Source organism: Oryzias latipes, chromosome 7, assembly GCF_002234675.1.
Source record: "Oryzias latipes chromosome 7, ASM223467v1".
Taxonomy (NCBI): domain Eukaryota; kingdom Metazoa; phylum Chordata; class Actinopteri; order Beloniformes; family Adrianichthyidae; genus Oryzias; species Oryzias latipes.
In genome coordinates this window covers 12,023,565-12,141,309 of record NC_019865.2, presented here as the reverse complement: position 1 = coordinate 12,141,309, position 117,745 = coordinate 12,023,565, and the positions used below count along the sequence as shown (strand labels likewise).

General features: G+C 38.3%; 4 protein-coding genes and 1 long non-coding RNA gene across 8 annotated transcripts; 2 read left to right on the top strand and 3 right to left on the bottom strand.

Moving 5' to 3' along the window:
* Positions 1-1,312: 1,312 nt before the first annotated feature.
* LOC101171003 (beta-1,4 N-acetylgalactosaminyltransferase 1) lies at positions 1,313-18,452 on the bottom strand. The gene is made up of 12 exons (XM_020704642.1): positions 18,396-18,452; positions 17,325-17,384; positions 12,732-12,946; positions 12,463-12,645; positions 10,545-10,651; positions 10,016-10,053; positions 9,744-9,924; positions 8,590-8,682; positions 7,045-7,232; positions 6,812-6,952; positions 2,391-2,628; positions 1,313-2,293 (listed from the first exon to the last, which is right to left on the bottom strand). Exons 3-12 carry the CDS (start codon positions 12,944-12,946, stop codon positions 2,091-2,093), a joined length of 1,587 nt encoding a protein of 528 aa, XP_020560301.1. The 5' UTR covers positions 17,325-17,384; positions 18,396-18,452; the 3' UTR covers positions 1,313-2,090.
* Positions 18,453-20,489: 2,037 nt separating this feature from the next.
* LOC101170759 (glycoprotein-N-acetylgalactosamine 3-beta-galactosyltransferase 1-B-like) lies at positions 20,490-25,481 on the top strand. Its single transcript, XM_004070699.3, has 4 exons — positions 20,490-20,622; positions 21,071-21,316; positions 22,393-23,057; positions 24,308-25,481. Exons 2-4 carry the CDS (start codon positions 21,103-21,105, stop codon positions 24,623-24,625), a joined length of 1,197 nt encoding a protein of 398 aa, XP_004070747.1. The 5' UTR covers positions 20,490-20,622; positions 21,071-21,102; the 3' UTR covers positions 24,626-25,481.
* A 106-nt stretch (positions 25,482-25,587) lies between these two features.
* tac3 (tachykinin 3) lies at positions 25,588-26,875 on the bottom strand (the record flags this gene model as incomplete). Its single annotated transcript, NM_001278903.1, is given in 7 exon segments — positions 25,588-25,678; positions 25,773-25,839; positions 25,911-25,964; positions 26,034-26,063; positions 26,162-26,261; positions 26,384-26,490; positions 26,787-26,875. Coding segments are annotated over 6 exon segments (372 nt in total). The 3' UTR covers positions 25,588-25,659.
* Positions 26,876-42,248: 15,373 nt separating this feature from the next.
* On the top strand, positions 42,249-43,670 carry LOC111947656. Its single transcript, XR_002873523.1, has 2 exons — positions 42,249-43,114; positions 43,646-43,670. It is a non-coding gene; the product is annotated as an uncharacterized LOC111947656 (long non-coding RNA).
* Positions 43,671-50,142: 6,472 nt separating this feature from the next.
* On the bottom strand, positions 50,143-117,499 carry LOC101170514 (zinc finger protein 385A). 4 transcript variants are annotated; one of them, XM_011477078.3, is made up of 8 exons: positions 117,326-117,499; positions 77,747-77,898; positions 71,738-71,848; positions 67,088-67,262; positions 60,088-60,447; positions 55,659-55,843; positions 54,509-54,601; positions 50,143-53,403 (listed from the first exon to the last, which is right to left on the bottom strand). In XM_011477078.3, exons 1-8 carry the CDS (start codon positions 117,336-117,338, stop codon positions 53,152-53,154), a joined length of 1,341 nt encoding a protein of 446 aa, XP_011475380.1. In that variant the 5' UTR covers positions 117,339-117,499; the 3' UTR covers positions 50,143-53,151. The 4 variants fall into 4 exon arrangements, with proteins under 4 accessions (XP_011475380.1, XP_004070746.1, XP_020560300.1 ...); XM_004070698.4 differs by lacking the exon at positions 117,326-117,499 and adding an exon at positions 109,801-110,432; XM_020704641.2 differs by lacking the exon at positions 117,326-117,499 and adding an exon at positions 109,580-109,681.
* Positions 117,500-117,745: the final 246 nt, after the last annotated feature.

Genomic DNA, 117,745 nt, shown 5'->3' with positions numbered 1-117,745 from the left:
TTCCTTTTTTACTTCTACCCTTCCTCTCCTCTATTCTTGATCATAATTTATTATTTAGTTCTCCATGCCTCTGTTTGGTGCAGTGCGATTCATGTATTGTCCCTCTTTTCCTCTCCCCTCCTGGGGAGTGGGAGTGCTTCCAGACTCCAGTTGGCTCATCCGTGCTCCAGTTCCTGACCGTTTACCTCGCCTTTGCTCCTGCTCCTACACCTGGCTGTGGATCCTGCCTCTGGCTCATCTCTGGCTCGTCTCTGCTCTGTGCCTGACCGAGTACCTCGTCTCTGCTCCTGCTCCTACACCTGGCTGTGGTTCCTGTCTCCGGCTCGACTCGCGCCTTTGACTGTCCCCACAACCACGGCTGGATAAAGCTCGTCTGCTGGACTTTTATATATGTAGTTGTAGATTTAGATAAGTTAATTCTTCTCTAAGAGTTCTGGTAAATCGCCTGTCCGTCCTGGGGGAGGATCCCTCCTTCATGTGGGCACCCCTGAGGTTTCTTCGTTTTTTCCGGAATCCGGTTTTTTTGGGAGTTTTTCCTTACCGCGAAGGGGGGTCTAAGGGCAGGGATGCCAGTATAGCTTAGTCAGTTTGTTAGTTCATTTTAGTATTTTTCTATTGAACTCTTTGTATTCGTGATCCTTTTGATTTCATGTTTTACTTCGAAGCCCATCGAGACGACTGTTGTTGTGATTTTGGGCTATACAAATAAAATTGAATTGAATTGAATTTTTCAGAACAAGGTGAAAAGCTGTAAATGTGCATTTATGTAAATAACAAAAAATGAAACACTTTAGTTTTAGGATAAGGAATAATATCACAATAGTTTGCGGGTATATGTAGTAATTTACATTTGATGATGAAAAAAAATCTGTTGGATTAATCAAACCTGATGTTTTACGTACAATCCCATGCTGCCCCCTGCAGTCCAGCAGCTGATAATCCTCCGAATATTCACTTCAACACTGTAAAACCTTGACCTGATATAAACTACAAGAAGAGTTCAAAACAAGGAAAAATATGATAAATATAAAAACTCATCTAATTATTTCCTTGCTTGATGTTATGAAGGTAGCCAAATTATTATATTTTTTTCCTGCGCATAATTCAAAGAGGCCTCCAGACACCATACCCTTTGGGTTTTGCCTTTAAAGCTTGAGGAGTGTTTCACTAATTGGCAGGAAATAGTCCACTTCAATTAGAACACGGTGTGTGTGGATCTGGCCAAATATCTACAAAGCCAGATGCTACAGCCTGGCCTGCAAACACAAGTACACAAAGGCGCATGTTTAAAAAAAAACAGTAAGCTTCTCAATCAGGGTCAGCAAGTAAAAGACTTTTATTAAACCGCAAATGTTTCATTACAATTATTGTTTGAACAAAACACAAAAATTAGGCTTCCCTACCTAATGTGCTTACACCTAAGACAAAAGCAAAGCTTTTTGGTGCACAAATGGACTCATTAGCAAATTCCATTTACAGCAACAATGGTTAACAAAACAACATTACAATAGAATAGTACAAAAACGACGGTTAATTTTTTAATGTATTCTACAACATATGTATTCAGGGACAATTAATCACAACAGGAAGTTCCCCTTTTCTAATAGATTTGAGGCCTTTTTAAATTGTGTGCTTTTGCTTTGTTATGTTTCCATCTTGTGGAGAAGTTTTGCAATGACAGCCTGACTGAATGTAGACTTCTAAAATAGGATTTTTTTTCTTGAAGATATTTACTTTTTCCAGAAAAACAATCACTTTAATTAAAGTAAAAAAAAAAACAACTGAAAAGTGTTTTTGTTTAACTACACCTTTGTTTTTACTTTATATATCAGGGTTTCATACAACATGGACTTTGGAAAAGTTGATGGACCTAGAATAGGTTTATATAACCTTCTTTAAAACCTGTCAAGGTTTTCTTCTGGCAATCAAGTTTCAGTGATTTATTTGACTAAATGCACAGTGCTGTTCCAAAACCACAGACACATGCAAAGAGTGGGCAGCTCTTGGTGTTTACACGGTAAAAACTGTATTTTTGTCTGTCAAAGATTTGTAAAAAAACAAAGAAAATCAAGAACTCTTGAGGCTTGCTTTCACTGACTGGTCAAGCACTGAAATCTGTACTTAAAGTAAAAGATTTCATTGGAAATATTATTTTGGACACTGTATCGGAATTTTTCATACGCTTTGTGCTTGTCAGTTTTTTTCCAAGGAAGGATAATCTTAGATGCGTGGTTTATTATGACATCACTACACGAGCCAATGTGGAGGAGGCCCAGTCCATCAATGAAAAACTCTGAAATAACAAAAAAATTATTTATAATCATTTAGTATTTTTTTTTCTCTTTTAGTTCCTTTCTCCTGTCAAGTTCCTTTGACAGGAGAATACTTACCTAAGTGGCCTCTTCGTGACAGCCGGGGGTCAAAGCCAACCTGCAGTATTTTGTCTGTCCGTCCCATGAAGAAGTTGATGACGGCATCTGCGACCACACAGTTGGGAAATCCCTCAATGACATGATGGTATCCAAGACGTATGTGCAAACAGTCACCCTCAGGTCCTCCTTCGTCAACTGAAATGGTGTGTCGGAATGTGGCAGAGTATCCAGTTACCTCCCTCACGGCGCCGCCAACCTGCAAACAAACCGGTTAACTAGGTGAAAACCAGTTTTTAACTATGTTGAGTTCCAACACTCAATTTCTCTGGCCAATATTTTCCACTTGTAGTGTTTTCAAAACTAAATTAATTAGAATAATAATAAAAAATGATGTTGCACAGTTTCAATATTGAAATAGAAAAAGCTTCTTGTTAAAAAAATTCTTAAAAACCCTTTTTATAGCCAGGCTCTGCTGGTGTATTTTACTTTGTCTATGCTTTTATGAGTTTTCTTACATTACAATGTCACTTATTTATTCATCCTTTTTCAGCATTCATTCATTTTCTAAACCTGTTTTGTCCCTTTCAGGATCACGGGGCTGCCGGAGCCTATCCTAACAGCTCGTTGGCGAGGGCAGGGGACATCCTGTCTCTTGCAGGGACACATATCACACACCCATGCACACTCACATTCACACCTATGGACAATTTAGAGTAACCAATTAACCTATGAAGTATCGCACCCACTGTTTACTCGCCACCTCCCCTCTGCACCCTATCCCAGCAGGCACAGAGTTTTTAAAGCCTAATCGCATAAACTGAAGCCCGGTTTCTTTCTCATGGCCACAATGAGGCTGCTGCAGTAACCACAACCTAGCAAAAACACCTAATTTAGTGCAACATTATAAACAATCTAAACCGTGTATTAATTAAACAGATTAAAAAAGTGGGGATTAGGGGATCAGACAGCCAGAACCGACAGCCTCCCTGATGCAGACAGCTGACTGAAGACACGATAGACAATGTTAAATAGGAAAGATAAATATAATGTTTAAATCCTAACGTAAAAAATAAAAGTAAAAAAAAAAAAACGTTAGGATACGAATAAAATAATTATTTGAAAGAAATCACGTCCAAGTATTTTGAAGACACAGGGCCACATTTACAAAGATTCCTAATAAAGAGGGCAAAATTACACGTGCACACAAATGCTGCACGTGTAATTTGGTTAGGGTTTGCGGGCAATCAACTAAAAGTAATTGAGCATTGCATAACAAGCAAAAATAACAGGATTCAAACGAGGAATGAGCAACTTCTATGAACTGGGCCATTCAAACAGCATTCTTTTACTTTCTTTTTGTTTTTTATTTTACAATAAAATGTTAGGCTGTATACAGATGCACTTGTCTAAGCACCAATAGCGAAAGAGCTGAAGAAAACGCCTCTGCATTTGAAAAGTGAAAAAAGGTGAGGATTCTTTAAACTACCGTAATTACGTTTGAGGAAGTTGGGATCATGTTGGGATTATTTTCAGTCAAAAGTCAATGTGAGCAGCAAACCTGAACCAAGACACCTGTTTTCATATATGAGACTTCATGATTTGATTCAATACAATATTCAGTCACATACCACAAAAAGCACTTTTTTTCTGTCGTAGTGGTCTGCCTTGGTCAAAGATCACATCTGAGAATACGACAATCATTTACAACTATTTTATTACTAGAAATCCTTTTTTTCTATTGGAAACATCAAAAATAACAACTGTTTGGGTTAGCATTTGATGGAATTGAGGAGGGTCATCTTTACCTCCATATGGGATTGGAATGTTGTTCTTCTGGTTACTAGTAATTGACACAGAATTTAAGGTGTTTAGCTGTGCTGGCTCTGCTTACTTTGGATATTTTTTCACTTTACAAGGAACCAAATGTTTTTAGGGTTTGAATGTTTTTGAACCTTAGGAGGTCATAATAGTCTAGTCATGTGTGTTTGTTGATTTAGTAATGATGACACAACCACTGGCTGTTGAAGTGTTGTAAAAATGGCGAAATAGGCTTATCCTGTTGGGAAACGCCTAGTTGCAACATCTGATTCCAAGTAATAACTGCCAGATAATGCAAAGATCAGCCCTCCTCCTCCAGCTTAGATCCCTGTCAGTGACAGATAAACCAGTTTGTGAGAATAAAAATCTGTAAAGACTGAGAAATTGGTTAGCATCATAGAAGCTGCTGAGGAGGTTGTGCTCTCTTTTTACCTTTACCCAGAACACATAAAACCTGTTTAAAATTTTGAATCCCTTTGCCTTCGTTGAGTACATCAGTGGTTTCTAAGAGGCTAATTACAGAGAACTGGTGGACTACTTAGTCACATAGAACATGATCAATCATCTCACCTTTAATGTAAAAAAAGACAGAGTGTAAATAAATAAAAAAGAATCACCAATGAATCAGTAAGAGAAAACCATGCATGTTCAGGGAGAATATAAAAAATCCATACAGGAAGGATCTAGCTGGAATCCTCAAACAAACAGTCTCAGGAGTGTGTCTAGCTCCAGGCCCTTCTCTTAATTTCTGAGTATGACACAAATCAGGAATTATCCGACGTTGCACTTCCATGAAAAACCACAGTGGGAAAGTTACAGAAAGCAAGTCACCATCGACTCCCATTTCAAAAAGTCTGATTTTAATAAATTGATGTTCATTGTGGCTCCTAAAGATTTTAAAATTATTTTTCTTTTTCAATTAATCACTATTCATTAAAATTCTAGGGGTGTGGGGGATACTTTATAAATTTGCTGTTTTGATTTCTTTAGAGCACTGTGACAAACTGGCGACCTGTCCAGGTGTCCAGGACAAGGTTCGGCATTATAAAGTGGGTTAAGAAAATGAATGGATGGATGCTTTCTTTAGAGATGAAACTGTGCTTGTTTACAGAGAATTATTGCGTAAACCCAACAGAGCTTTAATTTGACTGTGTCCTGCTCAATTGCCATTTTCAAACTTCTGTTGATGTTGGTGAGGTAAACTTTGGTCGTTGGTGCCGTTCAACTTGAAACTTTGTCTTGCAAAATCTAGTGGGTGCACAAGCTTATATATGTGGTCTAGTAGTTGAGCGGTCACATGGCATTCACTAAAATCGTATTAACCCCTTGCTGCAGAAAACTGTAGAACAAGTGACCCTGCTCTGGTTGGTAGTTGGACAAGTTCATCAACACAACTGAACCAGTAGTTTCTGCAGAGTGACAGTAGTTCATCAGATATTAGCCTCTGAGAAAAATGGCACAAGTACATCTTTCAAAACTCAAAAACCACAATTTTTAAAAGATTGGGTATTTACAAAAAACGAGATCTAAAAGGTCCTCAGAGATATATAATTATGCATATTTGCTAGTCTAAGAGCTGATTCTTTTTGTCTTAATGGCAGAACACTTTTAATAGCTTTTTGCATACATGAACGACCCTGGGAGTATTTCAGGCAGGTAACTCGAGCAGTGCGTCTACCTGGTTACTCCTTCCCGCGGGCGATTCAGTCTAATTAACTCACTTGTTTAGCGTCCTACTTCAATTCCAGGTGTGTGGTCCAATCCCTCTTCTCCATTTCTGCGAGCTCTGTGTTCATCACCCCACCCTCCTCCCCGGCTTCCCCCTTTGAGCTCCGTTAGGGGTAGTTTAATACCCAAAGTTTTCTATGGAGATCTTTGTTTTATCTATCTGAACAGAGCCTTATACCAAACTAAAAGAAATATGGAAATAAATCTTCTTTACTGCATGAGTTGTCTGACTGAAATGTATTGCAGAGTTACCTAATCTAACCATCATGTAAAGTTCATCCTACAAGTTGCCCTGTGATGAATTGGTGAGCTTTTAAGTGCTCCTTCATTCTGTAGTGGATGAAGGAGCCTTCTTTTTAAAAATATTTTCTTTTTACATTTTTTAATCACCTAGTAAAATGGACAAAATATTTCAGTGTGTCTTTTTATGCTTATATGACTTGTGTTTGCAGACAGCAGCTCAACCAAGGCAACATCCTCATCCTCAGATAAGACTGTTGCTTGGCCAAGCAAATGTTGTTGCATCACAAATAGTTAAAAAAACAGGAAACAAATCTTTCTCTAGATAAGAGGAGCTTTATTTTCTAACAGGAAAGTGTGGTGGTAGTGTCTGACCTTTACTTCTTTATGTAAAGTTTTGCACTAGCTAAACAGTTTGTCAGCTGCACGTTGATTCTCCCTGTGAGCTAGAGAAGAATAAAATCTTTGAGAAATACAGGTACTGTCTGTCGTGTTTCATATATTTGCAAGAATGCAAATATACAGTAGGTGTGATTTAAATAAGTGAGTATTGGGAAGGCAGTCATGTGACCTAAACTGTGGTCTAATGGCTAAACTTTTTGCAGTGTTTAGCACCTCCTCTCATTTGACTATTGCTTAAACAATATTCTCACCAGGTCCAGAGTGGTCCTCTCCAGGATGTCAACCATCTTTTCCAACTTAGTGTTGGCAGTAAAGATGAAATCATCATCCACCCATAGCACATACTTGGTAGTCACTTGAGACACTGCCAGATTTCTCCCTGCAAACCAGCCCTGTGCAGTGAAAGGGAAGGGCAACACGTTTCAAATTCACTGCTTGAATATCAGAATGAAAGACACAAATAGAATATATGCAATCTCTTTACCTTTCCAAAGGGCATAATATAGTGTTCAATGTGAGGACCAGTAACTGGCTGAGGGTGTTCATTGTCATCTGCGATCACTATGGTGACAGTGGGATAATACTGCCGAATGCTGTCGATGAGATCTTTGAGTTTGTCATAGCGCAGAAAGGTCTTGGTGGCAATGGTAACCAGAGCAGTAATGTTGTACTCTTAAGTAAAAAACAATAAAAAAACAAATAAATGTCAGTAGCGGCACAGCAAGACATCACATCATACTCTTTATTACCAAAAGTATTGGCTCATCCATCCAAATGATCAGAATTAGGTGTCCTAATCACTTGGTGTGGCCACAGGTGTATAAAATCAAGCACTCAGGCATGCAGACTGTTTTAACAAATATTTGTAAAAATGCTTTCAGGAGGTCACTGAATTCCAGCGTGGAACTGTCATAGGATGCTATCTGTGCAACAAGTCCAGTCGTGAAAATTTCCTTGATCCTTAATATTCCACTGTCAACTGTAAGATCTATCATACAAAAATGGAAGAGTTTGGGAACAACAGCAACTCAGCCACCAAGTGGTAGACCACGTAAACTGACAGACAGGGGTCGGCGGATGTTGAAGCGCATAGTGCAAAGAGGTTCAATTCAATTCAATTCAATTTTATTTGTATAGCCCAAATTCACAACAGTCGTCTCGATGGGCTTCGTATCGGTAGGTTCCCGTCTTTCTGCACAGTCAGTTGCTATAGACCTCCAAAATGTATAGGACCCTCAGATTAGCCCAAGTACAGCATGCAGAGAGCTTCATGGAATGGGTTTCAATGGCCAAGCAGCTGAGCCACACATCACCAAGTGTGATGCAAAGCAATTGATGCAGTGGTGTAAAGCACGCCGCCACTGTTGAGACACGTCTAGCGCTGTTGAGACACGTTCTCTGGAGTGATGAATCATGCTTTTCCATTTGGCAATCTGGATTTGGAGGTTGACAGGAGAACGGTACATTTCAGACTGCTTTGTGCCAAGTGTGACATTTGGTTGAGGAGGAATTATGGTGTAGGTTTTTTTTTTCCAGGACTTGGGCTTCATTCTAGTGAAAGGAACTCTGAATGTGTTAGGATACCAAAACATTTTGAACAATTCCATGCTCCCAACCCTCTTCCAACATGTCTGTGCACCAGTGCACAAAGCAAAGTCCAGACAGACATGGGTAACAGAGTCTTGTGTGGATGAACCTGACTGACCTGCACAGAGTCCTGATCTGAACCCGATAAAACAGCCTTGGGATGAATTTGAGTGGAGACTAAGAGACCAACATCAGTGTGTGATATCACAAATACGCTTTTGGAAGAATGGTCAAAAATGTTTAGAATCACACCCCTCAACCTTGTGGACAACCTTCCTAGAAGAGTTGGAGCTGTAATAGCTGCAAAAGGTGGACCGACATCATATCAAACTCTTTGAGTTAGGAATGGGATGGAACTTTAGTTCATATGCAAGTAAAGACAAGTTAGCAAATACTTTTGGTAATATAGTTTGCAACTGGGTTATAAAAAGTGCTCACAAACCTCCACTGTATCCAGAGTTGTAAAGTTTTGGGATGGTCTTATGTCCAATTTTGATGGTAAAGAATGCCTGATAATCTTCAGTTGCAAACTGAACTGTGGAACAAAAAGAAACCCAAAATAAATGCAAAGTCAAGACAGCAGGAGGTTATTTCACAACTTAAAAAAAGATGCTGTGATTCAAAAAGAGAAATCACCAAAAATGACAGTTTGAAAATGTTTTAAATGATGCATTACTTCTTTGTCACGCTTTTTAACTGTTGAATAAAATTTCTATCCAATCCTTGACTACATTTTAAACATTTGTATTACTCCATTTCTTAGAATGTAACCATTTCCATCACAAATTAGTTTCTTCTGATGTAATGTTCATTTTTCTTTGGAAATTATCACCTGGAGGTTTATCAAAAAATCCTATGACATAGTGAGCAAGTAAGTCAAGTTTTTGTAAAGGCAAAGCCACTTTTCCCAGAAATGATCACATAGTACTTAACAGAAAAGGTCAAAATGATATAAACATTTTCCAGGATAAAATGAGTTACAAAACATATTACTGCAATGACAGAATAAAAATAAAATTACAAAATCTTATAAATACCCCTCAATTAGGAAAAAGCCTGTCAAATCAAATCAGACCTTCAGGTGAGTATTATAACCCGCAGCCAAATCAATAGTGTAGAGACAGAGGGTTCCAGAGTTTGAGACCTATTGTTTAGAACACCTCTAGTATCAAAATGTATGTTACAGACAACCAATGAAATTTGATCTTATAGTCTAAGAAACTGAGAAGCTCAGAGAGATAGAACGATGAGTCTGACCATGACTCTTAGCTGGCAAACATTCACTTTACACCCCTCCCATTTTTTTGTTATGGTGTATGTTAAATATGATCCCAAAAGAAGCTCATTCCGCTACACCTCCACCTTGAGGAAAACTGTGCACAGAGATTATAGTCTTTTTAAATGGCTGTAAACTGTTATTTTTTATTTGTTTATTTATCATTATTTGCTGTATCTGTCTTTTTTTATGGTTCGCATCTGAGTCTGAAATAAAGTGAATTATTGTATCATTTATTAAAATATTTGCATCTTTTTTCAACATCAACAACCAACAACAAAAAGGCTTTTATAAGTGGTAAAAAAGATTTGTATGATCACCTGAGTCTGCCGTTTTGGGATGAAACACGACGCTTGTATAGGTAACGAACTGTAGCTGTCGGTTCAGAGCAGACAGGTGGGTGCCTGAAAGTGTAATGTGCTTCTCCCCTTCTCCCTTCAGGGACACTCCTTCCACTGTGGCAGCCACATCAAAAGTCCCTAGCTGTGCTGTCAAATTAACCTATTTGAAAGAAGAAAAAAAAAAAAACATTTAATTCATTGTGAGTCAAACATAATATGAAATCCAAAGTTGTAAATAGACAAATAACCACCAAATAGTTAGATCTTTTATTCAGCTTGAGACTCAAACCTACAAAGAGAGAACAGTTAGTAGGAAAAAAATGTCATCACAGAGTAATAAAGAAGGATGATTAAAATAAAATAAATAAAAAAAGGGAAACATGATGTCTTTTTTTTCTTTTGCAAACGTGTACTACTTAACTGTTTGCCACTTCAGCATTTGTCATTGTTAATAGTTTTTTGTACTTGTCATTTCAAAAGGACAAGGAAATGATGCATGATGTGAAACTGGTTGAGAAGTGAAAAAAACAAAGGTCTATAATACCACTTCACCATGCACATCTGTACTGCTTAGCAAAATCCAAACCTTTGCAGAACCCAAATAAAGCGACAGTACTGGGCTTTTGCTAGCGTTTTAAGGTTGATAGGCCTTTTGAACACTGTAGTAAATTATCTTGGAAAAAAAAACATTATGCCCCCTTTTAACTGACAAGTGATAAAACAATAAAAACTTTAAAAAATATATATATTTTGGTAGTTTCATGCAAAATATGTCATTACCAGGAATGATGATGGTTTTGAGGGGCTGAACCTCCACTCCTTGTGTAGGATACTGGAGGGGGTTGTTGGCCTCAGCCACAATCAGCAAATCTGCAGGACTTGAAGACCTTCAACACATGTGTGCAATGAGAATCGCATAATTTCTGTATTTAAATACAAACAAGAATTTAAAAAGAAATGTATTCTTCTCTATGCTTTCAAAAGTGAGAACAATTGCACTTTATAAATTATTCTTTTGCTAAAATACTGCTTCTTGGACAAAAACTGTCTAAAACCAAAAAGAAAAGTCTAAAGAATGGTGTCATATTTCTCAAAAACACTCATTTGTGGGGGGAGCAGAAGGCCTGTGTAAGTGAGGAGTAACCACTTCCTGAATTAGTAATTTTTATATTCTGTGGTTTCTGTTGACTCATCTTTGATTCATGTAGCGAACTACATTCACCAGCCACTTTGTCAAGCACTCCTATTCAACTGCTCATTAAAGCAAATTTTGAAAATCTGCAAATCACACACACATTAGCAACTCAATGTTTTTAGGCATGTAGACAGGGTTCAGGACGATCTGCTGCATTTCAAACTGAGCATCAGGATGGGGAAGAAAGGTGATCTAAGTGACTTTGGTTTTTGGGTTTAAAGAGAAGGGTCTGAAAAAGAGAAAATATCAAGTGAGCGGTGGCAGTTTTGTTTGGAAATGCCATGTTAAGATCACAGGAGAATGGCCAGACTGGTTCCAATTGAAGAAAGGCAACTGTAACTCAAATAACCATTGGTTACAACAGAAGTCTGCAGAAGAACATCTCTGAATGCACAAGGGCAGATGGGCTACAGCAACAGATATTCACACCAAGTGCCACTCCTGTCAGCTAAGAACAGGAAATTAGTCATTCTTATTGTCGATTTGATGTGTCTTTGGTGTTTATTGTAGGCAAACCGACACCTTCCACAGGGACTACAGTTGAAAATTAACTTTGAAGCTAAAGCTGGTACATTTACAGAAATTTTCATTAATGTGCACCGTCTCTGGTCAAATAAATATTAACTAATTAAATAAAGAAAAATGGACAACAGACGATTGGAAAAACATTTCCTGGTCTGATGAGTTTCCATTTCTGCTGCCACATTTGGATAGTAGGGTCCGAATTTGGTGTCAACAACATGAAAGCATTCACCCATTGAACCTTGTATCAACGGTTCAGGCTGCTGATGGTGGTGTAAGGGTGTGGGGGATATTTTTTTGGCACACTTTGGGCCCCCAAGTACCAATTGAGCATGATTCCAATGCCACAGCCTAACTGAGTGTTGCTGACCACAGTGTACCCATCTTCTGATGGCTACTTCCAGCAAAATAAGGCACCATGGCTGGAATCCTCTTAGACTGATTTCTTGAACATGACAATGAGTTCACTGTACACAAATGGCCTCCACAATGAACAAATCTCAACCTATTAGAACACCTTTGGGATGTGGAAGAACAGGAAATTGGCATCACGGATGTTCAGCTGACAAATCTGCAGCTACTGTGTGATGCTATCATGTCAATATGGACCAAACTCTCTGTTTCAACCTGGAACTAGCAAGGTGTACTTAATAAAGTGGCCGGGATATGTAGTCTGTATGGTTTTCAAACTGTTGTGTGCACATATGTACAGTTCTAAGTGGGAAGATGAATAACACTGAGCTTTTGGAAAGCACTTTGTGTTGTGAATTTTGTATGAAAAATGCCGTACAAAGAAAGCTGATTGGTGATAATTACGCCGACAAATTTTGAGAAATAAACTGAGATTTTAGCAGAAGATATCACTTTTTCCCAAGAAATATTACTATAAAACACAATTTATAGAAGCTTTTAAACCTATGACGGAGTAGTTCAAAAGCAGCTTTTTGTTGTTTAAACCAAGAGTTGTAATGAAAGGTTTACCTGATCTTAAACTTATCGTACTCCTGAGCCCTACGGCGCTTCACACTCTCAGGGTCAGGGTGGTTTTCCAAATAAGCCTTTTGTAGATTCTGGGCCCAAACACCCGGGAGGAAATGATTTAACAAAGGCAAGTGAAACGTTTTCTCATCTGCTTTGCACACACATGTGTTTTGAGCCAAATGGCTGCAGAGAGAAATATGCAAAATTAGATGAAAATGTACATCTACATTTTCATAAGACAAACAATGTATTACAGACCGCTGACTCACTGTGCCACAACTTCTTTAACGTGGGAGGGAACATCAGGATAAAGCCTGATGAGGTTTGCAGTTTTTCCAAAAAGGAGTTCTTGTATCGGACCCCCTCCTCTTGGTCGTATGTCAACTCTTAAACTGGCCCACGGGTTCCAGAAATGAAACAGCGCCCCCAGAAGCAGTGCTGACAATACAATGGTTTTGATGATTTTCTTATGTATGACTTTCATCTAAAAAGAAGATGATAAAAACATTTAAAGAGATACAAGCAAAGAAGAGAAATTACTTCTTAGGTTCTTTTATTATCAGACATGACTCTGACGAATACGAAAGACATCCGTTGAAACATGTCAGGTATGTGGGGGAAAAAAACACCACCCTGTCTGATAATAGAAGAACCTAAGAAGTCAGTTAAAAATACAGACACTATGAACTTTATTGAACCAAGGAAGGGGAATGTTGTGTTTCACAAGCAAGTAGCTGAGGATTATTGCGCTGGGATTTAAAGTTCAACGACGATCATCTTTTGATTTATTTTTAAAAAGTGTTCCCAGTGGTCTTTTAATTATGATTATGCTGTTATTAGCCAAAATCAAATAACCTGAGTTTCCTATGACCCATCTGTTTATGTCCTCTCCTGCTAGCTTACAGCCCCTCATAACTCAAACCTAACATTACCGATGCAACAAACATGGCGAACAATATTGGAGCTATCCAGCCATTAGTTTAGAGCCACATGCCAGCTCAGACGAGTAAAAGGGTGTACGTGGATCTAGTAGTCTACAAGTGGATGCATCAGAATGAAGCGGAGCTTGTGGCTTGCCATAGTAACTTGTACATCAATCAAGCTTTTAACAATGGCATTTTTGTATCTGCTCTTGATTCACAAAGATTTGAATAAAAGGAAACTCAGCAAAGTAATTTTAAGATGAATTTTCTTTATACATGTCCTCCATCGTGAGAAAAATGCCACAAGACCATGTGGGTCTTTAAAGAGCTGTTGAAATGTTTCAACATTTCAGTTTTGTAAACATGGTACAAAACTACGGTACGTAATAAAACAGATAGCAGGTAGGATGTTACAGTTATTCACAGTCTAAAACTTCCTAAGAGGAAGTATGATTGCATCTTAATTCCCCTTTGGAAGGAGATCAGCATTTGTTCCTTCCACAACCATGGAGCAGAAATGTTGGTTCATTTAAATATCAGTTAGGAAAATTATTCTAAATCCAGTTTTTAATAAGACTAACTGTAGACAAATTGCTTATATTTATTTTCTTTCCATGACATAACTGCAACTCCATTCTCTGAATAGTAACCCATTTTTGCCTCTTTTACTAGAAGACATTTCTCAATATCATTCTGTATTTCCCAACCTGCTTTGCTAATCCATTGGGTCCCTGACACTTTATATTACAATAAATACAGTATTAGACAATTATGATACTGTGGCTTATAATCTTGGATGCCTTATGCATGAATTCTGGTTGTATGTAAGCCTTGTGCTATCCTAGGCACTTTAACGTTGGGAGTTGGGTCATCTAGACCCACTAGACAGTGCGCTGAACCTATTTTCTTCAATGATTTGTGATCTTCACTGGTGTCCATGGATTCCATGAAATCTTTCCACCTTTATCCACCTTTGTCATGGTAGGGAGAACACGTCAATGTAAGGATGGGGTCATCTAAGATAGCACAAGGGTTAAGGACCTCAAACCAGTCATCTCTGAAACACAGCTAAAAAAAAGTTCAAAATGTTTTAGTGCCACTTTAGTTAACTACAAACCCGCACCACTTGATGGTTTGATGGTGCTATACTGAGATTTGTAGTTTTGACTGTTTTTTTCACCCCATTTAATCCAATGCATCTCAAAGTCCAAAAAATATGGTATATAAAATGGGTCTGGTTGTCTCATACATACGCTGTTTAGGAATACAATGTTTATAATTGGAAGGAGTCTATTTATTATTTTCATATGGTGTGACACTTTTTGTTGAATCTGCATTTGTGGGACTGTGCACAACCTGAAAAAAAAAGTTTTGTAAAGATTCCTTCTCAGTATATATTAACTGTCATAGACAAAAAAAATGTAACTGCAAAAGTAAGAAGACATTTCAAAACCACACTGTAGGCATGTTTAGCTATCTTGCAAGCTATAACATTAACTCGTTGAGGTTAGTGCAGATTTGCAGATTTCCTCTTTTTTTTCTCTCAAAAAAACACCAAGCAATGTGGTAACGAAGGCTCTGATTCTTCTCAGATTCTTTTGAAGAGTGGCATGTGGGGAAGTTTATTTTGTGTGTTTGAAAAATTCATCAACTCACTATGCATTGTATTATTTTTCCTTTCGTAAGAGTTTTGTTGCCAAAGGGTGATGGGGGGGGGGGGGGGTCAGCCTGTGATGCACTTTGGGGGGGAGAAGCTAACTGCATCAAATTATTCAAAAATAATATTAAATGTCAGTCCTTTAAAATCCTTTTACATTTTCTAATTAAACAGCACTCATTCTGTGACATAATTAAAGCGAAAATACTAAGAGGGGATTGCACTTTCATTTTCACATCCAGCCTGCAAAAAAATTAAGCAAAACTCAATACCGTTAGCATTTCCAGGAGGGAGGCAGGGCAATGTGTAGAGATGTCAAACACAAAAGGCTTTCAGCTATCATTTGCTTGCTCAGCTGTTGGAAAGGACAAGTTTAAAAAAAAAAGAAGAAAAAAAAAGATTAACTCCAATGAAAATTGTGTTTTTGCTGTTTGACATGGTCCTGTAGCACTTTTCACATAATGGAGGATGTAAATGAAGACAATTAAACTTCAAGCATCACACCTGAGGATTTCTTTATTCAAATTGTTATGGATCAGGAGCAGATAAAAGCCTAACATTTAAAAAAGCTTACAGTTGTGACGCAGCAACTGAAATGCCGAAGTCTCCCTGCTCCACTCCATTCTGATACATCCCCTTGCAGACAAATTTGAATCTGAATCATTTATCATTATTACAGTTTTAAATGGTAATGAGATTTGAGCAGCTCTAAAATAGACAGAGGATGTCAGTTGTGCAAAAATGGGAGGTTGACACAAAGTACAAATATTCAAATGTACAGGAATGCAATTGTGCAAAAATGCAGTTTATTAATAGAAGGGGGTAAAGGTAATGTATAAAAAACTGAAATGAAATAAATAACACAAATAGAAAGAGTAAAGTAAGGAGTAACAACTGAAAAAGCCAGATTCAAACTAGGAATCTGTGACTTGAGTATGGTGTGCCTATGTTAATGGGCATGAAGTCGGGCGACTGCCTGAGGGAAAAGGCTTCTTTAGTCTGGAGGTTTTTTTCCTGATGGACCAGTAGCTTCTGCCGGAGGGCAGTACGTTGAACAGAAGGGGGGCCGAATGGGTGCAGTCTTTGGTGATGCAGATCGCTCTGCTGAGGCTGGCAGACGCCTGTCAGGGAGGGGAAGGAGTGGCAGAAATTTCTGTCTGCTGACTCACCACTCTTTGGATCTTCTGCCATTTTGCTTCCATGAGAGAAGAAACCACATGGGGATGTTATTTCCTCTCTGCAGTAGGACATCAACCAGCAGCTCCTGGTTGATGTTGTTCCTCCTGAGTGCCCACGGGAAGTGCAGGTGCTGCTGGCTGCTGGGCCTCTTTAGAATGGTCTTGGTGTTCTTAGACCAAGTGAGGTCAGCTGATATGGTGGTGCTCAGGAAGGTGAAGTTGTTGACCCTCTCCACGCACACGCCACTGATTTGGAGATGTTGTTGCTGCGTCTCCTTAAGTCGAAGATCATTTCTTTGGTTTTGGTGGGGTTTAGGATGAGGTTGTTGGCCTGGCATGATGCAGAAAGCCTGCACACCTTTTCCTGGTATGCACCCTCATCCTCTCCCGTGATCCACCACGGTTGTGTCGTCTGCAAACCTGATTATAGTGTTGCTGGTGTGGGCTGGTCTGCAGGCAGCAATGTAGAGGTTGTACAGGAGTGGGCTCAGCACGCATCCCTGTGGAGAGCCTGTGCTCAGAGTCCGGGTGGAGAAAAGGTGGGGTCCGAGTTTGAGTGTCTGTGGACTGTCTGTGAGGAAGTCTTTAATCCAGGAAAAGATGAGAGGGTGGAGTCAGAGGTCAGAGAGTTTGGTCTCCAGAATGTTCTGGTGTTCCAGGTGATTCAGCAGAGTGTGGAGAGTGAAGTTTATGGCATCTTCAGTTGATCTATTAGCTTTGTGGGCGAACTGGTTGGATAGATACATTGACATTCGTTTTCCTCGCCTCAGCTGGCATCTGGCTCAAAAGATAAAGGATAGATAGCTCCAATATCACTCGCTGTTTTTGGTGCACCGTTAATTCTTGAGCTGGGGTTGTAAGTTAGTGGAGAAAGTGTAAACAAAGGCTAGCCGCAGATGGTTACTTTGTGCCAACAGTCAACTCAAATGTCTTAACTTTTACCATGGAAGAAGTCAAGGGCTCATTCTAGTTTAGAACCACAGAATGTAGTGTGATGTTTTACCTTCACTATAGTGATAGTATAAAAGGCAAAAGCGCCACTTTGCACAGGCCATTAGCCTATTCAAAATTCAAGGTACACAGCATTTGCAAGAAGAGCCTCACCCAGCAATAAAATGCTTCAGTTTTTCCATTGACTCTGCAAACTGTCCCCCATGCTTTTTGCTATAAGAAAGAAAATGTTTATGGTCAAAAGTTTGATCATTGTTATGACTGACTGCTGTGTCACATGCTAAAATAAACTATCTTGTTTTGTGAGAGAGAAAACCTTAGCTCCCTGACTGAAAAATCCTCTACTATTGTACAAAGTCAATATGAGTAAGATGAATAAACTATATATATATATGTGTGTGTGTGTGTGTGTATGTATGTGTGTATATATATATATATATATATATATATATATATATATATATATATATATATATATATATATATATATATATATATATATATATATATATATATATATATATTTATAGTTTATTTATAGTTTATTCCGTATGTAGAGAGAGAGAGAGAAACACCTTACTAAGGACTAGATTGTGTGTGTGTAGTTGTGTGTGTGTGTGGGTGTGGGTGTGTGTGTGTGTGTGTGTGTGTGTGTGTAGGAAGCAGTGTAAGTGCGTTTCTTAAGTTAGATGCTTTGTAAATTGATCAATTCCGATTGGCACAAAAAAGTGTTCAAAGCTTAATTATTTTATTGCAGGTCAAATATGTAGGTAAGGAGACTTATTTCCACACAGGATAAGTAAGAATATTAAAAAAAAGTAGGTTTGTTACTTTGAAACAAAGAAAATTGACACAAATGTATGGCTAAGCCTTCGCGAATCGGAAGCTGTGAATCGGAAGCCAACTTCAGCGTCGTCTAAGACTATGCAAATATATGCAAAAAAATTCCACGTGGGCTAATGTTTATTTTAAAGATATATAAAACCCAGCAGGGGGTTTCTGAAAGTTCTGATTGGTGATATTACATTTTTAAAATTGTATCAGGAGGACTAAGTGTCATCAAGGTTGAGTCAGTCGGTAGAAAAACATCCATGTTTTTTTTTGTACACACGGAAAACATTTAGGACAAAAAATTAAAATCCACCAGAAACCACAAATTAGCGCTCAAACACACACAGAAACAAACTCAGTAAACGCCAAGAATAAAGATTGAGAACTAATTACCTTCCTATTTGATCCGTGCTGAGACACGACGCTGGCATTCAACTCTCTGCTTCCGAGTTTGCATCAAAGTGGGAAGGAAAAGTACTACAGAGATCAGAGCCTGCTGGGCGGTTTGTCAGCGTTTCACTGGACGTAACTCTAGATTTAGACATATTTGTTTATGAAAGAACAACATATATAAGCCTCATTTTGTAATTTGTTTTGGATTGTTTCCGTTCACGTCAAACTACTGTTTTTATTGTACATGCACGTGACCGCCACTCCAATATGTTTTAACATCTCAACCTATCTCCTAAAAAAACAAAAAGACTCACTGCAGAGGTATAACATACATCAGTATGGATTAGAAAAGAAGTAGGCTTTCTTTTTATGGACATGTCTTCATCTTATATGGCTTATTTATTTATTTGTTCATATATTTATTTATAGCCACTTCTTATTTTTTTACATTAAAAAAATCTACACTGAGCAAATGTTACCATACAGGTGCAACATGAAGGTGTTCCCCCCCTCTTTATTTCCATATAGACCGGTGTTTTATATGTGTTTGTCCACTACAAGTACACAACTTTTGTGCAGTTGGTACATCTTGTAATTCATTCATTGTTTTTTTACCTTAGTTATAAGGCACCATTTTTCTATTTAAGAAGGAGAAGAATGCTTCTTTGTCTGTTTTTATAAGCAAAAACTGTCTGATGACATACACCTAAATTTTCATAAATTCATTGTGCAAAAAGTCTGAAAATTTGTGTAAGGTTCCAGGTGCAGGAACAAAAAAGTATACAGTTACTTTAAAGTATTTTAGTAGTTGCTTTGGACTTAAGTGGGTTAACAGCTTCTTAAGTCTTATCAACCACAAAAGAAGAACTTAAAAAAAAGAAGAAGAAGAAAAACCACCTGATAGCTCAGATTAGCTTGTTTCTGTGCCTTTAATAATAATAATAATAATACATTTTATTTAGAATGCACTTTACATTTTAGGTAAAATCTCAAAGCGCTTTGTGGGACTTTTACCATCATCAAGTGAAAAGTATGATGAAGGTCATTAGCAAAAGCATTTTTCATCAAAGTATTGTACTCTCAATCAGGATGCAACTATCATAATAAGGATTCATTTGATCTTGTCATGACACCCCTGTGCTGTATTTAGCAGAGGTGTAGGGACATATTTTCTCTTATCTAACAAAAAGGAGAAGAAAAAAAACAGTTTCTGCTTCATTACTTGAAAGAAAATCCCTAAAAATATGAGAATGTGGAAGCTGTTATGCATGTGTTTGGATGATTGGATGGATGGTCCCAACAAAACATGCACCCAACATTCATGATGTTTATTATGAAAAGCCAACATCAAGCCTATTATTTCAAGGCTTCATGCATACTGTTCTACAATACGGCCTAAATGAATACATAAACACACAATAGCACATTTAGAAAAAAATCTAGATTTAGTTATGATAACTAAACAAAAATATAAAAATACAAGTCAAAATAATATTAGAGAACAGTTAATAAACTAAATGTAATTGAATAAAAAAGTCTAGCTGCATTTTTTTAACTCCATGAGTTTGAGGCGTTAGTCTGCCACCCAGTGGCATGGCAGAAAAATATAGCCTGTGTTTCGAAAAAAAAAAAAAAATCTAAATTTTTTTATTTTATTTAAACCTCATTTAAAACCACCAGATATGCTTCTAAAATTATAACATAAAATAAAGCTGGTTCTTGTTCCATTTTTCAGCATAGCCCATCACAGGATATTTATGTCTATTTGTTAAAGGAAATTGTTAAAAAATAATAATAGTAATAGTAATGATAATACATTTGTTAACTTCTGAAATCAATTTTAGAAAGTAAGATATTATTCACCATCCAATTTTTGCATAAAAACATCCCATTTGGTAGGCTGGCATGCACAAAAGACACGCTTAGAAGTAGTTAAACAAAACATTTTAAAATGTATTTTTCCTGTAAAAAATTCAAATCAAAAACTTCTCTAATTTAATCTAAGTTAATATAATTTATTTCAGAAATTATCTATAAAATTGTGTTTTTCCAGACATTTTGTTCCGTGTTAACGAACAGTGTTGTTAATAAAGTTAGATTAAAAAAAACCGGATAGATGAGAGCAAGCTGTCCGACAGGTGGAGGCTTTCGTGTGGTTTCTCGGATTTGGAGGAGCATGTGGCTGGAAATAACCGCTAGTTTACCAATGATTGGTCCCCCTACGACGGTAAAATATGCGCTTTTATATTCTGTAGTTACAAACTGCACATATTTGCCTTTTCTTTTTAGCTTTAGCTCCAGAACAATGGAATTTTTGTTTTCTTTTCTCCCAAGTATCGCTGCCCCTGCAGCCTCCAGCATGTTTTTTATGCAGCTAAAAGTCGATAAAGCCATTCTTTATGATAGACGGAGCCTTACATTTACCACAAAAGTAATACAATTGGCTGTTTTTAAAGATAGTTTTATTATCATCCAAAACAAGATGTAACCACGGTTTAATCTGCCCTGTGATTTACTCGATTAAAGACTAATCTGACGGGTTTATGCCGAGATCATGTGCTATTAAATTGAATTGGGACTTGTTAAGGGTAATTCTTGTTTTTGTAAAGGTGAAGCTTTTGAAGGATTTTTTTTAACACGTCAAACTCACTGCAGTGTTTTGTGGCTTCTTGCAGACAGTCCTCGCAGATCTGCAGAGATTGTCAGGATGATCATGGGAACCGTCTCCAGGTGGACGTTTCTTCTAGGGTTCCTGGTGGGCGCCTGCTGCATGTTCTTCTTCCTGCGCCAGGTGTGGTTTGAGCGAAGTTACCCAGTGCTATCAGAAGCTCAAGAAAGAGCCCCGACTGTCGGAGAACCACCAACCAGCTGGAAGAAAGAGGGAGCTTCGCTGATCAACCTGCTCCACCCACACCATGCAGGTAAACTCTAACAAATCATGAGAAATATGAGTAACTACATCACTTTGATTATCTTTTTTTAAATGCAAACACCTATTTTACCCTTTTGGAGTTACTCTAAATGATTTACTATAATGTACATTAATTTTAAATGTCTAATCAGGTAGAACAAATCACTTTCTTATTAAACTTTTGTGAAAATTCAAATTCGTAGGACCTGTATATCAGTATGCAGCAACTGTATAATGCAGTTCATTGTTTAGCAGACACTTTTATGCTAATGAGGTACATAAGCAAAAGATCTATCGTCATTACGATCTAAATAAAATATAAGACGCACTGAATTTATCAATGAAAGCTTAGTCATTTATATTTCTAATTTTGACCTAGTTATGTACACGTTAATACAAAGAATATGATCAAGTTGAAGATAAAAATTAAAATATAAAATGTGGCAACTTGTTTTTTTTTTGATCAAATGGATTTCCTCAAATGTTGCAGCACAGAAGAAATGATCAGATCAAAGTTCTCCTGCTTATGCTTTAGTCACACAACTGCCGTTATGGGTGGATACCTGTACCTGTGCAGGTGGCCCAAAAGAAATATCAACGTGGTAGATCGCTTGGTGAACCCGTAGAGTGAAAATGTTCATGCAAATTATCTACAGGCATGCAGCGAGTGGCAGATTTTAGCAATTACTTGTTAAGGAAAGTAAGGATGAAGTAGTAGAATTTAGAAAGGAAGACTGTGTAGTTTGTGTGTGCATCCTACAGGCATCCTATGGGCCCTAATGTATCACCTACACAACCTGTGCGCACACCTTACTAACGACTAGTGTGGCGTATAGATGCCATACGACAGCATCACCCGTACATCAAAAGTGCGCGTAACTTACATTAGCCTTCCAAATCCTTCACAATACTCTTACCAGATTCACAACAATGGTACGTTCCATTTTCATGGCTGCAAGAGCCATGAAAATGTGGGAAAAATGCAGGAAAACCTTGTGTTTGAATTTCATTTCATTTCATTTTACATGAGGAACCACATTTGCATTTTATTGTACATTGTTCTTCATTTTCCTTTCTTTTCTGTAGGTGAGAACAGCCGGGTAGCAGACATGCTGTTCCAGAAGGTGCGTGTTCTCTGTTGGGTGATGACAGGGCCGGAGAACCTGGAGAGCAGAGCCCGCCACGTCAGAGCCACTTGGAGTCGGCATTGCAACATTGTGGTGTTCATGAGCTCTGTGGGGGATCCTGACTTTCCCACGGTGGGTCTGGACACCAAAGAGGGCCGTGACCAGCTGTACTGGAAGACCATCCGAGCCTTTCACTACGTCTATGAACACCACGGAAGCGACGCAGACTGGTTTTTAAAGGCAGATGATGACACATATGTGGTGGTGGACAACCTGCGCTGGATTTTGTCCAACCACACCCCAGACGAGCCAGTTTATTTTGGGAAACGCTTTAAGCCTTACACTAAACAAGGGTACATGAGTGGTGGAGCGGGCTATGTGCTCAGTAAGGAGGCCCTTAAGAGGTTTGTAGAAGGCTTTCGGACTGGTACATGTACTCACACCACTCCTGTGGAAGACTTGGCATTGGGTCAGTGTTTGGAAAAGATGGGTGTGATTGCAGGCGACTCCAGAGACACTTTACATCGAGAGACTTTTCATCCGTTTGTGCCAGAGCACCATCTTACGACCAAGTTCTCCAAGACCTTTTGGTACTGGAGCTACTGCTATTATCCAATTGTTGAGGCAAGTCCCTTCACAATTTTCTATTTACTCTCTGTAAAGCTGAATTGTTTGTCTTGGTAGAAGTCAAACAAATCAGCATGAAACCTGAGTAAAGATAGTCCCCATTAGGCAGACATCCTATGAGTGGATTACCCTTATTAGCAAAGTCCAGGTCAGGTAAGGAAAGCTCACTGATTGGCTAACTGAGTCTTAAGTTAAAAATCACATTATGTTATCAGAGTAAAACCCCCATTCTCACTCAAAAGTGTTCTTTTTTTATTGTAAAAACGCATAAAAGAGTTTTATCTTTAAATTTGGAATACTTACTAGAGAACATGATGTGAGTCAAAGGCACATGTACTGTGTTTGGCGGCAGCACTGACCTGTCAACAAAGGAAGACTGCTCCACTTATGTGAGAGAATGCATCCAATAATTCAAATGAGACAGACTCAATACAGATTCTGTCAGTCTGTAAAGAGATTTTTGAGGCCACAAAAGCAGAAACGTGCCTTTAGTATTGAGATACTCGAGTTTTGTTATAGGAATGTCAACTGTATAAATTGGTATGCAATGATTGAGAAAACTGGGAACAATCTGCACTCATTCATTACTGTCTTTATAATTTAGTTGTTAGGTCATGAATGGGGAGCAGTAGAATTTAAGGAGCTGTGTAGGTTTATGTTTCTATCCACTGCAGTATGCCAGTCCTACCCTAAAGAAGAAACTGTCGTGGGAATATGCTTTTCTGATTAATTAAACAGCATAAATCCTATTCAGAGAAGGCCATATAGAAGCAAAGATAGAGGATAGGTGTCAAGTTTCTCATAGTATTAACACTGCAGGTGTTTGACAAATTCCATCGACACTTTTCACATGAAGACTTGATGCTTGATTAAGCATTTGTAAACTCACTGAGCTTTTATCCCATCTTTGGTCAAACTAACTTCATCCAAAGAGAATATGTCATTAATCTGAATTTGTACCTAAAAGCAACCTTCTCGATAAAAATAAAATGAAGGTCCAAAACGTAGCACATCATGTCCTAAATGAACAAATTATGTTAATCCAGGGATCCATTTTTCTTTCAAATTGCAAATGTTACAAATCTTAAGTTTTACGAATGATAACTGGTCAATTTTTGTTTATTTACCTGTTAGTGGAATGATTCTAAGTCAAAGCTAATGGTTTTAAATCGAAATGAATAATTAATTTTAGATTTATTGAAGTTGAAGTATTTATTGGAGCTTTCTTGTGACATTTTTCTCTTCAGGGTCCACAGTGCTGCTCAGACCTGGCTGTATCCTTCCACTATGTGGACGCAACGCTGATGCACACGCTGGAGTACTACACCTACTACCTGAGAGCTTATGGCTATGTGCCGCGCTATCGGCCCTCTGTGAACCACAGCGTGGCGTCTCCCCAGGCAGCCGTGACGACAGGACTCGTTCAGGAGCTGACGGACAGAAAGAAGCACACAAGCCCGGCAGATTCTGCTTCCAGCAACCAAACCAAAGTGGAAAAGAAGAAAAAAGACAATTTGAACCTTGTTAGGAGCACAAATGCAGTGACGCAAAACACTCACGGCTGAATCACTGCTGTTTTTCAGCTGGGGCTGAATGTGCCATTATAACTACAATTATCTGATCTACATTAGAATTGACAGTAGAGGCCCCTGTGGCTTCTCTCACCCCATGACAAGGTGATAGCAGTGGTGGAACGCGCCGTCTGTGGTGAAGTCCTCTACCCGGTGCGGTTTATTTGCTAATTGGTCGCTCTTCCTGATGATAAAACTTTCTGAATGTGATCACAGAATAAGAACTTGCAGTAAAGGTGGAGACACTTTGGATGTGGTTAGGTGGCTAAATTTAGGGAATTGGAAAGGTCCATGAAGATACTTCACACCACAAATGATTGAATGTTTTTCCTCTGTCTGTAGGGCAGCAGCTCCTGTCACAGCCGTGAACTGTTTGTCCTTTTAATAGCCACTTTTATGATGTTGGTCTTGTTGCTGTACACATCTTTTTTTCAGTTTAAACAGGATGATACAAGTACCTTTAAGGTCACTGGGATTTTTTTATGTTTGAGTTGGATTTTTTTTTCAGTTTTACTGGTCAAGAATTAATGGAATATTCAAACCCAACACACCAAAGTAATGTGTTCTTTATTACATAACAAGTCTGCCTTAGAAAATATTTTTTGTGACCTTAAAAAGAGAAAAGCTCTTATGGTGGTCGTGGTCATCATTTGACGCTAAAACCAAACGCATCTGTAATGTTACCCCCTTTGTTTTGGCAAAGCTCGTAAGGCTGCATGTCCAGCAGGGAAGAATCACTCAGACAGCGACAGGAAAATGCAATATTTAAATCGATAGAATAAGTATAAAAAAATTACATTTATTTTGAACTTTCAACAAAAAAAGATGCATAATAAAGAAATTAAGATGATCAATTGTGATTATTCATTTTTGATAAACTCATTACAGTACAATCTGCTTTATTTATGGTTACTTTCGTCAGCCAGCTGGTACGTGAACAGCGGTGTTTCCATCAGACGGTTATTTATGTTCCTCTGGTGCATCTTCTGTCAACGTCAGCAAATAATACGTGGATTCTGTGAGAAAGTCTACAGTCCTTGAAGGAACCTGCGAAAAAAAGGAAGTAATTGAGAACTTTTTTTTTTTTTTAATTTAAATGTCCTTGTTTAAAGCAGGGAGGCAGTCAGAGGGATATGCTCACCTCAGCCTGGACTTGTTGAATAAGACGCCTCTCCTGTCTGGATAGTCTCTCCTCCAGGGGCCATTCTCTGAAAAATCCGACATTACAAGGTTAAAGCAGACTGAACTCCGGTTTTCCTTCCTAAACGTCTATACTCACCAGGCTCTGAACTTCTTCTTCCCATAAGACCCACAAATATATCATCCATGTCTCCTAAATAATAATTACAGATTTACATTTGATGCAACATTAGAAAATGGGAATTAAATAATAAAGTCTTACTTTTTGGTTGTGACTGCACAGCCTCTTCTTCTAGAAAACAAAAATAAGGGGAAAATGTTGGTTGTTGTTGGCAAAAAGTGACAATGATGGAACAAAGAAGGATTTAGACGCTGGTGGAGAAGACTTACCTGCGTTTCTTTTGCCCATCAGTCCTACAAAGCTGTCATAGTCCAGGTCAGTGTACCTCCTGAGAAGGTTCCGCTTGAATTCTTCCAAACTTATAGGCTGCTAAAGAAAGAAAAAAAAAACAAGAATAGCACCATCTTCACACACACACACACACACACACACACACACACACACACACACACACAAAACACCCCACAAACAGAAAGGAACATTCCATTTACCCCCAGTGTTGACCTGCGCGAGGCGGTTTCCTCGCACCTCGACTGGCTGTAGCGAAGTTTCACAAAGATGAACAAAGTCACCAGGAGCAAACCTGATCGCATTTTTCCTGCATAAAAAACACAACCTTTTTTTAGGTGTTTAGTTTATTGCTCGGCGAACAATACGCATTTTGTCTTTCCTTTTTTATCTAAACAAACATTTCCCTGGCTTCAGAAAAGTCAATAAATGTACTAAAAACAAATGTTAATAAATAAAAATCGTTACATGTACAATTATGGCACCGAAAAAAGGGACAAAAAACGAAAATAATTTAAAATATCATCTATAAAAATAAAAACCAGCAGCTAGAGAGTGAATGAAACAGAACTAAACATTCAAACGAACGAAAAAGTCTATTATTACCTGTTTTCTAATGTAGAGGAAGAGTCAGCTGCGTGCGTCCTGGCGCAGAGGAGATACTACTTCAGATGCGTCCAAATCCTCCCTACATTAAACTGGACGCTTCGTTCTGCGGCGTTAAATAACGAACAGATACCTGCGTAGCGCCAATCAGCAGCTGGAGCGGAGGTGGAGCAACAGGTCCAGTTTTTTTCTCTCCCTCTTTTTTCAGTTTTCTTTCTTTCTAAGGGGCTGCCTGCCTGCGTAACTGTCTCCGAGACTGCGATAATGGTTACAGTGTTCCTGGGAGATTCCGCCTCTCTCCCACATCTAATAACACGCAGGCAATTTCAAAAGTCTCCGTGAAGAGAACGGAACTCGAGGTTTCGGTTTCCAGCAGGTTTTTGATCCTTAGATGTTGCAAATATGTATTCCCCTCCTCAAATGGTTCGCTTTAATTAAATAATGTATGTTTCTGGATTTATTTGTGTTTTCTTATTACTAGTTGAATGGCTCCATCATTTTTGAAATTCTAATGCATAAAATGATGCTCCTTCTTGTATGTCTTTTGAGACTTTTAGCTATTCTTTAGTTGAAAGATCCCTATTTTCTTATGGACTTCTTTTTAAGTAATCATTGACTTCATAATATTGAAGTTCAAAAATGGTTGTAGCTGTATTTCCACCCAAAAACTGGAATCAACCCTAAGACCAGGCTTTTTTTCCAAATAAAATCTTGGAAGTTCTCAACTTGGCTGCGTTGTGTCATCAGCAGGTGGCAGAAAAGGTTTTTCATGAATGCACAAAACAAGCTAAGAAGGTAACACCTGGAAAAGAACACACACATGTATATTGCTGGAGCCCTAAAAGGACACAAAAAGGAAAGAGTTTGCCATTACTCTCTCACTATCATATTTTATTAAAACCTGGCATCAGCTGTAAGCTACTGTTGGCTGAAAGTAGGCAATATATGCCCCAAACTGTGCTTCTTTTTAGCCTGATTGTTCTTTTATTTGTCTAAATTGCAGTAAAACTAAATGTGGGTTATTGTGTTTATCCTTCAACTGCTTGCAAATCAAATAGCAGAGCACATTTTGAAAACAAATTTCTTATGTGCATTTCTTTGGTATATTATTTTCCCAAGGCAAAAATAAAATAACAAAACTTTTTTTTTCTTGGTGGAGATATTTTACAATCGATTTGATTCCTTAATTTTATTCCTAAAAATAAAGGTCAAGTTATACAAGGAATGATAATAGCCAGAAAATGCAAATGAGCAATGAGAATAAAACAAACCCACCTACTCCACATACACACTATTTATCTATAAATCATTTTTTGAACGTTCTGAATCCCATCCAAGTAAGAAAGGAGCTTTTGCTTTTACAGTATTCTGAACAACAAAAGAACACATTTGTGCAAAAGTGGTTTAAGACTTTTTAATCTTATTGTTCAAACTCTTGCTTTCAGGTTATTTTTATTTTCCGTATTTTTTCACTTCACAAAGTGATGAAGCAGCTTTTTAAAAAATGCTTTGTTGTTTGTTTATAACTCTTTTACTTTTTGTGATCATCAGCAGTTCTTGGATTGCCTTAAAGCCCACCATCTTCAAATAAAGTGTTCACAAAATACAATGTATCTCAAATTTGCATTGTCATGCATGTCATTGCAGCTTAAACAACAAAAACCCTTATCAGCTAACAAAGATTTGGTTTTTTATATAACTTTTTACTTTTTTAACAGCAGGTAGAAACAAGTTTTCTGAAGGGGTTTACTCTTCACTTGTCTGTTTCACCAAAGTACAATTCAAGTCACTGTTATAACAGAGCCAGTGCTGAAATTTAATTTTCACAAGCATCTTTTACCACATCTAATAATAAAAAGTTTTCTCAACTTAAATTATGTTTACGGCAGCCACAGATCAGGTGCACATTGTAATATAATTCTGCAGATGCACATGTATGTGTTAATAAACCTGTAAAACTGAATTTGGTCAAATTTTATTTTAATTGTAATATTTGTTTATCATAAAAAAATAAGATTTTCATCAAATTTATCAGCAGCTTCCAACAACACAAAAACGTTTGTATTAAACCTTTTTTCACCTTTTCTTGCAAGTACACAAGCAATTACACTTATGTCAGTGTTTGTGCGCACATTTAAAATGCAAAAAGGCATGAATATTTGAGGAACGTTTGGCATCATGACTGTGTGACTGGCAGGTGGAAGTGAACAGCAGATAACTCTCGCTGTGGCCTCTGCAGATCCAGGCCACACAGAGGATGGGGCCACACAGCAACAACAAAGCAAAAGACTGGAATTCAAATTGCGCATTTCACAACTTGTTGGCAGCAACGACTTCCTCTCTTCCATATATGTGTTGTTCCTGTATGCAAAGTCAGGGAGGGGGTGATAAATAAAAGCAGGGGTTAGGGATGGGAGATCTGATAGAAGTGAGGAAGTCATTAAATTTGTGTTTACATTATTGATGAGGGTTTTTTAATCAAATCTCCCCCGGTAAGCAGAACAACTCTTCTTTTTCTGAAGTTGCATCACATACAGAGGGAAACAGCCACAGGTTGTTTATCTATATCATTGCATAGGACAGGAATCACTCCATCTAAACCAAGGACAACTAGGTGTACATGCTGCAGGCTGAGATTAACATCCTGCTATACATCACAGGTAGTCACATGCCCTTTGGACATCTGAACAATATGACGTGCGTCTCCTCCCTCTTCAGTGTTGTGGTGTCATCTATTCCTGGTACCTGACTCACCATCACATCTGTTGCACTCTGGTATGTGGTCCCCTCAGAGCTGCACGCAGCTGCAGAGGTTTTCGACCAATCTCTCAACCTGACAGATCAGCAGGACGTTTATGATTGGCTCCACAGTGGTCGTCAGTTAAAGGTGATCTATTGTGAAAAAAGAGACAACTATCCTCTATATGAAATCATTCAAGTAAAAACCCAAAAGATCACTAGAGACGTGTAGGATGCTGAATGCGTCAGTTTGCTGAATGGAGACACTGAGATGCTTTGGTGAAGTACAACCCTAGTTATGAAAAAGCAAGACAGGCTTGGGGTGAAAGGCTGTGTGGGAGAAAAATTAAATCATCATTATTCTTAGAAATGGCTGCTAGCTTTCACTATAATTCTGTAAACCATAATCAGGTCCCAATAACAAATTAATACACCTTAGTTAAAAAAAAAGTAGGACAGGCCAAAAATTTAAATTATGCAAATTCTATTTTTACTTGTCACATACATTTTGTTCAGATACATTTGTAGATACATATGTAGTGAAATGGATTGCATGGCTGTCCAACATAGAATAAGCCTAAAAATAATAAATACGAAAAAGGATTAAAGATAGTTGACCGGATATGAAAGACAGTTCATATATGACAATGCAGCCAATTATACAGTATTAAGTGATTTAAGGTCACAAAAGTGGAAAGTGTCCGTGTGTGTCCAAAATGTTGAAAATGTTAAAAAGTGGTTTTGGTTTGCACAGATTTCTTTCCAGCCCCGTCCTCAATAACTTAAAGCATGGGTACATACAATCACAAGAACAAAATATATTAATTATTTGACTTTATTAACCTCCTCAAACAGCAAATTTAGTCACATTGTGCACCTGGCGAGTGGGAATTTTGGACACCGCCTGCATTTCTTTATCCATGGAGTATTTTTCTCCCTCTTCTTTGTAAAGTGGGCACCTGATGTTTCCTTTTGCCTTTTGTCCATTTTTCCAGAACCTTGAATAGACTTTTCCCTCTGACAAACACCCAGAGATAAGATGAGTGAGATGATGGAAACAAATTCACTTTGATGTAGACTCCTTTTTTTTTGCCCTTAAATTTTCCACAAAACCAGGAAATCCAATTAAGTATATTAATTTTATGAATGAAAACAATTCATTTGTGTATTTATTCTTTTTTTTTGAAGCTGCAGTTAGTTTGTTGTGGGCTCTGGAATCATAAGAAGTGAGTCTAAGTCCCTCCTCCGCCTCTCTACTCGTTTTTTTTTTTTTTTTTTTTAACTTGTCCAACAGCTGGGCAGACAGACGAGAGCTGAGGGCCTCTTGTGTTGGACATGTTTTGCTTTAACAAGAGGGGTTATTAATCTTCTGACAAACCAAAGGTATGTCTGAATAAACCCCTTTTGTAATTGAGGCCAAACTTTATTAATTTCAATCATGTCTGAAAATCTTTGGTGTTGGACCGGACGGAAAAGGAAAGAGGGGAAGAAGAGAGAGGGACGCTAGAGAGAGGGGGGGTAGGGGGTGATAATAGGAGGGGAAGGGGGATAAGACCATGAAGCAGCATACAGCAACAAGTTTACTGGTTGTTAATCATTATGGTAAGGTTCAAATGCAGTACAAAAGGGCGGGGCCCGTCCACACACACACTCAAATGTTATAAACACACCTGCTAGCTGCAAAAATGTCCACCTGTCGACATATACACAAAACAGATAGTGTTCACACGCATACTTATGCCTGATAACCAACTAGTGTGAAATATTTCAGTCATTCAGTCATGCAAGCTATTAGTGCAAAGGTGAGCTAACACCAGTGCTCAGGTGAGGTTTTATGTTCTTCTAAAATGGATGGTGGAACGTGAAAAGAAGGAGGGAGAGTGCCCAGCCATCCCCACCCCAAGACCTCCACCGCAGCGGCAGCCGGAATCCCCCCAACGCCACACGGGAACCGGCAGGGAACAACCGCCGCCCGGGCGACCAAGCCCGCCACCCAGGCCAGGGCCAGCAGGGCCGCCGCAAGGCCCCCAGAGCCAGAGGCCAGGGAAGCACGGAGGGAAAGAGAGCGCCGCCCCAGCCCAACCAGGAGAGCAGCCCCCCCGCCGCGCCGGGAGAACCCAACGCAGAGCCCCACCGGAGAAGGACGCCCACAGCCCCAAACGAGCACCCCACCACCACCCAGGAGTTCCGGGCATCCCCCCCGCCCCAACCCCAGGTACGAGCCAGTGAATGAAGAAGTTTCATCGTGTGTTAAGAGGAAATGATTGACTCGACATAGTTAGACTCTGAAAGGACCTTCCCTCCTGCGGAATGAGGAGTTGTCTGACAGGTTGTACACATATAGGAGGGAGAAGTGGATCTGTATGGGTTGAGACGGCAGAGAAACAGAGATGAAAGGATGAGCTGCAGGTTAGAGTGATCAAGGACAGGAATGAAAATATATTTACAGGATTCACAACTGTGAATGAAAGATGGAAGAAGTGATGAATGAGGAAATGTTAGAGAGCACAGAATAGAAGATGTGAGAGTTTTAGAACAGGAAGTAAAGATCGGTAAGGATTGAAGGAGGAAAACAGTGAAAAGGATGAGTAGTGGAAAGACACCTGACCCTGACAACATTCTGTACCTGTGGAAATATGGAAGTGGTGGCAGTAGAATTTCTGGGTGGGCTGTTTAACAAGATCATGGAAAGTGAAAGGAGGTTTTGTGAATGGACTAACCCAAGAGTGGTTAGTGTGAGTAAGGAGAATGCAGATGATAGGACTAGATGGAGGCAAATGATTTTTCGCAGCAACCCTGTAGCAGCAACCCTGTAGCATCTAAATAGGAAAAAAAAATTGAAATGTTTCCAGCTTTCAATGATTAATACCATACATGAAACACTTTTGAAGAAAAACATACAGTGAAGCAAATAAGTATTTGAACACCCTGTGATTTTGCAAGGTCTCCCACTTAGAACTTTTGGATGGCTGACATTTTTTTTTAAATCTCAGGTCCTCTGTGAGAGAGACTTCAAAAAATCTGGAAATCACATTGCATGATTTTTTAAACAATATATTTGTAGGCTGCACGGTGGCGCAGTGGTTAGCGCTCTTGCCTCACAGCCTTCTTGCTGTGAGGCAGCTGGGGGACCTGGACCTGGACTAGAACATCAATGGGGAACCTTTCTGTGTTAGAATTTGAATGTTCTCCCATTGCATGTGTGGGTTTTCTCCGGGGACTCCAGCTTCCTCCCACTGACCAAAAACATGCTTCATAGATTAATTGGTCAACCTAAATTGTCCATAGGTGTGAATGTGAGAGTGCATGTGATTGCGGACACTCTACCCTGCAACAGACTGGCGACCTGTCCAGGGTGTCCCCTGCCTTCGCCCACAAGTGGCCGGGATAGGCTCCGGCAGCCCCATGACCCCGAAAGGGAAAAACGGATTAGAAGATGAATGAATGAATGTCTTTGTATGCTACTGCTGCAGCTAAGTATTGAACACCAGAGAAAATCAATGTTAATATTTGGTACAATTTGTTTGTGATTACTTAGGGGGGTATTCCAGAAAGCAGGTTATGCTAGCTCCCACGGTAAGTTTGAGGCTAAGGAAGTTGACAACCTCAGCTTTCGGTTCCAGAAATGGAGGTATGTTTCAGGATATTTCAAGTTGCCATAGTAACTCATGCTCTGAACATTACCTGGTCTGGAGCAGGTTTAGTTGAAGGTTAGTTTGTTTTCAGAGAGGTGAAGCAGCATGGCGTGTCCATTTGAAGATGATTTAGTGGATGGAGAAGCTCAGAGTGGGTGATAAGACCAAATATGGATGTTGTTTGCCTGTCTGGACGGATTTGGGTTTAAGGGTGGGTTTTTGACCAAATGTGTTTAGTTGTTTAGCTGTTTTACTGTGTTTTGTCGTGTTTTTTCAGAATTCATACCCTCTGTGTATTTTTTCCCCCGTCCTTTTTATTGTTATAAAAATGAGCATATCTGCCGGCTCACACTTAGAAATATGAGAGTTCAAGAAAGATAATTAATTAAGATTGAAAAAGATTAATTGAATTGGAGTAATATGACATTTAGTTAGATAAATACTTAAATTTGAGTTGTATAAACAATTATTGAGTTTTATAGACGTAAAAAATTAGGTTGAATAAATTTAACTCAATTATTTGTTACCAATAGAAGTTATTCATTTAGGTTGGCAAAATTGGATAAGTTATATATGCGTCACATGGAAATAAGATCAGAAACTCCTGCTTTTACTTTGTCTGTTCTCCTACTACAAGCAGAAACTCTTTCTTTTGCTGATGCAGCTGTGTTACTTTTTTGATGGACGTATAATCTTCCTACGCCGTCATTAAAATCTCAGACTCCGTCTCACTCAAGTGTAGCGCTTTCTTTTTTTTCACCACGCGTTTCCATAGTGACTCCAGAAATCGGCGATTTATTGAGAATGTCTTTATGTACCTGCTGTGCACGTGGATTAACCCAGGTTTACCAAGTCGAGCGTAATTACGCCAACTCATATCCGGTCTCAGGGTAGTTTAAACATGCTTCCTGGAATACCCCCCTGGTCAAACATTTGCCGTGGTTTTTCACCAGGTTTGCAGATAGTGAAAGAGGGATTTTGGCCCACTCCTCCATACAGATCTTCTCTAGATCAGTCAGGATTCTGGATTGTCACTAAAAAACATGGAGTTTGAGCTACCTCCAAAGATAATTTATTGGATTGAGTTTCTGGAGACTAGCTAGGCCACTCCAGAACCTTGACATGCTTCTTATGGAACCACTCCTGGCTGTGTGCTTTGGGTCATTGTCATGTTGGAAGAGCCCGCCACGACCCATCTACAATGTTCTAACAGAGGGAAGTAGGTTGTTCCTCCCGTCTTCATTTATAATTCAACACAGTCAGCTAAGAGTCTAAGGTATACATTTAGCATAAGCATTGTCCATTGTGAAATATTTCTAGGTATCACCCCCCTCTTTTTGACCATTTTTGGCGCACTCAAATGTCACCAGGTCCTTTACTATGTTTGTTAAAAGCTTAAACAGAAATGACTGTAAAGCAAACAATGCTTTTACTATTTTCCTTTTCGCTGTTTCAATTGCTCACATTCATTTTTTGGACACAATAAAGTTGTTTACCTAATAGAAGAGAGCAGCAGATAGAGCCCGGAGTAGAGCCACACTGTTATTCCTCATCTGTCTCTCTAGCTGAACTTCCATTCATCCGTTTGTGCAGACTTTGATGGCCTGGGAGCGAAAAAGATGTGTTAAGTTGGGCCCTGCAGTTTGGTGGGGATCGTGACGCCACAGCTCCAATGCGGGAGAGGTGTTATGAAAGAGTGAATAGCCAGGGGGAGACAGAACAGCAAAGTCCGACCGTGAGGAGAGTAAGAGCCATTAAACTTTTCTATGGCTTATGTTGCACACACGGCATAGGATCCCTGACTAACAAGTCCAAAGGGGTTTCTGCATGTGTGAACGCCTTTGCAGAAAAAAAGCGTTTGTCACACTCTCTCTGCAACCATCCTTACAGATCGCATTTGCTTCTGGCGACATGAAGGCTAAAATAAACAGATCTGGATTCAAAGCCCCTCCACGGTAGATCATGAGACACACCTGACAATAATTGACTTAATAGTCCCTAATATAGTGGGGGGGTTGGATGTTAACTCAGATTCCACGTTATACTCCTCCTTTGGGCGTGCAAAATGACTTTGATGGATGCAGTTTTGAATGCCCCCCCTTTCCATGATCTCTGACTCGCAAGGTCTCAAAGTGTCACTTCCATCTAAATGTTAATTTGATGGCTGCTTCTTTAAAGCTTGCATGGATGCTGATATGCTGTGAGCGAGCCATGAGTGGTGGCGTCACCAAAAACCAAATCACTTTCATATGTATTTTTTTCCATTCCCTTCAATCTCTCTCTCAGATTGCTGACTCTTTTTGGCTTGTTTCAAAACAGTGTTGCCTATTTTCTGCTCATCAGGCAGTGTGACAACTCAAAAAAGCATTAGCGTCCTATTCATCACAGGCACAATCAGTCTCTCTCACACTGCCTCCTTCTTTCGTCATTGTATTTGTATTTGCACTTCACTTCACTGGACAAAAAGGAGAAAATCAGATGCTATGGTTGCTACAATTGGTATTTTCAGATTCATGGACTGTTGGGATGACAATGAGCTTGGTTCAAAAGAATTATATGTTTATTTAAAATTCTATAGTTCATTTTGTCAAATGAATGATTCAAGACCAGTGTGGACATTTTTTTTCAAATTTTCCTCATATTAATAGTATTGAAAGATTTTGCTGTTGAATTTATTTAAAAGCAAAATAAATTTACACCTTTAAGCAGAAAGGTGTAAATTTAGGCAGAAATCTAACCTTGTTTTAACTGGTCAAAAACATGTGTTCTGAAAAAATGTAGATTATTTCCATCTCATCTTTATATTGGAATTCTTCGTTTCCGAAAATATGAATGAAACACACTGTAGGGGTGTAACAATTAATCAAAGTCAATTGATTCATATTCCTACGATACAACCGGATGGATCTGTCTGAAGAAAGTTGTTAATTGAATTGATGTATACCATTAAAAAATTATTTAAAAAGAATTAAATTGATTATAAGTGATATTGGAAAAAATCTATTTATATGGATTCATGGGAAGTTTGTTGGACTATAATGTTAAAAATGACAAATTGCTTTACAGCAGACAACACACATGTGATGCAGCACAAAAGGATCAGTCCAACATTACAGTCCAATGTGAGGAAACCGTTTGAATTTAGCAAAGACATGTGACCATACAGTATGCTAGAATGTTTCAATGAGGAATGGTTTTGAGATGAATTCTTGTTTGTTTATACACTTGTTTGTTCTTGCAAGAAATCAGAGGAATCTGGAAAACTTCACCTGCACTATTCAGGTATTCAACTCTGAGTCACACTGGTTGAATTTTAGGCTAAAGATGTCCTGGATCGATTTTAGGTCAGTGAATTGGATCGCTCATAATTAACCAATTTCGACTATGGATCAGATCATCAACCATAAATTGTTATTATGAAGCAAATTGTTAAAATGAATTGTTACACCCCTAACACACAGACATATTTAGACATTTCCTATGACCAGACTTCTCAGTTAGGTTCATTTAATTCCTTCTGCTTTTGAAATGATGTCAAATGCGATTATGAAAAAGTACTGAACGTCCGAGACATTATGCGCAAACCATTTCACGGCCGTGTGACTTAACTTCTTGTTAATTATGAACATTTCATTGTAGAAATTTCTAGACTTGCCCTTTTTTGTTATTTAACCAAATATGCTTTTACTCCTGCATGTATGAATCTGTTTATGGATGTCGTGGCATCAGGGTGCTCCAATATTTAATAAAGGATGAATGCACACATAAGTGCCACAATCATGTAACATTTAATTAAGATCTGTGATGTAACAGACACTATGAGAGTACCTGGAAACCCTTTACTGGGAGCAGAAATCTTTTTATAGAAGCTTTTTCTGTTATTCTTTAGGGGCAGTTTCAGGCTTTTCTTCATATGGGGTCATTAATTTCAACAATAAAGTATGAAAGATTGAGTGTGACCCAAGACTTACTGATTATTCTTTTAAGCTTTTAATTACAGGCTCTAAAAGACTAGTGTCTTTAGAAACTGCAGCAATTATATACCTGGATCAAAGGGGAATCCTACATAAAAGCAATTTCAGAGACAATAAAACCTTTATCCATGAGTGGCCTGCAGCATTGATCTTGTCTCATTTCACAAGAGACCAGAAGTCAATGGCACACATGATTCATTGAGCACTCATCAAATTTGTTGGTGTCATTGCCTTCAAGAAACAACTGTTATTGCTTTCATAGTGTGAAGGGTCAGCTGTTGATCAGTCTTGACACATGAAAGCTTTTGCATTTCTGCTGGAAATGAAGCTGCAGCCACTATTCACATCAACATAATTTGAAAATAATTAATAATTGATCTTATGAAACAGTTTTGCTTGCAATATTTATGAGGTATGGAAAAAACACAAAATTTCAGTATACGTACTAACCACCATTCAAAATGAATAATAGAAAAAAAGTCAAATGTAACTCAAACACGACAAAAGAAAACGGAGCCTGAGCTATTTTTTTTCTTTTTTTATTTCTGTAATATTCAGTCATATAAAAATAAACAAAAAAATAAAACCAGATGTGGAGATCTCTATGATAAAGACTAAAAATATTCAAAATGTACAAAACAGGAGGGCCACCTAAACTATTTATTGGATCAGCATATATTTTGATAAATTTACTAACTACTGTACTCAGAATATGCTATCAAATTGTACATTTCATTTTTCATAGTAATTAAAATAAAATGAAATAAAGCATTTTACCTTTTTTTTTTGGGAAAGCAGATAGCCTACATAACACATCAAGTATGACCTGTTTTTTTTTTCCTATCATGCACAGCTGTCCTCAGTTAGTAAATATCACACAGTCCAAACAAAAGTTTGGGTCTTTTTCTTTAATCATCTGCTGTCATCCATGTTTTATGGTTTTCTTTAAGTTTGTTAATGTTTTACTTCTGTCACTAGCTGAGTCTCCCTCCTTTTATCCGGCCTGAAATTAAATCATGGAACTAAACTAAATAAGCGAATGATACTGTACAAACTTCAGTTGTTTTCCAAAAATTGGATCAAACCGAACAAAGCAGGCAGCCTGTACAGGTATGAACACAGTCACAGCCTTCCTTCTGCATTGCATTGTCCTGAAAGGTCTGACAGTAGTTCCCAGAAATGTGCACTTGTATTCTGTTTAATTTTTAATTTTCCTGCAGTTTATTTTTAAAACACTTTTATAGTGGTGGTAGTGATGGGGTTAAATATGTCTGAAGGCTGGAGTGTACCATTTTCATTCCCAGAGTATTTTTATAATAGGGTTGGATTAATGTGGTTGTTGCTCTTTAGCTGCAGTGTGAACTTTTGACCACCTAGACACATAACAGACACAATGCATTGATCCACAATCTGTTGATTCTTCTGTTACTTCTGAAATGAATGGTCAAACTCTATAAGTCCAAAAACAATAAGTCAGGTGCTAAGGTTCTGTGACTGCACTGAGATGCACCTTTTAGTATTTATTTATTTATTTTTTTAGGCAAAAGCTCCCCATTTAACTTAATTATAAAGGAAGAACAAGCAAAGATTTACAAGAAGACAACAATTACAACCTCTAGTTTCTATTTGAGCAGGAAAACCTGTAAACCAAGAGGGGAAGGGGAGCTCATAGAGGAAGTGTCGAACAGACAGGTAACAACCCTGCAAAGCCCACCCTCACAAAACCCACACACGAGCACAAACTCACACATGCACATGACCAATAGCCCAGGGCCCTGTGTAAATGACAACCGCTATCCATAACAGACAGGCTGGGGATGGTAAAGTGATTACATTTGTAACACAAGATGTCCTGGTAAACACAGCTGGCACCATAGTTATAAAACTAAAGATGAGGGCAGGCTGCTTCATCTGTGTAGAATTGCTGATTGTGTTTAAGGTTAGTTTTAAGAGAAGATTGTCCTTGGCATAGCAGATGGACCGCATCTTTATTCCACCTCACTTACTGGAGTTACTGACTGTTTAAGTGGAAGGATGTCAAATAAGGCCAAGTGTGATAAAAACTGATAAGATGCTGGAAGGAGGAGTCCTACAGTCTGTTGTGAGTGCTGGGGGGACGTTATAAACTCATTACATGTGACTATCTGATAATCTCATGCGTTATAATTCATTATAAATCTGGCACAACTGTCTAATGTGATTTTTATCTGGCAGTGCCATCTGCTGATTTTAAGAATTTTACTGTGATTTGTAATTATTATTTTGTACCATGTATGTGTGCAACTGTACGGAGAAGCCCCTTAGACAATTGATCATTTTATTGAACAAATATGAGAATTACTATGTGAAATGCCGCCAACATCCATCCAAAAAAGTGATTCACATCCTTTCAAAAGTACTCAAACATCTTAAAATGATCAATGAAAATGCGGCTTTCATCAAGAAAAGTCTATAAGTAGTTTCAAATAGTTTTTAGTAATTAATTTTAAACTCATTTTACTTCACAACAGAGACGGCACATTATGCAGAGTAATTATGAAATCTTACAGTTTTATGTGCACAAGAGGCATTGTTTAACATTTGCGATGGTATGACCCAAAATTAAAAGTCTCACTCCGATCATCTTTTGCTCCACTTAAAAGCATTCTCAGTGGTCTTTTGATTATGATTATGTTGTTTTTGGGCCAAACCAAAAAAACTTGTGTCGCTTTGTAGGACACAGCTTCTGCAGAGCGGCAGGAGTTCATGAGAAATTCACCTCTAAATTGTGGACTGCTGATATGGAGAGCCTGCCCTCACTTACTATCATCCCTTTATTTACACGGCTTCACGCTAGCTCCCTTCACACCCCCAATCTAACATTGCAGATGCAACAAAAATGGCGAGTAATATCAGAGCTCATTAGAAATTTGCCTCTGAGTTGTAAGCCTGCCCCTACTTCCCATCATCCATCTGTTTACACGCTCTCCCGCTAGCTTGCAGCCCTCCACAACACCAACCTAACATTACCAGTGCAGCAAAAATAGCGAGCAATAGCAGAACTATCCAGCCGTACAGTTGAGAGGCGAGTTCAGACGAGGAAGATGAAGACGCACGTGAATCTATTTGTCTGCAAGTGGATGCATCGGAATGGAGCGGAGCAGGGATCTTATGGCCTGTTGATTGTAGTTTGCACTTGACAACTACAAGCTTTTTCAAACTGCATTTTTTCTGTCTGCTCCTGATTCACAACTATTTAATTAGAGAAATACTCAGTTTTTAATCTTAATACTCTTCACATAAGTCCACCATTATAAAAACAAAATTATACAAGAACATGTTATATATAACAGACTGGTACACTTGTGAGTTACAGGCTTATTTATTTTTATATACCAAGGTGCTTCTCTAAAAGTATATTTATAAACTGTCTATCTCCTATGATGGTAAAACTGATGGGTAAAACATTGCACAACTCTCAAAGTAAAGTGACACATTCTCCAGTTCCTCACATCAAAATCTATTTTGAGTCCTGGTGACAGCTAGAGAATGCCGCTCGAGCATTGCTTTACTGTTTAAAGAATGTCATTATTCAGCGTTTGGACGTCTGGATCTTTATTAGTGAAGCTGTTGTTGATATGGCTTGTCTTTTGAGCAACAAGTTCTGTTAAAACATCCTTTTTGGAAGTATTTGTTTTAACTTGAGACATTTATAAAAATGTTTTTTTATTTTTATTTTTTCAGAAAAATCTACAAGAGAAACTCAGAAAGCGGGACATGTGGAGTTCTTGTCACTGTTGATTGTTATTCATTCACTGTGGATAGAGCTAGATAAATAGATAGATAGAAGGCATGCAGTCTGGAGTCTGAGAGCTGCTCCGTGTTTGTTTGTTCTTTGGTGTCTTGGCTTGTCAGTGAGATTGACAGAGATGGACTTTTATTATTTTATTATTTATTTGGACTTGATGGAGGAGGAGAGCAGAGACAGAACAGAAAACAAATAAAATATCTTCATTTGTGAGAAATTATACCAAAGGATGTGCTTTGCATATGTTAACTGTTAACAGTATAGATTATATATGAGGGAGTAACATTTTAATGTCCACTTAAAAGATGACAAATGCATCAGAGGAGAAAGGGATGATTAGTGAACAAAAGTGACAACAGGATACTGTTGAATGACAAGTTTATTTGTTTCCTTCCTTCAACAAGTCATCTTCTAATTAAAAATGGCACCCCATCTTTCAGTTTATATACAGGGTCTGGCCATCAAACCTCAGTGTCACTATTTCTCTTGTCTCTTCCCTTTACCACCATCGTTTTCATTTTCATCTGTCCCCCATTTACAGGGTTCGCTCTTAAATATTCGAAAACAATAAACTGAACTATCATAGATAGAGCATCTGTAACTGCCTTTTGGAAATTGATAAAATTCAAACTATATATATATATATGTATTGGGATACTTGGATCAATTGTTGAACAGAATCTACTTCAGGATTTGTAGGGATGATGGGAAAAATCACACATATACCTAAATACCCTTGAATAATTTAATAATTGTACTTAAAGTCCTCCTTCGTCACTTCTGCTCTCTGTAACCTCACCGTTCCACTTGAGTTCCTTGCATTTAAACACAGGCACTCAATTTGGTTGTGACTGACCTTCATTCATTTTATTTCTAAAGCAAACTTCAACCTCCAACCAACCTTTTTTTTCTTCCTTCCACTTGCATCCTGTTCTCACTACAGATCACAGTGTGATCTGCAAATATCATGGTCCTCAAAGATCCCTGTCTAACCTCATCAATGAGTCTGTCCATCAGCACAACAAGTAAGGCGGGGCTCAAAGCTGATCCTTGGTGCATTCCCACCTCCACATTCAACTCTTCTGTCACACCTACATCACATCTCGCCATTGCCTTACAGCTCCATACATGTCCTGAGCAACTCCATTGTACTTCTATGCCATTCCAGCCTTATGCCAAACCACAGCTCCTCTCTGTGTGTACTGTCATAGATTTTTTCAAGATCTGTAAATTCACGATGCAGCTTCTTCTGACCTTCTCTGTAGTTCTGCAAAAGCCTCTTCAAAGTAAAAATAGGAAGTACAGTAGTCATTAATTCAAGCTTTAACCTACATTTTTTCTTAGAGGCATTGCCCTAAAGCAAATATTTAAATGGCTGAGCTAACTGACTAGCTGACAACTTTAGCCCGACTTCATCCCTGAATTCTGTTTTTTACAGAAAAAAATTGAACCATGATACATCTGTCAGTTCATTTTAGAATGCAACTCTTGCATCAAAATCCACTGATCAAACCGGAAGGGTTTATGATTCCTACAGACTGAGCTTTTTTTAAACCAAAGATGGTTTGGTTCAGAATGAGACATAAACGTTTCAGTGCAGCTATTTAAAAGTTTCAACAGGTTTAGTGTCTGCTGTTTACTTTTCAGTAGAAACAGTCTGATTTGCAAAAGCAGTAGAAAAGGAGCCCATAAAACTCCCATTAAAAGGAAGGTGAGGAGGCACAAATAACCAAAGAGGTATAGGCTACAAGATAAAAGTCAGGAGAAAAAAGACAGATCTCACAGATCATGAAATCCAGAATAAAGAATACCAGTTACACTGTCAGTCTGTTTTTTGCCTTCATCACACTTGTGTTCCTCTGTGTAGGTTAGCTGTGGCTCTCCTGGAGGACTCCGCCCCCTCCTTGGTGGCCCTCCATGGAGTTGCACACAGCTGCCTGCACTTTAGGTTAATTTGTTAGAGCTGTATTTAAGTGATTCTGTTTCAGCACTCTGTGTTGGAGTGTGGCTTGTTCAATTCTAGCACTAGTTTTGCTTGATGATTTTTGTAGTATGGGTTTTGTTATTAAATACTTTAGTTCTCACTGTGGCGTGTCTTCTGCTCCTGCATCTGGGCCATTCTGATATACCGTAACAACCAGAGCTAAGTATCCCCAACCAGAGAGACTCGCAAATCAACTTTTCCAAATCCAGGTAATAAAAAAGGGTTTTATGTCAAGATTTGTAAATGTACTTTAAAACACAGCAGAAACAGTGTTATGGATGTCTGTGTCTGTCCTACTACATATCCCCCCCCCCCCCCCCCCCCCCCCCCCCCAAAAAAAAAGGAAAACGTCCAAGCTTCCATCACTTTTTCTCTCTAATCTTCGGGGCACGATTAAGTTGATTTGTTTGTTTCATTCTTGCTCATCATTAATTCATGTTTTTACACAGTTGTTATTGCTTATATATATTGATTTTGACGTCTTAACCATTGATCATGGTCTCCACGGCCATTTGTGAGATGTAGTCAAGGAATACCAGGCAGTAAATGAATGACCTTTGTCTTGATGATGTTTGCCGCATCAGATAATATTGTGTTGTGTCATTGCCTTCATTCAGATTTTATAAAGTCATCTAACAGAATTTTAAATGCCTATTTCAAACCTGACTTACCTAATGACAGTCAGCCAGATTGCAGAACTTATTTAACATCCTTTGTTTTTTTTTTTTTTAACTCCACAGTGTCACCAAAACTCCTGCAGAGAAACAAAACAATGTGGGCATATTTCTACAGAAGATTCTAATTTTCTGAAATCCTGCAAAATGTATTTTAGAATGAACAAAAAAAGCTCTAAATTAATATTCTATAAAAGTTTTTTTTTTTGTTTTTTCTGAAAGGAATTATCAAAATGAATATGCTTTTCCATGATGTATTTTTTTGGAAAGAGTTTATGGTAAACTGAATAAAAAAACAAAACAAAAGATGTACAGAGTCAAAATCTTTAAACTGACTACCACAAGAAACTCAAGAAATTGCATTTTACTTTAAACTACAACTAAATGTAAATGTGTCTGTATTGAACAGATTTTATGCAAAGGTTAAGTTGTGAAAACCTTTTTTATTAAATTAATTGATTTACAGTGGAGTCTTTCCTGCTCCTCCAAACAAATGTACCAGGCTTTGTGTTTACATTTTTAAAATGGGGTTGTATGTTGATGTTATATACTTAGTAGATCTTCATTGTATCTAAGTTGTCACCACATGGGATTTGCTGAATCATAAAATTATGTGGAATTTCAGCAATATGTCACTTTACCATTATTTGAGAGAAAACAACTTATTGGACAATGCTGTTGACCTTTTGTTGCAGCTCATATTGGAACGTTATTTGTTTGACCAAAAATGGCCGTTTGACTGTAGCATGTATTGCTAAGAAGTGATTTATTTTCTCTGAAAAGGGCAAATCATTACTCAGAGGACTTATCCTACTATAACTTGTCTGAAGATTTCTACCATGATAAATGTTCCACACTGCCAGGTTTTGCTTAAAGCGATACAAACATATGAAGAGCCTGACTGGAACTGAGGTGGGAAAATAGCCTTTAATACAGATGACAAACATCTGTTTGCCACCAAGAAGATTGAAACTCTGAGAAAAACTAAGCTGTGGCACAAGCATTCAAAGCAACAGTAAATGACAAACACACAGCATGCAACTATGCTACACAGTACTATAATTGTGTTGGGAAATGAAATCTTTGGATTCATTTGCTTGGCTATGTCTTCAACACCTCAAACAAATTACGGTGCACACAAACCTGTAGTCTCTCACAACATGGCTTTGACATCAGTCTTTACAGTTTTTATGTTACCGATGTTCTGTTGCTCCTAATTGGTGTCTATGATGCGAACAACTGCAGGTCTTGGTGTTTTTCTGTGTAATTCCTTGACAAGATATATCTCAGTTTGAATGCATTATCAGAAAAAAACTCCATGTGGAATAAATGAGCATCTCAGAACACAAGGGTTTTGTTGTTAGAGGGGGCACGGTTTAAGCATTAACAAAACTATTTCAGAAGAGTGTTTCCCCACAAACTATTTAATTTCATTTTTATCATCTTCCAAGTATTGAGAGTTTAAAGAAAAACGTCTATAAGGAACGAGCCTGAAATCCAATTTTCTGTGTCCTTGATCTCTGCACGGCTCTCTTCTGTTGCAGATGGTGATCCTGCAGTGAAGGTCAATATAGGTTCTTGGGAAGATTTTCAAAACCAAACGAAAGCAATTAACAGGGTATAAAGCAAGGCAAACGTACAACTTATAAACAAGATCAAGATGTACAGCTATATTCTCTGGCTGAGGGTTTTTGAAGGTTGACTGAAGTCATACAGGAAACTAAGTGCACCGGTGAATCACAGTTTAACTTTCCTTTTTGAAAACCCAGGGTTCTTTTGAAGAAAAAGGCTAGAACCGATGGACAAAAGCCAGTATCAGTTGCGGTATGAGGGTGCATTTGTGCACACCTGCGAAGTTATACACAGCAAGATATTTGAAAAAGTGTCTGCAGAAAAGGAAACGGCCTAAAGCCTCAGCTGGAAACTGCGTCACATTTCAAGCATGGTTAAAAGTACTGCACAAGTAATCACATTCAAATCATTTGTAATGCAACATTTTATAAACGGCAGAGCAGACTTAAGATAAAAGCTCAAACGTATATAGGTTATTTGTCTTACACAAAACACAAATTGTAGACATTTTTTACCTAAATTATGGAGTTTAGGACGTGTTAAATTGATAGTTAAAGCTTTTTTTGGGGGGAAATTTACACAGTACATATTCTTAGGATTTAGGTTTCAAAAACTCTGCCTCATGATTAAGCTAAGACATGTTCATCAAAAATATGAAGACAGCTGTACAATGTTTCCAGGTTGGTATTTCTTGAGAAGGACTAAGTTTGCTTCCCTTTGTGCTGTGTTTTTCTCTGATCAGGTGTGCAGCTCTACTCGAAAAAGAGAACAAAAGATGTTGGATTTTATCTAACAAAAATGAGAATCAAGCGTGCTGTTACAGTCAGCAACAAAGGACGTTTGTTCTTTTCTACATCTGTGCAGAAAAACTGTTCCCTTTTACTGTGAAAAAAGGCATTTTGACATATCTGTGAGACGACATCGTGCACAATCGCTCCTCAGGTGGTCTCTTTCATTTGTTGCAGATGGCTTCTTTATCCTTCTGTGGGTTTTCCAATACTTAAAGCCGCTTGACAGAAGATGCTGGAGTCAACCAGGCAGACAAAGCCCTCAGTAATTTCCTCTGTTTATCTGTTAGAGAAAAATACATTTGGAGCCTGATGAAGTGTTTTTATTCCTTACACCAAAGAATTGCAGATTACATCTTTAATAATGCATTCATGGTTATTATGTTATTTTAGTTGTGACCTAAATGTTAAAAGTCGTGCTTTTCGTGCTTTGTTGAATAAAAACATTTTTTATTCATTTTTTTTAATTGTTTAAATAATTTTTTAGCCTTCTTTTTAGTTTGGTCATACAGTTAATTAGATGGACAACTTTGTACTTAACCTTGGGTTGAGATAGTTTATGCTGTTGCTTCTTCTCTTAAACATAATCAGATAGCAGTTTTAGCCTTTTAACACCTATAACTGTTTATTTTTTTTATAATCAAATTTGCCCTTTATCAGGTTTTATGTGTCTAAAGGCTGAACTCTCACTCTGTCACCTTTCTGGAGGTTTTCCATGTCCTTAATAGAAATATTTTTCCTGTCTTTGTCTGATGTTTATCAATCATTGTGTTGTTTGTTACCTCTGGCTGAAACAAAGTGTCTTTGGAATGTGAAAGGGGTCATGTCTCTTCTTCAGTCAAGGGTCTGTGCTGGTGTTGAGACCTTAGATGTGTGTGTTGCAGAAATTCTCAATGGCAAAATTTGGGTTTTGTCATGCAGCATTATTTTGCATTATAAAGAAGGCTGCTTTGACTGGAAACTCTGCCTTCTAATTACTTTAATATATCAGGGGAAATTCTTATTCTTCTTTGTTGGGATACTTCATTGAATCCCTGAAATATCTCAAAAAGAACAACCTTGACTGCCAAAAAGTGCTTAATAATCCTCGTTGTACATATCGAGTTCTTCAATTTTCATCACATGTGGTTTGATGTAAATAAACTTTCACTAAATTTAAGTAAAACAAAAATGATGTTATTTGGTCACTATAACGGTAAAAAAATATTAACATTGGCATGGACATAAATGGGGTGAAACTTGAAAGAATTTATAAAAATAAATTTCTTGGGGTCATAATTGATGAAAAACTAACCTGGAAAGCACATCTTAGGTACTTAGAAACTAAAATATCCAGAAGTATTTCTGTGTTGAATAAAGCAAAACTGGTTCTGGACCACAAATCACTCCACATGTTATACTGTACATTGGTCTTACCATATTTTTCTTATTGTGTAGAGGTTTGGGGGAACAACTATAAAACAACGTTACATTCACTTTCAATACTTCAAAAGAGAGCAAGACGAATTATACACAAAGTCAATTACTTTGAGCACACAAACAAATTATTCATACAATCAAAATTACTCAAATTTTATGATCTAGAGTATTGTACCGCTCTAATAATATTCAAGGCAGAAAACAATTTATTACCGAAGAATATCCACAGGTTATTTATTAAAAGAGAGGAAAAATACAATTTTAGGGAAAAAAATTAATTTCTCATATATAAAGCATGTACAAATAATAAAAAAAGATTTTGTGTTTCAGTTTGTGAAGTTCTGGAACAGAACCAGTAAATGCTTGAAACAATGTCCAAACATAAAATAATTTAAGTATAAATACAGAAATGTAATCATTGCTTTGTTTTTAGACTTGTCATCCAGTAAGTACTAAATAAGGAATCCTCCATAATTTTCATTGTTTTCGTGAGTATGGAGCGTTCTTTTCTGTGCAATGCAGGCTCAGTTGCAGGTATGGTGATGTTGGAATGTGCGGAGATGGCCTCATCCACACACACAGACAGACGATACATGAGAAGAAGGTGTTCTCCTGCACCAGTAGCCGTTCCATCATCATAGTAAATACATTGTGAGGGATGAAAAAGTCCTTGATACTCGTTTTTTTCTCACTTTCTGCATTTTGATTAATGACAATGACAGTCTGGGTTGATTAGTCAAAATGCATGCTATTCAAATTCACTTATCATTTTTTTACAATTTGTAAAATGATGTGCAGGGCCCTAACCCTCGTTTATCATTTGTATGTTCTTGAAAATTTTGTAATTTATGGATGAACCCTAAACAGAAAGGTGAAACCGATTTTGAAACAAAGCTGCTTCTTTGTTTATTTTAGTTTATTTGTACTTGTACTTGTCTGGCCATCTAGTGGTCACTAGGTGAACTGTCCTGGCTCCTGCCACTTTTTAATTTCAGAAGAGCTCTAATTCTTAAAATCATGTAATGGGTTTTGCAGGATGGTTAATCCATTAGTTAATTGATTTAAATAAAAAGAAAACCTGTTTGCATTTGAGACAAACAGCAAACTTTGACAGGAAAATGTAATTTTATATTTTAAACTTTTTAAAGCCTGACTCTGAAAAGAGACCACCTTACTTTTTAGGAATACTGACTTAAGGATAGAATCAGATGTTTGAAATTTTATTGGTGTTCCATTAAAGAAAAGAGTTCAAGAAACTAAAAGAATTCTGGCTTTAACATCCCTAATAAACAGAAAACTTGTGCAATGAATAAACAAACTGAAAGAATTTGGAAAAAAAGGGGGAGAAACAAAAAAATGACTGCCTTTCTCAGAGATAGGTTTAGTGATACCAATCTGCCTCTTCAGTTTTCATTTTACACTCTTCTCCTGTCGTGATTGCCTCAGCCCAGAGCACAAATCCCCTCAGCATTTCTATGGGTGTCAGGGTGTGTACACTCAGGGGTTTATTGTTGTTGTTTTTTTGCTTTAAAAAATGCTTTAACATCCCACTTTTTTACGGCTTTTGTAGCTGTTGTTGCACATGATAAATAATCTTAGGATTATGATTCATGGAACTAGAACAAAAACTGAACTATACAGCTGCAAGAACATGAACTGTAAAGCAGACTTTACTAAAAAGCCAACTTTTAAAAGAAAATACAATAAATATCTTCAGTGATATTAGGTGAATGTGCTTTAAAAAACATGAGACTAAACACAAAAATTGTTATTTCCATTGGGGTCATTTTTCTTTCCTCTTGAACTCTGGATATTACAATTTTAAAGCTATTTTTACAAGTGAAGTGCTACTCTATGCTAAATAAAATGCTTACAGAAAATAATGTGAAGCTCATTTTTTTCTTCAAATTAAATATTGTCAGACTTTTTAAACTGAAACTCAAATTAACAGGCTTCCAAACATCGCCATCTAGTGGACATAATGTACTGATCACAGATGCATAAATGCAAGTCCAGAGAAATTCTCTTGATGCATAGATATTGAAACACATGGAAAGAGTCCAACTTCCTTCTGGTAAATTACAGTAGACTGTTTTCGGCTTTCTTGGCATGGGATGTGTTGTCAAAGAAGAAAAACTGTAAAAGGGAAAAAAACAACCAAAAAACCAAAACAAAGAAAAATAGTTTGTCTCTGTTGTCTGTACACTGCTACTCTGTGGATTAAAATAAAGCATCCAGTTCAGTGCACATGCAGCTTGCACATGGTTGGTGTTGTCCTGCATTACATAAGGACAAAAATAAACTTGATTATTAACCTCGGGCTCAATCTGCCAATCAGACATGTTCAGTGAACATTAATGATACACAGGCAGCCATTATTCTGGCATAAACGAAACCATGCAATTGCTCTCTACTACACCTATGACTAAAGGATTCTACGTGGGAGCTCATCACAATAATGAACAGCGGATGTTGATGCATAAATGCTAAAATGTTAGTGAAAAGCGAGTATAGTGATGGTTTATGTAACAGTACAAATTTTATATATAGACAACCTCAACCATATATTCTATTAATGTATTTTTGCAACATCACAAACAGCCAAACTTGATTTTTTTGTTTTTTTTTGTTTTTAGCAGAATCAGGCCCCGTCAATTTGAATTATAACAGCTTTGAGCTTTCATGTGCAAATCCGGCATGCACCCAAAGAATTCTCCCTAGTGATAGAATCCACTTGGCTACACTGGTTCACAAAACAACCGAGACAAAAATGAAACAACCTGCTTTAACATTGAATATTTTATTGACATTTACTTTTACCATCATGGTTTCTCTTGAGACCCATAGATTTTTTTTCACTTAAATTACATTTATAATGTTGTACTCACATACACATTTCAGTTTCTTATTGCAAAAAACGATAGTAGCCAGAATGATTCAGGTATTGCTACAGTTCGCCATACAAACTTGTCATCCCTTAGATAATGAAGTTCAAAAATAACTTTATTGGCAAAATGAAATTACACCAAAGCCTCTTCATCTCTCTGAGACTGAGGGCAGAATAAGGCTAAGGCTAGGAGCCTAAACACAGCTAACATGATGTACCTGCTCATAAAACAGGAGTCTAACATTTAATTCCCAAATGTGCATAATGAGAATGACTCATTGGCATTTACCACGTGATGAACATGTCAACGACAATATGAACGTATTTCTGGTGCTGACTGACCCACCTTGATTGGACCACAATGCAGTACTATGAAAGAGCCGTTGATAGCTGATTAGCCTCTCTAAAGCCAACAGATTTCTGATTTTTGATTTAGTGTTAGGCCACTTTATTGAATCAGGCTGCCTCTTCTCTTCAGGAGAAGGAGAGAGAGCAGCACAAACCAGAATACATACAGTTTACACACCAACAGAAAGTCAAGCACAAATCTTGGAATATTGTCTCACTCACAAAATGAATTTAAAGAGGACTCTCTGCAACAAAGAAAGAGCACAATGGTGGAAGCGGGCGACAGAGCCAACTTCTTCTTTTAGCAATGGCGTTAGTAATGTTCCACTGGGTTTTCACTTGGAGACACTTTTCACACAAAGAAAAAAACAAAACAAACAAACAAATGCAAACAAAATTGATCCTGTTGAACAGGTCATCTGCCTCAGATCCCTTGATGCATGTTTTTTGTACCCTGTTCCCCAAGCAGAGATTCCCATTGTTAAAAGGCCCTTTAATATGAAGGGTCGGTCCCTGTGTCGAGCTAGCCCTCCATCTGCTGCTTCACCCCCCCACCCTCAACCCTCTGGAGGACTTGAACTCCCCATGGAAGAACGGAAAAGTCTGTCTGCTGGCATGCTCCAGGTTTACACATGACTCCAGACAACATGTCACAACATGTCACAATGATAACAAGTCACTCTGATAAAAATTGCTCATTGCATTGCAATATTCAAACAAAGGTAAGACATAAGAGCTCATTGCTTCTCAATGAAAGGGCACAGTGTACACCTTTTCAGGAAGGGGTTGTTATGTCAAGCTGTCAGTCAAGATAGTTTCTGTGGCTCTCCAATGTTTAACAATCTGTCTGGATTACTTACAGAGCACATAACAATCATTCCACCCCCCCCCCCCACCCCCCACTTTTTAATTATTTTCATGGATGACAATAATATTTGCTACCTACAAAAATATTCATGTATTTATTATTTTTGCTAATTTTATGTGTGATATAAACACAGACCAACAGTCCAAACCAATAAAAACAAAGTGCTTACCATTCTTTGTAAAGCTAAAACAAATCATGGTGCATTTCATGGCTTTCAGTTGTAAGACAGGAAGTAATAAGAGATGCTCTGAGCTTGGCGTCTCGGCTCCCACTCGGGGTGGCTTCCCCTTGGCTTCTGGCTCGGTTGTCGCTCCAGCTCAAGATCATTTTTCTTAGAATCTATTTGGCTTTCATCTCCCTTGATACAATTTGTTTTCTTTCACTGTTATGTTCTGCCAGTTGCCACATTTGCCTTTCTATAATTGACTTAAATGACCTTTGGATGCCAGTTAGGTGAGGAGTAGGAGGGCTGCACAAGAATGGGAGGGGTCAACACAGTGATGCAAAATCCTGTTCCTGCAGAGCCTTATTAGGAAGATGTATGGAAAAGAAGATCCATCGGAACACAGGGTCACATCTAAGTCATACCTGCACATCTACAGAGTGAATGAGCCTGAAAATGAAGACCAAGACGAGGTGAGGATGTCAACTCTGTTTGACATTGCAAAGAGATTACCCATGCCCTCTATATTGCCGTGCTTGGTTGCACTTTAATAGAGAATTTGTTCACTGAAAAAGGAATAAATCTAAACATTAAAACCAGTTTATAAATACAGAAGCATAGAGTGTAACCAGTAACTGATTTCTGCTGCTTCTTCATCCCCTTTTGAATTAGCTGAGCCCAGACTGACTGTTATGGAGGTTGGCAGATACGCCCTCCAGCAGGCTTTTGTTGGTACAGTCTATTTTAAATAGCAGACTAGCTCAGGACTGCATGCTGCCTGTGGTCAATCCATCCACTGACCCATGCCAGTCATTCTCTCACCTCACCTCTCCGGAAATGATAAAGGACTGTAACCCCCCCCAGTCGTTGTTCTGCTCTCATAACCATCCTGTCAGACATGAGTACCACCTGCTCGTCAGCCAAAGTCATGCTGCATTTCGCAATGTAGTCTCACAAATGGAAGAGCAGCTGACCTCTGGAGCAGGACATGTACAGTACCGTGGAGGCTGCCTCAGCTGCATGTGGCGCATACAAATACCGATGAAAGCTGCTACCCTACTGACAAAACATCACTGTCTTGATTTTTGATGTGCATAGGACGAGAACACGCTGATGTCGTGGTGACAGAGGAAAGCAGCCTGGCCCGGATTAGCAATGTTGCTGCACTATGCGTGGTTTGAAGTTTCAAGAAAGGTCTGTCGTATTTCTTCGGAACACAGTTCAAGGGTACACCCAAGGAAGTGAGAAAAGCAAAAGGGAGTTCAATGCATAAGTATTTTATCTCTCCATTTGTTCCACCTGCAGATCCTAAAATTGTTTTTGAAAAATACAGAGTGAATGGAGAGTTTCAGGTAAAGGGAAAAAGGGGTGTAACACTCCTTTCATTGCTGCTTTCCCTCGTTTTGAAAATGATAGTATTTTTTATTGTTTTCCACCTGTCAGTTGCTGTTTGTTGATCATTTTGTAGCTTCACAGTGTGCTTTTGGAGTGGATGTTCCTGACTGGCTAAAATCCCACGGTGAGGTTTCAGTAGGGAGAAAAGAGGATCGGCCCATGGGTGGTGCGGATCGGCCCGGGGGCCGGTCTCAGGATAGCGTGGCTCAGATGGTGGCCTTGTAAGAGGTGATGAGGGTGCGGATGGTGCCCAGGAGCAGCTGCACGCATAGCCAGCTGATTTGAGGATGCTGCAGCAGCCATTGCGGCTGCAACAGCCAAAGGGTTGGGCAACAGCCCTGCACCCAAAGCTTTGGTGAGATCCTTGGAGAAGTTCAAAGAAGACTAAAATAAATCACAAAAACAAGACAGAGAGGAAGTTGAAATAGAATACTAGCTCCAGGTAAAGTCAAAAAAAGGGTTGAAGTTCATTTCAGTTAAGTTTTCAACTATAACATTTACAACAGGTTAGCAGTAGTTCAGTGGTCTCAAGTGCTACTTTTTGTTTTAAAATTAACTTTTACACTCTTACCATTTTCTTTACAGACATCACACAATAGTGTTCTATCTAGTGTCCAACCAGCTTGTCCTCCCTCTACCTATCATCAGGCTCCCATACGTCAAACTTTAGGCCTATGTCCTTCATGTCCTTCGTGTTTTCCACCTAACCTGCCACTGTGGCTTCTCACTGGAAAAACACATCTGATCCAGAGAATCAGCTGCAGGTACAGCTGGGTTTCTGAAAAACCAGCAGGATGCAGAATCTCGAGGACTGGACTCAGACACCCCAATTCTAGCTTTTACCTGCTTCTCCAACAATCTACACACAGTGTAGGACCTGATGTAAAACTCTACAAAAGTAGTTTAGTTCCTCCAGTGTTTCAAGATTTCATTGATAAATGTTAAATGGTGCATACTATCTTGATTTGATTTGATTTATTTCAAGCATTGTAGTCAAAGCAATAAAGAATTTACACGTATTTACCAACTCATTACAGTAATGTTGAAAACAAAACAAAAAAGTCACTTAAATCACATTTGCTTAATAAAATACAGTGAGCATTAACTAAAGTCAAGTAGAGGTTGATTTATTGCTCGAAAAGGAGTGGGAAGAAGCGAATTTATCTAATCCCCTACTGAGTTAAGTCATTTTATAGTTTTACAGTTTTTGTAATCCGGTTCTGATCCGATAGATTCTTTTCAAGTAGCAAAATCCAGTGCCTAGTAATGATTGGTTATCTTTAGAAAACATTCATTCATGATTTCAGTAAACAGTAATGGTAACATCGGTACCAACACACTTCACACTTCACAGTTCACACTTCTTAGAAGTGTTTTACTGTCACAGCCTAATTTACCTTTTGCAGACACAAGTGTGAAGCATTGTACTTGATTTAGTAAAATTATGTCTTAAAATTGATTAAAAAAAAGAGAAACATAGAAAGGTTACCGTCAGATCAGCTCCCCTGTGCTTCTTGTGTCGGCTGAGGAGGGGGTTAGGCTTTCCCGCCATACCATCCCGATGCCGTCGACTTGATATGTGCTGCAAACAAAGAACACCTCAATTCATATACCGTATTTTCCGGACTAGAAGTCGCTCCAGAGTAAAAGTCGCACCAGCCCAAAAATGCATTATAAAGTAGAAAAAAACACAAATAAGTCGCACTGGACTGTAAGTCGCATTTTGACTGGAAATTTATTTGACAAAATCTGAGACCAAGAACTAATAACTTTCACAACCTCATATGAAACAATGATAGCAGACTGTTTATCTCATAATTTCACAGTAATTCTTTCTCATACTTATTTATTTATTCTTTTCATGAAGCATCTTTGGCAAACTAATACTCTGTTTTCATCCTGTATTTGTAGAAACAGTTGTCATTTTTATTGCATTTCTTAATCTATGAAATCATTGGAAAATAGAATATTCTGTTTTTAGCCTTCAAGATCCTATTGTAAAAAAAGGTTTGCTGATTCTCTGAGTCACTTAACATACTCTTAACACTTAACATACCTCATACATCAAATTGACCCAGTAACATCATCTCTGTTCCTCACAGATGAACATAACAGGACGGTTAACAATGAATTTATTTCAATTTATTTCTAATATAAGTCGCTGCGGAGTATAAGTCGCACCCCTTGCCAAACTATGAAAAAAAGGGCGACTTATAGTCCGGAAAATACGGTTTCTCATGTGTTTCATAGAAAAAGCTATTAATGAAAAGTCTGTAGGCACAAAGTCACAGCCATCTTTTTCTACTTAATTCATTTAATCGGAATAAAATTCAGTGGATAGTTTAACGCAATTTACAAATCCTACAGTATCCATGATACATTGGGAACTCCACTAGTTGAGGGATTTGTCCATGAGAGCAGAAGAGATCTGCTTTTGGAGCAACCAGCAGATAAGAGATTTTATCTGTCTCTGTAGATCATTGAGTACAAAATTATAAACATAAAAACTGTATATGTGAAAAAACTAACCAAGAAGTGTCTGGATGTTACTACGCTGATATTACAGGATCTGTGCGATTTGAACTTTTAATTTCACAGTACGTTCATCATCAGTCTGTGAAATGTCTTTGATCTCCTACCTGTTTGAGTTGTAGTTCAGAATTCACCCGAACATTGCAGATTTCACAGTGGAAGGTTCTTTCCTGAGTGTTGGGGTCCACTGGCCCCCCTCCCTGCTCTCCATTAGGCTTGGGGCCTAGGCGAGGGTATGCCTTAATGGGGCCCAGCCCACTCCGTGCCTCCAAGATAGTTTTGTGTTTAGTACCTGCAGAGAATTATTTCATGTAAAGGAAAATAAAAATAAATAAATAAAAATCAGTAACATTATAATAACCACAATGATAAAACAAAATTAAAGCTAATACAGAGCCTGAAAAGGCAGATTGGAGAACTTGTGTTTTTCCATCAACCTGAAATTAGACAGCATCTTGTTGCAACAAAGATTTCTGCTTTAGAATTAATTTTATTTTTTATAGGTCAACAAAAAAAATCACTGACTGAATTATCTGATAAGGAGAAGCAAAATCAGGACAGAAACAAGAGGTTGCTAATGAAATTGTAAGGTAAAATCTTCACCACTAGAGGGCAGTAATCAAGCAGCAAACAGCTTCAGAATGTTTGTTGCTTTACTATTTTCACCATAGAATGCTGGATTCTGCATTCTTTTTTAATTAATATCAAATATTTTGGGGAAAAAATAATATTTTTTTAGCTCTTTTAATTCACATGTTTGACATTTGGTCCAAGGATATTGTTGTAAGAACACACTGCTTATGCTCTGACAAAAAACAACAAAAAATAAAAAAATACATTAAATAGCTTAATTTTACTAATTCGGGTTTTTTCTCAAAGGGGTCACCCTTTTACACCCTAAAGTAAAATATCATCAATGTTTACAATCACACATCATTAAGTGCTTTTGTAAAAAACAAATATTGTACAAACTGTGAAAGGTTATCAGACCCTGTTTAATGTAATGAAAGACTTTGATCAAATCAGGTAATTGGCTTCTTGAACACAAAGACCAATTTTAATAACAGAAATGTTTATTTGTGAATTTGTATTTTTTAGTTATTTAAATACACAGACTAAGCAGCTATATTTTACAAAAAATACATTAATTAAAAAATAAAAATAGATATTGGCAGTCATATATTTCTTATTTGTTTATTTATTTAATCCATAATATAAGGTCAGTATCTTTACTCATCCAGATTATATCTAAAATAGTCACTAAAGTGACCTCTGTATGTAATCTGTAATCTATTATTAGCACTGAGTTTGATGTATCCTTAAAAACTCTTAATAAAGATGTGGTGATAAAAGGTAAAAAAAAACATTATGTGGCATGAAAAAAATAAAACACATTTGATTTGTGTGTACCAACAAAAAGTATTGCAGCTTACTTTAGGAAGTTGAACAAATGTTGGTATAACATCTTTTCGGCTTCCTTCCTTTGTTAAAGGGCAGTCTGTTCTTTACCTGTACACTGCTTACGCCTTGATATCTGCATGACATATGCTTTCACTTTTAATCCTTGCAAACATCTACAGTTTTGAAGTGAAAGTATGGACGAATATGATTATTTCCAGATTTTAGTACTCACAGCTGCTCTAACTTTTCTTTTGGGCTTGATCTTTCAAACTAAGCAGCTGATAGTATACTCTGAGCAGAGATCTCAACCCTGGCAGTTTTACAGCTTTTAAACGAACACACAAACCCAGAGTAAAAAAGGTCAAACAGGCAAATGTCATTGATTTGCCATTAAAAGAAATAACGTGGATTTAATTAGAGCAGACACAAAAGTAAATAACATACGGCACTCAGGGATGTCTGTCCTTCTCCCAATATGGAGATAGTTACTGCAAGGATATTGATTGGACTTCTTAGGAAGTTATTGTTGGTGCTGTCATGTCTGGCCAAGGAAGCTGGATCTCAGTGCTCAAGGCTGCCAGGAATCAGCAACGGTGCATAATTACAGTTCATAGTTTTTATTGTGGTAATTTAAATTTGTTTGCATTCTAATCTTATTGTTTGAATTACCAAACACAAAAAAAACAAAAAGGAAATATCAGGGAAATCCATGAGAGATAAAGCAACCCTCTCTATATTCTGTTTTTTTTATATTTTAAAGTATTAGAACATCCTTTATTTCCTTTCAGCTTTACCAACAGGTAAAAAGATACAAATACCAACGCAAGACATCATTGGTTTGACACAAGTTTGAGGCTTGATGGCCTTATCAGTCCGACTTTAGCTGCTGTACATTTCTCTGCAATATCCTGACAGTGCATTTCAACGAGACTGGGGTCAGGATTTGGACAACAATATTACATCATCTTAGCAAAACTGCTGGAAACTTTTTTTGGTCAGGAAGCTTTGAATGGAAAATGTCCAGCTTTTGAAAATAACTTCACCTAGATAAGATCAATAAACTACATACACATTTACAATAAAATAGTCAACTCTGCAACAGCTGATGGAGTCATCTGCTGAGCAGAAGACAATAAATAGTCAGAAATTTGGATTTAGGAAAGTCTTTTATCAAACGAGCACCTTTGAACTACAGACTCGCTGGTTTTGTGATGGGAAACAGGTGCTAGACTGGAGCCTGGGATGCTAAATGCAGAGCAGAACACCACTAAGGTCAGAAAACCACTCAATCAGTTTCAATCCCATTTAGATTCAGTAAAAATCTACTCTAATCAAACATAAGGTTGTTCATCTGTTTTTAAAAAAAGGCCAGGATTTAATTATCTTTTTCATTTAAGGACACATAAGGGCTAAATGTCTCATTATAATAGGATGGGAAATATTTTTTTCCTTTACATTAATTTTAATTTCCATGTCTACAACAGAAGTAAAACACATACCTGTTTTAATGTTTAGAGAAGAAAATACAATTGTCTTTTATGAGTGCGCTAACCGCTTGTGTGCATGAGTTAGCAGAGTGAGACCCTTTCAAACCTTTTGAAACCATAGGAGAACAGTACTCTAGATTACAGAGGCCAGGAATGTCAGTGTCAAACAGGTCATTTATCTGTTTATCAGTGTTCCTTTAAGTGCCCAATTCTATTAGCTTAACCTGAGACACTGACAAAGTCATTTATTTATCAAAGACCGCAAATAGATGAAATTCAGAGACCCTCCTTGTAAAAATCTAAGGTAGTAAAAAAGAAATCCCAACTAATTTCACAAAAAAGTTTTAATTCGGCTATGAATGTAAAAAAAAAAAAAAAGCAGAAACATGTTTCAGTTTTTCTACCCTTTATTGGTGTAGTGGTTGTAGTTATGGGCTAAAATAAAATCTAGAACAGTTTACATATACCATGCTTGTTTGCACTGCCAATTTAAATAACATTTGCAGTCAGACGTACATGTGCTCTGAGACTGTTAAAAGAACAAAATTCTGGTAAAAAGTTCATGAATATGCAGGGGAGAGACTATACTTTTTTTCCGAACTTTCTTTCATATTTGTTTTAGTCCTGATAGACACTGCTTGATTGATGTAATATTTTGAATTGAAAGCTAAATTTATCAGGTGTAAATCAGCTGCATTTTTCAGGTGGTACATGGGATTATCTTTGAGAAAAGAAATGTCTAAAGCCATCAAAGTTTATGTGAAAGCTTTTTTTGTGTTGAGTGAATTTATTTCTGTGTTGTGACTCATCTCAAGGAAACTTAATCTGCGGATCTGTGGCAAAAATGTCTTCAAGTCACATTTGATAAGTTGTAAAAGTGTTCCCTGTGGGCTTTTAACTATGATTATGCCATTTTTTTAGACCAAAAGAAGAAACCTGTCATATTCTAGGACATAGTTTCTGCAGAGCGGCAGTAGTTTGTCAGAAATTCACCGGGACAGTTGCCGTGAAGTAAGCCTGCCCCCACTCCCCGTCACCCAGTTTATATGCTCTCCTGCTGTCTCATAGCCCCTCACACCCCAGCCTATTCTTAGTGTTGCAATAAAAATGGCGACTAATATCAGAACTATCCAGCCGTACAGTTTTGAGCCAGATACCAGCTCAGATGAGGAAAATGAAGAGGGACATGGGTCAAAATGGAGCGAGGACCATGTGGCCCGCCGACTATACCGACGTCACAGCTACAAGCTTTCTCGAATGACTTTTTCTTTGTCTGCTCCTGATTCATAGTAATTTGAATAAAGAAAAACTCAGAAATGGTATTTTAATCTTAATTTTCTATATAGCCTCAATTATGAGAAAAATGTCACAAGAGCATTTTGAAAAAACGTGATTTTCTTTGGAGTGTGTCTTTAATGTGATGTAATGATCATGAATATTCTGCCTTGGTTTTTCTTTGCCAAACTCGCATTCATGTAGAGTTTCCAACATAAACAGTGCAATTGAGCTACTGTACTGAAGTTGCATCTGAAAATATAAGGACTTTTCAGTAACTCATTACTACTTAATCCACAACTAATTATTTAATTGTTATTTTCAGGAAAACAATTCTAGATTGCAGGTTTTCAGAAACTCTGAGCTCACCTACCTTTATTGTGGGCTTCAAGCTGTGACAAGGAGTTGACAGCCACTTTGCACAGCGAGCAGTACAGCAGCTTCTTGGCTTTGTCGTCCTCTGTTTCTGGGTTAGACGGGCTGCTGGAGGTCGGGGTGCCAGCAGCGGCTGCAACCACAGGTCCAGATCCTGGCTGATCAGAACTAGTGCTGCTGCTGCCACAGTTTGGGGAGGAGGAGGACGGAGGGTTCAGGGGTGGAGTGGGCGCCGGAAGGAGAGAACACACTGATGGCACAGGGGAGTCCATGGGTGGAGTGGGTGAGGCTGGTAATGAAGAAAGGGCTCCTGAAGTCAGTAGGGACCCATTTATGTGTGATAAAGACTGTACTTCGTCTACACAAAGAGAGATGAAAGAAAAAGGAAGAGAAAAAGAAAACGAGCAGCATGAAAAAAGGAACACAATCTCCCCTATGAAACAAGTCACAAAATTATAAAATGATAAAAAAAAAAAAAAAGTGGTGACACTGGATTTCAATTTAAAGCAGTAAACTGACCAATTACGTTTTTCTGTATTAAAACAGGTCTGAGTTATATGTAAACGTTCAACATTTAAGGAGCAAACCTCTATTTGGCGAAGTTTGAAGGGTAAAAGGTCACAGAAAAGAAGTTTGCAAACTGATGAGTTATAATAATTTCAAGGAGAATTTTTTACAAAACTATTGGCAGTCATTTACATTTTTGGTAGTAGAAAACATTTATTTGGGGATTTTATACGTCTGCATCCAATTATTTCCAACAAAACTGATAAAAAAAGGAAAATATACTTTCCTAAAACATTGTAAGTAGTTTATTTCTGCATCCAGTAAAAGGAAAACTATGACAGAAAAGCCTCCTGAGGATGGAAGACCAGAAAAGCATAATTAATTAAAGCCAGCATTAACCACTACCTTTCCTTTTCCCTGCTGTATGTTATGTTTGACAAACGAGAGGTTAAAAATAAAGTGGTCTGAGGAGGGAAAACACAGCCTTTAAGTGGTGGCATGTGCCAAATGCGTTTTGAGATTTGTTTTATTAAAGGGCTGTCTTGGTATGGAGATATTTCCAGAAGAATTAGCAGCGTGCTTTGACTCCCACCCACACACCTGCTGTTTTTGGCCTGTGGAGAAAAACGCTGACATTGGCTTTACCACAATTTAATGTTGACCATTCAAAAAAAATGATTAAAGTTTTTTTTACTCAGTTCTCCTTCGTCATTGCCTTAAAGTGTAAACACCAGCTTTCATCTCACAGCTTGTTCGTGTCCATCTTTGTGGCATTTTTTTTTTTTTTTTGTTCAGCCGCTTACTTGTGCAAAGCCTTTTGTATTTCATTAAATAGTGCTGGCTGAAAACAGACTCCCTAAATTTGGGTGGGGTATTTCGAAGTGTCTCGTCCATAAACAGTCACAAGACTGCCTTCCTCCAAACTCCACAGGATGTAGCGCCAAGGGCAGGCAGTGGAAAAGTCTCACAGGATTATGGTATTAAATGGATACCATGCAGTATTCTGGGAAGAAAACAAATATTGACTTTTAACTGCTTCAATTCCTTGTATGGATTCCTAAATGCATTGTCATTGTGTAACCTGAGCGCTGCTGTCTTTTGTTTGTTTTCAAATTGGTTGTTTTATATGTTATGAGACAATGTCTGTATTTTGTTTGTGATAACTCAACTAATTACAACTAACTCAGAGTTTGATCTGATGAACCATCTTTTCTCACATTTGCTCTATTTTTTTTAATCAAATTTAGGACAGACTGATTAAAAACAATATTATCTGTTAGTTAAAAGCATGTTGATTTAAATGGTAAGAAGACATGTTAACATATATATTAACCCAATTATGCCTGTATTTATTTCCAATTATATACAAAAATATCTTTTAATGTTTTTTTAAGTTCAAGGTGACACTAAATTAAGTTGAGTCCTGGACATATTAATTTGTTGCAATTTAGCAACATATGATATAAAGGGTTGAACAAAAATATTAAATGTATATGTAAATCTTTATGTTGAATGAAAGAAAATAAATAAATATATATATATATATATATATATATATATATATTTCTTATAAATCTAAATGTAACTTCTAAATATAAATTAAAACCTTTAGATATACACCTGTATAATGAATCTAAGTGTATGATGAACTGTTATTCTAAATCTAAAGTTAGATACATTTGTTTAAATGTTGATCTGTAACTTAAATGTTTTATGTTAAGTCTAAATGTTAAAATCAAATCGAGCTGGTAAATCAGATTATTTTCAGAAATGTATTTAATGTTATAATTCTAAAAGTGAATGTTTGATGTTAATATAATTGTGTACTCTAAATTGAAATTTTCAATTCAGTGTCAAAGATAAATAATAAACATAAAATAATATTTCATTTGCATATGAAGTATAAATACGACATGTAAAGTTTAAAAGGGATTATAAGTGTAATTAATTAATAGAAATAGTACTTTTCAATGTTTCAACATTGGGACATAAACATATTTAAATATATTGATTTAAGTCAACTCTCTTACGTTTAACATTTTTCACTTTTATTTGCAGTAATTTCAGATTTAACTGTGATCAAAAATGTGGCAAATGTGAGAATAGTTGGGTAAATCTGATGAAACTGTGAGCTAATATTAACTCGCTGAACTTTTACATTTGGCGTCCTTTATTTTTGGACTGCTTTCTCCTTCACATCATCTGTGCTGAAGATGCCATTGTGCGTGCTTTCCATTCCACTGCTTTCCAAAGTGAAAATTCCTTTTCTCAGCATTTTGGAAGTTTCCACTGCAGATCTAGTGGCTGTTAGGAGCATTTGTCAAACAGATGTTGGGATAAAAACCAAAAGAATATTTTTTTTTCTGATACCATGCAGCATAAAGGAGTTCATTAGATCAAAGAGCTGTTTCACGTTACATGCACCATGACTTTTTGACTCATAATATGACAGTTTTCAGGAGGCTGAGAAACTGCAGAACTTGTTCTCCCAACAGCAAATAGCCAGAATAATACACATGGCAGTTCTTTTCACTCTTGCACTGTAAACAAGACTCCCCATCATGCAAAAAATGTGATTTAGCTTACAATTACATATGACATATACCAAAGAATTTGGTCATGAATCATTTCAGGACCAATATCAGGGAAATCCATGAGAGATCGGAGATATCATGCTGACATTTCATGCCTTCAGATTCTGTAAACGTAGGTACTCTCCCACATGACCGTTCTGTAAGTCCTATGAATCATTGAAAAAGGAGCTAGCTGGCTGCTTTGGCTGCTAGCTGACCTCATAGTCAAACAGAAGAAGGTATTATTCATTGAGAAAGGTCAGCAGGAGAAAACTCAATCCAGATGCTTTACATTGTGGCCTGGTGTGTATATACTTCCTTCATCCACTTCAGCAAATTAAAGCTACATCCTGTGAAGTCTACTTTCCAAGGTAAAACATGTTCAGCACAACAAGAACTACCGAAGTTTTCTGCAAGAGAAGGCATCCTTTACTATTCCTTATTATTCCCTAAAAGTTCTTAAATGTAATTTTAAAATTCATGCATATATAACTAAATCCAACACAGAACATGCAGGGGTTTGCTGTAATAATGTATGCTGCATAAAAGTAAATAGATTACATGACCTTCTGTTGAAGGAAAAATGCTAAGAGGCTAATCAGGGATATGATTACACGGCAGATGATAGTTTGACGATGAGATCCTTTCTATGTGTGTGTGGGTATAAAGCAGAATGTCTCTGTCTGCCGTTCGTCTGTCCACTATGCCCAATTTTAATGATTAAAGATCCACGAAACCCAATGCTGTTCTTACATTTATAATGTATTTGGCTGCTATTCTCATCCCGGCCTGTGCTCTAACCCTGACGTGCACAGTCATGCAGATAATGTTTTGTCAGGCATCATTGTCTCATGGAGAATTCTAAAATAATTCATGGCAGAAATAATGATTTAGCAAATACCCAGAGAATGTTAAGACCACCCATAAATACAGCAAAAAAAGGAGCACCAGCTCTGTGTAATCTGATCCAATGCTTGGTCCACAGCCATGCAACTCAAGCTCTCACATGAAAGTCATCTGTTTAATTGACCTTGGGTGTGTGCTTGCCCATGAGTGTTTGTGTGGACTACACAGTGCTATTATATCTGCATGGTTTTAACAGGGCCCTTCATTAGAGTGGGAGTGTCAGGCAACATAGGGATAGAGAACAAGGGAATGAGGGAGGGTGGAACAGTTTCTCTCCAATATAACAGCTGTCCAACTGACTAACCGCAGGCCTAGCCAAACCCTCATCACACCACCTTCTCTTTCGGGGCAACAGTAACCACTAACTGTTTGAGGGCTGTAAAATTCCTGAATACCACAGAGCTGACAGACAGCAAGCCATAGCCTTTTACTTTATCAGCCTTTAGCTTGGTCTCAATATGTCACATTTATGCTTATCACTTCTGACTACATTTATTATCCTAATGAGAAGTGATAGACCATAAAATATCAAGGTCACTATAACAATGACACTCTGCAAAATATCTGAATATCTCAGAAGTCTTGTTGCATAAAATCAGAAATCACCAAAACCACCTACAGGAATTATCAGCTGCTGGTGTTTACTTTGTGTGGGAAACTTACTTCTTCTAGTGTATTTTGAGTGGGCTAAACCACACTGTTTGTATAGTGAATTATTCATGTAACCCAATGTGTCTTTGTCACATTCATGGTAAACACCCCAGAGAAGTACGCCTTAGGCGGTAAAGTCCAAACCTCATAGTATCTGTCCCCCAGACTATTCTTTCCCCAGACGAGAAAACACACAGCTGTGTGCTCTCAGTGATCTGATTCCCTACAGTGGAGCTGAAGATCATACTGAGAACATGCGCACGAGCACACACAAACGGGTGTGCACACAAGCAACCATGCAGCAAAATCAGGAGGAGGAAAGGTTCCAGGGTCACGAGAAAGAGGCCTGGATGGAAAAAGGCATTCTTTCACATGTTTCTACTTTCAGATCTTTTTCATGGCAGGCTTGTTTTGGGCTCCTGATGTTCTTGGAGTTTGTGTCAGGAAGATACACAAACATAGACTGATTAAAGTCCCACTCCAATCATCTTTTGATCTATTTTAAAAGCGTTCCCAGTGGGCTTTTAATCATGATTATGCTGTTTTTAGCCAAAATTTTAAAAAAGCAACTGCTGTTTTCTTGGACATAGTTTCTGCAGAGCGGCACATGTACATTAGAAATTTGCCTTTAAGTTTTAAGCCCACTCCTACTTCCCGTCATCCATCTGTTTACAGGCTCTCCCACTAGCTTACAGCCCCTCACAATACCAACCAAGTGGATGCATCAGAATAGAGCGGAGCAGGGAGCTCGTGGCTTACCGCCTGCAGTACCTATGTCACTTTTACAGGCTTTTTCCGATGGGCCTTTTCGGTCTGCTCCTGATTCACACTGATTTGAATAAAGAAATACGCAGAAATGCAATTTTAAGCTGAATTTTGTTTATAAATATTTTATATCATGAAAAATGCTACAAGGACCTGTTAAATACACTAAAAACATAATTTTCATTGGAGTGGGGCTTTAAGGACTGGGCTTCAAAATAGGGAAAGTAGAAATACATTTCTAGAGAGAAAACCAGAGAAATGCTGCCTTTAATACATGTTGTTTGCTTTTTGGCGTCTTATCGATATGATGTAAATGTCAGGCGTTCAGCCAGCCACAAAAGCCTTTGTAAATGTCACCTTAACATGGCTGATCCATTTATTCTCTGGTGTTTGATGTAAAAACAGTAACAGTAACAGTAAGTGGATAGAATTGTTCTACGAAGAGAGAGGACAAAAGATGCACCCAAACTGAAAATAATGGACTCCAGTACAAGCGTCTGACGAGTTCATTCAGCTTATTTGACGGAAGACAACAAGGCTACAGCTGAAGAGTCTGAAGCTTGAAATTTTTTAGATTCTTTCTGACCAATTAGCTCACTCTAAAAGAAAATCAGTTCAGCTGTTGTCTACATCTTTTCCAAATCTGGCTTCCAGTCAGGTTTATCAGACTGTTCCTCACTGGTGTCATCTTTATTTTGTCTAGTCTAAATACTCATTAACACCATGGGGAGACTTGTTGTTTGTTCTGGCTCTCTGGCAAATTACATGGTATCAAGAAGCAGGCCAGTTTAAAAAACACACATTCACACACAGACACACAAAGGTTCTTTTTTACCCACAACCTGTCTAACTAGTCAGACACTCAGGCTGTTTTCCATTTGACTGTTGTATGGAACCCTTCATGTCCCACTCCGATCATCTGAAGATCTATTTAAAAGCGTTCACAGTGGTCTTTTAATTATAAGTATGTTGTTTGTAGCCAGAATAAAAAAAAAAGAAAAAGAATTTTGTCTGTTGGCGCAGAGCAACGTCGCTCCAACTTCCCATTATCCATCTGTTTACTCTCCCACTGGCCCCTCATGTGCCCAGCCGAACATTAGCAGAGCGAAAAGAAAAAAAAGGCAAGGAATATTGGAGGTATCCAGCCATACAGTTCTGAGCCAGATTCCAGTTCGGAAGAGGAAGACAAAACGTCAGGTCGGAATGGAGCAGAGCAGGGAGCTTGTGGCCTGCCGACTAGTTTTTACATAACAACTACAAGCTTTTTCCAATGGTATTTTTTTTATCTGCTCCTGATTCACAACAATTTAAACGCAGAAATATTAGATTCTCTACAAAAACAAATGGCATTTCTTGTTGCTACAGACCACACAGAGAGCATTTTTCCCACAGCTCCTGGCTCACAGCCTGTAATCCAGCTGCTGTGATTACAGGCTTTTATTAACCCGGAGTGGCTTTCATTTTTTTTCAACTAAACTGTAAACTTCCTGTGAGAAATGAGACTTTTGTTTCTACAACTCAACTCAAACAAACACTTTCATATTTATATATATACATATATATATTGTCTCCACCTCCTGCAGTGATTTCACTTACCCCCTTTGCTGGGTTCACTGTCTGTAGCACTTCCAGGGGCTCCAGGGGGAGATGGGGATGAAGTGGGGGGTAGACTGTGAAGCTTGTCCCTCTCTTGCGGACGGCTCTTGGAGGTCTCGATGCCTTTCACTCTCCTGGCATGGCGGTTTCCTTTGTAGTGGGCCTCTGCCTGGCTCTGGGAAGGAAAGAACAAGAACAGTTATGCCAGAAAACAAATACAGTCATGCCGATCATGCAAGGTTGTTTATTCTACCGTTTTATTCTATGCTAAGATCCATTGAAAAAATGTTGTTTAAGAGGATGAAAATCACTGCTTTGGAAACTTAATCAACGTTTTTTTTGTATTGTCACAACAATCAATCTTCATGATTGCTTACAAGTTCTTTACATGCTCTCAGATTTTGGAATCCTTCTCCATTTAACTATTTCCATCTGTTTGTTAAAAAAGAACATCTCTTTGCCAACACTCTGATCTTTGATTTCCTCTACACATTCTTATTAGAATTCATGTCTGGATGCAGGCAAAAGGACACCCAAGAACATAACCATAAGTTAACTTTAATGTGGTGATAAGTAAACAGAAAACAACTTAGATTTAATGTTTGAGGTTACTTTGTTAGAATGTTCCATAGTAAAGATGCATATTTTTTTAATGTCTATATTTAATGGTTTTCTCCAAAAACCTCTTTTATTGTTTGCATGCGTCTTCACTGCTAGAGGAAATCAGACAAGCCTATTAGCCAATATTCAAAGAATGTTGATGCTCCACCAAACAATTTCTGCTCTTTAAAAAAATCTAGAAAACCCCAACAGCACTCAACTTTCATGATAAAAGTGTTTCTGATAGACGTGCTAACAGGATTTGAACTCAGAGTCATTATGATACCCCATGTGCTTGAAGACCCAATTCTCTTTTCCAGACTTAAGGCTTTTTTTTTCCCTAAAAGATGTTCTGTGACAACAGTACACATTAATTTGGAGCTAGTTGATGCATGGTAATGCAATCATTTTCAGATAAGAAAATGTATGTTTTTGATTTTGTTTGGTCAAATTGTGAAAAAAAAGGTAAAAGTCAGTAGAACAGTCTATGCACCAGGATGAAAACATTAAGACTGGAGGTTCTGCTTTCCAGCAAATAAAGAGATGCAGAGATGTATGCTGGTGAAGCTAATCTCTTGATGACAGACAAACTGCTTCATGATGTGTTTGTTCAGAGTCATCTGTCAAGAGACCACTATGACATTGGTGGGATCTGCTGTGTCTTTGCACAGAGGTATGTGAGTCAGAAGCAGCACTAAATGAGTTGCAGGGCCCTCGTACTAAGCTGTCCTCTGAAGTCCAGCTTTCACAGAGGGTGGCAGTAAACAAACACACTTTAGTTAATGTGCCCTTCGATAACAAAAGACAGCTTCCATGCAGGCGCAGACTCTTTCTGTCTGCACCAAACTTGACTCATGCACAGGAGTGCCATGATCTGTGTTGCTGTTTAGCTTTCTAAGTCATGATTAGTTGCAACAATTTTATAAGCTGATGGATAGAAACTGTTTAGGACTGAGGGAAATGTGCTTTCTGTCTATTTTGACCAGCCACACACAGTCCACAACACCACAAAACAAAAAAACACACTGCAGTAACATTGAGTACTGAAGGTCTGGACAGTTTGACTGACACCTGGAACATCACACTGATCAAGAGCTCACATGTGAAGATCATGTAGCTTAGCAGAGCAGGCAGGGGGTGATGAGTAATGTTACTGTGCTCAGTTGTTCGTGCTTTCCTCATGTTGGTATCTGTGAATGCATGTGTAATGGCCTGGGCTGTCACGGAGAACTTAAAGCACAGCCTGCAGCCTGTCAGAGAATCCCACTTTGCTAAATCACGCTGATAATTTTTCTCCATCAAAGCAGCTTTACAGAACTGTCTTCTGCAAAGCCTGCAGACCAAGTTTAGGGGAGCTGCAGGGAACAGAGTTTCAGGACTTCTGAGAGAATTTCCCAGCTGAATGGGGGAAAACAGAGAGACAGTAATGCGTGACATGGCAGCCGCGGAATCTCTTCACATTACCTTCACTGCTGAAGGGAATCAAGTGCCAAACGGGTTGTTTTGTGAGGTTGGATGGAAGGATGAGGAAGAAACACACTATGTGCCCACTCAGGAAACTTAAAAAAACTGTTTCGAAAAGCTGCACGGGGAACGGGGTTTATGTAAAAAAGAGCAAATTTATCAGAGAGCCCAGAACATGACTGTGTTGCAATGTCTAAAAGACTGCAGATGGAAAAACTCATTCATCACCCTCAAGGGAATCTTTTAGCACTCAAACAAAGTGTGAAAATGGATCTTCAGCTGAGACAAAGTGAAAGAAAAGGGGAACAATCGAGAAGCAAACTCAAAGAAAAGGAAAGAAGAGAAGAGAGCGGGAGAAAGAACAATACGATATGCATCAGCCTGCTCTGCTGCAGCGGCTGTGACGTCGTTCAATGCAGCTTCACCGAGCCCCTGATGCCACTGATGCAGTACGCCAAGGTTATTCTGCATAAAACAGCTGTAGCACGTTGCACAACCGCACAGCAGGGGAAAAAGAGGGCACAAATCCCCCCTCTCATCATCTCCTGTCCTCCCCCTCCAAGTCCCTTTCCACCAATTTCCCAGGATTCACTGGGGCCCATCAGAGGAAGACACTAATCCATGCCCTTGATGAATGCATCTTACAAAAGCTAGTGGCAGGCAAATTTAGGCATTTTCATGATGTAAATAATGCAGTAAGAGAGAGAGGCAGACAGATAGCAGAATGACGAAGATGGTGCTAAGGAAGATACAGACTGAGGAAAAGGACAGACACAGCTGGAAGGACAAAGCTACAGCACTAAAGGGCAAAGCTAGATGGTAAAGACAAAACGTAGATTTTCAGCAAGTGTGTCAACGCACAAACAACAACAAAACAACCTGGTAAAGGACAAAGTCTAAACATGTCCCAGAAACAGCATATGCACCTCAAAGTTCTTTGGAGTGAAGATTTCATCCATTAAACATTTGTGATAAAGAAACCAAGGTTCTTTTTTATTTAAATCAATGTTTATACTGATTTAACTTTGAATAGTTTTTTTGTGTTTGTCATTTTGCTTTCATTTCCTCAACATAATTAACCACATTAAATCGCATTTCTTTTTCCCTGCAGCCTCTTAGTAACAAAGCACACAAAGTAAATACAATTGCTTGACCCCATAAAGTGTTGAAGAAGATTATATTGGTGGAACAGAACAGATCTGATCTCTCCCTCTTTCCATAACACAGCATGATCTGAAAAAGTTTGAGTTATTATTTTCAAACCGTCTTTCTTTAATTCAAAAGGAATCAGTTTAAGAATGATGAAACTGAAATTTAACAGATATTTCTTTTTAAAGTTGCTGCCATTGGCTGAGGACATTGAAAGTCTCCACCACACTCCAATCCACCCATTTGCCCCAGAGGGTGTGGATTTAAAAAAAATCATAATTATAGGTTTGCTTCATGAGATCCAGAAACAGTAGCACAATATAAAGTCTGCTTGAGATAAAGATGAGTAGAATTTGACTTTATTATCAGGAAACTGTGCTGAAATAATGAGGTGTTGATAAGAAGTGACACAGCAAGGCTGGGCATCCAATTAAATACCTTCAAACTTTGATTTAAATTACTGTGCTCCTTTAACGTAAATTCTTTTTGGAAAGAAGTAATATATGTGTGACTTATTTGTATACTTTGGACTTAAAATGAATTACTTTTCAACATTTTCCAACACTTTGATCATTTGTACTTGCAAGACGAATAAACTAAAGAAGTTGGTACTTTATTTCTAGCAGTGGGGCTCAAAGTATTTTATATATAAACATTTCTGTTTAACCGTTTCCTGCAGCCTGTAAAGATACAACCCAGAGAACTCTCCAAAGAGAAGATTACAGCCCTGCAGCTCCCTGGCCCCACAGAAACCATGATTGTAGCTCTGAAGACTATATATAGCACCGATCCACTCCTTAATGTTGTGTAATGTAGATAAATGCATGCCCCGGCTTTGAATTCTGGACCTAAGAGAATCACAGCCAAATTATACACTGCACACATGACATTTAGAGCTGATGTTGCCATGTGTCCATCCTGTCTGTCTTTGGAACAAAGAGAAGAGGGGTTTTGAAATGGCTCCAAATTTAATACTTTTGAGCCATTTTTGTTTTTGTGTGTGACTCCTCAGTTATGAATACTTGAACTTTTTTTTTCTGGATGACATAAACCTTTTACACAAAGAAATCCAAGTGGAGGAACAGATGATTTTTTTAATAACAAACTAAAAAACCCCAACAGAGACTCTTAAAATGATTATTTCCTCGAGATGTGTTTCTCTAAAGATGTTCATGTTTACCATCTAACTGAAAGTTATCGCAGCTGACCCAGCTGCACTTTGAGCTGCCTTGATACAAATTCCAGTGGAGTCTAAGAAAAAAAAAAATCCAGAGGAAACAAAGAGGAAAACATGCACCACATTCTCTGCTTGTCATTCTGCCTTAGGGTAAACACAGAGGAACACACTTCCTTCTAGTAGATTTATATCCATTGAAACAACGTCAAGCAAATGGGAGTAATTCTGCGTATGATTGTTTTTGATTCATGTTCCTGTACCTCAGAGTTGAAGCGGATCTGGCAGACGTTGCAAGAGATGACGGGTCGTTTGGTCTTTACCAGAGGAACTCCAAAGGTGTGGTTGATGACAGCTTTCTGCACAGGGTCCATCTGACAGATGAAGATACAAAAATAACAGGGAAAAGATAAGTGAGCTGTACATCTCATAAAGTTTGGACTCTTAAATTCACATCCTTCCCGGAGTCTGACATGAATGTTTACAGTATTTTCCCAAGCTTCGCTGAATGTGTAGGTTTGTGTAAAGCTGAAGTGTTGACACTCTAACCAAAAGTTATGACTGTGATCTTGGACAAGCTGCAGCTTCCCGCTGTCCTTGTGGGTATTGTTTGAGGCTGGATGTCAATCATTCGTCTGGTGTTAAGCACCTTGTATAAATTTAACTAACTCACTTAGCAGCACATCGTACATGTCATTGTATAATCCCTTCATAAATCTAGCCTAGACACAAAAGACCCAGTGTGGTTTGAAGTAAAATGGCTCCTTTCCAATTGTTTATCTGTGTTTGAAGCTAAATTTATCCAGGAATCGTGGTAAGTTTACCTTAGAATTAATTTGGACTCAATGGATGATGAAGATTTCCATTGGAGACAATTCGTCTTTGCAGTCGAAGCAAGCAACACTTATAAAAATGAATGTCTAGGAGTGCAGGAGCAATAAAAAAGGGAACAATAAACTTCTGGCTGGCAGGACTGATACGCTTTGATGCATGGTGTTTTAGCTAAAGAGGTCATGAGAGAATGAATGCTCAGTACAGTTCTTCAACAGTCTTTGAAAAACAAAAGTTTAGTTCATTACTGCCTTCTGTGAGGCTGACTGCCAAGCTTTCCTTATCTCACAGAGTGCCACCCAACAGCCACAGTCCCATCAAAGATATAAATGACCCCATTACATGAGGAGTGACAGAAAGAAAAAACAGAACCGAAAATAGAAAAATATTTTAATTAAAGAAAACAAATAATGAGGGAGGTTGATGCATTCTCGGAGGCAGAACAACAAAAACTCCCATCGGATAAAAACAACGAGTTGGTAAGTTTGAATGGCTTCACGCTAGGCTTTAAATAGGCTTTTTAACAAGACTTTAAAAAAACATGGGAGGAGAATTGATTAGTCTATGATTTACTTGGAGTTATTAAGTTGGACATGTAGCATCCTCAGTTTGTCATCACACAGCTTTTCCCTGTTCATCTGTTACAGCTGACATTTTGTGCTTACTTAAGCTTCAAAGAAAATAAATTGTGACATAGAGGCAGCAATGTGCCCCATTTTCCCCCACATTAATATTTTCATGAAGAATTCATTTGACTTTTAACTGCATGATTTAAAGGGCTTAGACTCAATAATTTGTTACACATGATCAAAAGCCCTTTTTGAACTTTGCAATATTGTCATTAATTGTTATACTCCTGTTTATGATCTTTTATTTTTATTTGATCAGTTCAAAATAAACAAATGCATTGAAAAAAATAGAAAGGAAGTCTCAATGCAAAGGCAAAAGCACTGATTTAGGAAAAGGGTTTATTTAGCTTGCATGACTATATCTATTTGATTTTATAAAACTAGAATTGGGACTTCAGTTTTGTATTTGAAACTTCTGTTTTGTACCTGTAGCTTACATTTTGTATTTGTAAGTTATGTTTTGTAACTTGCACACATTTTGAAAATACAAATTCCAAGTTTCATGTTCCAGGCTACAGGTACAAAACAAACCCATGCATCCCAAATATGGTAAAAAAAAAATTATGACGGTTTTGTTTTGTATTTTTAAAATGTGTGTAAGTTACAAAACATCACCTCTTGAGATCCAAGCTCTTGTTTAATATGCCTTTTTTATTTCAGTCACAGGTCTTTATCAGATGATTACAGTCGTAATAAAACCCACAATGTGATTTCCTCGTATGTGGACGCCAGGTCTCAACAGGATAACTTACAAAACATAAGCTAGTGGTACAAAACGAAAGTTACAAGTACGAAAAAAGTCCTAATTCCTAAGCTAAAAATAATTTTTGCATTATTCTGAAGTACTGTAACGTACCTAGACTGATAGACACAGTGGATAAAGATTAACTGGAAAAGATATAGAAAAAAAAGGATGAAAAATGGGAAATAAATAGAGGAAAATAAGACTGACTGGACATCCTCACATTGCTCATTCTTATCTTATTTTGGCTCTTTTCCCAAAGTTTCACAACTCATTGTTTTCTCTTCCTTGCAAACAGACAAAGCTACTTTATTGCTTCTTTTGGCAAATTGATAAATAACAAAATTAAAGATTTCTTGCCCTGGTAAATACTACATCACCAGAAAACAAACAAGAAAATATTTGTTTGTGTCACTTTTAAGTCACAGCAAAACTTCCAGCAGGTTTTGTCAAGTGTTCCTTCAGATCAAAGCTCCCAGAGTCAGAATGCGAACCTCTGCTTTCTTGCTCAAGTTTAATTTGAAACTGAACAGGCCTGGTGTAGAGTGAATGTCAGGCATGAATCATGGGGTTTCTCTCCGGCCAGTCGGCCCAGTGTGCTGGGCGTGAGTCAGCTCTGGTTCATCCACTTGTCAAAAACCCAGCTGCCAACAAGCTTTTTGGAAAGCAGCTCACGTAACCTCTTTCTCTAATGCGCTCCAAAAACATGTTCTCATGAAACCGGAGTGGAGCTCTGTGACTGCACAGGGATTTTCCAAAACTCACACTTCAGCTTAAGTCGGTAATTGTGCTTTTTGCTTTGTCTTGTTTTCACAAGAAATGTGTGGTGATACACCAAAACCTTAAAAAGAGAGCTAGCCTGACCTGGTGGGCAAAATATTTAAATGGAAATGTGCCACATCTGAGGAAAACCACAGACTCCGTCGTCAGGAAGTGATCATGTCAACAGCCTCACACGGTCAATAGATGCATATATTAAAACCTCTCACTTTAGTCTTTGTCCTCTGGATAGTTTCATCAGTGCTCTTTTCCATGTTTGATCAACCTCCTCCTGACACAATAAGAGTGCACTGCTCTGCACTCTCAGTAGAATCCTTCTGGCAGACTAAGTAATATATGCCAATTCAAAGCAGCCTTTGAAGTACAACTCCTGGAGTACTTTTGAGTTATTCCCGGATTAGGATGGGTGACCACAAAAAAAGGAAAAGAGGGGAGAAACTCTGTGTTGTGGTACTCACCCTTGTCTCCTCTGTGTCAGCAGAAGCTTGAAGCTGCATTGATCCTCCTGAGAGTGTCTGGGTCTCAGCCTGATTGAAGGTGAGGGTATGTGGTGCACCTTCCTCACCCATTGAGTCCACCAGTTTGTCAGTGTTAAATGCAAAAAATAAAGCTCATGCAATATGTCTCATTGCCAAGTAAGATATAGTTTTCTTGTTTTCTTGTTCAAAACAAGAACAAAATCTCTCCCTCTCTTTATAGAGTGCAGGACCTAACAAGTGCCTGTCCCTTCTGTTCAGTCTCCTCCTCTCCCCTCCTTTACTTCTTTTCCTCTTCCTGCCTCTCGCTTCCCTTTATTCCCTTCTCTCCCACTTTTCTCCTCCCCTTCTCTCTATACTCTCTTCCTTTCTCCTCATGTACACTGACTAAATCTACCAAGGTGCTTTTTTAATCTAAATGTTCTCCACTTTCTAAAATAAACCAGATCTGTTAGGAGTCAAATCTTTCATTCTCTCCTAATTATAAGGAAAATAAAGTTTGTTCACACAGCCTCTGCTGTGCTAAAGCCACGTTTTTAAGTTGAACAAGAAAAGCTGCAAAGCAGTTCGTATTTGTGGCTCCAAGCATCCTTCCAATACAAGACAGTTGGTGTTTTTGTTTGTTTTATGTCAGCATCTGATAAAAGATTTTAATTCCAGAAATGAGTATTTTCACTTCTCTTCAATGCAAACGTCCACATTCCAAGCATTTATCACAAACCAAAAAACGATCTTGTTGTTTCACAAGAACAGTGAAATGACCTTCACGCTACTGCATGGTCCAAGACAAATGACCATTACAGACATGATGTCAACCCATTCACGAACTCCTCAGAGGAATTTCTTTAGGAAGAGTACAGTAAGTGCTCATGTTTGTGACGTTTGTGATGTTCAGCTCTTCAAGATTTCAGTGTCTTTGGGCAAAAACTGAACACAGAAGATGATTTTAAGCAGTGACTTATGTTTTTCCATCAGATTAATTGAGATGTTTTCATCTCACTGAACAAAAATGCTGTTTAAAGCACATAAAAAAACACTGTAACTATAAATTGACGCAAATGTTTTCTCTGAGACTTGAGTCAGATGATCAGGGCTTCACCACAAGTCATGTTAAGAATCAGGGAGACCTCCGTGAGATTGTACATCTTCAGAACGAAGCAACCTGTGCTAAAGTGGCCTTACTTGGTGTACAAAATACATGTGTCTGTCTGGACATCCTCTCGTCTGCGGATCAACAATTCAGTATTGTCACTTGTCTACAGGCACATTGAGAGAGGCAAGCAGGAAAAGAACAAATACCATTTGAGTGTCATTAAGGCTGCTTATGGCTTTGAAAGAGGCCACTTCTTTGTTATTGGGCTAAAAGCCCTTTATGTAAAATAGATTCTCATAAAGACTGAACAAACTTAGCACATCGCTGATTAAAGGGGAAAAACGATCAACCAGCTGCCAGCTCAGTGCACTAACAATTCCCATTTCAATGATACAGTGACCTAATTAAAAAGAGTGTGTTTATCTGAACGCATGCAGAGAGAAGCCTCTGATACAGCAATGCCAGTGACAGAGCAGAAAACGGTTAAAACTAAAACAACCAAATTGATATGTTCTGCCATCCCAGGATCACAAACACTGGCTACAGTTCTGCTAAGTGGTTTACGAATGATCTTCTTTTAGCCTTTTAAATCAAACAACAGTTTGATTTCAGGACAGTACAGCAGAAGCATTGCCTCTGCTTTATGGACCAGTACATATAGGAAATCTGTAAGGTCAGTCTGTCCTCCAAACCTCTCTCTTGGCCCCATCTCCTGGCCACATGGCTGTAAAACACATTCTTGCTGCTCAGCCATCAGCAACAACATCTATTAACGATCACAGTATCCCTGTGGAACCCGAGACATAGTTAACCTTTTGTTAAGGATGAGGAGCAGAGGGATGCTACAAAAAGAGAAGAGCTAAACCCTAAAGGACTGCTGCAGACAAAATGAAGAGAACAAGAAAGAGGGATCAGTGCTAACAGAGGCAAGCGTGGTAGCAGAGTGATTGTATAATTTTAGTCTGCTGGACTGAGTGCCGTTTGGCAGGCAAAAGACTTTCATTCAAACCAATACCCACTGTGGGCTATTAAAGTGACTTTATGGTCCCAATGTCTGCATTTCTGCTGCTGCGCCTACAGTGACATGACCAGAATGATAAAAGCACATAGCAGACATATACAATTTGTCAGAGGCAAATGGTGTGCTGCCTTCCAGCACTCCAGTCAAATATTTGAGATGACACATAGAGACAGAGCTCAGGCATAGCAGTGACTGTGTAGTGTCCATACTAATTGTTTGGTTATACATGTTACTGAAGAGAGAGCTGTTGACTGTGTGGAGGTTTATACTGAGCTGCTGTGATGGAAAATGTCTCTAGAAGTTCATCTTGTTTGAGTCCAGAGAAGAGGGAACAAAAAAGATCTCTCTGTTAACAAAACATCAAACCAAAAAATAAATATACCACATCACAAAGACCATGATGCTTGAGGAATGTTACTCTAAAGTTGGCCGCAGAGCTGCTCTTTAATTAGTGACCTTTGATTTCAAGAGTAGGGCACAGGGTGTGTTAATGTCGTGCTGCAGTCTCTGTCACTATGATTGTTTATAACCCTAAGTGTCCCGTGTCCCCTAAGTGTTTCAATATGCAGAAACAGATGAAATGTAAAGTCATAGCATATTTAATCTATCCAGGATGATACATTTGAAACGTTTGGACATCCCTTTTTTTTCATCGCTGTAGCAATAAGTTCTGAATGTTTGTGTCAGCATCCGCTCTTACTGTGTTGAAGTTGTGGAAGAGGTTCATGCTGTGTGGAGGAGGAGGCGTTTCCATGGGGAACTGCAGGAACGGCTTCATGTCCAGGAGGGGCTGGATCACCGTGGGGGTCCGGAGGAATGTTGGCACTGCTGCACCAGCCCTGTTGATACTTCCTAAACGCAGTGAAAGACAGACACAACAGTTCTATTTAATTTTCTACCAAGGAAACATAATTAAAGCTTGTTTCAAAGGAAAAATACTTTGAAATAATTTGATAAACTCTTTGTTACAAGATTAAGACTCGGGGTACCAAAAACAAAACAAAAAAAAAACAGTTTCAAGCTTTTCAAGCAAGCACGAGAAAAACATGCAACAAGGACTTTAAAGTTGTTCTGATGAGTGCACAAGTCTGCAAAAAAGAATATATGACATTATGTAGGATTCACATCACATGAAGCACAATTGCCAAGAAAGAGCAAAAGAATGTCAAAGAGGCAAAGAGAAAACCTGTTATCCACCTGCCCAACCGTCTGCTTTGTTTTCATTTATATCTTCTGGGAGTCATCTGCAGCTTTAGCCTAATGAGTTTCAGCTCAGCCCGTCACTCTATATCATTGTGACTTGTGCACTACAGTTGGATTACTTAGTTAAGCCTAATTATGGTTTTAATGAATCATAAGTCATGAATCTCTAATTCCTGTGCTCATGCCCGACACATGCTCCCTGCTTTAGATCATCTCCAACCGTTGCTTTTATTAACAAGGCCTAGATATAGCATGGTTAACAGGGCAGAACTTGATTCACACACAAAGAGAACATATTCTTAACTAAACTTGCAATTATTTCTGTTGCAAAAACCTATATAAACAGTCTTAAAAAACAAAACAAAAAAAACAGTCTTATTGATAATCAACTGCCTTTCTCCTCAAATCTGCCTTCTTCTCCTCCTTATTCCCCTATGTCTCCTCTTTAACCTCTGTCAAGGATGATAGTGATGGGGCCCACACAGCAAAACTCAGCCTCGGCAAGCTCTTAGATTAAGCCTCTTAATATCCGCAACTGGATTTTTGTGGCTTTCAAATTCCTCCAAGACTTAAAGCTGTGCTCCTCTCCTTTTCGGGATTGCTGTAAGCTGCTCTTCTGCTTATTTACTTGCGTTCTCTTGCTCTGCACTCCACTGCTATGTACTTCCACCTGCCTCCACACTTTAACATGCTAATGTGAGCCTTATTTGACACCTTCGCATTTTCTACAAGCTTAACGCCATCTGAGAATGATCACAGAGCATAATATGACTGCTGCATGGACGAATACCATGGAACTAGATAGAGTCTGAAAAGTTTGGATTAGAGGAAGGGATAGAGGGATTGACTTTGTTGAATTGAAGTGAAAGTGCTGTCTCAGCTGAAGCTCAGCTGCCTTCTGCTGCACATCTGCAGACCCCGAGGTAAAAAAGGACTGCATCATTACCTTTAGTTCAGCATGAGAGCTTCTCCCACTAAGCAAACCAAATTATTGAAATGCAAACACATTTATGAGTGCACAAAACCATGCTCATGCACGCCAAAACCCACTGCGAGTTTAGTGTCTCCTGGCTAGTGGCTGATGCAGTCCCGCCCTCGAGTCTTATCTCACAAAGTAGTTAGCATTTCCTAATCTTAAACAATAAACATTACTGTTTTGACAATTTCATTTGAAAAAAAAAAGGAATTAAAAACCATCATGCAGTTTTTATATGAGATCTTCCGAAATGCTGTTTGCAGAGAGGAAGTAATGTTCTCCCTGCGTTTGCCTCTTTTTACAAGTATGTGTGTGTTTTGCCTGAAAGGGTTATTCCAAGCTGAACATGCTCTGCAGTGGTGCCTGCAGCTCCATGGTGAGCCCACACCTGAGCAGCGGCAGTGGCTCAAGCAGCGTCTGGCAGGCAGACAGAGAGACTGTCTGAGAGGGGAACACAACATGTCTCTGCTGCACCAGTAGAGCCTGATTTCTAAGGAAGTAAATGGAGCTCAGGGACAAGACATGAGTGAGGAGCGCAGTTGTCCTTTGAGAATAAAAAAAAAAAAAAAGAGTCTGACCCACCAGGGACAAGTGTGCTCTTGGGACGGATGCAAAAGTGAGTTTTCCCAGTGTACACGTCTTAAATTACCCCATGAAATAAATCTCTCCTTAAGAGTTTTCTTTTGACATTGACTGGATTTTGTTGCCAAAGGCAACAGAAGCAATAGCACATAAATAACACTGAATGTAAAGTGACAACATTTTCTTTAACTTGTCCTGTCCAACAGCTGAGCAAGGAGACCAGAGCTGAAGGCCTCTTGTGTTGGACAGATTTTACTGTTACAATAGGGTTTATGGATCTTCAGACAAAGAGAGTGTATATTTTTGTAAACCTTTTTTGTATTTGAGGCTAATCTTTATGTATGATAATTACATTAGTATGCATTCCTTGTTGGCCCTGACAGAAGAAAAGAAGAGAGATAGAGATGGAGTGGGACGTTAGAGATGGGGAATGAGGGGTTAGAAAGGGGGAGATGGGGGTGGGGCAGTCAAAACGCAAAGTCAAAACATTAGAGTGTCATCAGTAAATTGCATGACTTAGTTCATACATCAAAAAAAGTCGGCACACCATCAACAAAAAAATGCACTATTTTTGTTACCTATGAAGAATGAGTGAGAAAAATATAGCTCAATAAATAAAGATGAACCATTTTAAATATAATATTGTATTACTATAATGCAAAGTGAGTTACTAATTGGGAAAAGTGGATAATTTTTTTACTATTTCCCAATATTTCTTTAGCAGGATTTTACAGGATAATGAGATAGAAAATCGACAGTCACAGAATTAATTGTATATAATAAGCACAGTTTTTTTTTATTTAAGTTTTATGTATGGGTTATTTTATATTTGTGTTCATTTTCTGTTCTTGTTTGTTGATTAGTTAATCAGCAGCAGGTGTGTGAGGGCTCACATACCTGCTGCTGATTCGTTGCAGACTGAGATGAATATGAAAGTAAGTAAAAAAGGGATGTTAGTCTGTGCCTTTATTTTATTGTTCTGCTGCACAAACAGTCTCTGGCTCATTGATGCAAAATTAGAGGACAAAAATCTCCCTCAGCAAAACAGCAATTTTACAATAAATGCTTTAAAATGTAAAATTACAAAAATGTTCAGGTTCCAAAGAAAGGAACTACTGGTGTTGTTGAAATGTCAAATTTCCTGTTTCTTGTTTGTGTCTTTTAAAACTGCTGCCTAAATGTTTCTCTTTAGAAAACTGTTAAAAAATACTCTTACTGCACACCATGTCTTCAGAAATATTCAGTGTGAAAAGAGAAATAATGCAGGAGAAAGTGGTAAATCAAGTTTAAGAATGTGATCTTATATCACAGTTTTCTTATTTGCAGACGGTCATGTAGGGCTGTGCATTAAAAGAGAAATATTAATGTTAGATGTTTGAGAGTGTAAATTAATGCATTTGAATGGGAAAACACAGTTGGAGCTTTTAGTGCCTATATATTAATAAAAGAATATTGAATTTATCATAGTGATTTTTTTTTTCTTTGAGTGAACTTGAGTGGAAGTTTGAGATGAAGAGACATTCCAGCCAAGCTTGTTGTTGAAGCCAGTGCTGGTCTAAAATACAGGTTATCTTCTAAATACATGAGAAGGCCATTTATAACCTTTGCAGCCTACTCAAAAATATTATTTTTATTCAGAATTTTCATTTAAATATTGACATACACTATATAGTGGAAGGTCATAAATAAAATTATGGACCGGGGTTACTGGCAAATATAACCAAATAAAAGAAGGCAAAGCCTGCTCTCTATGAGCACATGCTGAGGAGAACAACTAAAAGGAAAGTTGGCTTACAAATGTCATATATTAATAGGGGACTAACATAAAAAATATATATCATTCTCTAAGTTGCACCAAAATAAATTAACCATTGGTTACTTTCCTTCTTCCGTCTCCACTCAGCAAATACAAGATAAGGGTAAAATCTTATACAAACAATATTTTCAAAACTACAATTTGTTAGCCTATTTTTTGTCTTAGTGCTTACATTTCAGAATTTACAATGTACCCAAAACAAAAACAAAAAAACAATATTTTTTTTTCTATAACAGTACGCAAAAGGAAAATCCAATGTAAAAGACCTCTGGTTTACAATATTTTTAACTTCCTTTTTAGTCTGCAAGAGAACAGTTTAATATATTACATTGTAAAATGTCCCTACCTTTTTTTGAAATCCCCTCTATTTGTTTAAATACTCAAACATTCAATAATCATAGTAATATTTGTAGAGTTTTGTCAGCCACAATCTACTCCTGAAAAAAAAAAAAGAAATTTGAAATCTTGCATGAGAAAGCAACAGTATCTGTTAATTTCACACAGCATAAGGGGATGAAAAATCTTTTTTTTAGATGAGGAGAATCTTTTCATGTTTTGAAGAGGATCCAACAGGCTGTGCAGGTTGTGCCACATTGTGTTCAACCTTCCTCTCCAGAGGCATTGGGTCGATTCAGGAAAACAACTGGAGCAGTAGGAGGCACCAGCCAGGCCGGACAAGTGCAGATGTGCCAGCACTGTTGGCAGTCGGAGCTTAGAGAAGGAGGGAAACAGCGAGGCTGGCAGCTTGCCTCTCTGCAGGGCTGTGCAGCTTGCACCTGTCCTCCACATTAGCCAAAGGAATGAAAATACATCACTGCATACTATCTTTACAGTCTTTGTTGATGATGCACTTCATGTTGAACCAGATGTGCCAATAATATCAAATGCATGGCAAGAGATCCGAATTAATAAAATAACAAATGAGGAATGCATGTTTTCTTAAAACTTTGCAGTTTGTGCTGTGACAAATCTCCAGTATGTTTGTGATTCATTTCAGTCCTCCTGGTACTTTTGGTGCATTGAAACATCAAAGTAACAGCTTCCTCTGCAAAGCCTGGCCTTAGGCTTATGCAAATATTAGGAGGAGGACGTTTTATTTAGTGAGATGACTTAGAAACAGAACCAATCATGGGAGATTCTTCTCTAAAATCTACCTCGTCTGGGTCCTTTTTCGCCTTTGGCTCACAGTTTTCGACACTCGAAACACCACTGGCAGTTCCTCAGTCACAGTCTGACAGTTTGAAATGGCTGTTGCCCACATTCTGAGTGACTCTTGTGGGATTTATATTGGCTTGCCAGGCTTTTTCCAAAGCCAAAACCAGGATGAGATCTAGCTAACATCAATTCAATTCAATGAAATTTAGTTTAATTAATTTATAAAGTGCCAGTTCACAACTAAGGTTGTCTCAAAATGTCATGAAAAATATCAGATAGATCTCAACTATTTTTATGATCTAGAGATATAATTGTTAGAATCTCAATCATTCAAATAAAGATTATCTTTACTGTGGGTTAATGGCTTATAGGTGTCCAACAAATAACATTGAAGATTTTTTTTTTTGTGTATTCCCTGTAGACCTACTAAACCAGCAAAAGGTGACCGTGGAAAGGAAAGGAAATCCTTCAAAATGGAGGATTAGAAACAGACCTGAAACCCAAAGTGGCTTCCACAGAATACGTTTAAGGAAATAGTGAAAGATAACATTTCTCCTCAACAATTTCCCGCCCACAACTCAGAGACAAATTTCAGATGAACTCCTGCTGTTCTGCACAAACTACCGGTATGTCCTAGAAAAATGACAGAGGTCTTTTAGATTTTGGCTAAAAATGGCATAGTCATAATCAAAAGACAACTGTGGGAACGCTTGATCAAAAGAGGATTGGAGTGGGTCTTTTAAAATGTGGCAGTAACAGAAAAAAACTTTTAAAAATTTGATTGATTTGAAAGTTAAAAGTCACATGCTCATTAACAATGATTTCAAGAATACTGACAGCAGAACTGGTGACCAAAATAATGTAATTTGTTCCAATGACATTGATACACTGGTACATTCATACTAAATGATTCACTAGAGTTCAAGGACCAAAAACCTGAGTTGTATCTGAGTTTAGTAAAAGAAAAATAGAATCCCTTAAAGCAAATGCAATAGTATATTCATATGTGAAAAGCCACACTGAGATTTAAAAGACCAACAAAACACAAGTCCACTGTCTGCATCTATGATCACCTTCAGCAGAGCTGTTTCAGTGCTTTGATATGACCTAAATCCTGACGGAAACTCCTCAAGGAAATCAGTAATAGTTAAATAGCCACACAACTGATCTGCAACAAATTTCTCAAAAACTTTAGAAACCAAAGTGAAATCATATGTAATTAGCTACAACGTTGGGATTAATGGCTGTCAATGTTAAACCAAAGCAATGTGACCTGTTAATAAGAACATATACAAATACCAAATATCTAATGTATATCAAATAAAGAGCAAATCTCTTTAAACAAACAGGTGGGAATCAGATCCAAGAGACAGGTTGAAGTTTACATAAAATATTATCGATGTTATATTCAGGGAGCTGAAGTCAAAAATGATTTCAAAGCATTTCTGGTTCAGCAATAACTGAATGCTTTGATCATTATTGTTATGTTTTGTACATTCCAGTTTAAGTGTTTAAGTAAAACTGCCACTCTTTTCCGTTTCCCTGGCTTCACAGGGGCATACTTGTGTTTACAGCTCTCTATTTCATCTGTCAGTGAGATTGTTTGCTTGTTGCCCTCATGTGAAGTCCAGAGTGAATTCTTTGCCTACACAGCTTTGCCTTGTGTGAAGGAATGACCGGTTAATTTCAGCATGGAGGTAGAGTTACACAGTGCAGACACAAATTGGTCAGAGCTTCTGACATTTTGTTCTTCGTCAAATTCATGTTTTACGTGCATCAAGTTTATTAGGGATGAATGTGATTTCTCGTCACTCGTGTGTTAAGCAGCTGATCATGGGTCACACTTATGGAGGAGTTTCAGTAATGAAACGGATCAGTAATTTATCTTTAAAGTGTTTTCATTGATTAGATAGTCAATGATGCTTTTGTGGCTTGAGCTGGAACAATAACAGAATAAAATGATGCTAAATAACAGGCATCTTTTATTTAGATTACACTTTCAACTGTGTTGTTAAGGGGTCCCCAGTTGTTGACTCACTGCTAACAATCACTGGCTGAGATGAAAACATGGTTGTTGGGAAAATGAATTGGTTACAGCTGTTCATGTTGATTTGAGCAGTCTTGGCAAACCAATAACCTAAAGACCCACTCTGATGAAAATGATCATTTTGGTGTTTTTAACATGATCTTGTGGCATTTTTCTCACGATGGATGCGATATATCAAGAAAATTAAGCTTACAATTGCATTTTTGAGTATTTCTTCACAATTATTATTGATGAATAAATGCCATTGAAAAAGCTTGTAGCTGTGACGTAGCTACAATCATCAGACCACAAGCTCCCTGCTCTGCTCCATTTCGATGCATTCACGTGTAGACGTCCAGATCCATGTACATCTTTGTTTTCTTCATCTAAGCTCATTTGCATGGCTAGATAACTCCGATATTGCTCGCCATTTTTGTTGCACCTGTAATGTTAGGTTTTGGAGGGGCTGTAAGCTCTGGGAGAGCATGTAAACAGATTATGGGAAATGGAGGTGGGCTTACTCCGTCCCAACAGTCCCATCCCAGCTCAGAGGAGATTTTCTAATGATTTACTGACGCTCTGCAGACTGTCCTAGTAAACGATGCAGGTTTTTTTATTTTTATTTTCACTAAAATCAACATAGTCATAAATAAAAGACCACCACTTTTAAAATAGCCAAAAACATGCCCTGAGACATTCTGTCACTTTATCACCAGGGGTAGATTGGCGTCACAATTTCATCCAGAAACCCAGCACACAGTAGAGAAATAAGTAATATTTTACATAGGTTTTCTTTCCATCTGACACACTGAAGACCAAAGTTTAAAAGATATCAGTACAAAGTGTCACCTCCACTTACCCACTTTGTTTTTTTTTGATAAACATTTGAGTCAGAGGACATAAAGAAAACATTTCTGTGATTTATATGTTACACCAACCAGCTTCAGGTTCTGTCAATCATAGGGCAAGTAAAATATAAACGTCTGTCTATCTCTTCCACAGACAGGCATGCAAAACCTAACAGATTTAGGATCAACGACAGTTTTACAGACTGCTGCAGAATTCCACCTCCAAACAGCTGTCCTGTTCTCCCCGAGGTACGAAGCATCCCATTAAGACTCTTTCTCAGGTAGGGATGTGGCTCATTAGAGAAACCACAAAGCAACACGTGTTTTTTCCATTTTTAAACCACAAAACATCAAGCAATTTGAAAACATGCAACCACAAGAGTGTGCTGCTGAGCTCTTTGAACCATTTTCTGGTCATTAAAATGATTGTTAGAAAAAAAAAAGAGAAGTTTGCACAAAAGCTCACTCTATCTTGCTTTTTCCATCATCATATGTGAATTTTTTAGCTTCCCTTTAACATTAAAAAAAATGCATACTTGACTGTTGGTTGAGATAAAGATCTGTTTAATTTGCTTTCAGGAAACGCTTGTGTTATGCTTCATTTTAGTAGTTTGGTTATGCAGAGGAATGCTGGGAAAGTTGAAACTCGTTTGTTAAATATAATTATTGGCCTCTCTGACTGCATAAGTAACTATTTAACTAACTGTGTGCTTCAGTAAATAGTCTAAAGTTTTATGAGAGATTAGTAACTGAGAAATGACACTCAATTGTGTGCCTTAGTCTTCCACCATGTTTTCTGGATTTGTGGCAGCTTTATGCAAATGTATGCACAACAAGGAGATTTCAAATGTTACTTCAACATATGCAAAGCATTGGGTGAAAATTGTGAGTTTTGCTCAGTTGCTTGTTCTGTAAAATTTCTGTTGTCTATGGATTAAGATGTTTGGTTCCACTTTGAGCAGTTTTGTTATAGCACTGTGGATTGGAGTACAATGGGTTTGAAAGATGAATATACTAAATATCACACAAAATAAAAGTGGGTCACCCAAACTTTTGCAAACATGATTGAAATATGATATTCAAGAACACATTCGCCCCATGTAAAAAAAGTCTCCATACTAGATTGTTAGGCTTATGTAACTCTTTATTTTTGTCCATGTGTTTCTTGTTTGCTCATACTTGACATATTCTTGACTTTCTTTTTGGTTTACTGACTTTTTTGTTGGTATTATTGTAGAAGTAGGTTACAAAAGGTAGACTTGAGGAAGAGTTTTCAAATTTCCAGAAGGGAAACATTACCTTCAATGAGAGATTGGATGTGTTGGTAATGACACCCTTGTGTGAAGAAATATGACAGCGGCAGGCCTTAAAAGACCCCCCAAAAGATTCTGGTTTGATCTCCTCTAAGAAGCCTAGGAAGACTTAATTGCCAGTCTGACTGTTTGGTGGACACGTGCATGTACACACACATAGTGGATTCTTTGAATGATGGGGGAAGAAAGATGAGCACCAGGGGAGGAGGTGTAATGCAAAAATAATGGGTTGGAATGTGATGAAAATAGTCTGCCTTTGATACCCTACCTACCGCTGACGTTACACAAACATGCACACACACACCCTCAAACAGAATTTTCCAGAATATACACAAGCTGGTTGGTAAACAAGTTTGAAACCTGGCAGCAGATGACCACCTCTTTAATCCGCCAGATAATTCTCTGGTTGGCTTCTAAACATCCAGTTAGTGAACTTTAGTTTCTTGTGTAGTTAGAGAATATATGTTCGCAAAGACTGGCACTCAAACATTGACGTGCACCTACATGTATGCTCATCTGGCAGAAGGATCTTGATCTCTGTCTTTTTTCATTCAGCCTTGCAAGCATGAATTCTTCTTTTTCCCTTCTTTGGACCTCTGGAGTAAAAGCGCATAAAACAACCCATAGCTGGCACGTTCCACTTGACTTCGACTGTCTGTGACTGTTTTGTCTTAAATCAATTAAATGATAATAAATCCATAATGGAACAACTGAATGTTTACCAGCACATAAAGGATTGTAAGACTTGACAAAAAGATGCTTGAATAGACTTTTAACTCTTGACATTCCAATGTGTTTTTTGTCCCCATTTGACTTTTAAGTGATTTAGAAGTAACGCATAACTTAAGACCTGATTTACTAAAGGTTTGTGAGCTAAAAATATGTGCAAACTTGACAGCACATGCAATAAAGGTTGCACTTCATTTACCAGCCAGAACGTTTCTGTTAAATGTGCAAAGTAGTTCACACAATCCATTTTGTTTGCTTCTGTTGAATAAGCAGAAAGGGAGTTTCTAGCAGAATGCACCTACAACCGTAAGAAAAAGATGCAAATAGATTATTTAGCATTATCAAAAATTAAGCAGGGTTTTAGCTTCTGCCTTAAATCTATATTTGGTACCTCTGAAAGACAGAGGCAGACTGGCACAACATAGGGCGCATCTTGTCTTTTCATCTGAAAATTTTTGGAATGCGGGAGGCAAAGGCTATCGCATTTCGAGCTTTGTGATCTTGGAATTTCCAGGTGACTCAAGGGCTGATGTGGAACTGGTCGTACTGATTAAAGTTGACGTTAATTTCAGTCAAATGTCTCCTCCGCTGCACATCTCTCCTTTGTTCTTAACCTTCTCCAAGCTTCATTTGATGCGCTTTGGGGCAGCTGACATCATCACCTATGCTCCATCTTTGATCCTTCTTTTGAAGCCATCATTGTCCATCATCAGCACAGACACAGGCTGACTGGCTGTCGAGTCTGGGCTACAGTAAAGCGTGTGTCACAGAAAACTGCAGGGCCTTGTAATAGATGCCAGACAGTCATCGGGGGCGGCACACCGTTTGTTTTGATTCAGCAGCATTGGAGTCCTTGACCATCTTCTCTACTCTATGGCATTGACTTAATGTGTGCAATCCATAGCACACTTTAAATTATGATTTAAAAGCTGCTATTAGCACCTGTTATCCTTTGTGCAATTTGATTATGTGCTAATCCTAATTTAACAGCATTTATTTTTCTCTGCTCACACGTTTGAGGTTTTCATCAGGAATCTCAGTAAATCAGGTCTTAAGTCTGACGTACAAGGCTTGTACAAATAATATTTTGTGGGGCAAGACTCAGCAAGTATGACATCTGTGAGTTTGTAAAGGACGGTGACAGTGAGTGTTTATGCTGTTTTGAGGTCAAGAATGACAGATAAATAATTGTCAGTGGTAATGGGAGGGGACAGCGAGGCCTGCTGATGACAGAAGAGCAACAGGACTGTGTTGTTTCTCACAGGCAGAAGAGGCAGACATGGAGCTAGGGTCACAATCAGAGCATAAAACAAACACAAGAAAGTGTACACATTCTTCTGCAGGTAACCAAGTCAGTACTTGACCTAGGCTTGCTGCAAACTTGCGCCAACACTTCCATTGGTACAGCAAATTTAACCTTTAGTAATTATTGTAATCCCTGCCAGGACATGTTTCATTACAGCCACAGAGAAATATGTGCACTGAAAGAAATACAAAACTACAAAAGTCTACAAAATTTTTAAATGTTCCATCTGAGGTTGTATGGCTCCTTTCTGCTAGTGCTGCCATGGAAAATTTGTGTTCAAGTTCAAGGAATAAATTTGCTCTCCTGCCTGATCATCACTATCAGCGAGGATAGTCAAGCACACAAAGCTATGGTTTTGAAACATCTCACAAACTAGAAACTAGAAAAACATAACTAAAAAAACATGATCAAATCCAGTATGTCCAGTATGGATTTATCAATACATAACTGTCATGGGCAAATAGTGCAGCTCTGAACTGTATATAAAGATCAATGGCAACACTTCTGTAAACTGCAAGTTTAAAGCACAAAATATGTTTAAGAGATCTACATCTGATTTTTTTGAACAAAATATATTTAAATTATGTCCACCCATAGAGCATTGCATTATTGTCAGTATTTCATTTTAATGCCCAGTTCAACCCTTTTTTTACCCAGTCCTAGCAGCCTTGAATCAAGTTTGAGTGAACCTTTGTAGTTTTTTTTCCATCTGTGATAAATCTACATCAAATCCTGAAAATATTTCAAATTGTAAATAATTGAAGGTTGCTCAGACTCTAAAAACGGGCCATTATGGTGTTAATGCCTATGAAGTAAAACTAAAACATCAATTTTCTATTCTCACTATGTCCTTTGCAGGGTCTTGGTGGTTGCTGGAGCCTATCCTAGCTCCCTTAGGGCAAAGGCAGCGTACACCCTGGACAGTTTACGTGTCCATTGCAGGGCCGCACACACTTGGCCATTCCTAAGAGACAATTTAAGGTCACCATTTATCCTCTGAAGCATTTCTTTGGACTACGGGAGGAAGCTGGAGTGTTTGGAGAAAACTAACACATACAAGGAGAGAACATGCAAATTCAACACAGAAAGAACCCAGCTGGGGTTTGAACCAGGGCTCTCTTGCTGTAAAACAACAGTGCTTCACTACACTACCTTGCAGCTCAAAGTAAAAAAGAAAGCAAATCACAAGGTTAATTTTTCACTTTATTAAACAGTACATGTTTGTACAAGAACACCTTAAAACCTGATCAACAGAGTTCACATTCCATCCCTCTTTGTTTTCTGGTCTGCTTCAGTTTTCCTACTCTCTGCTCTTTTTTGCTCTCAAGTTTCCAACTTTTTTGGTCCTTATCTTTTGACATAAATGCTATCAAGTTAGCTGACAGGTACCAAGGTCTGAAAGATGATCATAGTTTTTGTTCCTAAATGTGCAAGAATATTGGTGACTGTAGGCAATGTTTGTCAGTGATAGATGGATTGTGGGGTTGCTATGAGGACAAATGAATTCACCACAGTAAGAAGGGTTCACTCATTTCTAGAGTGGAAGAAGAACACGGACAATTCACTCCAACAAAATTTAGAAGTAAAGAGGAAAAACAACTGAAAGGAGACAAAAGTAGAAGGAACAAGGTGACTTTGGTTGTCAAAAAGGACACAGCACAACAAACTATGTGCCATCTCTCCATCGCTCCTCCTCTTTCCACCTGTTCTCTGCTGTGCATTGTTTACCTCCCCACCGCCTGTTCAAATCTGCTCCCACTTATGTCCTCCACCCTGCCCCCACCCAGGCAGACAATTCTCCCCCATATTCTCATCTTTGTCCCTTGTTGATCACACACCCAGGTGCAACAATGGCTGGTGATTTTGTTCCCAGGCACCTCCCACATGCCAGTGGCCCCAGGTATGAAATTCTATCACTTAAAAAAAAAAACTGGTGGATCAGCCTATTTACACCTGGAAGGAGCGCAACAAAGGAAACAGATCCTTTGTGAGATTAGACCCCCAGCTTGAAGGGAAGCTTAAAAGGGGAGCCATGGGGCATCGAAGAAATATGTGTTAAAGGATTAAAGAAGAAAAAAACCATAAGAAACTGTGCTCCAAAACACTTTTTGACATTCCTGCTATTTTCCCAGTTTATGTCTTTGCCTTCTTTACCATCTTGAGGGTTTTGAGCTTTATAGAATTGGTCTAGTGGAGAGGGGAAGGAAGAGTCATGGGGGTTGACAAGCTGTTTTCACATCAGGTCCTCAGTTTATTGTCTTTGAACATGGCGTGTACTGAAACTGGGATGTCCTTTAACGCATCAGTGTCTGTTCATCTAAAGCCCAATCTCTTAAAGTGCTGGGAGATGTCCTCTATAATGTCGCTTGTCATTGATGTCACCACAAATGATGGTTCGTTTTTTTCTGCGTCCCTCACCTCATGTATGAAAAATCCGAGCAGCAATGAAAGTTTGCAGCCTTTAAGAGTCAATGAGTAATTTATTTAGATAAAATGCTCGGCTGGAGAAGGCTGCCAGGGTCGGAGCAATGAAGATTTACAAAGTTCTCCCTTTGATATTCATCTCATAGTTTATTAATGAAGCAGGAAAACCTCCTTGAACTAAAGCTGAGCTTATTTGTTCAAATGAAGTGAAATATGTTCATTTGGTTGTCTCATTCATGCTGTTGAGGCCAAGAGCGAGCTTTATCCTTCTTCATACAACTTCCTGTACCTTGAAAGCCAGCCCAAGCATATTCAGCATATTTTTCCATGATAGTTACTGATGCATTATTCAGTGAGCTTGGTTGGTCTAGGCTGTACTAAATCTCTGGTCTGTAGATGCATGAAGCACAAACCGATCACTGTAACACACAGAATCCTGGCTTCTCCGGTTCTGATGCACAATGAATAAGCTGATCATGAATCACAACTCCATAGAGAGATCTTCAACAAGGCACAGCATGGATGAAAGAAGCGCTTGGCTTTTGAAATGCTATTCAAAGCATCATGGTAATAAGAGTAATGAGGATATCAGAAGCCAAACATACTGCAATAAGCTTGTTAAAATGGACAGCTGTGTTGCATCACAGAGAAACCTTTATGAAACTAAACAGTTTTGGAAAAAAATAGTATTCCCCCAGGTTTCTGACCCCCTTTTAAGTAGTTGGCCATGCTGCTAAAATAATCCACATTTAACGGTGACGGCTGAAGACTGACAGTTTGCAGCCAAAGCATTATGCATCGCTGCAGCTGAATCAGCAGAACAGTCAGGAGTCAGCTTGAAAAATTGTTCCATTAATTTCACAAACAATTTTCTGAAGCTTTAGTGGAACTTAGAACGTTTTTGAAGAATCAGTTTGTCTAAATGTTTCCAAGTTTTTATTTCCCCTTTAGATAAAGAAATAGATTTACAAAATAAATTGTCAGCTCAGTCAAGGAAGGGAAGTTCTTGAAACTTCAAGTCCCCAACTTGTTCCAAAACAAAAGTAATAAAACCAGGTAAAGTCAACGAGTAGCTATTCGCCAGGCTTGTCAAGCAGTTTAGTCTCTATTCAGTCCAGAAGAGTTCAAACCTACAAAACAAACTGACGTTTTTACTGTCAGACTTCAAAAATATTTACTTTGATCTCAGTATATCTTACAGAACTGCACCTTATTATTTGTCTTTATTTCTTAAATAACTGATGTATCTTTGGATTTGGGTTCAGTGATGTCAGATGCAGCCAAAATGTAAATGGGTGAAAAATGAAGATGTATTTGTGTCAAGATCTTTGGGAGTTATTTCTTAATTTGGTAAGTTTATTGTTATTGATGAAAAGTTAAGTCATATTTTTGAGAAACAGGTATACCCACTTGAATTGTTTTTTTTTTTCTTCTAAAGATAAGCTTCAATTTTTACCAAAAGACACTTTCTGTACATATAGCATGAGTATGACTGCAGGCAGGAGAGTAATGGCCTCCACTCACTGGACCAAGAGTGAGACAGGTTGAACTACATCAGATCAATAACTATTGTGATGAAATCGCTTAGTGTGACACTGACATGCAGAACGGAGGACGGGGATATAGTGGCTGGAATTTATGAGATGGGAAAGCAAATACTGGTTGGATAAGTGTCAAGAGAGAAACATCTCAGTGGTTTAATTTCAGGAAGTTGTTGGGTAGCAACTTATCATCACTCAAGACTGTGTTCCACAATAAGAACTAATGTAAACAGGCATTCTAACACCTACCACATGGATATTCAGCCTGTTGGGCCGATCGATGCATCTGCAGTCCTAAACTGCTTTGTAAACCTAATGCAACATTAGTGGCACATTTTTGTTACAATGGAAATATTCTAATGGCAAACTTGTTTTGGGTCCATTAAAATGTAAAAATGTAATAAATAGCTCATATTTTGAAAACAAACCCCTAATCAAGACTGCACGCTGCAAAGTCAATGTTAAGAGCAGTAAATGAGGGGGCTTTCCTTCCTTAAACTAAAATATTTTGTGACTGACTGCATTTTTCATCGAGCACAGATAATTTTGCGCTTACATATTTCTGATCATCTTCAAAAACAAAAACACAATTTTCTATTTACATTTTTAGCCCGAGACCTGAAGAGGGGGACTGGACGGGTGTAGAGTCTTTTGAAAAAGCAGGTATAAGAGATTCATGTACCAACCTAGGTGCTGCATGTTTTTGCAGCTTGGGCTTCATTGTTATGATCTCCCTTCTTAATGAACAGCATTGCCCTCCCTTCTGCCATACAAAGCCCTGATTGAATCTGGCGTTCCATTAGCATGTTAAAGAGGCCCAGCTTCATCTGTGAGCTGCTGACTGACAGTGGATATCATCTCTGTAATTGCTTCATACACTGGACCAAAAGCTTGCAGGAGGAAAAAAGGAGGGAAACAAAGCGGAGGGGTGTTGGGGGAGTAAGTAAGACAGAGAAGATAAAGCAAGTGGAAGTCGACGTGCAAAAAGATACTGGTGCAGGATTAGGATTTAAAAGTGAGGATTTTGGAAACAGGGAGAAAATAAATAAGAGTGCTGGTGCACTGGAACACATCTCTGTATATCTGAATTTGGTGTAGTTCAGACCCCATGCCAAGCAGGAAATCGAGTTTGATTTAGTATATTTCCTTAAATCACATTAAATATGCAGGAAAACGATCAAAGCAGAAACTCCAGTAGTGTTTCATAACAGAGGTCTTGGACCAGCAGAGCAATACTCCACACATTTATTGATATGTATTCCTGCAGTTTGAGTCTGTTGTGCTTCCATGTTTTTGTGAAAGCCATTTGAGCACATACGCATTTAAACAGTTATTTGGTTAAGCTTTCAGTCTTGCATCCCTCTCTTTCTCTGCAGTAGAAAAGGTGGTGGAGAACTGCAGGAAAGGTGGGTGTTCTGATGCATCCAAATCTGATCCCAACCACCTCAGTCTCCCTTGCTTTTATTATTTTTTCTTGCTCGACAGTGTGCCACGGTGGTGCACCATCGTCGTCATCAGCCCTAAATTAATATTCTAAGGCCAGCATGCTTGCATGTGAACATCTGTGTCTGTGCATGAAAGAAATACAAGTCCATTTATAGGAAAACTAAGGTGATGCTGAGAACGTGGGTACATCTGAACCAAATAGTTTACTTGGCAAGAATAAGCCAAAATAATGAATTTATTGTTACAAACTACAAGCAGCAACATGTCTGGAATACCAACTACTTTTAGGATGTATCTTAATACTGGATGATTACCAATTTTTCTGCAATATTTTTGATACAGAGTACAAGATCATTAGTACACAGTTTTACATCCTCATTGAGAGAAAAAGTTGCTCACTATTTTTTTGTTACAAACAAATTGCTAAAGACATTAGTTCTTACCATAGAAATATTATTATATTGTAATATACAATCTGGTTGCAAAAACCTAATATGATATGTTTTAAATAATTTAAATATATAAAAAAATATGTTATAAGCACTAATATTTCCATATTCAGATAGAGATAAACATTAAAAACAAAAATCACCCTAAAAGTCTGAATGTCTGTGCTGGTGCCAGTGCTGAAATATTAATACATGCTTTTATAACATCTAGAATAGATTATTGTAATGCACTTCTTTCTGGCGTTAAGAAGAATACTATTAATCCGCCGCAGCTTGTTCAACACTTGGCTGCACCCCTTTTAACGAAGAGCTCATTACTCTAATTTTGAAATCTTTGCACTGATGGCTCCCAATTTCTTTTATTAGTTTATAAAAGTTTGAATGGGATTGGACATTCATTTCTATCAGATTTTACTGTTATCACCCTGAGGTCCCCAGGTGCAGGTCTGCTGGTGGTCCCAAAAGTCAGAAGAAAAACACAGTGACACCACATTTCAGCACTGTGGACCTCACCTGTGGAAGAATGTGAGGGTTTAATTCACTTTAGAGGTTTTTTAGAAAAAGAAGAAAAAAGAGACTTTAATTTTTAGTTTAGCCTTTAAGTAGTTTTTACATATCCACATTTGGTTTTAATGACTGATTGTTTTGCAGGATGTCTATGAGTGGTCTGGTTTTTTAATGTTTTACAGTTGCTATTTTTAACAACTATTTTTTAATATTATTGATTTAGTTACATAAAGCCCTTTGAGGGGCTCCAATGCAGAAAAAGTGGCAAATAAGTCAAGTGGAATTTTGTATAAACCTCACAATAATTTACAAATACCCCCTCCCCTCCAAAAAAATATTTAAAGCAAGACTCAATGTTTTTCACTTATTACAGAACTATGAGTTATAAAGTGTCTGTATCTGCAGAGACAACCTCTTTTTTTATTTATATTGCAGTCATTTTAAAATTCATTATTTTTGGAACTGTATGGACAATAACTGTCAGTAAGTCACATGCTACTGTACTCATTACAAGCTTTAATGGTTTGTCACCATACTTTCTGGTTTCAGAAAACAAGATTGTAAATTTTGGGTGCAACGATAATCCAAAATGTGCACTTTTTTAAGGAGGGAGCTTAAAGGTGCGAATTATTGCTGAACTTTTTAACTGTAAATACAAAAACATGTTTCTCTTTCTGTAAAAAATTTTTACATTCATCTCTGAGGCTAACTTGTTATTTCAAAAATCCATTTGAGATCATAAAAGAATTGCTTTGTACTATAAAGCAATTCTTTTATGATCTTTTATGATCAACATTTGTTTTTGCCTGATATTTCATTTTTGTGACAAAAGTAAACATCCGTGACTCATTTTTCACATATTGTGTATGAGCTTCTTCTGCCATGTTGAATATATTCTAGGTAATGTCCATCTTGCAAATAATTAGGACTGAAAGTGTGGTTCTGTGCCTTTTTGGGAACAAACATTACAGTTCTCTCAACTTCAAATTCCCAAATTTCAGCCCAGAATTTTCAGTATATTTTTATCCCATGTGCAAATGATTTCTGCATGATCGTTTAGAAATATTTATATGTATCTAAAGAAGTATCATCAATTATGACAAAAAAGGGACATGAATTAAAAACAGTCAGCTTTCTGCCACAAAAGAATAGCAGTTGAATATTAAGCACCCCGCACATGTGCAAAACATGCACACACACACGGTCCTTACACCCTCTGGCACTTTCTACTTCACTAATGCACCAATAAAACTAACATTCGGGATGCATTTGCATAATATTTCATCTTAATGGTTGTAAAATTGGTGGATGAACAGCGTCTGCTTCTCTGCAGACGCTTTAGACGTGTGTCAATGGAAGTCTTTGATAAAGACTTATCTTTTTTTATTCTTAAGCTGTATACATGCAAATTATAGTTGAAGGTCAAATTTCACATTTGCTGATTTTCTTAATGACTATGCAGCAGCTTCTCTCTCACCAGATCTTTGTGTGGTAAATTGTTTCTTTTATATGTTCCTTGTTTTTTTTCCCAGAACACAATATGAACTTTTGATGACATTTGAAACTTTACTCCCTGTTGTGCAGCTGCTCAAGTCCAACTCTAAAGTGACTTTGTGGTGCTCACTGACTTTACTGTAGAGGGCCATATGGAGTGAGTGAGTGTGACATCACCTTTAGAAAAAGGTTCCCTTCTGGCAACAAAATTAAACCAATTCAGTCCCCATTTTTTCGTGATATAGACGTTGGATCCAGACGTGGTCAGTAAGCAATGATTGGTCTGAGTCGGTCTCAGACAAGGTTTCTATGGCAACCACTCTTGCCAATCAGGAGGGAGGTTTTTGGAAGTTTACACCCCTACCACTTGAAAATGGACTTTGGAGAATCTGTCAATCAAACGCTTTGAATAACATGAGACCACATGCTTTTATTAAGGCATCTGATTGCCCACTTTAGATCTTGAACAACTTGCACTACAGAAAAATAAATATGATTTGCATAAACCCGGAGCTAAAATGGTTATTCTGACAAATCAAAGCTGAGTAATAGCTGTTTATTTTCTCAATAGAAGTCTATGGTTTTTTTGGCTTGTTGGAGCTGGTGGGTACTTCCAGAATCTAACAGTGGATGGATTACTTGGTCCAGTTCTCAAGTTTCAGTCAATGGTCGAACTTTTCTGCTAAAAAAAACCCATTCTGTAACACTGTAATCTTTTGTTCGTCTCTGATCCACATCCAGGGCTGTATTAGCAAAGCAGAGTGAGACGTAACGACACATCTCTACAGTGATACAAGGGCTATAACTAATGTGTTATGACTTCTGTTTCCCTATTGTCACAAACAAAAAGAATGCATTTATATAATGAAAAAGATGTAATTGAGAGTCCATGTGGGTGTGCCATGGGATCAGTTTAGTTAACATGATGTGTTTGCTTTAGTGATGCACACCCTTTAACCACAGCTGACTACATTAGCGACCTATCCAATAATATTGTTAAATGCATAACATTTTATTCAGCTGCCTGCTTGGTTCATAGGTAAAGTGTTGCAATCCATCACAGTGGCTTTTGCCCCTAACCAAACACTTTATGCGGATCAATTAACCTCCAACTAATACACCCGCTCCGTTGTCTTGAGGTAAACAAATGAAAAAGAACTGAGTTTCAGATTTAATGATCCTCTATGCAATCCCCGGGCAAAAACTGATGTTGCTATGACAAACGATAAATTCAAAAGGAAAGCCTTAATGCAAATTCTTTTGATAAGGTACGCTGCATGTTGCCATAAGGTAATCAACATCCAGTTGAAAGCTGTGGCATAAACGTGAATGGCTGATTTTCTGCTGATTCTGACCACACATGAAAAAGTTACTGCCAAAGTAAGCAAAAGATGAGAGAAAAGTTTACGTCAAAACTTCACCTGAAATTGTTAAGCTATATTAAACATGCTGCATTAGCAGTCCCCAAAGGTGCTGTTAAGTGCAGGGTTTGAGTGTCAACAACAGTGGGTGCACAGCAGTTTTCAGAAGACTTAAAAACATTATTTTTCTGTTTCTTTCTGCTCCACCCTATATTTTGTGCACTGATGGCAAATAAAATCAAAAACGGTGTGGCGGATACTTTTGCTGACCCTCAGCTTCAGTGATGTTTTGTGATGCAGCTTTCTACACTTGTTTGTATGCTGCATTTGTGAGGCCACTCAAATGGTCTTGCTGACAGGATGCGTTGGCATGCTGGCTGAGGCTTAAAGACATCAACAGATGTGACGCTACAGTGACAACTTCAGCAAACCATTAGCTTCTCCCGTTAATGCCTTGCATGCTGCAGCTTCCAACTCCCACTCGCTTTACTCTCAGTTTACATCCTGCGATCAACGTCTCAAACTGCGGCTGCATCAGGTAGTGAAATGGAAACTGCAGTGATTGTTTTTAACAAAAGCAGAAGGACTGCAAAAGCAGAGAATAGGTGCTGGAGTGATGACAAAGCATAAAAAAGAGTGGAGGAAAGGCAGAAAGAGGCTTTAAGCAACTATATGGGTAGACTTGCTACCAATACACTAGAAAGTGCAACTGTCCCAACGAATAACCCATAATTCAGTGCAGATTTGTTCATGGACAGATCAAAGTATGGAATCAAAAGCAGTAAGTGGGTGGGGGAGAGTGCAAGAGACCATAAAAAGCTTCACCTTGTTCTGCACCATGCACACATGACACCCTCATCCAGCTTCTCCGTCTTTCTCTATCAGGGCTAGTAGGGAAATGCATCATTCATGAGCGAGGACTCGACTTATTTGGCTGCGTCATCATCTCACATAACTGCCAACAGCTTTTTCTGGTTCTTTCTCCTATACCCGAACAGAGCAGTGGATGCTTGGGAAAATGTGACCAAGAAGTAAATTTTTCTGATCAAATGTTTGCGTCAAAATTACAGTTAATTCCCTTAGAATCCCAAAAATTTAACTTCAAAAGAAAAAAACTGATTTTCCTTTGTCAACCCATGTTTTTTTAAGGTAAGACCTATTGAAGTAATATTGCAGTGACTATGCACATCCATTAGTTTCACCTTTGTAAAAGACTTAAACTATTTAAATGTACATAAAATGCTCAAAATCAATACTTTTCAGTAAAGTTATCCGATAAAGTATCTGGTTAAGAGTCTTTATTAAAGGCTCATTGTCTGGATAAAGCTGTCTGCTGCTCACGCACCCTTTTTGTTCGGCCAGTTGTCCTCTGACTACATCACAGCCTGCTAAGGGACTGCGTGCTGTGAAGGTCACTGTCCCTGCAGCTATGGATTACACAAACGTGCAGAGTCAGGCAAAATATGATACTGCCCTTGAGGGGAGGTCCATAGCCAAGGCTGACGGTGAGGAGCCCTCTTGAAATTCTGGACCCATTTAAACTAGAGTGACAACATGGATGCCTCAACAGTGCAGAAAGGTGGACGAAGCATCATGACATCCTCATTTTCTGAATGCTTTCTTCCCGCAGCCTGCTTTCAGCACTTTCACCTTATCATTAATGTGTTGAGTAAACATCCATTTTTAAGCATACGAACAGTTTCACCCTGAACTTGTAACAAAGAAAACAGAGGGTTAAAACAATTTCACAGAACTCCTGAAAGACTTAAAGGTTCCCAAGCTGAGTGGTCATGAAAGCCCAAATGTTCTTGACATTTCCATAAAAAAGAATGGTATCAATCCAAGACTTAGTTTTGAGAGGTGAGCAGCAATTTTCAAAATGTGGAAAATTAGATGGGTTGTTTTTTTGTTTTTAACATGTTCTTGTGGCGATTTTTCATGATAAGGTAAATATATATTCAAAATTAAGCTTAAAATTGTGTTTCTTGAGTATTTCTTAACTCAAATCTTTGTGAATCAGGAACAGATTGGAAAAGGCTTGTAGCTCTCATGAAGAAGTTACAATTGGCAGGCCTCGAGCTCCCTGCTCCGCTCCATTCTGATTCATATACCTGTAGACGAACAGATTTATGTGAGTCTTCATTTTCCTCATCTGAGCTGGCATCTGGCTCAAAATTGTACTGCTGGATAGCTTTGATATCGCTCGCCACTTTTGCTGCACCGGTACTATTAGTTGGGGATGTGATAGGCTGTTAGCTGGTGGGAGAATGAGAAAAAGATGGGTGACGGGAAGTCAGGGTGGGCTTACTCCACTCCCACAGCCCTCCCCACAATAGTCTAATGCACCACTATTGCTCTGCAGAAACTATGTCCTGGAGGACATCTTAGTATTTTTTAAATTCTTTTCAGTTCTAATAAAAATTTTACTTAAAAAAAAAACAAATTGCTACATACAACCTAGTTTTAATAGGTCATACCTACTCAAATTTATAAATGTTTTACAAGTACCAACATTTTTTCTCAATTTTCATGTTGACCTAACTTGAAATTATTTATTAGAAAAAAGTCAATAATATTCAGTTTCAGTCACTCAAAATACCACTTTGTTCAGTAGACTACCAAAAAGTGCTTGGAAAATGTTGCCTTGTTTTTTTCAGTGTCAAGTAAATAATTTCTAGGGTGTACAAAACGACAGCTTTTTGGGTAAAAACTGCATAGCCATAATTAAAAGACCACTGGAAACACTTTTGACATAGTTAAAAAGATTATCGGAGTGGTACTTTAAAGTCTCAAACAAAAGCTTTTTGTTGAAATTAAAAGAAAATTGAACCTCAATACATTTACAAAAGTGAAATCTGAATAACTTCATTAAGTATGTAATCAATTTATTTATACATGGAAAAACAATTCCCAACCACTGAAAGTTTGTCTGTATTAGGTATGACACAAGCCCAGATGACACACAAGGTAAAAGAAGAAATGTCATTTCTATTACATGCTGCCACAAAAGCCTTCAAACATACTTGTTTAGAGTGTTACACGCCCCATTTGACAATGACTAATTTGGTGTCATGCCACTATTTAGAGGTTAGAAAATACACAAAAAGTATGCCCACTAGCAGACACTCTTGGCAGACTGCATTGTCCTTTGCTGGCTCTGCTCTCCCCGCTGTGACCTTAATTTATTCTGTCTTGAGTGTAAGTTCCCACCGGGCGGCCGATGTACCTCAAAGGAAAATGATGACAGCATGTGAATACTTAAAACGCTCTGCTTTAAGCTTAATGAAAAAATAAAACTATGCACAGGAGAATACATTTGGTGTGAACAAAAACCTACAAGGAGGGGGCATTATTCGCTCCAACAGCCTCAAGTTCTTCCACCTCATTTTAGACATTTGCAAAAACTTTTTTTTAAAGGAATGTCTGTTAGAGAATTATTTAAAACAATACTAGGCAAAAATAGCAGCTACAGTGTTTGCAAACCTGGTGAAAACCAGCTCAAAACATTTGACCTGTCTGCACCATAATACAAATTAGTTATTTCAAAATCAAACACTGTAATTTCCTGGATTCTTTTTTTAACCTTCTGTCTTTTACAGTTGATGATGATGATGATGAAGGCCACCAAACATGAATTACCAATGCATATTACAGTCACTTTATATTGATATATATTTTATCTATAAACTTTATCCTCCTAACAACAGCAAATCAAAATGTGTCCAATAGTCAAAAAAATGAACATAAATCCTAACAAGAATATAGTTTCTGGGAGTACCAAAGGTAAAAAAAAAACAATAAAACAAACACTCTATGGATTGTACTGTTAAACTCATTTTAATAAAGCAAAACAACTAGAAAAATGTTTTATACAATTTTTTAATTTAATTTTGTCATTAGTTTTTTGTTGGGCTATTTGTCTTGTGTGTTAATCATTTCTCTCCTTCATGGTTTGACTATTTATTTTACTATTTAGACAATGTTAACAGAAACAAAAACAAAAAAAACAATCAGTCACAAGGTTTTTCTGGCACTTCTGTGTGCAACTTGAATAAAATCCCTTGACAGTGGATATTATTATTTCCTTTTATTTTTTTTCATGCACAATTTTTGGTACATTGTAAATCCTAAAAAAACATTACAGTCAAGTCCCACTTGTGTTTATGTTCAAATTAAGCCTGGTGGGTCACTGGGGTCACTGCTTCTGTTAGTGTAAAAAATGTACATTTAGACTCCTATTTAGATCCAGGGTTGAATCTTCACTAACGACTTACCAGTTCTAAAGGAGAAGTCAAGTTTAGTCAAAAAAAGGTGTTTTGTCTTCTAGTCGCATGACAAACTTGAGTCCTTTGCAATGTTACTACAACGGTATAAGATGTCCTATAATCTCAATTTTCACAAGTAATAACCTTTTCTGCAGACAGAGAGCAGTTTGAAAAAAAATTAGATTAAGGATTTCTGAAAAAAAATATGTTGAAATTTAACACTAACACATCTAATTAAAAAAGAACGCAGAAACAAAAACACTGATGAACAGTGTCAGACCTTTGCTGCTATTCCACAGAATGAATTTCTGACACATGGGTTGGATGCCGCCATGCCCGCAAGTTCAGGACACAGGCATTTAGACAGTCTCGGACAGAAAGCCTTGGATGTACAGACTCCAGTTAAAGCAAAAGAACACAAGCTGTCACCCAGCAGTCTAATCCCCTAATGAAGATTTGTAGCAGGGGCTGGCTGGTGATTATTGGCCCAGCACAGGCACAAAAACCATCTTCAGTGCAACAGTAAATACAATCTCTCACATTTGCACAAGCCATCACTGGCAAAATGAGAAAATTCAGGATGGCGACAGAAACCCAGCCATGTTGATGTACTCTGTGCTGGCAGATGTTGCTCCTTCACATGCTGAAAAGGCATCTGTGCTACTAGAAAGGAGAAACCACTACAAGGCAACACACATTTTTTTCCAGATGAAAAATATGCATCTGAAATATGTGTTTTTTATTTTTTATTTTTTCCGGATATCAAATATTAGGGCCGCATGGTGGCGCAGTGGTCAGTGCCCTTGCCCTTGCCTCACAGCAAGAAGGTCCCCAGTTCAAGTCCCGGCTGGAACCAGAACATCAATGGGGGACCCTTCTGTGTGGAGTTTGCATGTTATCCCCGTGCATGCATGGGCTTTCTCCAGGGACTCCATCTTACTCCCAACATGCTTCATAGGTTAATAGGTTAATCTAAATTGTCCCTAGGTGTCAGTGTGTGATTGTGGACACTCTACCCTGCAACAGACTGGTGCCTGCCCCCTGCCTTCACCCACAAGTGGCTGGGATAGGCTCTGGCAGCCCCATGCATAAAAAAGGGAATGAACAGTAGAAGATGAATGTGAAATATGCAATGTGAAGCTTCTTATGTTTTTGCTGTTATTCCTGTCTCACAGGGTCAACCACACTATAGTGACAATGCTAATTTTATGGAAATGTGTTGTTTTAATCCTTTCAACACTGCAGATTTCTTTAAAAATAAAAAAATAAAAATCTTTTTTTTTCCAAAGCACACACAAAAATAAGAGTTTCAAATCATCCAGAGCAAACTTTTATACTCAAGACCATTGCATTATTTTATTTTTTATTTTTAAACATCTAGATATTTGTGAAACCGAGTCATTCCTATTTCTGATCTTTCAACGAAAAAAATATTTAACGCTTTGACAAATTACATGAAAAGAATGTACACAATATACAAATGAATGTTAAACCTGAGGTGAGGTACCTTATTACCTCTGTGTCCCTTACATCTGTATAATCAAACCTCTGGCACCCCCCACCCCCTTCTTCTCTGTACCTGTTCCCCCTCAGGCAAGGGCAGGGAGCTGTAGTGCAGGTTCTGGCAAAGCTCCTCCTGCTGCTTCTCGCTAACTGTGGGGTAGGGTTGCTTGTTAAATGGAGAGCTTGTTTGAAGACAGGTGTGCATACCAGACGCCTGCGTTAATCCCAGTGCCACGCGGATCCCATAACTACCAACAATTGCAGCTTCCCCGGCCCTCTTCCAAGACTGAGCTAAAGCTACTCCGATCCTTTCTGCAAGCTGCAGCTACAGTAGTTATCTATGGGCAAGATACCACAGTGGGCAAGTCTGAGCTCCGCTTACTGCCACCTTTTAACACTAGAGTTTTTGGCGTTCTATAAGTTGTTATTTAGACCATTAAAATACACTGCATGAGAATTAGTTGGAGGAAAGGAGGGTGTTCAGGGTTAAGATTTGAGCTATTTTGAGCCCTTTATGTAACAGAAAGGATTAAAAGCTAACTTGGAGCTTCTTGGAAGTGAAAGCATGACTTTGTTACTATAGCAATTAAACAGTGGTCGCTTAAGCTGACAAGGTCACAGAGCACCGAACCGTTGTGGCTAAGGTAAAAAGAGGACAATAACCAACCAGTGCCACAACCACACTGCTCGCATTTCCTGACTGCATGAGTCAAATCCAAGAATTTTGTGCTCAAAGCAGGCAGGGAAGCGAGCAAGTAAGCAATTTACAGCTAAGATGCCTCGCAATCCGGTACTGCTAGCCTTTTTGTGTGACTGTTTGTTCATTTTGCTCTCTCCATTCACCTATTCTATCCGTTCAATTCTCATTAGCCTCTCGTCTATAGCCGTGGAAGTATAAACTGACCTTGCTGCGGCTCAAGGTGAATTGATTTCTCATTCGGGCTTTGTGTGAAACCTTATCTCAACAGCACTCACAGGAATTTCCTCTTCCCCTTTGTAGAACAGGAGTGACCTGTATCTTTTCTTTTGTGAGGATACTTCTCATTCCATTTTATCTGTGTCTCTTCTTCTCTCTGGTTTCAGCCTTTTTTTCCCCTCTAAACCTACAGAATTAAAGCAGACACAAGTAATGCAGCATTTGTTGCTGCCAAATGTGCTTCCATGACCTTTTCACACTTGACTGTCATTTGGGAGGCTGTGGGTCTTCGTCTTTGAATGGAATTACTGAGTTATCTTTTTTGATTCGTCAATTTTTAGGAGGGTGGTAGTTTGATCTGTACCCTCTCTGAATAAAATCAACATATTTCTTTGTAGGGTGTCTATTTCTTACTGTCTTGTACATCTACAATGTTTGTTGTTAGTCTACTACACCAGGATCTCTGTAAAAATGCATCTGACTTTAGACTGTGCAAATAAAATATGTGGACAAAGAACAAACAATAAATAACCTAAAGCGTGCTTTTGTACTGCACCTTAAAAAAATAGTAAATCTCGGATATGAATAGGGGCCAAGCCACCGTGAAAACAACAAAGCATTTAGCATCAAGGCAAATATTGAAGCTAAAGTGGTTCAAAAGTTGACAGAATTAATTCTTCCAACATGAATTCAAGTGCAAAAGTTTTAGGATAAAAGAGCAGATGGTGTTACATATGTGCTAAAAAAAAAGAGATCTTGATAAATTGTCTAAATAAAATAATACAGTTTTAAAAGTGAAGAGATGCAAGGAAGGAAAGAAAAAACAGCTACATGACAGAAACAACTGTGCATCTTTGTGAAGAGCAGGGCGTCTCAGTGAGAAGACTCGTCTGTTTCTTTTTCCACTTTGTGATCAGAGAGACTGTTGAAGCATACAGAACATTTTCCAAGCTTTAACTCCCAGGTGTCTTGTAGCCCTGGGATTCCCAGTCAGTAATAAGCCCCGCTGCCTTTGTGAATGCACTAATGTGACACACAATCACGCTCAGGTGAACCACCGTGCCTCACGGAGCAGCGGTGGCATTCTTCTGGTGATGGCAGGTGGCTGCCCTGGTTTTGAATACATAAACATTCCAGTTTATTCAAAAACATTCAATATGTTGGCACTCTGGTTTATTTATGGCAAAAAAAAGTTGGAAGTTTTAGTCACTGAGAATCTCCTGCATGACGCTGCCTTTAGTTTTATTGCATGCTCTTTGACAGAGGACACTGCAGTGAAGCAATGAAGCTGTGGGCGTCAGAGAAGCACATACCTCCTCCTCCCTCTGCTCTGCAGTGTTACACACACTGGGTTGACCACACACACACAAACTGATGCCCTCACAGACACAATAGGTTGCCTTCCCACCAGTCCAATAACAGGCCTATTCATTAGAGACTCTTACAGGCAATATTGACAGCCTGCTGACATGTAGTCACTGCAGCATAAACAAATGGAGCAATAGTGTGGGGCAAGGAAGGAAGGGAATGAGTGAAGTGAGCTGTTATAGTGTTTTTTTTACTGTGAAATCTGTTCACAAACTTAAAATTCAGATGGACATGAAGAGAAAAAGAGTGCTTCATTAATAAGAGCACAGGACACTGGTTTCAAATGCACTTAAGGGGATCTCCACTCAGAGGAGGGCCACATAAATTCTGTACTCTAGGTCACACCTGAGATGTGTGACCTATTTTAATTATAGTCACGGGAATAAGTCTTTTCATTCTACACGGAGGAATGATTGCAGGGTGAGGTGGGTCAAGTGCAGCATGCAAGCAACTCATTATTGTATTATAGCTACAACCCCTTTTGATAGAAGAGAGCCAGAAAGATCTGTGAAAAAACAAGCAGATACCTGAAGCCAGGAGTTCTGGAGCCCTGAGGCACAAATCACAACATCAAACTTGAAACAAGCAGAGAATTGCACATTTTTTTAAATGCAAAATCTGTAATTTAAAGACCCACACAAATAAAATTTGTGTTTGTGGTGTTTTTTTGAACATGTTTTAGTAGTATATTTCTTATGATGTAGGACACATTTAATGAAAAATAAGGTTAAAATGGCATTTCAGACTATTTTTTGACTATTGCTTGCTTACTCTCAACAACTCAGGGTCAAATTTCTGGTGAACCCCTGCTGCTCTGCAGAAACTTTGTCTTAGAAAATGACACAGGTTTTCTGATTTTGCTTAAAAACTGCATAATCATAATTAAAATACCACTGGAAACACTTTAACATGAAATCAAAAGATGATCGGAATCGGACTATAAGGGACTGTTAGTTTCCTGTCACTTTAAGCAAAAAAGAGAGCAATTAAGTCTTAGAGAAGATAGAAAACTGCTGATTTGTTCAGAAAGCTGCTCTTTTGTGTCTCCTTGATTTGACCCCTGAAACCAGGTATGCAGACTTTAAAGAATGTGGAGTTGGAAGGTTAGGTAAATGGAATGATTAACACCCATACAGACAAGTCAACACAGAGATGGGCATTCTGAGGACAGATGAGACCAGTTTAGCCACATCTACCAGGACAAAGACACAGACTGCTTGGCCCCGGGGTCAGGAAGTCAGCCTCAGCGCAAATGGATGTGACTGATGAAGCACAAAACAACTCTTTATGAGACACGACTGAAGTGCCCCAAAAAAGTAATATTTATCCAAATTTTGGTTACTCATGTGAGATGATTTTTTATGGTGTCTTGGATGATCACAGAAATTCTAAGGGGAGTTGAAAGACAGTTGCTAACAGAAGCCAAGCAATAAAATTGTCTGTTACTGCGCCATAAACACTTTAACTGAAATCCTTCTCAACTGCAGCAGCGCCAAACCTCGGTGATGCACACATGGATTTGTGAAGCGCAGCACCAATACACTTCCACTGCCATTATTTACATCAATACTGTCACCACTGTCATTGCAGTCACAGTCCTCTGTCAGGACCTCATAATGCCTTCAATACAAGTTACGACTGACTTCCGATCACAACGACAGGACAGAGCAGGACGGGTAATGGTTATTCTGTCAAGGTCAGAGAACAAAGGATAAGAAAAGACTGGAAGCTACGCAGCAGAGTTGGTGATGCATACGGTTTCCACATGCATCCTCAACCGGAACAAACACACTTAAATATCTTTACCACGTAGTTAGAACCTATCAGCTTAAAATCAAGGAATTTGCCGGTGGCAGCTCAAGATCCGTCAGTGCCACAACACTAAAGGTCATTGCAATAACATTTCCACTTTCAGACGATAAAAAGACCAACATGCCGTATCAGTCACTGGCCACATCATCAGGAAAACTAGAAATTGTGACAGAAGGTGGAAACATGTATTCTTTCCAAAGAAACTAGCAACAAATTCACAGAATGAGGTCCAGGCCAGCTTTTTTTTTTCTTGGCAAATGTGATTAAAAAAAATTGAAATACGTATCATTCTTCAAAACATGTGACTTATTTTAATGCTTCAGCCCTCTATAATTGTTTGAAGTCATTAAAAAGAGTATATATGTTAGAAAGCATTCACTGTTTCTGCACATAGTTCAGGAGCTGCATTCTTTAGTATTCCCCACAAGGCGCCAGCAGTATTAGACAGAGGAAACTGACACACGCTACCTTAAACTAAAACCATTACACTGGTAGAGCTGTGTTGGTGTTAACATGTCCAGGTCGAATATCATTTAAAAACAGCTGCCACCACCTGCAACAAACTCAAGACAGTACTTGCCTGACTGCTTTAAGAGCCTCAAGTCATGTAATTGTTCGCTTCTAACCACCTTAAGAAACTCAACCTAAATTTTTTTTTTTTTAAACAGTGGACTATTCCCATTAAAACCATGATTTAAAAATATATATTTCTTTTACATTAAAGGTTTGAAGTTAAACAGTAATGTTAAGTGTGAGCATTACTGGCATATAGTCACAAACATTTCAAAGTCTCACAACTGAGACTACACGACTCCCTATAATCATTAAAGTTGTCTTCTTGAAAAACATGCCTGCCAGGAGGGCAGAGGAGCCGAGCTGCGGCTGAATCAGTCCAGGCATGCGTTAAAACAAAGCGTGCTCTCTGGCAGAGCACATAGCAACACACTCAAACGCACATTTACTAGAAAAACACACTCACAGTCTCAGAGAAACAGCCCCAAACAAAGGACTTTGGGATGCAGTCACAGGTGCTGTACTGCTTTATGAACACACACAAGCTTTTCTCACATCACACAGGTCATGTTCACATCACTGGAGTCCTCTTCTATATAAATGTGCAAACTAACACTGCAGAGTACACAGAATCCCCCCATTTGACCATGACTGCTATGAGACCAGCATACTAATGAAGAAACCCGGAGCTGACTCAGAGCAGCTTTTTCTTTACTTGCCTAACGTACAATCACAAATCTTATTCACATCATTGAATTTGTTTGAGCAGCTTACTCAAAGCTTTAGACAGAATCTGATGGCTAACTTGTACATTTTTACGAACCGTTGAGGTAAATATGCACATCATCTATTAAGTTAAGAATAAGCCAGGCCACTACACCTCCTAGAATGGTGGAGTCTGGTCATGTGACCAAACAGCCCATAATAATACAGTCCAGTTCCAAACACTTTGACCTTCCTCGTCATCACTCACACCTTACCAGTAATGGTACATTATTGCAGTCATTACAAGCAGTAACCATCATGCAAAGGTTCATCCCAGAGCTCCGCACTGACAGATGTCTGCATGGAATAAAAACTCAGCAGAGCGCATTATTAATCAGGAGCTGCTGCTGCTGGCCAAGTTTAAGTAGGGATTAGTGATACAACAACATGCCTGACCTCTCCAAAATCCCATGCACCACAAAAAGCGACAACTCACCCAAAATCATGCTGTGTGTGTGTTGCCTTTGGTGTCTCTGGATAGACAAGTGTTCCCTCACTGCACCCGTCTCTCCAACTACGGCTAAAAGACAATGATCCAAAATTTAGAGTTCCCCTCTTCTCTCCAGACAGAGGAAACTCAGAGAAGCAGCGTTTGATGTGAGGAGAGGTTTCTGCTGCGGCTGTTGCACATGCCGTCCCTTGTGCCTGCCCTCTCCAGGTAAAAAACTATGTGTTAAGAGGAGGAGGAGGAGGAGGAGGAGAAAGTGTGTGTGTGTGAAGGAGGGAATCCAGTGTTTCTGCAGTGGTGGCTCAGGTAAGCCTGAGGACAGTATGGAGGTGCTTGCAGGCAGAGGAGTGAGAGCACAAGAGGAGAGAAAGGGAGAGGAGGGGGAGCCTAAAGTGTGACAGCCATTCGCGTGGGGGGGGGAAGGTGGATGCAGCCAAGATCATCTCCTCCACAGCAGCCAGGAGTAGGAAATGCAGTGGTCTCCAACAAACAGCTGATGAGCAGCGTCACCTAAAATATGTCATTTCACAGAAAGCTTTAAACAGAAGTTTGCATTCAAGTCAGTGGCTGCTTTGGTCTTTCTTTTAAAAGCACATGCTCTTTTTCCCACTCAAGATTTGTCTGCCTCTCTCTGCTTCTTCTTTTTTTCTTTTTTTAGTGGGGGGTTTGGGAATAACCTAAAGGCGCCTTCCATGCCTCTGCTCTGATTGGTGGCAGGCTCAACCAATGGGAGCAGCAGCTGACACTTGTCATCATGCAGAGTGGAAGTCATGAAGGAGGGATGCAGCTTGACTGAAAATGCCGTCTCCAACACCACTGTTAGTGTTTCTCATTACAGATGCTCGCCTCTTTTTTCTTTTCTGTCAAAAAACCCATCAGGCAGATCCGACGGGTGCACTTGTTGTTGTCCCCCCCCTGCTCTGTCCTTTGACTCCACATATATGTGGACTTGTTATAGGATTAACCTTTTATCGGTGTGACTTTGTCCTTCTCTCCTTGCCTCTCACAACCCTGCAAAGAAAAGTTCCGCATTTTATCAATGTTTGCGCTTTCATCACAGGGACGGAAGTCAGACTTGCTTTGGTGGGGGGTGTGCACCGAAAGGAGAGATGAAATGGAAAGCGACAGAGCGGAGGAGGCAAAAGAAGGAGGGGTGGAGATTAAACTAAATACAAACTGGCAAAGGGACAAAGCGAGATGGAGTGAGGAGACGAGACAACCAGAAGGATGGAGTGTCGAGAAAAGGACAGAAAAGTGGACACATGCAAGAGATGGGCTGCAGAGTCACTAATTAAAGAGGAGCTTCACAGCCAGCTGCTTTATGGTCCACTTCCTCCACACGAAGGAACCTCTCCAATAATGTCTGCTGTCATGTTCCAACGCTAAAGTCTGCCTCTACTTTCACTTGTAAAAAGGGACGACAGGATAGCTGGGGAGAGACATTTTGAAAAATCACACAGCCATGATGTTCTAGAGAAGCTGGAGTGCTTAGGAGATGGCTTAAAAAAGCTGTCAAGAAATTAATCCCCTGGGGTGGGCATGCTTGCATGCAGACAGAACCACGTGAGCCCAAGGCTACAGAAAACACGGCTTGATGTTTATGGAGCCTCCTCTTGTCCTTTCTCTCCACCACCCTTCTCAAGCTCTCAGGCTGAGGCTGTGAGTCACACAGTGTTGGAGTGAATACTAAGGAGGTGGGCTGACGTCTCCAATACCTCTCTGCACCACAACTCCAATGCATACATCCAAGCTAATGTATGTAAACACTGCCTGACATAGATCACAAATCCCTACTCAGATTCTTACAGATTGTGTAGAATCCTTTGGAAAAACGCTGCTGGTATTATGGAGCATATGGAGATTTACAAACCTTTCCTTTTTAACAGCTGTCACAGAGGTATGACACATTAAACAACAATAAAAGCAAACAACTTAAGGCCTAGAATAATGGAGTTACAACTGTAGAATAAACACTAGTTATTGAGGACAGACAGAAGAGATGGAGCTCATAGGTTCTGAAGTCAACCATAAAGGAACGCAGTGTCTGCAGGAAATGAACCGTGGATCCAATATATTACTTTTTGCAAATTTCACAGTAATTATCGTTAACAGACAGTGGCTTAATGTTCTGGCCATTCCATAACGGCTAGTGTAAACGGTTGTCTGCAAAAAAAAGTTGAGATAGGGTTTCCTCATTAGTTGTGTTGGTATCAATAATTTAGTTGGCCCTTGTTGGCGTTCAATGGAGCGAGTGCTAATGTGCTGTCAGGCCAACGGGGGCCCAGGGCCCAGCGCCACTTTAATGGATGTCATGATGAGAGGGTGAAATTGAAGCACCGAGGTCCAGTATCATTGAGAAGGAGGGAGGAAAAGACACGGGAGGGGGAAGTGAAGGGACACGGGAAGATGAAAGCCTCTGAAAAAGGAAATATGACATTAAATGTCTACATGAGCACCAAGGTGATGACAAATGTAGAACAGAAAGCACCAGGGAAAGCCACTCAGCTATAAAATAATGTGCCAACCATTGTCTCCTTTGGAAAAAAAGAAGAAAGGACAGGTCAAAATGTATTGTACATGAATAATGAGCTGACAGTGTCTTTTGACTATACATTTTGAATTTCTAAAGATACTTAAAGTGATAATACTTTATCAGTTGCTTAGAGTTACTTCAAAGAACCAATCATCTTTTAATCTCTTGTAAGAGTGTTCCCAGTGGTCTTGTAATTATGATTATACGGTTTTTGGCCAAAATTAAAAAAACAACAACCTGTGTTTTAATCTGACATAGTTTCTGCAGAGGAGCAGTAGTTCATTAGAACCTCTGAGTTGTAGGTGGAACTGTTGGCGGGTGTAAGCCTACACCCTGACCTCCAATCATCCTTTTTTTTTGACGCTCTCCTGCTGCCTCACAGCCCCTCACCTCCAACCTATTAGTGGTGCTACAAAAATGGTGAGCAATATTTAAGCTATCCAGCTCTAAAGGAAAACAAAGATGTACATGGATCTATTTGTCTGCAAGTGGATGAATTTGAATGGAGCAGAGCAGGGACCTTGTGACCCACTGACTGTAGTTTCTACGTCACTACTAAAATTTTTAAACTGCACTTTTCATCTGTTCCTGTTTAACCACAAATTGAATTAAAAAAAAATCAAAAATGTAGGCCTAATTTTCTTTAGATGTCTCCACCATGAGGAAATGCCAGAAGAACATGTATAAAAAACCAAAAACCCAATTTTCAAAGGAGTGGATGTTTAAAAGTGTTATCTTTAATTTAGAGAGAGAGACATTTATTTCGGTTATGTTAAACACACAAACATAAACATTGAACAAAATTAACCAAAAAATGTGTCGGGTGAAGCCAAGGCTTATTTCCTGATTACAAACATCTACCTACAAATTGATAGAACCTAAAAAAAAAAAAAAGAAAAGGAAAAAACAAACAAAAACACTTCTCAAAATTACCTCCCAACCACAAGAGTCTCTCAGTCCAGAAGGTACTTTTGATATATTTTAAATGTATACATTTTCATAAACTGATTTATAGAGTTTGCAGTCTTCAGATCTTCGGATAATAAATTCCACATGTTGACCCCCTGAACAAAAATACTATTCCTAATTGCATTAGTTCTGACCACTTTGTTTTTAAATATATCTTTACCCCGAAAATTATAATTATTAACTTTAATTTCAAGCAAACTCAGTATTTTGGCAGGTACATATTGTTTTTTAACTTTAAACATAAAAATTCCAGTACTAAGATCAACTAAATCCAAAAATTTTAGTGCCCTTAATTCTGGAAATATTTGTTTTGTGGATTGATTGTATGAAGAGTGATTTACAATTCTAATTGCTTTTTTTGCTGAATAAAAATAGGTTTTGTATTTGACTTGTAACTATGCCCCCAGATTTCTAAACAATAGGTCAAATAAGGCATTAGGAGGGAACAATATAGAATATACAATGTAGCCGTATTTAAAAAATACTTGACTTTATGTAAAATGTCTAATAATTTGGACAATTTAGAATTTTTTTTCCCATTTTTTTTGTTCAGGTAAAATATGAAGCCTATGCAATTGTTTTTGTGTCTGAACAAAGTAAGAAGTTCTTCCATTCAGTTTTTGGCATGCTGACTTGAAAATATAGCCTACTAGTAAAGCCCCTAATTATTTACAAAAGACTGTTTAGTGACTTTAGTTACTTACTGAGAATGAAAAGGTATGAGAAGCCTAACAAATAATAAAATAGAATCTGATCAATAAACACTTTATTTCTGAAACTTAGAAACTTAGAGAAAAAATTGTGTGCTTAATGTTTGCATTTTATAAAATAAAAACATAAATTCAAGGTAAAATTGACTAAACGTCGGGCAGAATGTACAAAAAACCTACAAAAACAAGTGATAGCAGTAGTTATGAACGGCTCTCGGTTTTGTTTGGATCTAAAGCTAACATATGCTTTCAAGCGGATGTCAATGAAAAGTCTATGTACATGCTGGTTTCCGGCTTTCATGTTTAAAACTCTCGAGTTCAAATATGGCTGCGCACATTTTTAAGACTCTTTTTTGACTCCACATACAAAAAGTGCAACCATTGAACATGTTTTTAAAGTTAAACCAGGTCAAGCTTTGACCAATTAGGGACTCGGATCTTGTAGAGACTTTTGGACAGCATCTCTCTTAATTCATGGAAGTGACAACTGTTTGAAATTTAAAAAAAAATTAACAATTGTGGTTTGTGCCCGGCCGTAAATACATGACACAAAGTCTTTTATATATCGGAATAGAGCTGTGAAAGAAAAAGTCTGGAGCAAGATTCTGGATATTTGCTACTCTTTGACATTTCATGCCGCTTTTAACTACAGGTGCATACATGTGCTAGTGAACAGTGGCACAAGAAGAAGGTGAAGCCCCTCTCTAGTTGTCCAGTGTGAACACCATGGGCTAAACACGCAATCAGAAATGCCCCCATATGAACATGGCATAAGGTTTTTATTCTCCAGCAACAGCACAGTAAAGATCATCCTAAGAACTTTGACATGTTCTTGTTGCACAGATGGTTTCCAAAATGTTTGGCTTTGCTTTTATTGAGGTGTTGTGCTTGCACTCCTCTTACTGTACATAGCAGTATTTGAAAGTAAAGATAATGAACAACTAACAACCACAATACGTGAACAATGAACAATTAAGAACCACAATATCACAAACATGACAAAACGTGCAATATAGAAAAAGGTTGAGACATTGCAGTAACCTTTGGTCATGAATGCATTATGTCTCTCTGCAAGTCATTCATATTTTTTACTCATCTCTGTTTTTTAAAGTTTATTCCTCATTTATTTATTTATTTATTTATTCTTTGTTTTGTGGTCCTTCTGTAATTCACTCTGACTTGAGAGCTGCCAGTGAAAAAGTCCAAGTTACTTGTTTTACACGTACAAATGGCAAGAAACCCTTATCTTTGTCCTTATAAGCGGCATGTTACACTGTTTCGCACTTAATCTAGTTTGATTTCAACTATGTAGCCAAGCATGAGTTTCAGAAAAGCTGAACTGTTGATCTTAACACCATAATTTCTTCTCAATCAAAAATAAAAACTTAATCTAGATCCATTTCCTTAAATTAGATTGAAGCTGAATTCAAAGGAGACTCAGACTTGCTTGTGGTAAGTAGTTTTGCTGCCCTCTGTTGGAATAGCCTTGTCAACACAGGATATTTGTCTCAGCTCTGTTCAAAGCTCCCAGTGGACACAGAAAGCCGCCTGGAAAGGTTCCACTATGTAAAATGATGCCAGAATGTAAACTGAGAAGGTTGTTCTTGAAGCCATGTCAACACTTACAGGACCTGACTGGCATGAGACACGGCTGGTTTCAGTATTGATTGTCTGTCTGACAGTATCTAAAAGGCCTTATTTAAGCCATTCAACGGAACTGTTATTAAGTTGTTAAGGCTGGTAATCTTCCTGAAAAACATTTATTGATCTTTTTATTGAGAGTATAAAGAGTTATAAGCATTAATCTTAATATTTGCTCCACCAACCCAAGGGGTGAAAAAAACATGAAAAATTAGATTTGTAAGCTCTACCATTCAAAATTTTACGCTCAAGATGTATGCTTTTTTTCAATTTGTTGGGAAACTAAGCAAATCTACAGGTGGGAAATTTAGCAAATACATTACAACTCATCTTCTCAAAATGAACTAACATCACTCTCAAAATGCATCAGTTGACTTTTTTCAATTTTTCACCATGAAGAATCACGAGATTTTCATGTTACTTAGCTCTCCTTATTTTATTTTGGAGATTTAAATCACGGTGAAAATAAAAATCCCAGAACACCAAAGCCATTTATTAAGGTTTGGGTGTCTCCTGGCTCTGAGGTGGTGAATTTAGAGGCTCTCCATTAAGGTCAAAGATCATTTGGCCAGGCAACATGTTGGTCGGCTAAGCTTGAACACAAGGACCTCTGCATTCCCCTTGAGCAGGCCTGAGCCTGCAAGTCTGACAAGAATATCATTTTGCCACAGCGAGGGATAATCATCTCACTAAATTTAGAGTATTGATCCGCAGTGAACGTGGGCAGGAAATGTGGCCAGCAGTGTGTTTCTTGTGCTCACGTTCTCCTTTAGTAAACTATCGATCACTCAGGATGCTCTGATATAATGATTACTCATAAAACTGGAGCTCTCCTCACTACAGGTTTTTCATAACAGATGAAAAAAGAAGAGGGGATGTTAATAGTTTAGGAAATTTTTCTCTTTACAATGCTGATTTACAAGGTAACTTGTTTTTAGTCTAACTGGTATACAAGCAAAATTTCCCATGCATGGGTGTGCAGATATGTGTAGATGTGTGTACACAGATGGGTGTGTCTATCCTGTGAATCCACACTTGCCTACACAGATGGAGAATGTTGATGTTGACTGTCACACTATCACACACCCCTGACATTTTTGCAGCAGCTACAGAGGAGAGGCTGTCGTTCTCTCCAGACATACTCAAATAGCGCGTTTGCAGCACAACTGCAGGGATGAGAGGTCATTTTGAAAACCTTTGCTGCAGCTTGTATTTGGCTTTGCAGTTTAGAATTTAACAAACTGAAAGAGCTTTTCTGTTGTCATATCTGTATTTGAAGCTCAGGCATTTCTCAGCTCACAGCAAAAACACAAGCCTCATATCTCTGCAGCTGAATAAACGTGTTCCCTCCGAAAAAGCTTATCGTTCTTTTTTATGACGTTTTAAACAAATAAGCTTATAAAAGGTGCGCTGTAACTTAAACACAATTTGCACAGCTCAAGGTGCAAATGTGCGCATGCACAGTGAGAAGGCAGACTAGCTCATACTAACACAGTCAGATGTGCCAGCCTGATAGCTGCACAAGACTGTGGGAATTTCATACATTAACTGTTAAAACACTTTTACAGAAATGTGATCCTGTAATATAATCTGCACAAAGGCAACATAAAAGGGACTTTAAATGGAAGCAAACATAACTCATAACTCAAACATGACTTACCTGTGTTCCACATTTAGTTGTACCTGAAATGCTCCCTCTCTCACCGACTGAATCAACTCCAAACATTACAAGGTGCCATTGGAGCCTTTATGAAATTCTCCTACCATTGGGTCTGGTCAAGCCTCTTTATTGGAAGAAGGGGGGAAAACGCTTACAGTTACAATCATCTAAAGAATGTCAGGAGCAGTGCAGGAATAAAACTGTGCGCACATCGCTTCAGTTCCCTCCCGTCTCTGGATCTCTCCTCCCCTCTTTCGCTTCTGCTCCCTGACAGGTCCATGTGAAAACAGAGATGGGGCAAGAGATTCTAAAAGCTTCTCTTTGTGGACATTAATAAATGAACAAAGTTGTGTTAGAATAAAGAAGAGCAGATTTATTTTTGTAACAGGAAGGTGAAGAGGAATAGAAAGGGAGTCAAGT

Bases quoted from the DNA above. Each gene is read 5' to 3' on its own strand.
- LOC101170514 (XM_011477078.3), bottom strand. The intron at 67,263-71,737 runs GTACAGGAACAT...TTTCCTTCCCAG, and splicing joins AGATCCGCTTCAACTCTGAG to AGCCAGGCAGAGGCCCACTA. The intron at 60,448-67,087 runs GTAAGTGAAATC...CTCTTTGTGTAG, and splicing joins CAGTGAACCCAGCAAAGGGG to ACGAAGTACAGTCTTTATCA.
- LOC101171003 (XM_020704642.1), bottom strand. From the start codon at position 12,946: ATGAAAGTCATACATAAGAAAATCATCAAAACCATTGTATTGTCAGCA. The intron at 12,646-12,731 runs GTGAGTCAGCGG...TTCTCTCTGCAG, and splicing joins GTTAAAGAAGTTGTGGCACA to CCATTTGGCTCAAAACACAT. The intron at 9,925-10,015 runs GTGGTTATTTGT...TCTTTCAAATAG, and splicing joins ATAAAAGATCTAACTATTTG to GTTAATTTGACAGCACAGCT.
- LOC101170759 (XM_004070699.3), top strand. From the start codon at position 21,103: ATGATCATGGGAACCGTCTCCAGGTGGACGTTTCTTCTAGGGTTCCTG. The intron at 21,317-22,392 runs GTAAACTCTAAC...TCTTTTCTGTAG, and splicing joins GCTCCACCCACACCATGCAG to GTGAGAACAGCCGGGTAGCA. The intron at 23,058-24,307 runs GCAAGTCCCTTC...TTTTCTCTTCAG, and splicing joins GCTATTATCCAATTGTTGAG to GGTCCACAGTGCTGCTCAGA.